General features: G+C 42.4%; 8 protein-coding genes across 12 annotated transcripts in view; 5 read left to right on the top strand and 3 right to left on the bottom strand.

The window, feature by feature from the left end:
* Positions 1–1,015, top strand: part of tenm2a (teneurin transmembrane protein 2a) — a 217,581-nt gene extending 216,566 nt beyond the window's left edge. For all 4 annotated transcript variants that reach the window (XM_056292265.1, XM_056292257.1, XM_056292250.1 and 1 more), the window contains one exon: positions 250–1,015. In XM_056292265.1, the coding sequence (XP_056148240.1) occupies positions 250–987 (738 nt within the window). In that variant the 3' untranslated portion in view covers positions 988–1,015. The remainder of the gene's footprint in view (positions 1–249) is intronic.
* An 11,173-nt stretch (positions 1,016–12,188) lies between these two features.
* On the bottom strand, positions 12,189–24,714 carry zgc:165573 (cysteine-rich and transmembrane domain-containing protein 1). Its single transcript, XM_056286439.1, has 3 exons — positions 24,533–24,714; positions 20,201–20,505; positions 12,189–12,715 (listed from the first exon to the last, which is right to left on the bottom strand). Exons 2-3 carry the CDS (start codon positions 20,484–20,486, stop codon positions 12,612–12,614), a joined length of 390 nt encoding a protein of 129 aa, XP_056142414.1. The 5' UTR covers positions 20,487–20,505; positions 24,533–24,714; the 3' UTR covers positions 12,189–12,611.
* Positions 24,715–72,305: 47,591 nt separating this feature from the next.
* On the bottom strand, positions 72,306–77,504 carry eif4ebp3l (eukaryotic translation initiation factor 4E binding protein 3, like). The gene is made up of 3 exons (XM_056281400.1): positions 77,118–77,504; positions 74,739–74,915; positions 72,306–73,320 (listed from the first exon to the last, which is right to left on the bottom strand). Exons 1-3 carry the CDS (start codon positions 77,248–77,250, stop codon positions 73,292–73,294), a joined length of 339 nt encoding a protein of 112 aa, XP_056137375.1. The 5' UTR covers positions 77,251–77,504; the 3' UTR covers positions 72,306–73,291.
* A 3,236-nt stretch (positions 77,505–80,740) lies between these two features.
* acsl4a (acyl-CoA synthetase long chain family member 4a) lies at positions 80,741–94,378 on the top strand. Its single transcript, XM_056284432.1, has 15 exons — positions 80,741–80,810; positions 83,381–83,985; positions 84,081–84,258; positions 84,347–84,456; positions 85,341–85,479; positions 85,721–85,871; positions 88,665–88,788; positions 88,949–89,020; positions 89,148–89,287; positions 89,817–89,989; positions 90,103–90,177; positions 90,269–90,457; positions 90,618–90,732; positions 91,114–91,271; positions 91,622–94,378. Exons 2-15 carry the CDS (start codon positions 83,629–83,631, stop codon positions 91,777–91,779), a joined length of 2,139 nt encoding a protein of 712 aa, XP_056140407.1. The 5' UTR covers positions 80,741–80,810; positions 83,381–83,628; the 3' UTR covers positions 91,780–94,378.
* Positions 94,379–94,414: 36 nt separating this feature from the next.
* Positions 94,415–116,965, bottom strand: nxt2 (nuclear transport factor 2-like export factor 2). The gene is made up of 4 exons (XM_056284445.1): positions 116,811–116,965; positions 103,939–104,025; positions 95,404–95,548; positions 94,415–94,715 (listed from the first exon to the last, which is right to left on the bottom strand). Exons 1-4 carry the CDS (start codon positions 116,823–116,825, stop codon positions 94,531–94,533), a joined length of 432 nt encoding a protein of 143 aa, XP_056140420.1. The 5' UTR covers positions 116,826–116,965; the 3' UTR covers positions 94,415–94,530.
* A 155-nt stretch (positions 116,966–117,120) lies between these two features.
* Positions 117,121–123,452, top strand: psmd10 (proteasome 26S subunit, non-ATPase 10). Its single transcript, XM_056290624.1, has 5 exons — positions 117,121–117,325; positions 117,446–117,544; positions 118,309–118,455; positions 122,493–122,659; positions 122,979–123,452. Exons 1-5 carry the CDS (start codon positions 117,209–117,211, stop codon positions 123,130–123,132), a joined length of 684 nt encoding a protein of 227 aa, XP_056146599.1. The 5' UTR covers positions 117,121–117,208; the 3' UTR covers positions 123,133–123,452.
* Positions 123,453–127,437: 3,985 nt separating this feature from the next.
* Positions 127,438–134,669, top strand: xiap (X-linked inhibitor of apoptosis). 2 transcript variants are annotated; one of them, XM_056287583.1, is made up of 9 exons: positions 127,438–127,453; positions 129,228–129,401; positions 131,425–131,707; positions 131,800–132,373; positions 132,789–132,888; positions 133,016–133,094; positions 133,675–133,711; positions 133,878–134,060; positions 134,306–134,669. In XM_056287583.1, exons 3-9 carry the CDS (start codon positions 131,468–131,470, stop codon positions 134,497–134,499), a joined length of 1,407 nt encoding a protein of 468 aa, XP_056143558.1. In that variant the 5' UTR covers positions 127,438–127,453; positions 129,228–129,401; positions 131,425–131,467; the 3' UTR covers positions 134,500–134,669. The 2 variants fall into 2 exon arrangements, with proteins under 2 accessions (XP_056143558.1, XP_056143565.1); XM_056287590.1 differs by lacking the exon at positions 127,438–127,453 and adding an exon at positions 129,790–129,904 and having other exon boundaries at positions 129,052–129,401.
* Positions 134,670–137,326: 2,657 nt separating this feature from the next.
* The window catches only part of stag2b (STAG2 cohesin complex component b), a 34,670-nt gene continuing 27,817 nt past the window's right edge, over positions 137,327–144,179 (top strand). Inside the window, exons 1-8 of the mRNA XM_056295004.1 lie at positions 137,327–137,570; positions 139,550–139,650; positions 139,739–139,864; positions 139,946–140,027; positions 141,202–141,345; positions 141,526–141,622; positions 141,937–142,013; positions 142,271–142,475. Of these exons, the coding sequence (XP_056150979.1) occupies positions 139,821–139,864; positions 139,946–140,027; positions 141,202–141,345; positions 141,526–141,622; positions 141,937–142,013; positions 142,271–142,475 (649 nt within the window). The 5' untranslated portion in view covers positions 137,327–137,570; positions 139,550–139,650; positions 139,739–139,820. The remainder of the gene's footprint in view (positions 137,571–139,549; positions 139,651–139,738; positions 139,865–139,945; positions 140,028–141,201; positions 141,346–141,525; positions 141,623–141,936; positions 142,014–142,270; positions 142,476–144,179) is intronic.

Here is a 144,179-nt window from a genome sequence, read left to right as displayed (position 1 = left end):
CTCAACACTCAAGACACTGAAGTACTAATGTAAAAATTAACTTGAAGTTCAGCACCCCACGAGTCCCCCTCAGGTAGTTCACTCCATTTTGCTTCCTAACACAAACCCAAATTCACCAAGTCCTTACTTACATGGACTCATTAGCAGTGGTGATTTGCATTTATGACACTGTGTATCCTTGTTTTACCAAGTGACACCTCAGTTTTCTTACAAAGTGGTTTCTAACTCCTCTCCTACTTTCTTGTGCAGCTTATCACTGGTGTGCAGCAGGCAGCAGAGCGCCACAACCAGGCCTTCATGGCCCTGGAGGGACGTCTACTCAACAAGGAACGCCGTGGCCGCAAGGACAAGCCCGGCCACTGGTTTGGCACAAGTATCCCTATCATAGGCCGTGGCGTGATGCTGGCGCTAAAGGAGGATCGTGTGGTGGCCGGAGTGTCAGCCATGGCTAGTGATGACAGCCGCAAAGTGGCTTTGGTGCTCAATGGCGCCCTCTATTTGGATGGCACTCATTACACCCAGGATGGGAGGGACTGTCATTTTTTTGTGAAAGTGGGCTCTGCAGACAGTGACCTTTTGGCACTGGGGCTCACTAACGGACGAAAGACACTGGAGAGTGGCATCAATGTGACAGTGAGTAGCCGGTCAAGGAGAGGGGCAACTGTGGAGTTTGCAGTTCCTTCGTTAGTGCTTAGCGTTCGCTATGGGCTAGCATTGGATGTGGTGGATGAGGAGAAGGTAAGACTGTTGGAACTGGCTAGGCAGAGGGCCCTGGCCGGGGCCTGGGCCAGAGAGCAGCAGAGAGCCAGGGACGGGAAGGAGGGCAGTCGTCTGTGGACGGAGGGAGAGAGACAGCAGCTCCTAACAACAGGTAGGGTGCAGGGCTACGATGGCTACTATGTATTGCCAGTGGAGCAGTACCCAGAACTGGCTGACAGCAGCAACAACATCCAGTTCCTCAGACAGAATGAGATGGGCAGGAGGTAACAGCCCATCTTGACTTGTCTGAAGGGCAGACTCTCTCTTCCACTTTGAAGTTACCTTGATCCTGGTCCTCTTTCCCACCCAGCCTTCTCACCCCTACTCCTCTCAAATCCCGCAGAGAATCAACAAACAAACGGGGTTACTCACAGAAAGCTGCAGGGACTTTTAAAAAGAAGAAAAAAATGTTATTAATTTTACTGCCACAGGCAAAAAAATAAATAAAAAATGGAAGTTTAGTCGAACGTTTCTTTTTTGAGAATAAACTTTGAACAATTGAAAAAGCACTGATGAACTTTGAAAACAAACCTGTTGCTTAACGAATGAGAAAATTCCCCTTTTTAGAAAAGATATTGATATTTTCGCCCATATTTTTTGGGTCACACTGAGAGCGGCCATGACAGCTACTGTACACATGGTGGAGGTGTGCTGCACTGGGTTCTGTGGCGAAGGCTTGTCACTCAAAGAAACTGCAGGCAAAGGGACCAAAATGGGGACAAGGCCACTCCAGAGTCCAACCAGACACAACTATGGATCAACGAGGACATCATAAACATCAAACAATACAACACAATGTAAAAGGCCATCCAACACTATGAGTCATCTCCCCGTCTCAGGCCTCCCATTTTCCCACTGATGACTTATCCTTGGCTGCTGTGGCGGCATATATTCCAACCAAGCAACACCCAAACTACCGGTATCCTTGAACAAATTCAAAAATTAAGGGACTAAGAAATAAACTTTTTAAAAAAAAACAACTGCAGTAAATTAAAAAAAAAACTATGGCTATATTTGTGGACAGTGGTATCACACAACATTGTTTTATTTCGAAATGGGGACAAGAATCATACTACTACATATGTGTCAGACTACACTGAATTTCAGGATGTTGCATATACTGTAGATGCCGTAGTTTTGTATGTTTCAGTCGCGGTAGAATTGTGAGACTTTCACCAAGGCACTTCTGTACAGAACGATCAAAAAAACACCCCTCACAAAGTCCAGAAGACATACTAAGGTAGTATCAAGAGCTATTTATTTTCCTTTTATTCTTTTTTTAATTTATTTATTATTCTTAGTACTATATGACAATCATGAAGGAGTCACCAGTTGTATTTAAAATGAACATTAGCTGATGAGTTTATTTTCATTTGTAAAATATGTAAGAAATTTTGTTTTTGTATTAATTTCGGTTTGCCACCAGAGCAAATAATAGTCACTCTAAAAAGAAATAATTTATGTAATAAAAGTGTTTTAAAAACGGTTTATACTTTAAATAAAGTCTTTAAAACTGTGAAATCTGTTTTTTTTAAATATATCTCAATGTACAGTGTATAGACCTACCTTTATGCAGCACAGTAGAATATTGTTCAGAATATCGAGTTTTATATTTCTAAGAGGAAGTGGCTTGTAACGTGCGAAATCTTTAGCTGGTCTTACTACTCTAGAGTTTTGTGACACTCTAATATTCCATATCTACAATATCGATCCCCAGTTTGTTGTTTTTGACTGTTTGTTTTTGTTTCGAAGCAGAGATATTACTGTCCTAGATCCCAACAGCAGTAGCAGTAATGGATCCCTCTCACTGTGAAGAGACTCGTGCTGGATGTCATATTGTACCAAATCAGTATTATCGAAGGTTGATTCTTATACACTGATGCGAGACTCTTCTGAGAACCTTATCAATAAAAAGTACTTGTTTACTTCAACCATTGCACGTTTGGTTCCCCTCTACTTACATCTCTCTTTTTTATTTAAATGTCATCTTTTGATTGTTTTCCTCTTTTGCATGAGTGAATTTTGTGTATTTTGGGTGGAGTATGGGTAAGCTCTCCCTAATGACTTGGAAGAATACAATCATGCTGATCACATTTTACAGTAGCCAAGCCATTGTGTATTGCCATAGCAGAAATGGTCGTGGCTGTACCGGAAAGCCCCCCATTTTATGCAGCTGTGTCACTTTTATTCTGAAAGTAGGCAAGTTCACTTTCCTTGGTAATTACTGATGATGAACTTCACAGGGGAAGAGTATCTTTATGATCTCAGTTGCTGGCAATAATGGTGTGCCAGTAACCACAGACAAGTCACAAATGGGACAGTGTGCCATCCTTAACAACCAAACCATTTTTCTTCATTACAATCCAGTATTTGGTTGTCTCGCTCAGTGACAACGTGGGTGATTGGTACCCATATAGTTTATGTTTCTTTCCATACTTGTCAAATCATTTGTTTAGCCAGTATATGTAGCATTGCTTTCACGTATTATCCCAGGTTTTGTTTGTGTTTAGCATTGTGTTACAATTACACCTGCATTTATAGTTTAGTTAAGAAAGACAAGTATTTAAGTTCACTTATTGTTTATTGGTTTAAGTCCAGAATTTCTTGAATTATAGATTAGCTTGTATTTCCCACCATACTAACCATGCTCTCCGGTAATCACCTCATCGGCTATGATACTGCCACTGCGCAAATCACCCAATGACTTCCTGTTTTTAAACTCCCATCACCAGTGATGTCATGGGTTGAACCATGTATGGGGGGGGGGTAAATGTTTGGTTTAGTATCTATATGATTTGTACTTATTTTGGTTTGTAATGAGGATTATGTTGTGGATGATGTGATTTGTTGTAAACAATGTTGACTGATACAAGTAGCATTGGTATATGCCAGTTGATATAAGGGAAAGGACACTCCTGCAAGAAATGTGGCCCTGACTAGCAGATTGGAGGACCTATTTCAGGGGAGAGATGTGGGTTCAGGCGAGGGCAGAAATGAGAATGACCAGTGACGGCTGGTGGTGATATTGGGTGGATGGGCTAACAAATATAGTATACCCGTCTATAGCTCACACTGCAGCAACAGCAACATAACATCTGAGATATATATATATATACCTTGTTATAGCAAGTGCTCGACAAGAACACTATAGAGAAGCATAAGACTGGCCTGATGCCAAAAAAACTCTCTCACACACACACCATTTGACTATTTTTCTCACATGCCATTTTTAACAGATCAGGACCAACATATGTTGGTCAACCATTTATGATGAAAAGGAATCAGATGGAGCACTAGAAGTCTTTCTTAAAAAGTTTCACCCAGTCATGGACAAGCATGCACCTGTTAGAAATTGACGGTGAGAACTCAGAGCACCATGGGTTGATAAGGAGTTAAAGGACCACATGTCTCTGAGGGATAAGGCAAAGGAAATGGAACAAAAAAGTGGTAGTATAATTGACAGACAGAAATACTGTAAACTAAGGAATTATGTTACAAAGCTCAACCGAAAGAAAAAGAAACAATATTATGCTCTACAGTTAAGCAGAACAAGGAATGATGGGAAAAAGCTTTGGAGTACACTGAACATTATAATGGGACGAAACTCATCCTTACAACCCACCTGTATTGATTGCGGCGGTACCTTTGTTGCTAAACCCAAAGAAATTGCAAATTATTTGAATGACTATTTTAGAAGCAAGGTATATGAATTTAGGAAAGAATTATCACATGGGACAGATAATAGTTTATCCATTTTTAACATAAAACGTTATATGAGATAAACCATTTCATTTTGAGTTCAATAAACTAAAAACAGAAACAGTTGAAAAATGAATTAAGTTAACATGTAATGACAAACAACCAGGAATTGATAATATAGACGATAAACATTCGAATAGTTGTTAATTACATTGCACACCCTATCTGTCACATAATGAATACCAGCCTGAAAAAATCGATCTTTCCACAAGCTTGGAAGGAAGCAAAAGTCATACCATTGCCTAAAGATAAGAAAACATCATTTAGTGGCCATAACAGCTTCCCCGTAAGCTTGCTATCAGCTATAAGTAAGATCTCTGAGAAGGCAATTTTTTATCAAATAGAAGAATACTTCTCAGCAAATAATCTGATAACAGATCTTCAGCATGCTTATAGAAAGGGATATTCTACATGCTCAGCTCTAGCTCAAATGACAGATGACTGGTACAAAGATTTGGACTGCAAAATGATCTGCGGTGCAATCCTATTAGATTTTACAGCGGCTTTGATTTAATTGACCGCAAGCTCCTTCTTGAAAAGCTGGAGTCTTATGGTTTTAGATCATCTGCAATGGCTTGGATGGAAAGTTATTTGATGCATAGATCACAGAGAGTCTTCTTTAATGGAGATTACTCAGACAGTGTATCTATAGAGTGTGGAATTCCTCAAGGAAGCTGCCTAGGTCCACTTATGTACTCCATTTTTACAAATGATTTACCTCTTGTACTAAAAGATGCTAAATTAACGATGTATATGCAGATGACACTACAGTGTATGCATCAGCAACAACACCTGCTGAGTTAAATGTAATCTTGAATAGGGAGCTAGATATAATTGGGAAATGGGTCTTCGAAAACAAACTGATACTTAACACAACCAAAATGAAAAGCATTATATTTGGTTCAAATCATTCTCTTAGGAAAGAGCCAGAGATAAAACTCTTTATAAATAAAACACCAATCCAACAACTAAAGGAAACTAAGCTCCTGGACATCAATAAGCTGTCCTGGTCAAAACACATTGACACTGTTGTAAACAGAATGATTAAGGCAGTGGTAAGACAATGCAGAAAATACTTTACACCAGAATTGACTAAAATTGTGATAAACACTATTGTTCTCTCACAGCTTGACTATTGCCAAATAATATGGGTGAATGCCGTGAAAAAAGATTTAAGCAAACTCCAGTTGGTATAGAACAAGGCGGCACGCCTTGCTCTCCAATGTCCATACAATAGGAACATCAGCAGCATGCACTTCTGTCTACAATGGGTTAAAAGTTGAGGACAGAATTAATGCTGCACTTCTATCTTCAATATGGAAGGTTTTACAATACAAAACTCCACGATATCAGTACAATCAGTTAAAACACAATTTAGAATCATATACATATGCCACTAGACAGGCAACAGAAGGCCCGTTTTCACTTCCTAAGCCAAACACTAATTTTCTGAAGCGTACAGTAGAATATAGATTAATGAAAGCATGGAATTCATTACCACTGCCAATGACTAAATTGAGAAAGAAATCAATATTTAAAAAGCAAATAAAGAAACACCTTGGAATATTATATTTGTAGGATGCAAAATACATGGCCATACGTACACATATTACACACACACACACACGCACACATAATTTATGGGGGGGGTCCGGGGGACACGTCCCCCTCAATATTTAGAAGAGGCGAATTTGTCCCCCCCAAAAAGTATATCATGAATAATAATGTTAACTCCCTCGCCAAAAAAGGTAAAATTACAACACAGACAGTCGAACTACTTAAAATGTCATTCATACTTGTTTACCAACAATTTCATACACCCCTATGCTTGGCCTTTGACCATACCATTTTAACATTGCCACTGGGATTGCCGACCTCGTTACTGTCTTGCAGTTGCTCCTGACGACCGGAGCATGAATGATCGTGTAAGCAAGTGTAAGTAACGCAGCTAGCCAGCTTGCTTGTCTAGCCCAGTACACCACCCTTTCTTACCTTTGGGGTTTCTGAGTTAGATTTTCTTACGTATTTCCGGATGAATTATAGCCTTATCTAGTTTATAACTTGTGTTTGGGGTTATCAGTTCAGACCCCCTCCCGAACTAGCTACTAGCGCTTGCTAACAGTAGCCTCTACGTTTATGTTAGCTTAAACGAACCTGAACTGATCATTTCGGGCTCATGAGATAACATAATAGGTACATCTACAAACCAATTTGTGCCAAGGGTATTGTATTAGTTCAGATGCATCTACTACTTTCATTCACAGAGTAAACATGAGCAAGAGGAAAGTAACAGAAGATATCCGGTGCTTTTTTTTGGTGCAAAAAAAAGAGAGTAAGATGAGAGAATTACCAAGAAAGTCGTTTTTCTTTTACATAAATAAGACATTTCCACTATAAATTGATGTAGAAAAAGAGCAAATTGGTGCATACAAATTCACCAGAATGCAAGAAATTAAATGTGTGATGCTCAAAATTTCCAGGGGGAGGACCCCCTGACACCCCCCCCCCGCTAAACGTGTCCCCCCCCAATGTTCAAGTGAATTGAACTGAATTCTATAGCCTGGATGTCTCAACAGTTTGTACATTGGAATTATTTATGTATGTCTCTTTGCTGTTGGATGATGACTTATGTGTACTGTAAAGTTTAATGTAGGTTTTTGCTATTTTTTGTTTCTTTTTGTTTTGTTTTTGTTTTTCTCTGTCTTGTTGTTGAATGTATCTTTTCAATGTATTGTTTTTATGTGGACCCCAGTAAGACTAGCCGTGCTTTAGGGCACAGCTAATGGGGATCCTGATAAATAAACAAATGTAGCCTACAATGTCAGAAAAGGGCCCGCCAAAGGATGCACAACAAAACGTGTCCCAACTGAAACGACTGTCAATAAATAATGCAAATGTTTTTATCACAACTGTTTTGCAACACATTGTGTTGCAAAACATTAATAAGGGTCATTATAGAAGAGAGACAAGCAATGTGTAGACAGGAAAACTACACGTGTCTGGTGGTCTTTTAAGAGGTCTATTGGCTTGGGCCTACCTTATTTGAAGAGAAGCTCACAACGACGACCTTTCTGGGATGCAAACAGGTTAATTACCATGTCATTGAAGTCCAGTGATTTTTTTTTTTTGATGAAGTCCCGCTCAATAGACAGCATAGCCAGGGCGTTCAGCCTATCCTGTCCCATAGCACTTCGGAGGGATGATTCGATCCTCTTAAGTGTACTGAAACTCCTCCCTGACTCTACAGATGTCATGGGGGTTGTGATGGCTATTTGTGTTAATTTCAGTGTTTCAGAACAAGTGCTCTGAAGATTGTTCTCAGATTGTTCCCTGAGCACAATCACGAACTGGCTTGTATGCCACATCGGTTGTCTCATCAGCTTGCACAGCCACAAATGGTGCCTGCGATATTTCATCAGCCAATGTTTGTCCATAGACAGCTAACATGCAATCAAGCAACTCATTTTGGCTTGTCTTACACGTGTACTTGGCAACCTGTGTGTTTGACAGGTGATCGGCTGTCCAAAAGAGAGAACTGGCCAACGAGGTCCAGAAACACGCCCCGCTGGAGTGAAGTCGGAGATTCGTCGGACCCCCGCAGAGCTAGCTCACGTGCCCCACAAAATGTAATACAGTCCACAATCCGCGATAATGAATGCCTGTTTTTCTTCACCAGCTCGTTTTGTCTTTGTATAGAAATGCGGTGGCCCTTACCAAGTTGACAGGCGATGTTAACTTTACCCAGCATTGATAGCGTCACGCTATTTCCAGTGTGACTTGTGCTGCATTCATGTTTCCCAATTTTGTCGGATAAATGTTTCAAATCCACAATTCCTTGTTGGGTCCAAGCCGTGTCTCTCCCAAAATGCAAGCTTGGAAAACAGAAAAGTGAATTCTTAGTAGCTACTTGCCGTTAGCCAGTCCTTTCGTTGAAACCAAGTAACACAAAACTTACGATTTTGTCGTTCGTCCTTCTGTGTTATTTGAACATCGTTCGGATGATGTACCCCCAGTCTCTTCACTTCCAGTTTTTCCTCCAAAGACATTGAAGAAAATGGATGAGAAAGTAAATAATCCACCTCGTCCATGGTGACGCTGGCCGCCGGCGCCCCTGTCGCTCACTTTTCTCCCTTCCCACTCTCACACAAGTAGCACGTCACTGTATGTACTGTCTGTGCTGTCATTGGTCAAAAGTCAGTAGCCTGTGGGCTGATTGAGTTTAGCCCAAATGATCAGCAAATCAAGACACCTGTCACTCACGTAACACGAAGCTGAATGGAAGCTGATGCAACGTTTGCATATGACGTCACGAACTACAGATGGAGGGCAGGAAGTGATTTTCTACATAGGAAGCACTATCACATACTTGCGAAATGCCTATGTTTGGCGTCACTAACTGAGAAACCGCAAGGAGTTTTTATTGAGTACCAAAAGTTGTTGTTCATGGGGGGGGGACCCGAAATTGCCCGAAAACGCCGGAAAAAATGGCTTGCGAACCGTCGTCGGGAGGAGCGGAGTCGGATAACGCGCGTGTGCGCAGTGACCACTTCGTTAAAATAAAAATCACTCTTCATAACATAAGGATCATGTCCAACACATCTTACTTTCTGTTAATACCTTTCTCTCATAATATCGTCTAAACTAGCACAGTTCGGGCTAAACTAGCTCCATCTCGGCCATTCTGCTTTTCACTTCCGCCCTCCGCCTGAATCTCGCGCGTCATCAGAACCACCTGACTGCAAACAAGCTATTGCTGGGGTTGTAAAAAAGTTACCCATTTAGATGTACTTTGTGTTTTTCTTGTGACTTTTTAGTGCTGTTGCTGCTCGTAGGTTCCACCAAAATTTAAAATAATCTGTTCTACGGTTTTTCAACAATAAATTTCTCATCTTTATTGTAAAAGATAGGGAGGGCTTAGCCCTGTTAGCCAATTTAAACCATCGTCCCTGGATGACAATGTAGTTGTGTTCACATGATCATCCCTTAGTTTGAGTTTTCCGAGTTAACCCTGTTAAATTTGATTTGCTTGTTTTTTTTTTCTTTTTTTAGCCACTTGTTTTGTTACACTGGACAGAATAAATCTTTTTTATTTTGTTTTTTACTCGTTCAACAAGTCTGAGTCTTGCACCTACCACTTTCAAAGCCACTCTGGTCAGGCTTCTTCACATTTGGTGGAAGCGGTGGGATCCAGGCCAGTAGGAGGCAGTGAAAGAAATGCCAACCCGAGAAAATAAACTTCAAGCAACTGATGTGCCTGAAGTTCATTATGTCCTTGACCAGCATGGGGCAACAGTCAACTGCCAGATCAACTAGGTTGTGCTGAACTGTCCAGTCTTTGGCGACATCTGGTGCGGAAGCAGTCTGACAGTGGTGCCAAAATGGAGCAGGACGGCAAGCAACAGGAGCAGAGGTGGAATCGAGTCCAGCAGCAGTGTGCCCAGCTTCAGCAGGGGGTGCAGCAGGACCATCAGGAGTGTCCGCAGCTGTTGGAAGGTGCAGCAATCGTCTGTAACCCCTCCGCCAAGCTCAAGGCAGAGTAGTCTGACAACCAAGCTACTTGGGAGAGGCCTGGTGGTGCCCAGCCATTGGGGGCACCCAGCGGAGAACATTTCAGTCAAGTGAGGTTCCCTGACTGGCGGGGTCTCAGAATTCATGAAGAATGGAAGAGCCAGATGCTGTTGCAGTACATAAGCCACAGACTCTTTCCAAGGGAAGTGAGATACGTCATTGTTGAAAAGGGAGCTCTAATGGTTAAATCGGCTTTAGACACTTTGAAGTATGACCTCACTGATAAAGACTTTGTGCTTGAGGCTGATCACGTTTGCAGTGGAGCTACAGAATGAAGCACTAACGCAAGGATGACCAATTGGTATCTTCAGCCATGTTGTTTTCAGGTCCATTACAGACCAGGACTCATGAATGTCATCACTGACTTGGTGTCTCGTTCCTCTGGGGAGTAACGGTCTTACGGGGGAGGGGTGTGACAAAGTGGGTGAGACCACACCGTTTGTCCCCATTACAGTTTGTGTTTCTTTCCATACGTATCAATTGTTTGTTTAGCCAGTAGCCTATATGGAGCATTGCTTTGTTTGTGTTTAGCATTGTGTTACATCTGCACCTGCATTTATTGTTTAATTAAGACAGACAAGTATTTAAGTTTACTTATTAATAAATAAGTGCTGAGATTTTTTTAGTTATAGATTAGCTTGTGTTTCTCAACACACTCACCATGCAGGAGTCCAAGGGGGAGTCACCAAATGACTTCCTGTGTTAAACTCATGGGTTAGACCAAGTACAGGGGGATTTATTTTGCTTCATTAAATGTTTGGTTTAGTATCTGATTTGTATTTATTTTGGTTTAAAAGGATTATGTTAACGTGATTTGTTTTAATGCAATGTTAGCTGATACAAGTAGCATTGTTATATGCCAGTTGATATAAGAGAAAGTACACCCCTGCAAGAAATGTGGTTCTGCCTAGATGGGAGGACCTAAGGGAAGAGATGAGAATGAAAATGTAGTTGTATGCACATGATCATGCCTTAGTTTGAGTTTCCCCACAGTTAAGCCAGTTAAATTCGGATTTGCTTGTTTGTTTTTTTTTTTGAGTCAATTTTGTTACACTGGACAGAATTTTTTTTTAACTCATTCAACAAGTCTGAGCCCGCTTCCTACCACCTTCCAAGCCACTCTAGTCAGGCTTCGTCACACACTCTCAAGCTAAAATTCGCACGCAAACACGAACATAGTCTGGAGTGTCCATTTAGATTTATTATGTACTGCACATACAACTGATAAATCACATGGCTGGTGTTAAGGGGTATACACACATGCAATTTAACCTTCAGTAACTCATCTCATCCATACCAACAGTGTATCTGGCAGGCAGCGATGCTGTAAACACCAGACTCCTCTGGCAGGGTCAGCCCCCAAAGGTTATAAATAGATACATAGATCTGTCCAGGCCTGAACAGCTATGGTGTACTGATCTATACCCCGTGCTCTCCATCTCTTCTTCTCTCTCATGTTAAGACACTCGGGACAAGGGACTGAAACATTATGACAACACAAAACCACAATTTGCTGACTCTTTCAAGGATCAATTATTTTTAATGCAAGATTCTCATCTCAAGCAAAAGGCATCTAAATAGTCCTTTGGTGCGATCTGTTTTGCCATCACATTTACTTCATTGTTTTTCGTTTCACTTTCAAGGAATGTGTATTAAAAATGTATTCAAATCATTCTTCATCTCAGGATCAGCATGAAAAAAAAACATTGCAGGCATTGAATTTTACAGAAATTGAACATAAATCATTGTCACCTTTATAAACGCATTCAATTTATTGTCATACGTTTCACCTGAAGACATACATCAGCAATAATAGCTTCTGTGCAAATAATAAGGATACATTGTAAGCGTCAGCTTCTTAAGAAGACCCTGGGATCCAGCGATCTTGGTGGCTATTGTGCGTGGAGGTCCCAATTAAGGGTCAGGCTTGGAGTAGGGATGGGAGGAAGCACTATTTATGGCTGGGGCTTGGTAGATGGTGGGAGGGGGAGGCAGGAGTGGTATCTTACAGAGGTAATTAGACCATAAAGTGCCAAGAAGAGCTCAACATTCAATGAGCCTAAGATCCAAGACAGTGTGTGTGTGTGTGTGTGTGTGTGTGTGTGTGTGTGTGTGTGCACATGTGAATGCATGTCTGCCTTTTAAAGCAAAAGTAGATGAGTGTGAGTATGCATGTACAATATGTATAGCAGTGGGTATGTAGTATGTCTGTTGTGTATTGGTGTAAGATTACAGTAGAGCCTGAGATTTAGGGTATGATTAAAAGCTTGGTTACAAGCTGCTACGGAGAACCCCCTAAAACAGGGTCAGTGCTGAGGCCATTCTTCAAGGTAGAATAAGCGCTCAAGTGAGAGAATCACAGACTCAGAGGGGATGGCGGACTGCCTTTTTATTTATAGACGAGTGAAAGACTATTAATGAAGCCAGGGGTTGGGGAGTGTGAGGTTTAAGGCAGAGGGGGATGGTAGGCTTCCAGGCACAGAGATGGGTAGGGGGTAATGGGGATAGCAGTTGGGGGAAGAGTGTTATGTCAGCATGTCCCAAAGGCAGCAGCAACACAGAGCTGTCCAGCAGGCCGTGAGACATGTGTCTCCTGTGTCATCCCTTCTCCTCTCTTCAACCACATACACTAGAGAGAGAAACAGGGAGAAAAAGAGGTGTTACATATGGGAGAGATTTGAGAACACAATTAGCGATTCTTTTTTTAAATTACTTCAAAGTCAGTGGAAACACTCTAAATTAATTAGGACATCATCTTCACCGAATTATCCAGGAGGATCAAGTGTAACCAATGCTTTTTTTGTTTTAATCCTACAGTGCATCCGGAAAGTTTTCACACCCCTTCACTTTCCCCACATTTTGTTATGTTAGAGCCTTATTCCAAAATGGATTAAATCCCTTTTGTTTCTCATCAATCTACACACAATATCCCATAATGACAAAGCGAAAAAGGTTTTGTAGAATTTTTTTGCAAATTTATTAAAAATAAAAAACTGAAATATTGCATGTACATAAGTATTCACACCCTTTACTCAGTACTTGGTTGAGGCACCCTTGGCAGCGATTACAGCCTCAAGTCTTCTTGGGTATGAAGCTACAAGCTTGGCACACCTATATTTGGGGTATTTCTCCCATTCTTCTCTGCAGATCCTCTCGAGCTCTGTAAGGTTAGATGGGGAGCGTCGCTGCACAGCTATTTTCAGGTCTTTCCAGAGATGTTCAATGGGGTTCAAGTCTGGGCTCTGGCTGGGCCACTAAAGGACATTCACAGACTTGTCCCGAAGCCACTCCTTCGTTGTTTTGGCTGTGTGCTTAGGGTTGTTGTCATGTTGAAAGGTAAACCTTCACCCCAGGCTGAGGTCCTGAGTGCTCTGGAGCAGGTTTTCATCAAGGATCTCTCTGTACTTTGCTCCATTCATCTTTCCCTCGATCCTGACTAGTCTCCCAGTTCCTGCCGCTGAAAAACATCCCCACAGCATGATGCTGCCACCACCATGCTTCACCGTAGGGATGGTATTAGCAAGGTAATGAGAGGTGTCTGGTTTCCGCCAGACGTGACATTTGGCATTCAGGCCAAAGAGTTCAATCTTGGTTTCATCAGACCAGAGAATCTTGTTTCTCATGGTCTGAGAGTCCTTTAGGTGCTTTCTGGCAAACTCCAAGCGGGTTGTCATGTGCCTTTTACTGAGCAGAGGCTTCCGTCTGGCCACTCTACCTTAAAGGCCTGATTGGTGGAGTGCTGCAGAGATGGTTCTCCTTCTGGAAGGTTCTCCCATCTCCACAGAGGAACGCTGGAGCTCTGTCAGAGTGACCATCGGGTTCTTAGTCACCTCCCTGACCAAGGCTCTTCTCCCCCGATTGCTCAGTTTGGCTGGGCGGCCAGCTCTAGGAAGAGTCCGGGTGGATCCAAACTACTTCCATTTACGAATGATGGAGACCACTGTGCTCTTCGGGACCTTCAAAGCTGTAGACATTTTTTGTACCCTTCCCCAGATCTGTGCCTCGATACAATCCTGTCTCGGAGGTCCACAGACAATTCCTTTGACTTCATGGCTTGGTTTCTGCTCTGACATGCACTGTCAACAGTGGGACCTTATATCGACAGGTGCGTGCCTTTCCAAATCATGTCCACTCAATTGAATGTACTACAGGTGGACTCCAATCCAGATTTAGAAACATCTCAAGGATGATCGGTGGAAACAGGATGAACCTGAGCTCAATTTTGAGTGTCATAGCAAAGGGTGTGAATACTTATGTACATGCAATATTTCAGTTTTTTATTTTTAATAAATTTCTACAAAACCTTTTTCACTTTGTCATTATGGGGTATTGTGTATAGATTGATGAGGAAAAAAAAGGAATTTAATCCATTTTGGGATAAGGCTGTAACATAACAAAATGTGGGGAAAGTGAAGGGGTGTGAATACTTTCCGGATGTATTGTATCTCCTTATGCACATCATTGTGAATGATGTTAGTGCAACAGGGTTATCAAATCAGTCTCAAAAAAAGTCTCTTTCTTGGGCTTTTACTTTAGCACTGGTTTTGCTCTTAGATGCTTGTTTAGATGTACTTATGACCTCTGATGACTAGTAGTTCTCCTGATTTCCTATGTTAAATGCACTTATTGTAAGTCGCTTTGGATAAAAGCGTCGTCTAAATGACTGTAATGTAATGTAATTTATTAACCATTAATTTTGGTGTTTAATATTTTATAACTACTAAAATCATCATACACTGCCTTGCGTGAGTTCATAGGTCGTCGGGGAGGGAGGGTCAAGAAATTGTCAATCATGGCTACAGAAGCGCAATATACACTATATGTACAAAAGTATTGGGACACCTGGCCATTACACCTACAGGAGCTTTTATGACATCCCATTCTAAATCCATAGGCATTAATATGGAGTTGGTCCCCCCTTTGCAGTTATAACAGCTTCCACTCTTCTGGGAAGGCTTTCCACAAGCTTATGAGTGTGTCTGTGGGAATTTTTGCCCATTCATCCAGAAGAGCATTTGTGAGGTCAGGCACCGAGGTTGGACGAGAAGACCTGACTCACAATCTCCGTTCTAGTTCATGCCAAAGGTGTTCAATGGGGTTCAGGTCAGGGCTCTGTGTGAGCCAGTGAAGTCCTTCCACACCAAACTCACCCAACCATGTCTTAACGGACCTTGCTTTGTAGACTGGGGCACAGTCATGCTGGGACAGAAACGGGCCCTCCCCAAACTGTTCCCACAAAGTTGGAAGCATAGAATTGTCCAAAATGTCTTGGTATGCTGACGCATTAAGATTTCCCTTCACTGGAATTAAGGGGCCTAGCCCAACCCCTGAAAAACAACCCCATACCATTATCCCTGCTCCACCAAACTTTACAGCTGGCACAATGTAGTCAGGCAGGTTATGTTCTCCTGGCATCCGCCAAACCTAGACACGTCCATCAGACTGTCAGACAGAGAAGCGTGATTCGTCAGTCCACAGAACATGTTCCCACTGTTCCGGAGTCTAGTGGCAGCATGCTTTACACCACTCCATCCAACGCCTTGCATTGTGCTTAGTGATGTAAGGCTTACATGCAGCTGCTCGGTTATGGAAACCCATTCATGATGCTCCCGGCACAGTTTTTGTGCTGATGTTAATGCCAGAGGAAGTTTGGAACTCTGCAGTTATTGAGTCAACAGAGCGTTGGAGACTTTTACGCACTATGCACCTCAGCACTCGTTGACCCCGCTGTGTGACTTTACGTGGTCTGCCACTTCGTTGCTGAGTTGCCGTTGTTCCTAAATGTTTCCACTTTTCAATAATACCACTTACAGTTGACCGTGGAATATCTAGCAGGGAAGAAATTTTATGAACTGACTTATTGCAAAGGTGGCATCCTATGACAGTACCACGCTTGAATTCAGAGCTCTTCAGAACGACCCATTCTTTCACAAATGTTTGTAAATGCAGACTGCATGGTTAGCTGCTTGATTTTATACACCAGTGGCAATGAGTCTGAATGATCGCGCGCTGTCAGTCATTCAATGGCACCACGACGAATATTGTCTCGTTTCAATCAATTGATTCAAATCTGTGTTCATTTATCACAAATGCAAAGCTTCGCAGAGTTAATCTGGCCTAATCGACAATAAAGAGTATTAAATATCACGCATTATTAGTGGCGAAATAGGCACCGTTTGTACCGAAACATCAGAACAGAAGCGATCTCAACGAGTTCTTACCATTTCTTCTTAGCCCCTTTGTTTACAAATATTATGGGCAAACTGCAGAAATATCACTCAAACCGAGAGAATATTTTGTAACATGATGCAATAAAAAGACGCAAAATTCCCCGTCTGAACGCCATCAGACCTCACTCAGAGTGAGACTTGAACTGAACTGTTGACATTGAACTAAACTGAAAAGAAAGGGATACCCTGTTAAGTGTAACATTGCATTTATTAAGGTTAAATTGCTAATGTTACCGACTGTATAGTGATGTTTTGAGTTGAATGGTGAATTTGAATGGTTTTTCCTGCAAGGTTTAATCTCAAAGGTCAACTTACCTGAAAAAGGGATTTTAGAGTGTAGATTTACCTGAAACTAAAAAGACTTAACTCAAAGGATAAAATAACTGAAACAAAATAGGTCTAGCTTGATAAAGTAGACTGTTATCCTAGGAAAAATATAGACTGGTTTCATCTTAATTGGAAAATATAAAATAGTTAATTGACTAAACTAATTCGAAACCTGAACCTAAACAACCTAATTGGAAACTGCATGGCTTGCAAGACAGGCTAACCGGTAATCACAGCCAATTAGCGGATGAACAAGACTAGGTTATCTTCCAATAAAACCGGGGCCAGCAGTAATGTGAAGATACGTGGTCCTTTGTTCTCGTTGTTCTGCAAGACAGGGTATCTCTAAATGTGTAGTGTACACAGTCCTGCATGAGAGCCAATTTCAATTCTGCTGCTGTTTTAAAGACAAAATTGCATCATCGCATACAGTACAACTGTAACCAATATTATTACAGTGTAAGGCGATACGGTGGGTGGAGATCATCTGTGAGGTTGAGCTGGGTATTGTAGTCCATGGGCAGCGCCAGTCCTTACACTATGGTAACACTATAGCAGTCCACAGCCGAGATCAAATATCACTACTTGAGGTGTTCCAGGGATAATGAGACCAGACCTTATGGGAACATGCGCACACTTTCATGCCTAGATAAAACTTTACCTTTTCACATAAATTCTAGTCAATGACTTCTAAGTTATTTCATCACAAGTCAGGATGTCGAAATAAGTAATGTGAAAGGATAATATAGCCTATACAGGTCAGGAATTTACCATCTTTTTTTACCATTTACCATTAGCTCAGGACCAGTGGGAGCTAGCTAAACTTCAGCTGCCTCATCAATAAAGCACAGTAGGGGATGTACTTCCTGTGGCAGCTGAAGAAATGTAGCCTGCCACAGACAATAATGGTGAATTTCTACACCTTTATCATTGAATCCATCCTAAACTCCTCCATCACTGTCTGCTACGCTGCTGTCACTGTCAGGAACCAGGGCAGACTTCAGCACGTCCTTCACTCGGTGGAGTAGGTGATCAGCTGCTGCCTCCCATCCCTCCAGGACCTGTACATCTCCAGGACCTTGAGGCTGGCAGGGAAGATTGTTGCCAACTCCTCTTACCCTGGACACCAACTTTTGAGACTGCCCTCTGGCAAGAGGCCAAGGTCCAGCAGGACCACACACCACAAGAAAAGTTTCTTCTCTGTGGCAGTTGGACTTACCAACAGGCCCCTTGCCCCCCTGTCTCCCAGTGACAGTCACTCTCTCACACACACATATATACCAAACAATACCAAATAAACCATGTATACACTAAACAAAACAAAAAAAACACACCAAAACATCATCCAAAATATGTGTGCATTGTTTATCTGGGCAAGAGATGGCACTAGGATGCACTATGGGAAGAAGGCAAGCCAGCTAAGGCAGTGTGATGATCTGGGCAATGTTTTACTGGGAAATCTTGCATTCCTGGCATTCATACGGATGTTATTTTGACACATAGCATCTACCTAAACCATTTACCTAAACATTGTTGCAGACCAAGTATACCCCTTCATAGTAACTGTATTCCCTGATGGCAGCAGCCTCTTTCAGCAGGATAATGCACCCTACCACACTGCAAACATTGTTCAGGCATGGTTTGAGGAACATGGTAAAGAGTTCAAGGTGTTGCCTTGGCCTCAAAATTCCCCAGAACCTAATCCAATTGAGCATCTGTGGGATGTGCTGAAAAAAACAAGTCTGATCCATGGAGGCCCCACCTCGCAACTACAGGACTTAAAGGATCTGCTGCTAACAACTTGGTGCAAGATACCACAGGACACCTTCAGAGGTCTTGTAGAGTCCATGCCTCGATGGGTCAGTGCTGTTTTGGTGGCATGAGTGGGACCTACACAATATTAGGCTGGTGGTTTTAATGTTTTGGCTGATCGTTGTATATTGCGATTTGTATATAAAATTATACTTTTAACCATTTATATGTTTAGTTCTGTTTTATGGGTGTGTATATATATATATACATATATATACATATATATATACACACACACACACACACACACACACACACACACACACACATCTCACACTTTATAGTTTAATTTAAGACTGTACTTTTCTTGTATTCTTAAATCGTACCAACAACGCCATGTAAGTGCCTAGTGCATGTATGGCACATGGCATTAAAAGTCTTCCTGATCCTGATCTGTTTTTTCCACTCTCCAACTAGTCAAACTAAACCCATTACCAGCACATCACCCACTCCTGGTTTGCGATTAATCATTCATACAGGGGAAACACTCAGCCGACTTTTAACAACCAGGTGGAGTGATCAGGTTGTAAGCGAGGGTGTTACCTAAGCGACGACCTCCCGGCCAAAAGGACAGGAGAGGCTGGCTTGTCACTTATCACCACAGGTCTCAAATAATGATATGAAAATGACTTCAGCTGGTTACTCATTAGCTCATTTTAAATAATGAGCTGTTGTATCAAAATGACTCATGGCCAAATTCTCAGTGGTAGAAAATTTTCCTTTGATCAGCGTAAAGAGCCTTATCTCAAGGCAATTGTGAGCGCCCACCCGTCAACGGTTGAGTTCATGCGTAGATGTGCTAACTACACTCTCATGAAGCAGGTTTGCTCTTCTTTGCATATTCGCTTTGAATATTTTCCCAACTAATATTTGCTTGTCCTCTCACAGCTTTGGCAGCTGTTAAGCTTCGAGTCACTCAGTCAAGAGTTGCTACTTGTTCAAGCAAAACGTTAAAAAACAAAAAGCCTCTGGCCTCCAACCCTCTCTGTAACTCCTTAGTCGTCAAGTATATTCAATAGTGGTTGAACTTTACGTTCCTAGCCAACTCTCCTCATTCTTTAAAGCGCTTTTCACATCATCAGCAGTCTCTCTGCATGTCCACGTTCTCTATCAAGATTAAATGAAACGCTGCCGATTCCCATAGGGAGATTGAATCAAGATTGAAAACGAGCAAAAACAGAGGCTCACACAAACAGAAATAACAATATAGAAATACTGTAAATATATGAGATAATATATAAGACAGTACCGCAACATATTTATTGGACCCAAATTAACTCTAATTAAATCCCAAATTCATCATTCAGCAATGAGTTATAACAAATCATAGCCACCAAAATAAGTCAGTTCAAGCAAAAATGACGCTGCTAGCCAGCATGTTTTCTAACACCTGCCATTTCTAATGTCCTCTGTAGATATTGTTTGCTGGGATTAGTGTAAATGTGCCAAGGCATTTGGAAGATATGATATCAAACAAGAAAAAACCCCAGCGTCCCCTGGCTTCTGTGTTTTTGAAAGAAAAGGGGGGGGGTCACTTTTTTTCAGTCACCACTATTTGGCAACCCCTCCTGGTATTTAATTTTCATATTATGCTTTAGGAAAGCCGGAATAGTATGCATAGTACTTTTAAAATAATTACCATGATATTTTCTGACATACTAAATATACGAATGACATTTAAAACTGTAGTCATGCCAATTATATTACAGTTATGACAATCAAGTCATGAGTATAGCAGCATTAACCTGTGTTTTTGGGAGCCTCTCCATACATCGGTCCAGGAGGAGGACCCCCTTGCCAGCCAAACTGAGGTTGTCCAGCGTATCCTTGGTAGGGAGGCTGTCCAGGGCCAGGGTACGGGCCTCCGGGGCCCATGGGTCCAGCAGGGTAGTTAGGGTACGCTGCATTAGGCTGCTCCATGTTGACAGGATATCCTTGAGGAGGGTAGCCCTGAGGAGGATGGCCCTGAACAGGGTAGCCCGGAGCACTTGGGCCAGGGCCTGGGTACGGAGGAGGCTGCTCAAAATTCATCTCTGGACTGAAAAATCACCTGGACAACAGATAACAGACAAAGCAAGAAAAAGAGGAGAGAAATAAATAAATGTCAGGGTGTAATTACAAAACACAGACATATTCAGATTGCAGATGCACTTGTTAAGGATGTAACATCACTGATGCTGTTGTCAGAAACTGAGCCAAAACTTGGCAAATGTGTGGTTATGAGCATTTCCTCAATACTAAAACGTAATACAAAGAAAAGAGACGCCTAAAGGCATGCGATTTCTAATAAATAAAACATGTATTTTATTCCTTTTATCAGGTCATTATCTTTTTTTCCTCAGGAAAAGTGAACAGACCAAAGCAGATTGGCGATCAATATTGGTATAGCCCATTAAAGTTGTGTGTGTGTGTAGGAGTGGTGCACACATGGATTTATCATTGTTTTAAATCTCTGAGGTCACATTAGGCAGCAAAGTCCTCTGGGCGTTTAGGCTCACAACATTTTCAGAAAGGCACCAATATGATGCAACTATTGCCCAAGACAGCAAAAGATATGCTGCACAGTTAAGGTCTCTAAGCACTACCGTGCCATCCAATCACATCTCTGGCCAACCCCTGCATGTAAATGTCTTATCTGGCAAAACAGCCATGCTTTTCTACAGTCACTCATACAAGAAAGAAACAGAGAATACAATACATAGATGAAAACTATTTCCATTTTTGTGGACAGACACTCCGGGGTTTTCGGTGGGTCTTACAACACAATGGTTTTACCTCAACAATGGGCCTTTCTAATTCCAAATTAAACATCATTATCTTGATAAGCGTTAACCACACCGAAACTTCAGAGTGATAGGAGACGGCGTGTGATCGTGCTGTAGCATTACAAGATAAGTTGGCCATACTGAACAACAGAACAAGGAAGTAGTGAACATAGACACCAACTGCCACCACTTTACAATGAGTAGTGTAGTCTACTTATCCAGAAAGCAGTCTCACGCTATCAAGACTCGGCTTTCACGTTGTTATCCCTGTGGTAAATGACAGGTGTCTGTAATCTAGACTTATAGTCATCATCCATTATGATGATATAAATGTCCCTTCACATAAACGATCATTTCAGGTTATTGCTAGACTTCTACTTTTCCCCATTCACACGTAACAAGCTTCATTCAGAACAAAACGAGGAAAACATTGTTGAGAGTTTAAATGTCAGATGATTAAAATGAAACCATGAATTGTCTTCACGGTTTCATTTTAGTCATCTGATGTTTTTTTTCCCAAACCCATTAAACATAAATACACAATAACAAAGTCACAATAACGTGAAAGACCTATTTCCATTTGCAACATCTGCAAAAACAGAGTAATTCGAAATCATAACCACACAATCGTGATTAAAATGAATCGGTGGAATTCTACATTTACGAGGCCGGACGAGTGAAGAGCCGACACCATGACCACATTTTAACTCTTAGGCTATTGCAGTAGTAACCTTGGTTATGTCGTGTGTCTTAAGGCAATTTGTTCTGGTGTAAAGCTCAAACAAGCACTAATGGCCTCTAATGTTCTTTCCCGTACATCATCATAACCTACATATTTCCTGCCTTTGTGAAGCTGTATTAATGCCTTGACAAGGGAAAGTGAGCCGGTAAGATGAGAGGCAGGAGGCAACTTTGCTAACCTTCCCATAATTCCTTGACGCTCTGTTTATGTACACCATAAACATCTAAATAGTAGACCAACTCCTTTCTGCTAAGCCTCTATTGTGTAGCAAGGCTACACAATGAGGTCTCTGTCCACAGCAGCTAAATAACATACTTACATGTTAAATTGTGGTCTGACGACACTTGCACTGTACTTTTGTAATAGTTGCAGCACATATTAAATGGTATTATCCTTATCTATGCAAGAACCTAACATGTCGGTATGTCTCTGATCACCTTGATAGCCCTTGTTTGGTCATAATTAATAAATGGCTTTTGTGCTACAAGTACATTGTACCAAATGATAATGTGCTGATTAGAATCAAGACCAAGTTGTGAAATAATCTGAAAGCGTACAATATCAAATAAATCAAAGAGGAAATGGGGGAAAAAAATTTGAGCTATCGTTCCCTTATTTCTGCACCGACACGTGAATTTCTTTAGCCTAGCCATAAACCGAGAGCTACTTAAAAGACAGGTAACTATTTTGCCACTGGAAAATTATCTTCAACCTACTGACAAATGGTAGACATGACGAAACTATGGTTACCCTGCTCTGTAAGAACGACAGGAGTCTCTTGTCAGTATTTAGACAAATGCAGCCACATAATGTCCAATGACTAGACATAAAACACACACACACACACACACACACACACATCTGTAGGAGTTAATATAAAAAAAATATGATGCTTCTTCAGCAGAAAGGAGCAGTAAAATTACATAACCCATTTCTCCCAAAGCTTAGCTGGCTGCGTAACCTTAGTCCCAGCTAAAGGGTGACGAGGGTAGCATTATTTGAGAAGAAAATGGTATAAACAAAGTAGTTGTCTACTACCAACTAGGATGATTTGGACAATTTTACCCCTATCAAAGGACACCTTACTGTATCAAAATAAACCTCCGTCCATCTGAGGTTTTTACCCTGACTTGTGTGTGTGTGTGTGTGTGTGTGTGTGTGTGTGTGTGTGTGTGTGTGTGTGTGTGTGTGTGTGTGTGTGTGTGTGTGTGTGTGTGTGTGTGATGTTTACGTTCGTTATGCATGGTTGCATGTGTATGTCATATGTTTGAGTCTGCTGGTCTACAACCAGCCAGGTAATTTTGTTTCTAGGAAGTCATTCACTCACTCACACACAGACACACACACACAAACTTTATGGTATTTTTTTTTTAACTTGATGGAAGAAAATCGACCTGAAAAGAAATGGGAAATACACTTACCACATTTACAGTTTACAATAGGGGAAGGCCATTTCCAAAGTTTACAGTAAACAAAACATAAACCAAAACGAAGGCATTTCCTGAATAGTTCAATGAAAAACACTACCTGGACAACGGATTATGAGACAAATTTCACACACAAAGAAAAAACAACATGTGACTTAAAATGTCCTTCCATCTCTCAGTACAGCAGATAAGAACTCCAAATCTGAAATACTTTAGATAAAGAACAGTACTTATAGTCAAGTTCCACTTTTTAATAAGGAAAGAGACTCATTCAGTATTACTATATTGGCGAGTATATACAAAGGAGAAATCAACAAAAGAATGGCTTTTTGATTTTAATTTTAAATCATTTTGATACAAAAGAACACCTGGATGGGCCTGGCTTTCTTTTAAACTAGCACCAAAAAAAAGCATTTTTCTTATTTAAAAGGTGCTAATTTCGCTGTGGAATAAACTTGGGTAATCTCAAAACACGCGTTCCAGCGTCCAAGTATGTATCCTTTGTTTCCATGTTTGAACACATGACAAAGACAATGGCTGCGTATGACAGCACCCCACTGGACACAATTAGCTTGAGTTCCAAGAATTCCAACCAGCCCCTTCCCCCACTAATTTTATTTTTTTAATTATATATATATATTTACATGTGTGTGTACATTTTTTTAAAGTTATAGCCCTAGTATACAAGCGCGGGCGCACGCACGCAGGCACGCACACACACAAAATGAAGCCAGATATTTACGACAGAACTGACCCAATACACATATTTGAGCCTTTTCAGTCATCTGTTTGGCACATTAATCGTCTAATGTAATTTCTCACCGTATTTTCTTCTTGGCGTCTACCACTACAGTTGTTCAGCTGACAAGATTAGCTTGTTTGTTTCCCTGCTTGTATCACCATTATCATTATAACTTCTAATTGAATAAAGGCTAAATAAACGTGCCAACTATTATTCTCTATTGAGCTGTGTGGATGATCTGTCCCGTCTTAAAAATTCCGTTAGAATTAGCCGAGTAGAAGTCGCACCTGCAGGCCACAGCCCACTAGCATAGCCCACTATCCAAAAACCCCCTCAGGTTCATAACGCCCGTTTTCATATCCACTTTAAATATTAGTTACGTACAGCGGTATACCACCCACCTTGGCAGAAAAAAAATACATATATCGTTATCCGTTGAGGACAGCAGAGGTTCTCTCTTCGCCGACAAAAAAAAAACCCCTTCTTAGATGTTCTGATTGTTTTTCTATTTTTACCGCATTGAACGACCCTCCGGCGTCTCAAATAATTCAGTGCGTATCTGCTGTGTGGAGCCGTGACGTCATCCGAAAGGCAAAGCACGGGGTTTGCTAAAAGGGGGGGTGGGGAGGTGGGAGGGGGCCCATTATAAAAAAAAACGTTGTTAGGGAGCCATCGCTTCACTCCTGATTGGCTGTTGGTTGTCGTTGCTTTTGAGAGTGTCCAATCACAAGAGAGTTCGAGGAAGGTTAAACGACAAAATTCAAGAAAGGTGGCAACTTCCACGTCATCTGACCTGGGGGGAAATGTATACGTTACCGAGAAACCCATGACGACAAGTTGAAGTGTGGAATAGCTCATCGTTAACTAACACACGAATCGCCGTTGTTAATCATTAATTAGTGCCGATGGCTAATTTCCCCCTTTGTGTCCCCGACCCTTTTTGATCAAATTGTTTGAATGGCATGCGAATTTTTATGACGACACAATTTAGGCTAGTATGTTATTTTCTTTTTTTTTGTTGTCTTAGATTATAGGTAATTCAATCAATGTTCACTGCCGTTGTGAGCAGTTTTTTTCTGTTTTAGCACATTGACTAGTCATTATCAATACGGGTAAACGTCAACTGACGTCTACCCAGTAAAGACGCAATTTTGTTTTAGGCCAGCAGATGTCAGACAATCCCTAGTTTATGTTTACCCGCGTTGTTTTTTTGTTGTTTTTTTTGTTGTTTTTTTTGCTCGTCACAATTCATTGTCTAAATTACACAGGCCTACTTTATGTGGCCTTTTAATGGCGGACGGTTTAAAGTAGCCGTGCCCGCGTATGTCAGCAGCATAAATAAAATCCAGTGAGTCAAGTAAATTCTTTATGAGACAGTACAAGCCTGATTCATGCCATAAGCAGTCATCAGCTGACCGCTGATGATAACGCAACCTTACGGACCCATTTTTATCCGGTCGCCAGTTGGCGGTGTAAAATCCATAACATAAACTGCAGGGTTCAGTCTTCATTATTCAAAAAAGAGCCATAAAGGTAGTAAACAAAGCCAGTGACAGAGAACCAACAAACCAACTCGTTATCAAACTCAAAACACTAAAATTCAAAGATCTGGTGGACTCTAAAACTGCTCAAATAATGCACAAAGTATTAACTCATAAAGTACCCAACAGTATCCAGGGGTTGTTCCAGTTGAGGGGAAGCAATTATGACCTGAGAGGAATATATACGTTTAAACAAAACCAAGTAAGGACAATGCACAATATCATTGTGTCACAACCAATGGAGTCAAGGTATGAAACAATTGCAGAGATGAAATGAAAACACGCGAATCAATAATCACATTTCAAAGACCCTTTAAAAATAATATTTTGAACAGATATGGGATGGAGCGGTGACATCTTGTTTGAGTTGTTCTTGAGTTGTTTCAATGTTTGCTCTGCACTGGCTTTGTTCTTGTTCTGCTGAATGAATGATCTTTGTTTGATTTACTAGGCGTCATGGTGGTGGCAGATGATTGAGATTTCATTTGAATCGCACAGTTCACTGTTGAAATATTAGAATAGGAAAAAAAAGGAGGAAGGACTAGAAGCTTTTTAACTTCTGCTTACTCCTTTTCGAACTGCCGAGATTTGAAACAAATGTTTGATGATGATGATGATGATGTAACCGGTTATTTTCTTGCCCGGTGCGAAATTCGATACGGGGTGTAGTGCACCACAAGGGGACATCACTAACCGCTCGGCTAAAGGGTCAGGCCCGTTAGCTAGGGGCTAATGTGTCTTATTAGTAGTTTACAGTCGTCACCCTCCCCGGAAGCGCGCCCTCGCGCTTTGTTATTCCCGCGCTCCGAAGAGACTTCTGAGGATCTGCCCACTTCCGGATCCCACCGCTGCCACCAATGTAACCGGTTATTTACTTGCCCGGTGCGGGATTCGATATGGGGTGTACTGCACCACAAGGCGACGTCACTAACCGCTCGGCTAAAGGGTGAGACCCGTTAGCTAGGGACTAATGTGTCTTATTAGTAGTTTACAATGATATCGTTTGCTTGTTTTGATTTGTTTTTCTCTTTTGTTTTCTTCTATTATACATTTTCATTTTATTTTTTAACGTTTTAATAAACGGAATAAAACTATAAAAAACAACTAAAATAATGTTGTCACATGTGAATTAATTTTCCGAATTAAAATATAATCGGGTTTTTTTGTTTTGTTTTTTTTTGCTAGCTAGTCTGTTCAGCTCAGATGCAGTGCAGTGCTTAGTGTGACACCCCTCTGAGAACATGGTCGCAGTCTGGCTGAGGCACCGTCGAGTGTGACCTCTGCTATTCGATTCCCTCTTAACATTCATTTCGCGCGTTGACGTCGAAACGAAAATACGAGGAAGGGGAAACAGAACTTGGCATTATCACGCCTGACGACCGGTGGGCTGAAAGAAATAAAATCTTGTTCATCTTGTGCAAATTTTCAACTCATACAATTCAAAATAGTTCATAGCAAATCTAAACTTGTCAGGATATCCCCGAATATGGCTGACACCTGTGACAGATGTTCTCAGGCTGCTCGTAATCTCACTCATATATTCTGGTCATGTCCGAGACTGGGGGGGGGGGTGTACTGGAAATCTTACTTTCAAGTCATTTCAGTAATATAAGAACAAGCAGTTGAACCATCCCCACTGACTGCTATATTTGCTATACCTGAAGGTGGCAAACACATGTCAGTAAAGCAAGCCAATATAATCTCATTCACCTCTGTAATAGCCCGTCGGAGAATACTTTAACTGTGGAAGAAACCGTTACCCCCATCTCCTACTTCCTGGCTGCGTGATACCATGTCTGTTTTGGAGTTGGAAGAGATCAAATTCTCCATACGAGGTTTGACAGACAGATTTTACAGTCATTGGCAGCCTCTGATGTCTTATGTTAAGAGTCTGACCTCCCTTTCCCCAGAATGACTACCAAGATGAGATGATTAATACAACGTAACAGCTAAATCCTACAGTTCAGTGAAAATCTTCAAATCTCCTAACAACATATTATGCACTGTAATGGCCCATACATATACGCAGTACACTTTGCTCTCGTTTATGCTTGTGTGTGTGTGTGTGTGTGTGTTTCTTGATCTCTTTGTTTTACACTAATATTCATTCATTCATTCATTCATTCATTCATCAGCCGCTTCTCCGGAGTCCGGTCGCGGTGGCAGCAAGCTAAGTAGGGCACTCCAGACGTCCCTCTCCCCAGCAACTAATGTACCTCATTTATTATTGTTGTTACTATTATTCTTAACAGTAATGTATTTTTGTTATTATTGTCGTATTTCCTTGACCTAAGATAAGGAGCTCAAAAGACTAAGTGATGGTGGTGGGGGTAGCGGAAAGGGGGGTTGGACGGGTTCAATAAAGGAACAATTCATGTTAATGCGTTTTTTATGTTTTCCTAAAATGTTCCTAAAATGTTTGTTTTCCTAAAATGTTTGTTTTCCTAAAATGCCAACAAAATATGTTCACTAAAAAAGAAAATACAAGGAAGAGATTATAAAACATTTGCTTCACCAAAACAATTTGAAATGCAAATGAGAGGCCTCAATGTGTTTTACCTGCATTTATTTGTATGAAGTACATCAAACTATTCCATTTATATTCACAAGGGAATGATGTTTAATGTCCATCCATCCATCCATTATCTGAACCGCTTATCCTGCTCTCAGGCCAGGGTCGCAGGGATGCTGGAGCCTATTCCAGCAGTCATTGAGCAGCAGGTGGGGAGACACCCTGCAGGCCATCACAGGCCCGAGACACACACACACACACACACACACACACACACACACACACACACACACACACACACACTTTACATGTCTTTGGACTGTGGGAGGAAACCGGAGCCACCAGAGGAAACACATGCAGACACGGGGAGAACATGCAAACTCCACACAGAGGACGACCCGGGATGACCCACCAAGGTTGGACTACCCCGGGGCTTGAACCCAGGACATTCTTGCTGTGAGGCGACCACGCTAACCACTGTGCCACCCAATTTCTTATTTCTTTGTGTAGCCTGGAGAGGTGGAGGTATGCACTGGAGAGAAGAGGAATGAAAGTCAACAGGAGCACGGTGGAATACCTATGCGTGAACGAGAGGGAGGACAGCAGAATGGTGAGGTCACAAGGAGTAGAGGTGATGAAGGCATATGAGTTTAAATACTTGGGGTCAACTGTCCAAAGTAACGGGGATACATGAACAAGGTAAAATCTAATTGGCTGAGCATTCCTCGATCTTGCTCCTCAACTGTGGGCTTACAGCTTGTGCCGCTTGATGTTTGCGACAGCTAGCAAAAATGTCGAAACAAAAGTTAAGTGGTGCGCACACATATAAAACCAAATTCAAAAGTGAATGGATAAAGTCATCTACTGACTATGGATGCATTCATCAAGACAAACTGGACGTCTACAAATTTTTCGGTGACATTTGCAAAAGATCTCTAAGCTGTGCTCACCAAGGACGAACAGATGTTGAACGTCACATCAATGGCAAGGAGCACAGAGAGAAGAAACAAGCCATGGTGGGTATGGCTTCGTTGCAGACCTTCTTTTTACCAAACGCTTCACCACTGCAAGACAAGATTACCAAGGCCGAGGTTTTATTTTCTAATTTTCTCGTGGAACACAATTTTCCAATCGCCACAGCAAACCACATCGGGCCTTTAGTCAGCTGCCTTTCCAGACAGTGAAATTGCTAACGGTTATGCCTCCGCTGCAACAAAGACATCCTGTATAAATAATGATGCACTAGCACCACATTTCCTTGCACCTACTATTGCATCAATGAAAGAAGGTCCATATTCAATGGGCATGGATAGGAACAACGACTCTGGTCTCAAAAAAAATAAACCCAGGGACTGTACGGCTCTTGGACATAAAGCATCACACTCAAGTCTCGCATAGGTTTTTGAACATGTGCTCTACAAATAATGGAGATGCTGAGACACTTTACCCCAAAGTCAACAATGTAATGACAGAACATGGCATCCCCTGGAGTAATTGCATTTCCTTTGTAATGGACAATGCATCAGTCAACATGGGATGCCATAATTCAGTGAAAACCAGGCTTCTGTGGGAAAATCCAACATCTATGTAACAGGATGCCTTTGTCATATCATTCATAATGCAGCCAAGGCTTCTTGTCTCTTTTGTTCAACAGCTGTTCTCGATTGCCTTACTGTGGAGTGCCATCTCTGTCTGTCCAGGGCCACTGTCTCCCAGCTGAAGTCATCTATGCTGCAGATCTTCATGTGCCACTTGAGCACATCTGGCCTCCCTGCTTCCTTTTCCCCCTGGCACCCCATAGAAAACCTCTTTTGGTAGGCGGTTGTCTGGCATTCTTCTCACGTGGCCGGCCCATCTGAGCTGGGAGGCTGTTATTAGGGCTTCAACATTGACAGTACCAGTACATCTCAATACTTCCATGTCAGGCACCTTGTCTTCCCATCTGATTCGCAGCAGCTTTCAAGCTTTCACAGATGTTGGAGCTGTATGCTGGTGGGCTTCTTGATGTGCTTGCGATACAGGGTCATACATTCAGTGGAGTATAGTAGAGATGGGAGAACAGCTGTGTTGTAGACCTTGATCTTTGTTGTCAGCCTGATTTCATGGTGGGGCCAAAGTCGTTTGTGGAGAGCACCAAAGGCTTTTGTGGTCACTTGGATTCTTCTGTCCACTTCTAAGTCAGAGGAGTTTGTATCTGTCAAAGCACTGCCCAGATAGGTAAAGCACTCAGAGGTGTTCAGAGTTGCTCCATTAAACAAAATACTGGGATGACCTTCTTTGAGGCTATTCTGAGAGGGAGGCTGGTACAGAAGCTCTCTTTTGGAGATGGTGATCTTCAGTCCAAAGAGGGTAGCTGCTGAAGAGAAGTGGTCTATTATTTCTTGCATTTCTCCAGGATCATTGGCAACCAGAGCCGAGTCATCTGCATAGAGAACTCTCGAACACAGAGTTCACTTTTTTTGGTAGACGCCTTGAGTCTCGCAAGATTGTAGAAGTTTCCATCTCTTCGGGCCCTCATGTACAAGCCATCTCTCAAGTTGGCTGACATTGTTTCTAGGACTGCAGCGAGATATAATGTGAATAGGGTCGGTGCAAGCACACATCCCTGCTTCACTCCATACTTAATGTTGAAATCATCACTGATGTCTCCTCCAATTGATACTTTCCCTGTCATATCATCGTGGAAAAGTCTGATGATGCTGATAAGTTTCTGGGGGCAGCCATAAGTCTCTAACACTTTCTACAGTGTCTATCAACAGTGTCAAACACTTTAAGGCCCACCATGCAAGACATAACAGAGCAACTCAAACAACATTTGTCTGTAACAAATGTGGATGTTATTGTCACTCTAATGCGGGCCTGATGGCCCACAGGCGTGCTTGCTGAGCTTAAACTGCATCACAGTCATCATCATTTCGATGGACTGCCGAAGAATGCAGCCAAGAAACGGGGTAGTGGGTTTACTAACTGCATAGTGTTTGATGTTGAAGATTTAGCTATTGATCTGTTCTATTACTTTGACAAGTCAAGCAAGAGGAAGAACAAGTTAGCTAGCTACTGCAAATTTTGTGATGTTGAATACAGAGCCATTCTAAAACACATCTCAACTCGCTGGCTGAGTTTGCAAACTGCGATTGAAAGGGTCTTGAAACCGTTTCCTGCCCTGAAAAGTTACTTTGCCTCTACGAATGGCCCAGTGCAAATCCCATGATTCAAGAGACTATGTAATAATTTCCAAAATCATATGTCTGAAGTGTATCTACTCTTTTACCAGGCTGTATTGCCGTCATTCACTGAAGTGAACTTATTTTCTCAATGTGAGGACACCTGCATTCATGTCATGCATAGTCAGGTGGAAAATATGCTCAAAAAATTGATATAGAAATGTATTGGCTCATGTAGAATTACAGAAACATAGCAATGTAATGCACATCGACTGCAGTAAGGTCAAGCCAAACAAGAAGATATTCATTGGCTTTACAACTCAGTGCAAGCTGCGAAATCTGATTGAAAATGGTGACGTCAGTAACACAGATATTAGTAAGTTCTACAGTGCCGGGATCTCTTTCTACGTTGCAACTGTGGAATATCTCAAGACAGACTTTCCACTAGGCGATGAGCTGTTGTCACACGCTCAATTCATTGACTTTGATCACTGTGCTTTACATGGTTTTGAGAGTGTGCAGTTCATCGCACACAAATTCAATATGCATCTACAGTGGGATGACAGCGCCACTGACAAGCTCTGGGAGGAATTTATGGACTATCAAAGTTTGCAAAAAGAAGAAATTCCACAGCATGTGTGGAACAAAGCAGAGATCAAGCTGGAGACTTAAGATGGTAGCACCACCGCAGTGTACCATCGGATGGATGTGGTATGGCTGTTCTATTGAATACAAAGGTGCAAGGATCCGCTATTAATCAATTTGGTCGCCTATCGCAACTAGCATGTTTGTTGCTTGTGATTCCTCACAGCAATACGGACGAAAAGAGACATTTCAGTCTTGTCCGTAAAAACAAAACTGACTTCAGAGCCAGCCTTGACGTGGACAGAACACTCAGCTCAGTGATTATGGTCAAGGACCCCTCATTTAGATTCGCACTCAATTGAGAACTTCTAAAAAAAAGCTTAAGAAGGTGAATATAATAACGAGAAAAGCTCGACCACAGCGACAGCATCCACAGCCCTCCTTATTATAGATCATATAAGTAACTCAGCTTTATTACTCTGCTGCTATAGCTTATTTACTTGGCCGTTGTATGTTGTGCAACGCGAAGGACGCCTTGCGGTCCTATGCCGGTACTGCGCGTTGTGGTTGTACTGTGTACGTGCTGTCTATGATGCAGTTTTCTCTGAATGTACGGACTGTTTTTGTTGTCTAAATGTTTGTGTAGAATATGTTATTAAAAAAACAAATAAATGCATAATAATAATTGTATTCTTCGTTTTTTGTTAATCAAACAACCAAACAAATAGATAAATAACTGTATTCTTCGTTTTTGACCGCCCTGTCTGTCCGTCCATCCGTCCGCCAACAAATCTCATGCATTGGAATTCTGCTAACTTGAGAGCTATGTGTGATATGATATGTCATAATCTGCTTACAAGTTGTATCTAACTGTAAAGTGCCTTATGAACGTACGTAGATCACACTGCATGGAGTTCAGACAGTGTGAATGTTTATTCTGCTCATTTTTATCGACTATATTGACGCTAGTTGAACACTTTCTGAAATGTTGAGGTGCGAATGGCTGTCGCGAACATTCTAAACAAACTTCTGACTGTATTTTATTTTCACGTACAGGAGCTGAAGTACTATGCATATTGTAGCTCTAACTTAACCGACTGTTATTTTGATTCACTGCCAGGTATGTTTATTGCGTATCTTCTTCTGTGTAATACATTTTGTGTTTTGTTCTTTGCATGCTAACATGTTAGCTAGTAGACTGTCGTACTTTAGAAAACGGGTTCACGGGGTGTGGGTTCGTTAGGTAGTATGTACATCTGTATCATTCAAAATACACGATCACATTGTTTAACTAGACTAGTCGCCCTTCCCGAGACGATTGTGGCGAAGACGGAACTGGAGTACTATGCATAGTGTAACGTGCATGGATAAGAAGACACGCTGGCCGCTAGCTCGTAGGTCTGACCCTTTAGTCTAGCGGTTAGCGATGTCTCCTGCAGTGCGGGCGACACGGGTTCGCTTCCCGGCCGCGGCAGTTCCTGTGATTGTGTTGTCCCCCGAATTCGCTACAATATTGTACCTCGAACTTGACCACCTTATTTTGACTCATTGCCAGACATGAATAAACGGGACATTTGTCGCCTGAACCCGACGTATCTGTGTGGGTGGGGTTTCTGCTTTGAAGTCGTAACCAGAATATAAAGGTTACACTTAGGGTTGCCAACCGTTCCTTAAAATACGGAATTGTGGTGGACACGTATTGGGGACAGAATTCAACCCAGGAACTAAGGGTTAAGTCATGGTTGCCCTGGCAGGTTAACGCAGGGTTAAGTTATGGTTGTCCAGCCAGTTTTCTGGTTATTCTTGCCACCTCCGCTCAGTCGAGCTGTGGGTTTTGTTTGTCTCGCTGATTTACCGTGGATTAAAGAAAGTTGCCTACACGGCTAAAGTGTGAACCTACGGTCTTCTCCGTTCCTTCGGCTCTACACTGGTTTCACGTGGGAGTTCGTCATGGCCAATGTAACGCTTCCCCTCCTCGGAGCTGATTTTTTGTGCGCTTACGGTTTGCTAGTGGACATTCAGAACAGCCGTCTGGTCGATGCCTTAACCTTCTCCTCCTTCGCATGTACGCGGAGGGAAGCGGCCTATGCAGGTCTAGCCAACTCTCTCTCAGAGGCAGACAAGTTCACCCGCCTCCTCGCTGAGTTCCCTGACCTCACCCAGCCTACCTTCTCTGCACCCACCGCTAAGCATGGGGTGGAGCATCACATTACTACGAAGGGGCCCCCGGTCTACGCCAGAGCCAGGCGTCTCGACCCCGCCAAACTCGCCATTGCCAAGTCTGAGTTCGAGCACCTGGAACGCATGGGGATCATCCGCCGCTCTGACAGCCCGTGGGCGTCCCCACTCCACATCGTCGCTAAGCCTGATGGAGGTTGGCGCCCATGCGGGGACTACCGCCGACTAAATGACGCCACCACGCCTGACCGCTATCCTGTCCCATCTTCATGCCCTCTTCACACGCCTCAGCCAGCATGGGCTGATCGTCAACCCGGCGAAGTGCCGGTTCGGGCTGACAGCCATTGATTTCCTCGGGCACCGCATCACCGGGGACGGGGCAGTCCCCCTGCCCTCAAAGGTGGAAGCGGTGGCGGCCTTTCCGCGCCCCCAAACAGCTCGTGCGCTCAGGGAGTTCATCGGGATGGTGACATTCTACCACCGCTTCATTCCTCGAGCCGCCTTTATCATCCGGCCACTGTACGAGGCGCTGAAAGGCATGTCCCCCAACCAGGCGGTCGACTGGACAGCAGAGCGGGACCGTGCGTTCACCGAGACTAAAGCTGCGCTCTCCCAGGCTACCCTGCTAGCGCATCCTTCACCTACAGCGCCTATTTCCATAACCACGGATGCATCGGACTATGCTGTTGGTGCGGTTCACGAACAGTGGGTGGGGGGGGCTTGGCAGCCTTTGGCCTTTTTCAGTCGCCAGCTTACACCCCGAGAGCGCAAGTATAGTACTTTTGACAGGGAACTCCTCGGTCTCTGGCTCGCCGTCCGGCATTTCCGTTTCCTGCTAGAGGGCCGCGAGTTTACTGCGTACGTGGACCACAAGCCCCTCACGTTTGCCATGTCCAAGACGGCCGAGCCATGGTCCGCTCGCCAGCAGCGACAACTCTCCTACATTTCGGAATTCACTACCGACATCCAGCACGTCGCTGGTAAGTCTAACCAGGTAGCTGACTGCCTGTCTAGGGCAGTGATTGGAGCGGTCCACCTAGGCCTTGACTATGCACAGATGGCTGCTGACCAGGCCACGGACCCGAGCATCCTCCGTCTCCGGGCCTCCGACACGGGGCTCCGCCTGCAGGACGTTCCTTTCAGCGACACAGGTGTCACCCTCCTGTGTGACGTCTCCACAGGACAGCCCAGGCCCATCGTCCCGCACAGCTGGAGACGCCCCGTATTTGAAGCTGTGCACGGCCTCTCTCATCCAGGCGGTAAGCCATCCGTGCGCCTGACCTCTGCTAAGTTTGTGTGGGAGGGACTTAAGAGAGACGTGAAAGCGTGGGCCGACTCGTGTGTTGCCTGTCAGCGGGCTAAGATACACCGCCACATTAAGGCGCCCCTGGAACGCTTCGCAGTGCCGGAGAGACGATTTGACCATGTCCACGTCGACCTGGTTGGTCCCCTACCCCCCTCCCATGGGTTCACCTACCTCTTCACTGTGGTGGACAGGACTACGCGCTGGCCTGAAGCTGTTCCCCTGGCATCCACGACGTCTGCTGATGTGGCCCGGGCTTTTATTGGGTCGTGGGTCTCACGTTTCGGTACGCCTTCCGACCTTTCATCTGACCGTGGGCCACAGTTTACCTCAGAGCTATGGAATGCTGTGGGTGAGGCTCTGGGCGTCAAGCTTCATCGCACTACCGCCTACCACCCTCAGGCGAACGGCCTATGTGAGCGCTTCCACCGGTCCATGAAGGCTGCGCTTCGGGCTACTCTCAAGGACTGCAACTGGGTTGACAAGCTCCCATGGGTCATGCTGGGCCTGCGGACCGCCCCGAAGGAAGACCTACAAGCCTCCTCTGCGGAGCTGGTGTACGGCACGCCGCTGCGAGTCCCAGGCGATTTCATGCCCAATGCAACGCGTCCCTGGTCAGCTGTGGACCAACGAGCCTCCTTGCTGGACGGGGTCAGAGCTTTCACACCCGTCCCTACCGCCCAACACGGCGCTCCGGTGTCCCAGGTGCCCCCAGGTCTGCAGTCAGCGGACTACGTGTTCATCCGTCACGACGCACACCGCCCCCCTCTGCAACCCCCTTATGACGGCCCCTTCCGCGTCCTGGAACGGGGAACTAAGCACCTGGTGGTGGATTTTGGGGGCACGGCCGAGCATGTTTCAGTGGACCGAGTTAAACCCGCACACCTGGACTTGACGCAGCCGTTGGAGTTAGCCCAACCTCCTCGTCGCGGTCGTCCCCCGGCTCCGCCTCCTCCCCCCGTGGAGGCCCGAGCTGCCTCTTCTGCTCCTCAGGCCGACCTCCACAGGCCCGCGTCAATGCCTCCCACAGACACTCCGGCCCCTGTTATCCGGAGCCGCCGCGGACGGCCTGTCGTCCACCCGCGCCTGCCTGACTTCGATTACTAGGGCGAATTCTGGGGGGGCTCATGTGGTGGACACGTATTGGGGACAGAATTCAACCCAGGAACTAAGGGTTAAGTCATGGTTGCCCTGGCAGGTTAACGCAGGGTTAAGTTATGGTTGTCCAGCCAGTTTTCTGGTTATTCTTGCCACCTCCGCTCAGTCGAGCTGTGGGTTTTGTTTGTCTCGCTGATTTACCGTGGATTAAAGAAAGTTGCCTACACGGCTAAAGTGTGAACCTACGGTCTTCTCCGTTCCTTCGGCTCTACAGAATCATATATATATGTAAGGTAGTAATGTAAATTCGCCACAGGGTGGCACTGTTACGCTGTATTTTCCCCTGGGAATGCCGCAAATGGCGATGTTTGTCCCTTTTGCAACACCGTACCCCTAAGTCTTGTCCCGGGCAAAAGGCTACGTTGATCAAATGTTTTTTTGTTTCTTCTGCCGGAAGCTTTGAGTATGAGGAGGCCAGCGGCCAGCTGATTGATGAGAGGTGCAGTGTAAGCGAGTGCCAATAAAGTGTCCAGGTCTCAGCCACGATCACAAGCCTCCGCCTCCTTCCTTTTCCACGCAAACATCATACTACAACAAACACAACGCAGAGTCCCAGGGCGTGTAGGGAGACGACGGCCGAACGCAAAGTGCGGGTTACATCATGGTGCCGTGACCCGGATCGTGGTGCTTCGAGATCCAAGGAGATACAGAGACTCGCGTCCTCGCCTTTGCTGCTGCATTGAACTGCGTTACCTTCAGTGACTGGACAGTGTGGTGGACTGAATTACTGTCATCGGCGCTGCAGCATTGGCAAGATACTCACCTCTTCAAATATCCTTTAAAGACTGTTGAAAGCTTGCTATATCCATTTGAAGACTTTTTATGATATTTCGATAAACTTAACTGTTATTTGAGTTGTGTAAAAGTGTGCTATGTGAGATCCTGCTATAGGAACACTGTGTTTAACATTATGCTGATATATATCATTCATAATTTTTTGGTTTTGGTTAAGGGTTGTGTATTGACCATCTGATTTTGACTCAAGTTTAATGTGAGTTTTGAGTTGATAGTGATTATTGTTTTTTGATATATTTACTGGAAAAAAGGGGAGATTTTGCATACACAGCTAAACTTATTCTGTGAACACAGTGAATCATTAATAGTCATCTTTTTGACACCAACAGTTACACCAGTCATAGTGATTTAGAAAAAAATATATCAAAATGTTCAGTGACTATGCAGTTTATCAGTCAAAGCAAGAAGGTGCCCCTGCTGCCACACTGGGTTCCCAACTGCCCCCGATGCCCACAGCCAGCCACAACTGTGACACTCCAGCCCAGACACAACCCCACCTTTCAAGCAAGGGCGTAACAACCACCAGTGCTGCAAATCAACAGCAATCAGTGAGGCCAAAGCTTAACAACTACTTCACTAGCCCCACCACCACCCAACAGCTGATCCTCCCTCAAGACCACCACAGCAGTCAGCAGCCCCCATACCCAGGACTAAGTGCACCACTCACTCCACCACCCCCAATACTGTCACCTTACCCTATTCACTACTCCACTCCAGCTCATGCACCCACCTTGCCAGCCTCTAGAGCTCCAATGCAAGCACCCTCACTATGTTTTGACAGCAGCCCAGCTGCCAAACCAATCCACCGAAACAGCAGGCCAGACTACAGCCTGCCCAGTGCATCCCTTCCAGCTGTACAGATATTAGTGGAACCTAATCCCTTGGCCCAAGCCAGTGTGAACCAGCACAGACACCCTTTGCCCATTCACAGCCTCTCGTGCCCCACCTCCACGGAAATGCAAACTGTACAGCGGCCGACCATGACTCACCCAGACACCCCTCCTTACCAAAGCCCTGCTGCCGAGCCTAAACCCCAGGTCTACACTGGTCCTGCATATAATCCCCCTGTGCCCCAGGCCCTCATGCCAAGCTTTCAAATGCCACCAATGATGAACATTATGAGCTACCCCTCTTCTACTGGCCAGACCCTTCAAAGTTTGCAGCATGGATCAATCCCCCAGCTGTATATGTCACAGCCTGCTGCCCTCTACCCCCAAGAGGTGACCACCCCACTAGCAGTGCAACATGTAGCCCCTAACCACACAGCCCCTGCCTCAGACCCTCGAGCTGTCATGTACCACAACACACTCCCACAACACCCTCCACCACACCCATCCACCACCCCGCACATGCACCCACGTCCGTATGAGCCCCCAATGAATGCTGCCGTCAGAGCCGCAGCCAACACAACCCTTCCACCAGCTGCATATGGTGGGTTCATGCAAACTCATCAGGTAAAAGATGTCCAAATCTTCACTGGCAATCCAGACAGCAAACTACTTGTAGAAGACTGGGTTCGTGATATGCAGTACCTTCTGGAGGCAATCGAGCTCCCCACGCACCTCCGCTTTTCGACTGTTGTGCGACACCTGAGCGGTGAGGCCAGGAAGCTAGTCCTGAACCTACCCCCCCACGACCAGACTCCAGAGAAGGCGTATGAGGAGCTCAGGGCTGAATACAGCGACACACAAGGCTCACTTGATCCACTAGCCGACTTCTATGAGCGCAGCCAGAGGTCCGGAGAGTCTGCCTGCTCTTATGCTATTGCTCTGGAGGCAACACTGAGAGCGGTAGAGGAAAGTCAGAGAGGGGGCAGGCAATTTCCTGATCGTGATAGTAAACTCACTCGACAGTTTCTAAGAGGGCTTATGGATGAGATGGTGTATGCAAGAATCGCACCAATGAAGCCCAGGCTTTTGAGTTTCCGGGAGCTGCAAGCAGAGCTTAGAAACCTTGTAAAAGAGACTCAGAAGTTCCAGTCACAACACAAGACAAAGAAAGCGCTCACCCAGGTGCAGGTCACATCAGAATGTGATACCAATATGAGGTCAGAGAGGTCAAAACACACTTCAGAGTGGACAGAGCTTAAAGATATGGTCAAGAAATTAGCTCTTAGCCAAGAAGAACAGATGACCAAGTTGGCTCACCTTGAGTTGAGAATTGCTGCACCTACCCCTGCACCAGCCCCTGCACCCCCACTAAGGCCCCAACCATCTCCCAGAACAGTTACTCAGGGCTCCAGTGTTGTTTGCTACCGGTGTGGGAAGCAAGGGCATATAGCCCGAGTATGTCGAGCGGTGCTCCCATATCCCAGTCCGCCCTGGACTCACCGACCCCAGCCTGCGACCTCCGCGGAGAGCACCACGCCCCACTCAACGCAGCATTTAAACGCCTAGAGCCTGTGGTAACTGGGGCAACCATGGGCAAGCAGCAAGACCCCCCACTGCAGGTGAGCGATACTGATGATGGAGTAGAGGACATTCCTCTTGTGGGTCCCAGGAATGAGGGTGGGGTGGAAGTCAATGGATTAAAGTGCAGGGCTCTTATCGATTCCGGCTCTCAGGTAACCAGTATTACTCACGGATACTGGTGCAACCACCCTGACCTCCATGGACAGAAACTACAGCCCTCTAAAATACCCATAGCAGGTGCAGCAGGTCAGGATGTGCCTTACTCTGGTGTCCTGTGCATTAAGTTGAAAGTGCTGGGGAAAGAGTTCCAGAGTGTGCCGGCTTTTGTTGTCCCTGACTCCGAGTATCGCTCCTCCGTCCCACTGCTTGTGGGAACTAATGTCGTCCGTGCCGCCAGGAGGCACCTCCAAGCAACCTATGGGGAGCAATATCTTCAGTGGGTGAAGGAAAGCCATCCAGAGTGGTACACAGCTTTACTGGAAACTGGCGACACTGAATATACAGGAACAGACGACATGGTGGGCCCTGCTGTGTACACTGGCCGTAAAATACGCATCCCGAGAGGGAAAGAGATGGACTTAATGTGCAAAATCAAAGCTGGCCCACAAAGAAAGACATACACAGCGCTAATTGAAGGCCACGCCTCCATTCGGCTTCCCCAGGACCTTATGGTCGCCAAAGTTCTTGCAGATGTGAAGAAAGGCTGTGCTCCTGTCAGAGTGATGAACCTGCCCCAACAAACTGTCACAATCAAACCACACACACAGCTGGCCAGCGCCTTCCTGGTGGACAGTGTTGTGGATTTTTCAGCCATGGAACAGGGTTGTCATCAAAATGAGGAGAACAAAGAGACATACCTGTGTCTGAACCAAATTGTGAGCAGTGGTGGGGTGGACATAAGTGAAGCAGCAGTGGAGAATGAGCACCAGCGCGCCCTCCTAAAAGAGCTTGTAGAGAGGAATATGGGGGTGTTCTCACAGCACTCAATGGACTACGGCCACACAAAAACAGTGCAGCACGAAATCCCCCTGGTCGACTCAAAGCCCTTTCGACTCCCGTACCGCAAGATTCCCCCTTCACAGTGGCAGGATGTGAGGAAGTTGCTGACAGAAATGGAAACAGCAGGGGTTATCAGGCCTAGTAAGAGTCCATATGCTTCGCCAGTAGTGATTGTTACCAAGAAAGACGGATCACTAAGATTATGCATCGATTACCGAAGGCTTAACACCTGCAGCACAAGAGATGCATTTCCACTGCCCAGAATAGAGGAGGCCCTGGAGGCTCTGGGTCAAGGAAAGTATTTCTCAACACTTGATCTCACATCTGGATACTGGCAGGTAGAGGTGGCGGAGCAGGACAAACACAAAACAGCATTCAGTACTCCCATGGGGCTGTTTGAAGCCAACAGAATGCCTTTCGGCCTTCAAAACGCTCCGTCCACCTTCCAGAGACTCATGACCTGCTGCTTTGGCGATCTGAACTTCACCCATCTCCTGATCTACCTTGATGATCTGATCATATTCTCTAAAACCTTTGATGAGCATCTGGAGAGGCTGCAGCTGGTGTTCGATCGACTGAAGGAGCATGGCTTGAAGTTGAAGCCTTCCAAATGTCAGCTTGTGAGAAAGGAGGTGCACTACTTGGGTCACCTGGTGTCTGCGGAGGGCATCAGGACAGACCCAGAGAAGATCAGCAGAGTCAAGGACTGGGCGAGGCCCACGAATCGTAAAGAGGTGCTTCAGTTCCTGGGATTCACCGGATATTACAGGCGGTTTGTGTGCAGTTACTCCACCTTAGCCGCGCCCCTGTACCGCCTTACCGCTGGTGACCCTAGAAAGAAATGGAGAGGGGGGAAGAAGAGGTTAGTGTCTGACCCGCCCTTTGTCTGGACTGATGAGTGTGAGGAGGCTTTTCAGTCACTGAGAGAAAGATTGACAACTGCTCCTGTGTTAAGTTATCCAGACTACAGACTACCCTTTCTGCTCCAGACTGACACCTCGGGGGAGGGGCTTGGTGCTGTATTAGCCCAAGTTCAGGACGGAGTCGAGAGAGTCATAGCTTATGGCAGCAGAGGCTTGAGCCCAGCAGAGACGAGGTATCCTGCACACAAACTAGAGTTCCTCGCTCTGAAATGGGCAGTGACCGACAAGTTCTATAACCATCTATATGGGCGCAAGTTCTCAGTCCAGACAGACAATAACCCCCTCAAGTATGTCATGTCGTCTGCAAAATTGGATGCTACAGGTCAGCGGTGGGTGTCTCGGCTGTCAGCATTTGATTTTGATGTGCAGTATCGAAGGGGACAGAATAATGCGAACGCTGATGCCCTCTCCCGGCTGTCTAACCAGGAGGTCACCCAAGTCCTGCAAACCTGCCCTCAGCTTGTAGCAGCCAAAGTACAAAGGTGTGTAGAGGAACAATCTCCCCAACAACTGGAAAGCTCCACTTCAGAGGGACCTGAGCATCAAGAACCTCTGTCACACACGCTCGGTGAATCCTATCAAGATGTGGGGATGGACTCTCTACCTGCATTGACAAAACAGGAGATTCGTGCAGGGCAAAAAGAGGATGCTGTAATCGGCCCTGTTTTGCACTTTAAAAGTGTGAACCAAAAACCGAGCCGCAGCGAGAGGATTGGTGGTGGCAGGCAGGTTTTCCTTCTCTTAAAAGAGTGGCGGAGGTTATTAGTAAGGGATGGAATAATGTATCGTCAGGTCCAAGACTGACAAAGGGGAGTAGTAGAGCAGCTGGTACTACCAGAGAGATTTCACAGATCCGTCAAGACTGCACTTCATGATGACTCAGGGCATTTAGGGTTTGAGAGAATGCTGCAGATGATAAGGGAGAGATTTTACTGGCCTAAGATGTTCCAGGAAATCAAGGCTTGGTGTGAGCAGTGTGAAAGGTGCTGCCTCAGAAAGACTCCAACTGCAGGCCTCAGGGCTCCCCTGGTCAGTATTCACAGCAGCGCTCCTATGGAACTTGTGTGTGTAGACTTTCTGACTCTGGAGAAATCAAAGGGAGGCATAGAAAATGTGCTTATTGTCACTGACCACTTCTCCCGGTATGCCCAGGCCTATCCCACTAAAGACCAAAAAGCCTGTACAGTGGCGAAGGTACTGTGGAAGAACTTTTTCTGTCGGTTTGGATTCCCAGCAAAACTACATGCAGACCAGGGCGTAATTTTGAAAGTGCTGTGGTGAAAGAGCTGTGTAAGTGTACTGGTGTCACTAAGACACACACAACCCCCTATCACCCCCAGGGTAACGGCACCACCGAAAGGTTCAACCGGACTCTCATGGACATGCTGGGGACACTAGAGCCTCACCTGAAACCCCGCTGGCATGAGTATGTGGATGCAATGACACATGCGTATAACTGCACAAAACATGACTCTACTGGGTACACACCGTATTACCTAATGTTTGGTAGACATCCACGAATCCCAGTCGACCTGATTTTTGGGCTTTCTACCACCAAAGAGCCATGTGAGTATAGTGAATATGTCCAGACCCTGCATGACTGTCTGTCGGAAGCTTATACTCAGGCTAACCAGGCCTCGCGACATGCAAAAGAGCAGCAGAAAAGGTACTATGATCAAAAAGCAAAGAGTCAAGGTTTCAGCCCAGGGGACAGAGTCTTGGTCAAAATATGTCATGTGGAGGGACGGCAGAAACTGGGAGACAGATGGGAGTCACGCCCATACATTGTGGTGAAGAAACAACCCAGTATACCTGTGTATGTGGTCCGAACAGAGGATGGTGAAAAAGAGAGCGTGGTTCACCGCAACCTTCTTACACAGTGTATGTTTCTTCTGGTGGAGCGGGCTGGTGCAGCAACAAGTGCAGGAGTTGAGTCTGACATGGGGGACTGGGAGGTGGATGGCATGGAGGTAATGGGGGAGGAAGCCGAAAAAGTGAGTCAAGGGGGGGAAGAGGACATAAATGTCAGTGACACCAACGCACTTGATGGCCCCAGCTTGAGGAGGAACCCACAGAGAACTCGACGTCCCCCAAAGAAACTGCCTTACGAGTCACAGGTGGTGAGATCAAAAGAGGAACAGCAGAAGATAGAGAGGGGCTGGACATTGTGGCAGAGGGCCATAGCAGAGAGAGTAGCAAGGCACGTATAATCCACGAAAAAAAAAAAAAACAAGTTTTATTAATGGTTTATTTACTTTGATTGCATTTACACATCTACATTTCATATGCAACTCAGGGTATTAATACGTCACTTTCAGTGTGATCTGTTTTAATGTTTATGCTCACAAGTTTTATTTGTTTTTTTTTTGTTTGGTCTGATGGCTGGGACGCCATCAATTAAAGAAGGGGTAGATGTAAGGTAGTAATGTGAATTCGCCACAGGGTGGCACTGTTACGCTGTATGTTCCCCTGGGAATGCCGCAAATGGCGATGTTTGTCCCTTTTGCAACACCGTACCCCTAAGTCTTGTCCCGGGCAAAAGGCTACGTTGATCAAATGTTTTTTTGTTTCTTCTGCCGGAAGCTGTGAGCATGATGAGGCCAGCGGCCAGCTGATTGATGAGAGGTGAAGTGTAAGCGAGTGCCAATAAAGTGTCCAGGTCTCAGCCACGATCCCAAGCCTCCGCCTCCTTCCTTTTCCACGCAAACATAATACTACAACAAACACAACGCAGAGTCCCAGGGCGTGTAGGGAGACGACGGCCGAACGCAAAGTGCGGGTTACATATATATATATATATATATATATATATATATATATATATATATATATATATATATATATATATATATGTATATATATATATATATATATATATATATATATATATATATACACTACCGTTCAAAAGTTTGGGATCACCCAAACAATTTTGTGTTTTCCATGAAAAGTCACACTTATTCACCACCATATGTTGTGAAATGAATAGAAAATAGAGTCAAGACATTGACAAGGTTAGAAATAATGATTTGTATTTGAAATAAGATTTTTTTTACATCAAACTTTGCTTTCGTCAAAGAATCCTCCATTTGCAGCAATTACAGCATTGCAGACCTTTGGCATTCTAGCTGTTAATTTGTTGAGGTAATCTGGAGAAATTGCACCCCACGCTTCCAGAAGCAGCTCCCACAAGTTGGATTGGTTGGATGGGCACTTCTTTGAGCAGATTGAGTTTCTGGAGCATCACATTTGTGGGGTCAATTAAACGCTCAAAATGGCCAGAAAAAGAGAACTTTCATCTGAAACTCGACAGTCTATTCTTGTTCTTAGAAATGAAGGCTATTCCATGCGAGAAATTGCTAAGAAATTGAAGATTTCCTACACCGGTGTGTACTACTCCCTTCAGAGGACAGCACAAACAGGCTCTAACCAGAGTAGAAAAAGAAGTGGGAGGCCGCGTTGCACAACTGAGCAAGAAGATAAGTACATTAGAGTCTCTAGTTTGAGAAACAGACGCCTCACAGGTCCCCAACTGGCATCTTCATTAAATAGTACCTGTTAGAGCCTGTTTGTGCTGTCCTCTGAAGGGAGTAGTACACACCGGTGTAGGAAATCTTCAATTTCTTAGCAATTTCTCGCATGGAATAGCCTTCATTTCTAAGAACAAGAATAGACTGTCGAGTTTCAGATGAAAGTTCTCTTTTTCTGGCCATTTTGAGCGTTTAATTGACCCCACAAATGTGATGCTCCAGAAACTCAATCTGCTCAAAGAAGTGCCCATCCAACCAATCCAACTTGTGGGAGCTGCTTCTGGAAGCGTGGGGTGCAATTTCTCCAGATTACCTCAACAAATTAACAGCTAGAATGCCAAAGGTCTGCAATGCTGTAATTGCTGCAAATGGAGGATTCTTTGACGAAAGCAAAGTTTGATGTAAAAAAAATCTTATTTCAAATACAAATCATTATTTCTAACCTTGTCAATGTCTTGACTCTATTTTCTATTCATTTCACAACATATGGTGGTGAATAAGTGTGACTTTTCATGGAAAACACAAAATTGTTTGGGTGATCCCAAACTTTTGAACGGTAGTGTATGTATATATATATATATATATATATATATATTGTGGAGTTAGAAAACAACGAGACAGGAGACGTGAGAGTAGACGTAGTCGAGGTAGTTTACTAGCTCCAACTTTGCATGTCATACGTTCGACAACGACACTGAACTGTGTACCGGAAGCGGAAGTGCATTATCTGACCCCTCACCTCTTCCCTTAAAGGTACACTGTCCTCTTAGGTGAATGTCTCTAGTTATATAGATGTGTGTGTGTGTGTGTGTGTGTGTGTGTGTGTGTGTGTGTGTGTGTGTGTGTGTGTGTGTGTGTGTGTGTGTGTGTGTGTGTGTGGTAACGATCACGGATGAATAGGCTCGGTAGCCCTTGGCTAACGGGTCGGACCCTTTAGTCGACTGGTTAACGTAGTCGCTCGCGGTGTAATAGCGACGGGTTCGCGTCCCGGATGCGGCGTCCCGAGCTGCCCCCTGAATTCAATACATTGGTGTCAGAAGTGGGATTAGGGTCCGAGCCGTTAGCCAAGGGCTACCGAGCCTATTCATCCGTGATCGTTATAATATATATATATATGCGTGTGTGTGTGTATAGTGTAAGGCACCTTATATTTGTTATGCCGCCCCGTCCATCCAACCCCCGTCCCTGTCCCCTCTTCCTTATTTCCATTTCAAGGAGTTGGCAACCCTAGTTACACTTAGTAATGGACGTTTAAAAGGAACAATTTAGACAGACATCTCTAAACGATCGGGGCAAGTCAAAAGACATTTTCCTGTGTAAGGAGACTTTCAAGACACCGTTTTGTCAGCGGAAAAGTGAATCAGTGTTTGAGCACCTCAAGCTTTAACTCCAGCTCTAACTGTAACGCCGCCCACTACCGCCACCCTTTCATCAGCCCCGCCCGCCTCAACCTCAGCGGGAGGAGACTCCAGCTCCTCCCTAGAGGCAGAGCACCCCATGTCCCACGCTGTGTCCCCTACCTACTTCCTCACGAGCCTGCCCCTTCAACAGTTCTGTGTTTGGCAGCCAGTTTTCCCCGGACACATCGCCCCTCCAAAGCCAAAATGGTTTGAGTTCCTTACAGATGAAGAGAAGCGTAATTTAGGGGAGGAAAGGCAACTCCATTGAGTCCTCAGCGTGCATGGTCAACACTACCACAAACGGACCAGAGAGCACCCCTCCGTCAAAGGGTTTCTTGAGGCAGCTTATCTGCCCCGGTTTATTGTTTGTAAGCCTGAGTGTAAACCTGTTAGTCTCTACGTAAACCACAACTGGAGATGAAGCCTCCACAGTCGTCGCCTACCCGACCACCACAGAATCAGTCAGCCTCAGGGCCGATCATGACACAGGGGCCCTCCCACAGTAACCGAAAATTTATTTTTGTTTCATTCCAGTTTTTTTCTTTATTCCTCCCTGCCTCTCTGTCAGTAACTGCTACGTTTTGCTCAACCAAAACCAAAACACTAATACTGGCTGGCAGATTTTTGACAGTTCATCTTTCTTTTGATCACAGTTCTTCAAAAAAAAAAAAAGAAAAGAAAAAAGCAAACACAGAAAAATCTAAGGTTACACTGGCAACTTTGTGATTGTCTGTGGCTTTGGTCTCTTTTCCCTGTAATGTGTAATGTGCTCCCTGTAAAAAAGCTTGTTTTTGATGGTTTGCTTGGGTTTCTCAGTGCAAACCCAAACATTTTTTTTGCATCTGAATTGAACACAGATGCATGAGTGAATATTTAAAAAAGAAAAAAAAACGTGTCTCGTTGGCACTGGTGTCTGGTTTAGCCCATGCTGTGAAATGTGCAATAAATATGTATCATGCTGCTTTCACTGTCAGGTTCATGTCTAAATCTGGCTCTGTGGATCTGAGCGTGTGTGGCACCTCCACCAAATGAGTCACATTCCTAATTTATATACACTAGCTAAAACTGATAAAATAAGCAGCATACTCATTTTGTCTGTTACGCATGATTGATAGTTGTGTGTGTTTGAAAATTGTGTATGTTAATTAAGCTTTGGACTTTGAATTCAGTGTCCATTTTGTGCAGCGCTTCTACGAACCATTCTTTGTACACATCTTTTCGCATGGTAGAGAATATAATTTCAACTTCTTGTTAGTTGAATCTTGGTCTACTCATTAGTAAAAGTAACTAAACCATGTCTTAAGGCCTCCTACTGGTAAACGTGACCTACATGTGATCTGACATGTGGCACTTTTCTGAAGAAACTTAGAATTCATTTGGGACTGCATGATACCCTAACCTCTCCTACCTCCAGCACTTCAACCCCTATGGGACACTTAGGTGGATTAAAAAAATAACAAGTGATCCATTTACATGCAGTTTTGATGCACTGTATGTATGTTTTATCAGTCAACACTACTTGGAAAATTTCCAAGTCATTTTCCATGAAAGTTGTTTGTCAATGAGCAAAGCAGCATTACATTGTTAAATGCTATTCTGATGTTTGACTTGACATTCTCTCCTATATAAAGAATAGGGAGATTTGGGGTTCAGGTCAACCCTTTTCCATAGCCACTTAACAAAAATTCATGTATTTCTTCCATCTCTAACTTATTTATACATTTGTTTTTCAACTTGTAACAATAACATTGTGGGTTGCTTCTTATCAGGCAACCACAGCATTGGTTGTCTGTCACTCTGCCTTTCCCAGTTTCAGTTAAAGCTATTGTTATGGATGAAAGGTCAACACTCCTAACAAAAAGGTCAAGGTGCAGTATCTATTGTTAGGCCCCTTTTCTGATGGGGGGAAATAATGTAAATTATGGGAACATGTCGCTGTCCTCGTGATGCTCTTATGCATGTTTGCATAAGGATAAGCATGTGTTGTGGGAGTGCAGGAATGAGGAGACGGAGAGATCGAGTCGAGTCAATTCCGTTTACTCACCACACAAAACGACACCGATACAGCTCAATCTCTCGTGGCAACCAGCTAACCGCTAGGCTGCTGCAAACATGTCTCCCCCCGGAAACTCTAAGCAGTGCCTACGTCAGCACTCTGAATGTCTGCCTTAAAGGAGCAGCAGCCCCTGGTGAATCTACCCCCTTTTGTGTATCACCACAGTATATTCACTCCTAACTTCTGTTTTTTCTCCCTTTTACTCCTTGTTAAAGGGTTTTTATAGGGAGTTGTTCCTTATCCGATGCGAGGGTCTAAGGACAGGATGTTGTGTTGCGGTAAAGTCCGTTGAGGCAAATTAGTCATTTGTGATATTGAGCTATACAAATAAATTGACTTGACTTCTACCCTAGATCTGTCTTCACTGGTCACTGAGCTGCATCACTAATTCTGTGCTTCCAAGGTTGTTTTTTTTTTTTTTTTAAGAAAAGCCGCCCAATGACTGCTGGGATAGGCTCCAGCATCCCTGCAACCCTGAGAGCAGGATAAGCGGTTTGGATAATGGATGGAAAGAAAATATTTTTGATCAATTGAGTGGTTTGCAGCAGTTTTTTTTTCCTTTTTTTTTTGTTTTTTTTCTAAGGATTTTACCTCATTTAAATTTCTTTTTGGTCAAAGGTAAATTATTGGAATTTGAATTTTCCAAGTTTAAATATTGTGTATGAAAAGCATACATTTTAAGATAAACGTTTGAGTCATGTTTATCATTTACCTGGTTTGAGTCATTTCGATTTTTGCTATGATTGAGCAATTGAGTGTGCGGCGATGTTCAAATAATGTTATGCATGACATTGAAAGCAATGTCCATTTGTAAGTCATGTGTCAGTGTACCTCAAGGTTATTAATGTATACCAAAGTGAAAGAAATCAAAATACGTGCCCAGTTTGTGATACTGAAAACTGCTACTCAGACTTAATGGAGGAAAAACCACAAATGTGTAAATTACTCTTGGTTTTGGGTTTCAATCGGAGTGGAGAAAGTCTCCACTCCTTTAGAAAATAAATGAGCTTGACCATTTGGGTATACCTTCTTACCATTTGAGAAGACTACACATCATGGTTGAACATGTGTACTTTTGTATGTTATGATGTATAATGTTAGCCATCTGATTTAAGAAATTATTTATTGAATGGCAATGCAGGAATTGAAATGCAAATGTTTTTCCTTTAACAAGGCTAAAATGTTTTTGAATTATTACATTTAGTTTCTCAAATCAAATTCTGACCGAGTATTGTATTATTCTTCTATATGCGTGTGTGGTAAATGCTTTGCTTCTGGCATTGATGTGCAAGTCATGTTAAAATTGTACCAGTTTCAAATTCTGGTATCAACAAGATGCTTCTGTATATATACACACTATTTCTTATTAATGATGTGAGGAATTGATTTAATTCTGCTTATTTTTTTCTGTACTCTAATAGTTTTGGATCCATTTTCTCAGAGTTTGGAACATGTTTGACTTGCTTTTGCAGAATATGTTTCTCTTTAATAAAATATTTCTAATGAAGAAAAAAAAAAGCATCCCGTATTGAATCAATAAGGGCTGAGATTTGTCGCGTATTTCCGTCATAGCCCAGATCAGCAGCTGGTCTCCTCACCTCTGCGTCAGACTGGGAGCTGCGAGTCGACTTGGGGGGGGCAGCTCAGGTTCCCAGACGACACTGTGACAATTTCGTTGAGGGCAGACATGATGTTATCATCAGCCTCTTCAAAACAGGTGCTCCTTGTGGAGCTGACGGTTACCTGGGAGGACCAGATGGAGGAGGCAAATGAGCAGAAATGGTCCAAGTACCAGGAGCTGGTGGATCAGTGCCGGAGGAGAGGCTGGAAGGCATGTTGTGAGCCCATTGAAGTGGGGTGTAGAGGCATTGCTGGCCGCTCACTGTGCAAACTCTACACTCTGCTTGGCATCACTGGGGCTGCTACAAGGAAAGCCATCAAGTCTTCCATGGAGGCTGCAGAGAGGGCCTCCAGAGGGTTTTGGATCAGAAGGAGTGATCTGTGGGCCAATGCTGCTGGGACACAACCCAGGGCCTGATCAACCTTGGCTGGGTCGCCTGAGAGAAGGTGTATGATGTTGAAAGACCCAAAACACCCAAGGACCTCAGAAAACATCACTGATGATGTTTCCCAGTGCATCCTAGGATGTATCCCCAAGTCGTACATGTTGTTTCATATATATATACACTACCGTTCAAAAGTTTGGGATCACCCAAACAATTTTGTGTTTTCCATGAAAAGTCACACTTATTCACCACCATATGTTGTGAAATGAATAGAAAATAGAGTCAAGACATTGACAAGGTTAGAAATAATGATTTGTATTTGAAATAAGATTTTTTTTTACATCAAACTTTGCTTTCGTCAAAGAATCCTCCATTTGCAGCAATTACAGCATTGCAGACCTTTGGCATTCTAGCTGTTAATTTGTTGAGGTAATCTGGAGAAATTGCACCCCACGCTTCCAGAAGCAGCTCCCACAAGTTGGATTGGTTGGATGGGCACTTCTTGCGTACCATACGGTCAAGCTGCTCCCACAACAGCTCAATGGGGTTCAGATCTGGTGACTGCGCTGGCCACTCCATTACCGATAGAATACCAGCTGCCTGCTTCTGCTCTAAATAGTTCTTGCACAATTTGGAGGTGTGTTTAGGATCATTGTCCTGTTGTAGGATGAAATTGGCTCCAATCAAGTGCTGTCCACTGGGTATGGCATGGCGTTGCAAAATGGAGTGATAGCCTTCCTTATTCACAATCCCTTTTACCCTGTACAAATCTCCCACCTTACCAGCACCAAAGCAACCCCAGACCATCACATTACCTCCACCATGCTTAACAGATGGCGTCAGGCATTCTTCCAGCATCTTTTCATTTGTTCTGCGTCTCACAAACATTCTTCTTTGTGATCCAAACACCTCAAACTTGGATTCATCCGTCCACAACACTTTTTTCCAGTCTTCCTCTGTCCAATGTCTCTGTTCTTTTGCCCATCTTAATCTTTTTCTTTTATTGGTCAGTCTCAGATATGGCTTTTTCTTTGCCACTCTGCCCTGAAGCCCAGAATCCCGCAGCCGCCTCTTCACTGTAGATGTTGACACTGGTGTTTTGCGGGTACTATTTAATGAAGATGCCAGTTGGGGACCTGTGAGGCGTCTGTTTCTCAAACTAGAGACTCTAATGTACTTATCTTCTTGCTCAGTTGTGCAACGCGGCCTCCCACTTCTTTTTCTACTCTGGTTAGAGCCTGTTTGTGCTGTCCTCTGAAGGGAGTAGTACACACCGGTGTAGGAAATCTTCAATTTCTTAGCAATTTCTCGCATGGAATAGCCTTCATTTCTAAGAACAAGAATAGACTGTCGAGTTTCAGATGAAAGTTCTCTTTTTCTGGCCATTTTGAGCGTTTAATTGACCCCACAAATGTGATGCTCCAGAAACTCAATCTGCTCAAAGGAAGGTCAGTTTTGTAGCTTCTGTAACGAGCTAAACTGTTTTCAGATGTGTGAACATGATTGCACAAGGGTTTTCTAATCATCAATTAGCCTTCTGAGCCAATGAGCAAACACATTGTACCATTAGAACACTGGAGTGATAGTTGCTTGAAATGGGCCTCTATACACCTATGTAGATATTGCACCAAAAACCAGACATTTGCAGCTAGAATAGTCATTTACCACATTAGCAATGTATAGAGTGTATTTCTTTAAAGTTAAGACTAGTTTAAAGTTATCTTCATTGAAAAGTACAGTGCTTTTCCTTCAAAAATATGGACATTTCAATGTGATCCCAAACTTTTGAACGGTAGTGTATATATATATATATATATATATATATATATATATATATATACACACACACACACACAACAGCTATACAAGCGGAGTGGAGAAGTTAATTTCAGTGGTGACTGACATGCTCTGCATGTTGTGTGAGATTGCACGTCAGCGTTGCCATTGAGCCTAACTCAGCGGTTGCCTTGAACAATGGCAAAAAAAAAGCCACCCGGGGCATCTGGGTAAGCTCCCGATGAAAATCCCAGCTCAAGGATGGACACAGGATGAGATGACAGGAAATCCAGCTACATTCCTCCGGACCATAACCCTCCCAAATGAAAAGGTACTGGTACCCACGGTCCCGACGATGCACATCTAGCAGCCGCTGGACAGTGTAAGCAAGATGGCCATCAATGATGAGGTGTGTGTGTGGGGGGGGGGGGCTGACTAGTGGCCAAAGGCTTTAACTGAGACATGAAAAGTGGGATGAATCCTCATCTGAGCAAGCAGCTCGAGTCTGATGACCAAGGTGTTAATGATATGGTCCGTCTCAAACGGACCAATATACTGGGGCGCTGAGTTTCCTAAAGTCAGATTGTAATGGAATATCTTTAGAAGAGAGCCAAATTTTCTGACCTGGTTGATAGTTGGGTGCTGGGGTCCTGTGGCGGTCGGTAAAGCGGCGATTGTGGTCAGCAGAGCAGCCTGATCTTCCTTCCAGATCTTACAGCAACGATGAAGGTGGGCTTGGACCAAAGGGATGGCGATCTCTACTTCCTGGGCTGGGAACAAAGGGGGCTGATAACCCAACGAGAATTCAAAGGGAGACAGACCTATGGCAGAACTGGAGAAGAGTTATGAGCATATTCTATCCAAGGAAGCTGGTCACCCCAACCAGAGGGATTACAGGTGGTAACAACACAGTGCAGCTCCCAGATCCTGGTTGGCCCGCTCCATTTGTCCATTAGTCTGTGGACAGTAACCAGAGGAGAGGCTTACTGATGTTCCAAGGGTGTGACAGAGCGCCTTCCAAACTTGGGAGATAAACTAGGGACATCGGTCAGAAATGATATCCATAGGAATTCCATGGAGACAGAAAACATGACGAACAAGTAGGTCAGCTGTTTCAGAGGCAGAGGGGTGCTTAGGGAGAGAAATGAAATGCACAGTGTAATGGAACGGTTTCATTTATTTTAGAGCCTCCCTGCCACTAGGGGCATAGTTCCATTATCTTGAGTCTTTTGCCTTCTAGTGGCATAGATAAGTACCGCAGTTTCAGCTACTTCCTTTTCCTGTGACAACAAGAAAATGGTGTGACAACACAGCAATATTCATGCTCCATTATTAGCCATCACCTAGTTTCTACCCCTTTGAGTGGCAATATCTGTAAGTAAAGCTATTATCCATCGTTGCTAGAATCTTTATTTTTAAGTATTTTTTACATAGTTGCTACAGTTTGTTTAATTTTGGTAACATGTATGACAGCACATTTTAATGATGGCATTCAGGCTATACTTTTGATGCTAGCGTAAATACAGTGTTCAATGCTATACCTGATTAGTTACAACTTACATTTTATTTCTGCAAAGAAAATGATAGTTTTATACTTACCTTTGTTTCCTGAAAAATAGAGGATTAGTTATCCTAACTGTAACTCTATATTGAGTAAGCTATTTTGTATTGTATACTGATGTATGCTTTTCTGTGTATTTATTTTCAGTTTCACACTTCCTTGTTATTAAATCCCGTCCATATACAACACTGGTCTGTTCCTTGGAGGATATGATGCAAGGGAGAGTTTAGCTGGCTGTAAAACCTGATAAGGACAAGAGTCACATTGGGTGTAGCAGTACACACAGCCTTGGAGAATCTGTCTTGACTGGTTTAGATCATATCTCTCTGGCTGCACTCAGTTTGTCCAATTTAAAAATTTGAGATTACAATCCTTCCCTGTTACTACCGGTGTTCCCCAGGGCTCTGTATTGGGACACACCCCCCTATTTATTATTTACCTACTTCCTCTTGGACACATTTTCAGGAAATTTGGCATTCAATTTCACTGCTACATGGATGACACCCAGTTTATCTATCCACGAAGCCTACCTCCACTCTTCTGCCCACTTCCCTTTCTGACTGCTTACTAGAAATTAAATCCTGGTTTTCATACCACTTCCTCAGACTTTATAGTGATAAAACAGAGGTCCTCCTAGTAGGCACTAAATCTACTTTGGCCAAACCTGATGGTTTTTCCTCTGTCTATTGACAATTCTATAGTTCCTCCATCACCTCAGGTTAGGATTCTGGGTGTCATCCTGTACAGCACATTATCTTTTGAAGTTCACATCAACAATGTTACTCGGTCTGCATACTTCCACCTATGCAATATTGATCATCTTCAGCCGTTACTTACCCCTAACAGCACCGCCATACTCATTCACACTCTGGTTACATCCCGTATTGACTACTGTAATTCTATCCTCTCTGGTCTTCCCCTCAAGCGTCTTCGTAAACTTCAGTTGGTCCAGAATTCAGCTGCCCGTATCATTACCAGAACTCCTTCCATAGAGCATATCACTCATGTTCTTCAGCAACTCCACTGGCTCCCTGTTAAATATCGTATTGACTTTAAGATCCTGCTCCTCACATTTAAGGCCCTTAATAACCTAGCTCCTTCATATCTTTCCGAACTCCTTCATATCCACATGCCCTACTGCACTCTCAGATCCTCTTCTGCTCTCCAACTCACTACCATTGGCCTGCTCGACTACCATGGGGACTAGAACCTTCAGCCATTCTGCTCCCCGCCTATGGAACTCTTTCCTACAAGAAATTCACAGCATTGACCCTCTTTCAACCTACAAATCCCATCTCAAAACGTACCTTTTCAAACTGGCATATTCAGTCTAATCCACACTTCATTGAGTTTTGTGCAGATGATGATTTTATACTTATCTGTTGTATTAACTTTTTATTGTCTACCCTACTTTGTTTTGATTTTATGCTGTCTGATACAGTGCAGCTTGTTTTTTTTACTGTGTTCTGTAAGGTGTCCTTGAGTGCTCTGAAAGGCGGCGACAAATAAAATGTATTATTATTATCATGGTAAGTATGACAGTTTTAGCGTAAGAAGGGAGGAAGTCCAGTGATGAAATCCAGAGCTACATGGGACCAAGGCCAGCCAGGGACAGGTAAGGGACAAAGCAAACCAGCAGCTGGTTGGTGGGAGGATTTCCCTTGAGCACATACAGTACAGGCGAGAACAAAGGCACGAGTATCCACTTCCATGGAAGGCCACCAAAAGTACCGCTTTAAGAGGACAAAGTGTGGCTGATTCCCGGGTGACAGGCAAACCGGGAGGTGTGGACCCACTGGAGAACCTAAGAGCGGACGGAATTGGGTACAAACAGCCGGTTACGGGGTCCATTACCTGGTTCTGGCTGAGTTAGCTGGGCCTCCCCAACAACAGACTCAATCTCCCAAGTGACTGCAGCCACCACACAGAAGGGAGGGTGGTGTTTGGGTGAGTAGGTGCCACTTCAGGAACATACTGACAAACACATTATGAGGTGTGATCCTGAACACAAGATAAGTCTGTTAGTCACAGGTAACAAGAGCAAACACAAGAAGCCAAAATACCACGATCCAAAAAAATTACTAGCAGCAATAACTACTCGAGAGCTAGGATCACTGCAAGCTGAACCGCTAACTAGGACAGTCTAAATACATCACTACCATGAGAGCTGAAACGACACTCCCACGAAGAATGAATGAAAAGCCAGGCTTGAAGTACAGGATGGGTGATAAGCTGATGGAAAGCAGGTGTGCTGAATCCAGGTGAGGGCGTGACAGACAAACACGCACACACACAAACAAAGACCAACAGAGGGCACCAGATGAGAGGGAGACAAACAAACACTAGGGTAGGATACTGAGACACGACACACTCTGGATCATTGCTATACAACAGGGCTACTCAACTACTTTCTTATGAGGGCCAACGTATTCAAATGTAAATGGTAAGGGGCCAAACTTTTTTTCAGAGTAATTATCAGATCTTAGCACTTACATGTGAACATGAAAAACAACACTAGATACCCTTAATACTGTGTATCAAAAGTGTTTATTAACAATGTGTTTATGTAACATACAAAATAGGGCAGTCATTTCATACATTTATCCATTTATATAGGCTACGTTTATTTTATCTTATGAATCACTTCTCACCATCACCAATGTTGATGATCAAAAGGCCCCAATTAAAGATACATTCAAAACAAATTACATTACATTGGCAGATGCAAAAAAAACAGCATTGAATTACTTGTTAAAATATTATGATCATCATTCACCTTCTCACTAATGTGCTACTACTCAACACTTATCACTCAAATTTCATAACAAGTCATTTCAATTCAAAAGAAATGGCCTCAGCCATAAACATCTACAAGTGCTGTTTGTCTTCTATCAGTGAGTCATGCCATCTCACCTCTGCTACCTCACCTCTAATCACTCATAGGTAATTACATAACAAGTCATTTTTTAGTTTTATCAAATGAATCAATTTTCAAAAATGCTTATGATCAAAGCCCCCAAACAAAGATGCATTCAAAACAGATTGAGGCAGATGGACATCTACAAGTGCTCTGTTTGTCTTCTAATCAGTGTCATTTCACGTCTGCTACAACAGAACACCTCTCTTTCAATTCAAAAGAAATGGCCTCAGACATAGGTACATTTAGAAACCAGTGCTCCGACTATTTGTTATCTAATCAGTGACTAAAATTGCACTTATTTGACTTTGCAAGAGCTGTAAGGTTAGGCTCATATGAAGTGAGAGCAGTCTGCAGACACTGGTGGAGGTGGGCACTTGTAAGGGAGGCACGTGTGTTTGTTTTTATTGCATTCATATGTGAGAGGCTTGACTTGCATGTATACATTGTACCAAACATAGTCCGTAGAAAAGTGCCACCCTTCTGGTGTTTGGGAACTGGACCTGGTTAAGTTGCACCCAAAACTGCTCACATCCCACGGATTTAAGTTTTTGCTTTAAATCAGATGATGCTTGGATGTCTATCAGTTCTAACTGCAGGGAGCTTTCATCCAGTGACGTGAGCACCTGTTTGGCTTTGGCAGCAAACTTTCCCCCAGCATCAATAGCAAAGACGTCCTTGGTAAATAGCGTCACCTCTGCGGGTATATTGAAATGATCAAACCTAGCAGCAAAATTCGCAATCAGTTTGTCAATGAATGCTGTCATTGCTGGGGTAAACCTGTGCTGATGACGAGTTGTCAATCAAATCATACAGTGTTGGAAAGTGCAGCATTTTCGTGGAGGTCAGGTCGGTAGAAAATAACTCCAGTTTCCTTTTCAATCCATTCAGATTGTCCACTATGTCGCGAACAGTTTTGCCCTTACCTTGCAATTGCAGATTAAGTTCGTTCAAGTGGTGGAAAATGACACTTAAAAAACACACATCTGCCATGTACTCCTCGTCTAGCATTTGGGCTAGAAATGTGACGGCTTTCTTGTGATGGCAGCTGCAGAGAAAGACAACGATCTCGTGCCTGAGTTCACAAACCCTTTTCAGTGAGTTACCCTTACTTAGCCATGCACTGTCAATGTTTGCATCCTACCTGACGGGTCGCTCCTACCAGGTGACATGGAGGGGATCTGTGTCGGAGCCTCGCAGACTGACTACAGGCATTCCACATGGTTCAGTTCTGGGTCCTCTCCTTTTCTCCCTGTACACAACATCCCTGGGTTCTGTTATTCGCTTGCATGACTTCTATCTGGACAAGACAGAGCTGATGTTCCTCCCAGGGAAAGGTTGCCCGCACCGAGGCCTGGCCATCACCATTGACAACACCGTGGTGATGCCAATTCGGACTGCAAGGAATCTGGGTGTGATCCTGGACGACCAATTGTCGTTTGCTGCAAACGTTGCATCGGTTGCTCGCTCCTGCAGATTTCTCCTCTATAACATCAGGAGGATTCACCCATTCCTCACCGACGAGATGGCACAGGTGCTCATCCAGGCTCTGGTCATCTCCCGGCTGGACTACGGCAACTTCCTCCTTGCTGGCGCCCCAGCATCGGCCATCAGGCCTCTGGAGCTTGTTCAGAAAGCTGCAGCTCGTCTGGTGTTCAACCGCCCTAAGTTCTCCCACACAACTCCCCTTCTCATGTCCCTACATTGGCTCCCAGTAGCTGCTCGCATCCAGTTTAAGACTCTGGTGCTAGCCTACTGGGCAGTGAAAGGAACAGCTCCTTCCTATCTCCAGGCCATGGTCAAGCCCTACACCACTGCCCGACCACATCACTCTGCTGCCTCGAGATGCCTGGATGCCCCGTCGCTCAGAGGCCCCTGCTGTCGATCATCCCGGTCACGGCTCTTTTCTGTCCTGGCCCCACAGTGGTGGAATGAACTCCCCACTGATGTCAGGACAGCAGAGTCGCTGCCCATCTTTCGGCGCAGGTTGAAAACTCACCTCTTCAAGAACTACTACCCTGTTACTTGCTCTTAGCACTTATTGTATTCGCTCATTTAAAAAACAAATCTTTCTTGCGCTTTTACTTTAGCACTGGTTTTGCTCTTAGATGCTTGTTTAGAGAGAAGATGACTAGTAGTTCTCCTGATTTCCTACGTTAAATGCACGTATTGTAAGTCGCTTTGGATAAAAGCGTCGGCTAAATGACTGTAATGTAATGTAATGTAATCTAACGTCATTGTGTAAAAGTAAGTCACTGTGCCCGGCTGACATATCTGATAAAAGTTTATGAACCTAGTGGTGCTGTAGGCTCGATGTGGCTCTGATGAAACTTATCATCGACATATTTTCCATGGTGCTTTTCAACTCACCGCTAAGTTTTGCGCAGAGAACGCTCTGATGTATCAGACAGTGCAATGGTTTCATCTGTGGCACTAGGGCAGCAAGGCGAGTGGAGAGTCCCTGCACTCTCCCCGACATGGAAGGGGCTCCATCTGTGACTAGCATATTGACTCGTTGCAAATCTACTCCATTCTCATTGAAAAATGAAACAAGATTCTAAAAAATTATTTGACCGGTTGTTTGTCCCTCCAGAGGAATCAAACCCAGCACATCCTCATGAAAGCACTCGCCATCAAAGAATCTCACATGAAGACATAGCTTTGCTATATCGCTGCCATCGGTGGACTCATCGACAGCGAGTGACATTACATCCGCCTTTTTTTAACTTGTCCAAAAGCGTTTCGAAAACATCCATTGCCAGTGCTTCGACTCTTCTAATTGTAGTTGTGTCGGACATTGGTATTTTCCGAATAGATGAAATGATACTCTTCTTTACCTTTACATCCATCACCACATCCTCTAGAACGGCTAGTATGCACTCTTTCATAATATCTGAGTCGGTGAACGGTTTTTTTCTTTTTCGCGAGAATCCATGCTACGCGGAGTGAGGCTATTTTAGTCCTCTCTTGCTCGGAACACGACCGGGCCATGACAGCTCGTCTCTGCTCATAGTGTAACAATAGGAACTATTGTTAGGAACCATTGTTTAGTTACTTGTTTACACAGGGGTCGTTTAGGTTGTTGCACCTGGAATAACGGACCGAGCATGATGCATAACCTTACGTGCCGAAGTTATTATTAAAGTTTATAGCCCCGTGGGGTTGAAACGAGTTGTAACGTCTCATTAGTAGAAGGTAACAACACACTTTAACATGGTGGCAGCGGCGGACGACTCGGTTTGAAGTTTGGTGCGGAAAAGTTTCTAGGAGCGGGAGAGCGGTTAGTGTTCCTAAGCAACGTTCAGTATATGTTAGCATTAGCTGCTAGCGTGAGACTGCCGTGTGACATGGATGGGCTTAAACCACCGCAAACGTTATGTCTGGACTCAAGCAACCTTTCGAGGACATGGAAGACCTGGAGGGACGAGTTTGCTCTGTATGTGGATTTAGCCATGGCTGACGCCGATGACAAACAGAAGGTGAAACTGTTCAGCTATCTTGTCGGGGAGAGCGGCAGGGAACTTATGGACACGTTACTGGGCGACACACCGAAGGATGCATGTACGTTAGATGACGTTATCAAGAAGTTTGATGATCACTGCGACCCCAGCGTTAACGAGACTGTGGAACGTTATCGTTTTTTTACAAAAAACCAGGGCACCAGTGAAAATATAGACCATTATGTCATGGAACTGAGAGTGTTGGCAAGAACATGCAACTTTGGGACAGTGAGAGACTCGCTCATTCGGGATCGGATTGTGTGTGGAGGTAACAACACAATCGTAAGAGAAAGACTGCTCCGAGAGAAAAACTTGACACTGGACACATGTTTGCAGCTGTGCAGAGCCGCTGAGCTCTCAAAGGACAATGTGAAAACCATCTCGGGATCGATGGTGGAAGAGGTACATGCAGTGCAAGGAGCACAGTATCGGAAACAGACGAGCAACACTGTGGAGTGCAGATATTGTGGAAAAACGCATGAGAAAAGTAAACAAAAGTGCCCAGCGTTTGGGAAGAAGTGCACAAAGTGTGGAAGAGAGAACCACTTTGCAGCAAAATGCAGAGTAAAACCGGAACTAAGGAAAAAGAAATATGTGAGTAAAATAACAACTGAATCTGAGAGTGATGAATATGAAGATATTATCACCTGTGTAAAAGAAACTGAGAAAATGAAGAAAACTCAGCTTCTCTATGCTGGCATACTTCTAGGCAAGGACATGATCAAATTCCAAACAGACTGTGGTGCCAGTTGCAATATCATCCCAATTAACCTGCTGAATCCAGATGCCAAATTAGAACACACGAAGAGTGTACTAGTAATGTACAATAAAACCAAATTAAAACCACTGGGAAAATGTAAAGTGAAAATAAGAAACCCAAGAAACAACAAGCTATATCGCTTAGAGTTCCAGGTGGTGAATGCAGCTGGTACAGTGCCTCTGCTGGGTAGGAGAGCCAGTGAGGCCATGAAATTGATAAAAGTGCAATATGAAAACATCATGACAATAGACAGTATTGTCACAACATAAACAACAACAGGACAGTGGATAATGGGACAAATTAAAGATGAGTATGCTGATGTGTTCATTGGCGATGGCTGCCTCGAGGGAAAATACAAAATAGAGGTGGACAGCACAGTGAAACCAGTACAGCTGCCAAAGAGGCGGGTCCCAGTCACCATGATGAAACCACTGAAGGACGAGCTACAGGACCTACAGCAAAGAGGGATCATAACACCTGTGGAATGCAGTACAGATTGGATCAGTGCAATGGTGGTGGTACAGAAACCAAGTGGGAAACCAAGAGTGTGTATCGATCCCAAGCCTTTGAACAAAGCTCTAAAGCGCAGTCACTTCCCACTGCCAACCATTGAGGACATTTTACCGGACGTGTCAAAAGCAAAAGTGTTCACAGTGTGTGATGTCAAGAGTGGATTCTGGCATGTGCAGCTGGAGGAGGAGTCCAGCTATTTAACAACATTTGCCACTCCATTCGGACATTACAGGTGGGTGAGGATGCCAATGGGGATAAGTCCGGCCCCAGAAATCTTTCAGAGAAAGCTCACACAAGCGCTGGACAGTGTACCGGGCTTGTACATTATAGCTGACGATGTACTGATCACAGGCCAAGGGGAAACACAGGAGGAAGCTGAGCGTGACCATGATGGAAAACTGAGACTGTTTCTTGAAAGATGCAGACAAAAGAACATCAAGCTCAACAAAGACAAATTCAAGCTGAGACAAAAGGAGACCACATACATTGGACACTGCCTGACGGCTGATGGACTCAGGGCGGATCCAGAGAAAGTGCTTGCCGTTGAGAAGATGCCGGCACCGACTGATGTGAAAGGAGTGCAAAGGCTGCTAGGTATGGTAAATTATCTAGCCAAGTTTTGTCCCCACCTCTCAGACCAGTGCATAGTGTTGAGAGATTTGACACACAAAAACAGGGAGTGGAACTGGACAGCACAGCATGAGGAGGCTTTCCTCAAATTGAAAGAGACTATAGCAAAGGTCCCAGTACTGAAATATTACAACCCAGATGAGGAACTCACAGTGCAGTGTGACGCTTCAGACACAGGTTTAGGCGCAGCGCTCATGCAGATGGGTAAGCCAATAGCATTTGCAAGCAGAGCACTCACTCAAACAGAGCGTGGGTATGCACAAATAGAAAAGGAGTTCTTAGCAATGGTTTTTAGCATGGAAAGATTTCACCAGTACACATACGGCCGAAAAGTGACGGTGCAAAGTGATCACAAGCCGTTGGAAACAATAGTGAGAAAACCTCTACTAAGTGCACCCAAAAGGCTGCAGGGAATGATGCTGCGCATACAAAAGTATGATCTAGATGTAGTATATGTGCCAGGTAGAGACATGCTGCTAGCAGACACTCTGAGCAGAGCTTATCTTCCTGAGAGTGCACCGGATGCAGAACTAGAGACTGTCAACATGGCACAACACTTACCTATCGCAGCAGACAGGCTACATGATATACGATCTGCCACAAAAGAGGATGAAACACTGCAGCTTCTCATCAAAATGATGCAGCAAGAATGGCCTGATGATAAGTCAAAAACACCAAGGGAAATCAAGCCCTACTTCTCATTCCAAGAGGAGTTAAGCCACCAAGATGGAATAGTGTTCAGGAGTGAGCGCGCTGTCATCCCTGATGCATTGAGGAAAGACATCACTTGCCGCCTACACGCATCACATCTGAGTGTGGAAGGATGCCTACGGAGGGCTAGGGAGTGTGTCTATTGGCAGGGCATGACCGACCAAATAAAATCATATATAGCAAAGTGTGACATCTGCAGATCAATGGACATTAAACAACAAAAAGAAACACTAATGTCACATGATGTGCCAAGCAGGCCGTGGGCAAAGGTGGGCACGGATCTGTTCATGTTTGAAAACAAAGACTACCTCATAATTGTTGATTTTTTCTCAAATTTTTGGGAAATAGATTACCTGGCAGATACCAAGTCAACCACAGTGATACGGAAGCTGAAAGCTCATTTTGCCCGCCAAGGTATCCCAGATATTGTAATCTCGGACAATGGCCCACAGTATTCGTCACAAGAATTCCAGAAGTTCAGTCGACTGTGGGGATTTCAACATAAAACCTCATCACCAGGTTACCCGCAAAGCAACGGCAAAGCTGAGTCAGCTGTTAAGACAGCAAAAAGACTCTTGCTCAAAGCCAAGGCTGCTGGACGGGATCCTTATCTCGCCCTTCTGGACCACCGCAACACACCATCACAGGGTACTGATACCACACCAGCACAGCGGCTGCTCAGTCGCCGTACCAAAACACTACTGCCAACCAAGGCAAGCCTGTTACAGCCGAAAGTTGTGCAGGTGAAACAGGATTTACAAAATAACCAACAACGGCAGAGGGCATACTACGACAGGTCGCCTAAAGACTTGGACACGCTTGCCCCAGGTGAATGTGTGAGAGTTCAGCCTCTCGCACCCCACACTGGCTGGAGAGTGGGCAAGGTGCTGAGGCCGGTCGATAAGAGATCCTATGAGGTCTAGCTGCACACGGGTGGTGTCATCAGGAGAAATCGCAGACACCTCAGGCATGCACCAGGGGCAATCTTCACTGACACTATGGACATGGAGATCAGCAGCCCCAGTCAGCCAGAGAGTGTTGAACCCGGACATTCAGAGAGTGTTCCTTCTCGCAGTGTCTTAGCAGGAAACAAAACCAAGGACACTGGTGACAGGGCCAACCCTGTTACCACCAGATCAGGCTGCTCTGTTGTGCAGCCGCAGCGATACAAAGACTTTGTGACCTCACATAGATGAATGGATCTGTAGCACTAATGGAGTTTGGGGGGGGGGGGCATGAATGAAAAAGAAAAAAAAGTGAATCACAAATGTTGTGCAAATGTATTAAAGGTTCTAAAAAAAAGAAGAAACTGAAAAGAGAAAGGATGTAACAATAGGAACTATTGTTAGGAACCATTGTTTAGTTCCTTGTTTACACAGGGGTCGTTTAGGTTGTTGCACCTGGAATAACGGACCGAGCATGATGCATAACCTTAGGTGCCGAAGTTATTATTAAAGTTTATAGCCCCGTGGGGTTGAAACGAGTTGTAACGTCTTATTAGTAGAAGGTAACAACACACTTTAACACATAGTTCACGGTTAGGCTCTGCACCTTCTGTCTGCGTGCATCCGACCCTTCTGGAAAATTTGTGTTGAAGCTCGAGCGTTGAAGTGTCTTCTCAAATTATATTCCTTTGAGACAGCGATAGATTCGTTACACAGCAAACATACCGGCTTCATTCCGATATTAGTAAACATATATTTCTCAGTCCATTCGTTATTAAATTGGCGATTTTCATCGTCAACTTTCCTCTTTTTTCAATGTGGACAGCGAAATTTTGAGGTTATTTTGTTTGCTAGTTAGCAGCAGCAAGCAGGTTAGCGGCGGCACACTCACTAGGTTGGCAGCTGGTGGCGCGCACGTAGGGAGTGTCGGGAGCAGTCAGGGGCGGGACAAAACAATCTCCCATTGGAGGAGATTGAAAGGGAGCGCATTCTTGCCCAACAACAGAATTTACTTCGTGGGAAAATGCATTATAATTGTTAATGTTCTAATAAAAATTGGTCAAAGGGCCGGGAAAAAATAATCCTCGTGCCGGATTTGGCCCGCGGGCCGCCAGTTGACTAGGCCTACTATACGATATTAAAGGATGCCTATCGTTCTGTCCCCCGTGTATATAGTCAATTTCTTGTGTATATATCTGAAAATTGTTTTGTAGTGTTGTTATTCTATGTTAAGTACACACTTTGTCCTGGGTAAGACACTAAATTGCAAATGGATTTGAAAATGGTGAACTTCCTTTTGGGGCAATAAGGAGGTTACACCAAATACCCTTGTTTCCTATGTTACTGGGACAGTAGGGCTAAGGAGGAGCACTGGGTGAGAAAGGAATGGCCATCAAGGAATGGTTTGATACCTGGTGACAAGAACGTCATTAATGAACCACTGGTTGATCGGAAAAATATCATCCTTCCACCATTGCACATCAAATTCGGTCTGATGAAGCAGTTTGTTAAAGCTCTTGATCACACTGGAGACTGCTTTGGCTACATATGTTCAACCTTTCCGAGTCTTAGCGACGAGAAGAAAAAAGCAGGGATATTCGACGGACCTCAGATCAGAACATTACTCAAGGACCCACACTTCGTTATGACGATGACCGCTGTTGAAGCTCGAGCATGGAATGCATTCAGTAATGTGGTGCAGAATTTTCTTGGGAACAAGAAAGATGACAACTACCGAGAGATTGTGGAGGAGTTGCTCCTTATGCTACGTTCAGACCAAAGAGAGAGTTGGCGCCGCTTTGTTCCCCCGTGTTTGGCCGCCAGCTCCGCCAGGTGTGTTCGAACAGAACGCGAATTCGCTGTGTTGACGTCACAACAAGCAGTCTAGCTACACCGACGCTGCTAGCAAGTTTGCTAGACCGCACACAACAAATACCACACACGAGCAGTTTGTGTTTACTTGTGATCATCATGGATGAGCGACAGAGATCAGTTGCGGTGGCTCTGCTTTATATCAACCTGCGCCGCCGAAACCGGCGTCAGCGTTCTGTTTGGGTTCATAGCATAAACCGGAGACGTGCCCAGCTTGGCGAATTTCACCGGCTCGTTCAGGAGTTGCGTTTAGACGGCGTCCGAAAAGCATTCTGGGTAGGGGGCGTGTATTCTTTCCCAACATGAAGGCGGGTTCTAACCGTACTTGAAGGTGATTGGCTATCGCCTGGCGAAATATTCGCCCGAGTTGGACATTTTTGAACTCCCGCGAAGGCGCGTTCGTCGCTCGATTCGCCCAATTCGCGCCGCCCGTAATTTCGCCGCGAATTATTCCGCCCATTCGCCTCCTCCCATTGACTTTGCATGCATTCGCGCCGCCCAAAAAATTCGCGCCGCCTTTGGTCTGAACGAAGCATTAGTCTGCGAGCGTTGGGGTGCAGAATGAGCATCAACGTGAGCAAGTTTCCAGATAACCTTGGAGATGTAAGCGAGCAACAGGGTGAACGTTTCCATCAAGACATTAAAGTGGTGGAAGAACGTTATCAAGGTCGTTGGGACTCAAATATGATGGTAGATTACTGCTGGAGTTTGATGAGGGATGTCCCAGATGCTGTATATAAGAGATTGTCCACAAAGAGGAAGTTTACCATGTTGTAATATGATTACACCTGTGCCTTTGGATACTTACGCTTTCAAGTACCGGTACTTATTTTCTTATATTCGCAAATTTTTGCATTTATTGCTGCATTTTGAATGTCGTGAAAAGTCACAAAACTGCTTTGAGCTTGAGTGATGCCTTGTATTTAAGTGACGTACACCATGTTAAGGGGAACTTTTTCCGTCTATATATTAGTTTAGTGAAATTTGTAAACTTTTCATACATTAAAAATATTGAGAAAATTTGTAAAAATGTGTGCAAGCCAGCATGGATTAAATGTTAATGTATGATTTAATATTGTAATTGAAGTAGGTACCTTTCATTGTAATCATTTTTGCATCTATCGATCTTCTAATGCAACAGTGTTTTTTTAACTTCCGAGTGTAAAATTGCTGTTTTCTCAAAAATAATGATTTTTCATAGTTCAAAACCCTGATGTGATAGGCAAAAACTAATGCCAGATTTCGATTCAGCACCCAAAAGTTAGCTAGAATCCGTTGAAAAACCCCATTCAAGAAAAATTGTGTTGACCAGTTCAAACCGCTTATCCTGCTCTCAGGGTCGCGGGGATGCTTGAGCCTATCCCAGCAGCCATTGGGCGGCAAGCGAGGAGACGCCTTGTTCTCCTCAAATCTTCGCGTGTGATATTTACTCTTCTGACCACGTCTTCCAGTCCTCCCGACGGATCGCATGAATCCACGCCTGTGGTCTTCGTTTTTCGACTGGAGTTTTCTCTTTCAGCCTGCGATAAAAATGCAGATGCTTGTTTTTACCATCTTTACGATTTGTACAGCCGACAGCGCAACAACTGTGAGGCGTTTCGTTTCGTTTTAAATCAAATTCTCCGTAATCAACTCTTCAAAATGAACGTCGTAACGTTTACAAAACATAAGACTTGTGACCCCTTTTTGCCTCACAATCTGCGCACGCACATTTGGCGAATGTAAACAAGGGCACGCGTCTATAACTCCTCAATGCTTTGACGTTTGTAGATTTGAGATTTGACTTGTTTACAGAAGAGTAACCAGTTTTTGAGTGTATGCTAATTATTAACTATTAGGGCATAAAAGGGAAATGGCTCAAAGAAGTCTTTGCAGAAACCTATCTTGGACTTGAGACTGTCTTTACTCTGTCTATGCACTTTCATGAGTTGACAGACGTATAAGCCATACACATACTTAAATATATACACACACAACACAAAACAAAGCAAACTCTAACTGAGCTCCGGCTGGCAAAGACTTGGCACTGTAGCTACTCGCCATCTCTAATGGCCAGACAGCACATAGGGTGAAACACAAACACAAATACTTACAACCAGACACACACAAATGCAGACACATGAATGTAGAAATACACCCATGCACATGAGCCTACATGCACACACATGAACACACATGCACACATGCAGAGATACTGGAACAGGAAGTAGGAGTTAGAGACCAGATTGAGAAACACCATATCAGTTCTTAAATTCTTCCATGAGAATGTGGTATTGCATAAATAGAAGCTATGAATAGCTATGAATATGGTAATACCACTACTAGCAATAACCGCCGCAAGCTGATAGCGGATAATCAATTATAAATTCAGTCATAACTTCAATAGACAAAATATTGCCCACCACTAAAAATGACAGAGTAAACCAACCAGTTTCAATGTAAATGTTTGGAGCACTATTCCCATGTGTTCAGCATTATGTTGAAGACTGGTGTGATTACTTTGAGCTTATTTAGCCCTAGCTGGATAGGAGCAGTTCAGAAGACAGTCTGAGATTATACTGTAAGGAGCAGTAGTGCAGTAGTGCAGTGTCCTTTCAGATATATGGTATCTCATTGTCTTGCATTTTCCTTATTCTTATGTCTTTTGGAAAACATTAGGGTACTAAACTGACTTTCATTTGCTGTTCATTGTGTTTCCCTATATGGCAAATGGCAAAGGCCAATAAATATGAACACTGAGACCACCCATAATTTGTATTGTCAATAGTATTTGAATTTGGTCTGGTAACAGCTTGTTTCAAAATCTAATGTGAAAGTGTTGTCATTTACACACACACACACACACACACACACACACACACACACACACACACACACACACACACACACACACACACACACACAAATGTTACTTTTGTATATTCAAAGATATACAATTTTGTCTCTCTCTCAACCGACAATTGAAAGACAGACATGGAAATGAACTCTTCATTCAAGAGGCCGCTACATGTTTACCATAGCTTCAGTTTGGCATTTGACATTTGTATGTTTGTGTATATGTGCATGACTACGTGCATATAAAATCTTCTATGAACCCTCTCAGTTCTTGTTTTTGAATGATTTTCCCAATGCATTCCTCTTACATGATAATTTTGCAGACACAGCAAGAGTCTCTGGGCTGTTTTCACGGGCTCTAGCTCTCACACTATTAACTATTGTTTGCTTGAAGTGGTGATTTAGGAACTGAATCTTATGCTACTTCCTCACTCATTGGCATGGCTCTATATATTAGTGTTGGCTCAATACCTAAAATATAAAGGACAGCAAGCATGTGTGTACTCATGAGCACATGTCAGACAAGTATACATACCTTCCTAATCCCACCCAGCCACCCACCCTTCCCACACCATGATAGCCGCAACCAAACATGTTGCATGTTTGAGTGTCTGTTTACTCCGTCACCACGGCACCTCAGCCCCAGCCAAGCACTGCCACCCTCACGAGGAGGGGTGGACACAAATAGAATTTTATCCCCCCCACCCACACACCCACCCACCCACCCACCTCTCTAGGGGGAAAAGGGGGAAGGGGGTTATAAGGGGAGGAATAGGGTGCATATTTTGTCTAAGGGAAAGGGCAACGGGGAAGGTTCACCACAGTTCAGTAAATCATGAGCGAGGGGAGGAGGGCAGCGGTGCTCATTCAGAGAAATGTTTACAGCGGTCAGAGACACATGATTTCCTAAACTGCATTTCATGTCTGAAATATATAAGACTAAAATAAATGTGGGGTTTCCAGGAGCCGAGCCAAAGCTCTTCCTGTCAGGTGTTATCCATTGCTGGCAAAGATTTTAATGAACATTCATATGCGTGGTATCCGCTATGCTGTACTTCCTGGGGTTCATGTGATGTGTATATATGTATAAATAGATGTGTGAGACACAGCGACTATAGGTGCAGCTTTTCAGTTTAAGTGTGTATTTGGGAAGTGAATAGACTGATGGATGGGTGTGTGTGCACGTACAGTAGGAGTAATTTTCTCGTCCATATTGAACAGTCAATGCCAATGATTACAACAGCATACTCACAGTCACATCACTTTGTATTCAACCCGAGACTGAGTTAGAGTCAGGACTCAAGAGAGTGTATGTGTTGTGTAGTTTTGATTCGTGTTGAGAGCAGAACTGGTGTGCAGACTATTCATCAACAAAGGCTTTTTAAATGTCTAATCTTAGCGTGATTGTTCGTTTCTGTTCATGCATTGTTTGTTTGTTTTTAGCTCCTTTCTTGCTCAAATCTTGCTTTTATTGCCACTTTCCCACTTTGTTTTATTTTATCTTTTATGAACATGTGTTTTCCCCCCCTCTTATTTGTGTTAACACGTCCTCTCATTTTCTTCATTTGATTGTAGGGCACTTTTTAAACTCCTTAAGAGGGGTGCAATATAGATAAAGTTTATTTATCACTGTTATGAATGACAGAATGCGTTGTTGAACCTCTTGTGCAGCCAAATGTTTATCAGAGGTAGTCACTCAAAAACACCAGTGGCATACTTTGCCAAGTCTGAGATTGCACAACAAGATGTTATTTTAATGAGTTTTTTTCTCCTTTTGTTTGGCAAACTATCCATGAAGTTGTAATCACGTTGTACCTGACCTTTTCCTTACTTCACTGCAATCCCATTGGGAGTGAGAGCATGGTTGTGTGAATGCACAGTGGAAGTGACTGAGTATCGTTCTTCATATGAGGCAGATGAACCTCACAGATACTCTGGTTACTCCACCGTCACAGAAGGGATCTTCTGCAATCACAAAGAGGCAGCATGATGTGTTCTACAGTCACCTGGCACCTGGAATTGGGCTCACATGCACACTGCACGAGGACAGAAACCCACGTGTTCAAACAAAGACAGATAAAGGTACATACATACACATATCCTAGTGCATGCATATTCACGTGCACATGCATAGCTCTCCTTTATTGTCTTTTTTCCTACTATGGAGGAGGTGTGTTAGTTTGTGGATGATTGATAATAATGTAATGCAGCCAGCTTTTGCTCCCTAATTAATGAAGTGCATTCAATTTATTTATTATTATTATTAATTATTATTTCATTTGCAACAGTGCATGTAACACAGTGGTGCGTCGTGTCTTAATCTGCTGCAGGGCCTCAAATTCTGGATGCACAGCCACGAAAACGCTGCAAATTATTCTCATCAAACGGTGGCGTGTGTAAGCCAAACATGCCGGTGTTCTGAAAGTCTGCGTCTCCTGCAATGCATCGGTTTCTGTTCACGTCAACAAGTTCAAAGAACAGCTGAGCATACTGACCCACATCTCACATGTGACCCACAGGGACCAGCTTATCGCTTCTCATGGCTTCAGACCATCGTAGAACAGGGTTTAAAACCATCACTTAAAATCCGCACTGGGATCATCAGCCCCAAATAAAATGCTTCTTTAACTCTCTCTTTTTTTTAATAAAGTCTGTCTTAAACTTGTTTTATGAACTCAATAATTCATGATTAAAATCAATGTGCCCATTACAATAACATACTGAGATGAGGGTTGACTGCTCAGATGATCCAAGAGCCAAAATAGCAGTCAAAGTTCGCCAGCAGGTGTAAGGCCCCACCTAATTTGCAACCCCCACTCCCCCGAACATGGCTTGAATAAATCTAGCCTTGGGGCTGCAGCTGGCCTTGTTCCTCAAGCTCTCTGCAAGCTTTGCCCTTGCAGCTTCTACTTCACCTAGCAGGTCTGTTGATCACATCCTCAGCTCTGACCCAATTCTAGTGTGTGCATTCTCTCTCCTGAAAACAAAAATGCTTAAATCAATCTGGGGGGAAAACAGCCCCAAAATATTACAGTGACATCTGCCAATACTGCTCTTTTCTTGATTGATACTAAATGGCTGACATTGTGTCTCATTGTAAAGGCCCTTGACTGGATCGGGTTTCCACATCATTGAATCTAACGTCTTTTAAGACAGTACTAAGGTTAACTTTGACTGCTATTATGAGAATATCTCACATTCAGAAACAAACTGACCTTGAAGTCTAAAGCACCTGCTTAATTGTATCGCCTATTAAACAACAATCAGTCAAGACTGTTTCACAATGTAAGGGGGCACTAACTCCTCTCATATGAACTATGTTAAGTCTCTAAATATGACCCAAGTAGCACAATGCACCATGTAGAAGTCATGTAACCCTTCTCAAAACTCTGCGGTCACATGCTTTATCCTTCCATAAGGTTTTGACTGTTCAACTGGTATGTTTATCACATTTTAAACTGTTAAAAATCAAGATTTATGCAGCCCTGTTGTTACTACATAGTTGCTTTATGTGGCTAACAATGCCATGAAGCACATTTTGGACTCATTCATCTGCAAGCAAAAAGTAGAAATTTCCATTACTCGTAGATGCATGTTTAATGATACATTTGGAGTTCGAACAGATTACAAAGCCTGAAAAGTGTGCAAACAAATGACTGTGCAAAACTTTCGAAATTGACAGAGAAAAAGAAATAGATTTAAGCTACTGTTAATGTTTTCGGTCGCTACTTAAGTTGCACACATCAGTTTTGCGTCAGAGACGCGGCTGCAGCTTGGATGCTTCAGTGCTGTCAGGTTGAGAGTTCCATGTTATCATTAAGCAGTGTGATAAGATAAAGGCAATATAGGATAAGAAGTGTACAACAGGGGAGAGGAACATATGCACATACGACATCAGAAGCAACACTGCCTAGTGACCTACCAAAAAATAATAAATCAAGTATAATTACCATAAAAGGAAAAATAAAGACAAAATGACAGTTTTTTTATGATATTTATTGATTTTTTATATTTATTGATTTTTTTTTCACATTTAATTTCTCCTTAATTACAAAAAAACAGAGGGGCTGGTTTTCAGGAGGGCCCAGACCCCTTGAGGCATAAAGCCCAAGTTGGCAGACCCTTCTACACCCATGAGAAGGTGGTCTGCAAGGGGGAGGGGAAGACCTCCTCACTGTAAAAAGCCTGACTTTACATGTCTCAATGTAATGTTCTTACATTTCCCATCTAAAAAAAAAAGCCAACATAGCACCATACACTTATTTACAAGATATTTTCAAAAAGTATTGTGAAATCAAAACTGATCACGTATTCCTGGCTGCAGCCAAGTATTCAGCCTGCAAGCAATCCTATCATATATGGGCATTCTTTGCTCAATACTTTGAATACTTTGGTACCTTTTTTTTTTTTAAAGTTGAAAACACCCATAAGTTCTTTTTTTTTCTTTTTTTGGTTCCTCAAAAAAGGGTTTTTTTTCCTTAACAAAAAAGAAAAAAAGCTCGACGTGTTGCACGACAGCCATTAGAGACTGCATCGGCACTGGAACAAAAACAACTCTCCACAGGAGGTAAAGCTGGAGCTCAGATGTCCATCTCAAACTGGTTATCGTCTGTTACAGAGACAGTGAGAGAAGAGAAAGACACGGAGATAGATAGTTAACAGTTGGTACGTCGAGCTCAACCACACCCTGATAACAGATGGCGGGGATGTCTGATATTCAAGCCACAGCCCTTATCAATACAACGTTTTCCAACTCCAAACAGCACTGGCTTAAAAGACAAACAAATACGTGAGCACAGTTCTTTAATCCATAGCCAATGGCGTATGCATGTTTACCCAACCAGACAAGGGGGACTGAGGAAAAATAGGTCACCGCTAATCCACCTGATCGTTAGCTTGACAGGAGCGAGGGAACCAGGTAGATGATGGATGGCTAGTCATTTTACTCCAAAACACACAGCCATCCCAGCTTGCCTGTGATGGCTGCATGCAGAAGCCAACAATCTGGTTACATTATCACACCACATTCCCTCTGCATGGTTGTTGCCAAAACAACAAGGTCCTTTTATCCCCTATATCCATCTCATCCTGTCCTCCCCATGCAGATAGCTTTTAAACATGCAGAATAGTCCATGTGACATAGGCAGCTGAGAAACAAAGTATCCTAAACAACCTGGGTTACCTTTACTTTCTCCTCAGCAAAAACAAACAGTACCTACTACTATCTAATACCAAGGAAAAAAATTATAGTGTTACACATGGATATGTTATGCGCACATTTATTACACTGTGTGCCAAGGTTGTTCGTTAAGTAATCAGCATTCAATAGGTGGATAGAAGGTCTTGAGGTGTGAGACTACGATGGCCTAGTTTTCCCCAAGAGGGCAACAGCTACTGGATACAGACTAGAACAGGGGTGTCAAACTCCAGGCCTCGAGGGCCGCAGTGGGTATCTGTTGCAACCGTACACTACACCACCTGATTTAATTAATTAGCTCACCTCCTGGATCAAGGAGGGAAAGGAACTAGTTTAATCAGGTGGTGTAGTGCATGGTTGCAACAAATACCTGCAGACACTGCAGCCCTCGGGGCCTGGAGTTTGACACCCCTGGACTAGAATAACATGTGGCGATGATGACTGAACTCATCTGGCTTCAAACCCCTGCCCGTTCCTCAACAGAGCATGTGCTTTGGAGTCAAAATGTAGGCATGGCAATGCCTGGACCTGTAGAAACACATTGCTGAATGTATGTGCTGTCATCAGAAGCCAAATGAGAGTCAAAACCCAAAAATGTGGTGTCATATTATGAGCCTTCAGTGTGTGTGTGTGTGTGGGGGGGGGGGGTCATAAAACATGGATCATACTTCATCCCCTCTGTCCCTGGAGAGTTGTCCTCCATGTTTGCACATACCAACTCATGATGGTATGTTTACTTGCTGGGTCAAATCGCTCCTCTTAATACATGCAAAAGCATGTATTAACCTATAGCTCTTGTGAGCCGAGTATGAGAAAGAAAGCATGTTTACCTGCTAGGTCCTTCTCCTCTTCCTCTATCTCCTCTTTGAGGTCCTGCAGTTTCCCTATGGGGTGTGTAGAAGGTACCGTTACCCCTGGGATCTGGGGAAGACAGCATGGGGGAGTCCGAGCGATGGGCGAGTTTCGACACTCCAACAGGAACTTCCTGTCATAGATGATTCTGGTACCTGAGGTGAGAGGGACATATTTGGATGTATCATAATGAATTGGGAAGAACCAAACTTTGACTTGCTGTTTGCAAAGATAATCAAATATAAAAGGTCCTGAATTTCTTAATAAATTGTTGGGGAACAAGTCAAACAGTGGGTCCTGTGGTGAGATTTAATATGATCCAAGAGACAACTCAGTATATCATACCGAGTATCTCAACAAATTGTATTTAAGGGTGTCATGTTTACTCCTCCACTACTGCAGAGGTATGGGAGGGGTGTGTGGGTGAGTGTGTGTGTGTGTGTATACGTGTTTGGTATGTGTCCAGCAGTTCTGTCGACCATGAGGCTGAACACACACACACACACACACACACACACACACACACACACACACACACACACACACACACACACACACACACACACACACACATCTCAATGCAGGGAATAGAGGGGAGAGGAGGGGGAGGAGGAGTAGGACAGAGGGGAGGGATAAAGGCTGCTGCTCCAGTCAGTTCTTGGAAATCAGAGCACAAGAAAACATTCCATCTTTGGCCCACGAGGCCATAAGATTTAAGCCATATGAGGCCTCCTTTGAGTTGGTTAAGGCTTTAGTGATGCCAATAGTGTGACCAGGTATTTAGATGTCAACAGCTTTCCTCATCAGCCCAAACAAGGAGCAACTCTTTACTTAAAAAAAAAAAAAGGAATAACATGCTCTATGCAGGGATATATCTACCCCCATGGCCAACTGCATATAGTTCCACTGTCCAGATGACTTTCCCAGTCCAATTATACTTGGTATCAATGTGTCAATTTAAGAACCCTACTGTTCTAATTAAATGGTCTGATGGCATGTATAAAAAAAAGAAAACTGTGATGGGTTGTTGTGATAAGGGTAACTTAGCCCAGCGCTTGACTGAGTCAGGGAGCGGCCTGCTATTGCGATCGTTCCAAAATGGAGTTGAACCACTATATACAATAACATGTCACCCTTTTTACACAAGGAAAACATGTTATGCAATGAGTACCTGGTAAACTGCCTGCCCCGGACAAAGGGGGAGGGGGGTAAAGCAGATGGAATGCAAACTAGCACCAGCAAGCAGTTCAGGGCAGCATAACTATGCAGGGCAGTTATGCAAAAGGGGACCTGTATTCAACCCCTTTGTTTAATGGGCACATGGCAGGGATCACCGTTAACACTTCAGCTTTATTTTACATCATTTACAAGATATGGCCATCTGAAATGTAAATGTATAGCTTAAGAAAACATCTTTTTTTTGTTTTAGGAGAGAAAAGAGCAGACATGCACCTTTCCACTGCCCCTCTGCAATGCATTATTGCATTCCCCTGCCCTTCATGGACATAATGTTCTCTACTGTGGATGAAATAGAAGGTGGAGGGGTTGACGGGGGTAGGACGGCCTGCCTCCAACTCCTCCACCACAACCAAGGCCAATCGCTTGGCAGTTCTACAACTGGAACCTCATACCCGCCCCCCGCCCCCCCAATCAGAGATCACGGGTTAGTTGGCTCCTATATAGTCGCCTGACGGCAACAGTGTTTTTCCTGCACTAGCTGCTGTGCCCAGAGTCAATATTATCATAGTATGAGCGACTTCATGACTTCCAAACATTTGATACGCCCATCAAAAACACTGGCGTTAAACTTTACCAAGCCAACAGCATGAAACAGGCCCGGGACAAGCAGAAAACACACCCGTGTGCAACATGAAACCAGCATGATACCGAGCAGGGTTCCCCGACAGCAGCCACACAGTAGATTCGTCTTCATTTTGGGAATCTTATTCATGCCAACGCAAGTTTTGACATTTCATTGCAAGGGACGTGTCGGGAGCAATCCTTATGCGCGGATGACATAGGCAAGAGTCGGAGCAGAAGCGAAAACGGAATAGAATAAGTACCGTTGAAGTCAATTATGTTTCTCTTTTCAAAACAAAGTCATTTGTTGACCGTCTCACACGTGCTGCGTCTATTTCGGTGGGCGAGTTGCTCTGCAGCGTCGCGCAGGAGTTGGCGGAGAGTTAGTGCTTGCATGCGCAAGCCTGCACAGACACACACACACACACACACATATATATATATATATATATATATATATATGGTCAAACTGCCTTCTCGGAAGTTGGCCGAAGAAAAGAGACAGTGACTTTATCGAGTCTGGCGGGTGGGGGTCCCGGACGTTGGTGCACTCTTACCTCCGGGCGTTGTGGAGAAAAGGGTGCCCCCGGGGGTCTGGCTGTAGCAGTCGGGGAGCTGAGACCAATCCTTCAGGGTCAGCACCCGAGTGGGAATGGGGCAGCTTTTCGCCTGATTCGTGTTGGTCGACATGGCTTCTGGGGGGGTCCGCGGTCGAAGCGAGATCGCTGCAAACACTTCGTCTTGGGCACAGCAGCCTTAATCTTGAATACGCTGGCAAATGACGCAACTGTGACTTCCGAAGTTATCCACCTTTAACTTGGTCGATAAAAAAAATCGCCTAAATTAAACCCCCGGCGGCTGGCGACGCGCTGTGTTAATTAACGCAGCGTTGACTGGCGATGTTTTTGAGTAGCAGCTAAAAGAGGCACGTGGGGGAAGAGGATTGGGGGCGAATGTTTTAAATCTGTAGTGACCGTGAGGGTGGAGTTAGATGGGGGGGGGGCGACATGACGAAAACGTGCATAAAAATCGAGTTTGCAAACACATCGCAAAAGCAATTTGATCATAATCAGTTACGTATAAGGTTGAACATGGAGTTGGCCAATATAGCCTAGTCTTCTCCTTTATTTATTTACCCCCCCCCCCATAATCACGGAACCTGAAGCGTTCCGGTCGTTCCTTTGCGCTTCATGGCCTTGCCAAACGCGCTTCAAATTCTGTTGCGCTGCTATTACCGCAAATACGGTACGCGCTTTGCTTTAGCGTTGCAGTGTTTGGTGGACCGGGCTTCGTAGCCTATAAACAATATTTTGGGGCGTCAACGACACGGAAAATGTGTTCTTCTACGTCACACCATGAAAGTTGATTCTTTAGCATAGTTTGTATCGTTAGAAAGCAGTATTAAAAACTGCATCGTGAAATCCTGTTTGATGAACGACCAATCTCACAAAAATGAAGTTTCTATTGAGACGTTTGGAATTTTGTTCAAAAATCCATCAGAATTCTATTCTTTATTTCCCTTTCTGTAGCATTGTCAGATATGAAGACATTTTACTGTGTTTTCCCCCACGTTATAAAATCCTATCGCCTCCAAAATCGGTATACAACTCCCGTCTGCTGTAAAAGGGAACCCTTGTAACAGACACCACGTGTTTACGACACGTCTTCTTCAGATTGAATGAATATGCATGTGGATCTTGGAGGGGATTTGATGATATTATAACTTAAAAATGACACAGTAAAATGACATGATATTTGGCCTGGCCACAGGAACCAATGTAAAGAACTGAAATCCATTGGAATTCTTAACTAGTAGTTTCGGAAAAGCTTTTAAGAAAAGGTTACATTTGGGAAATCCTTCAAGGTTATAGGGAGTCATGCAGGGTACTCTTAAGCACAAATCTTCGGAATGCTGTTGTGAAATTATTTGCTGCTGAGACGTGTTGAAGGACACTGTTGGATTTCTGGACTACCTATGTGTATCTGATGGCAGAGTTCTTTTTACGATATTATAACTTAAAAATGGCACTGTAAAATGTCTTCATATCTGACAATGTTGCAGAAAGGGATATAAAGGCGGGGGGGGGTCGGATTGATTTTTGACCTAACTATTCAAAATTGTTTTAATGAAAACTTCAATTCACAAAATTTTACCTAATTGTCATCGACCAAATAGGAAAGAATCAATTATCCTGATGTGAAGACGAAAAAACTTTTCGTGTTGCATGAGATCCAATAAAGTACCTCATGTGTAGAAAGTCTGAGCAGCTCCGCGCACAAAACGCCGCAACCATATATCGTATTTATCCTAATAGTAGCGCAACAGAAGCTGCCGAGCGACTGGCAAGACCACAGTTCTCCAATCGGTGGCTCGTTTGACCGCAAGTGTATGTTGGTCTGTTCTATTTTAAAACATCCTATACACGCATGGCAGCCATTTTCACGTGACAATTTTTCCTTAAACTTGGGTGATACTAGCCCATTGTGTGTTATATTTTCCCCATAAAGGTTGCAAATGAACTGTCAATTTGATAAATTTAACAATAATATTTTAAATGTCCCGTTTCTTCTTTTACATTTGAAGGCTAATACGTCATGATATTGTTTTTGTATTTTAGCGCACAGACCCAGAATTCAAGACTATCAACCTTCTGAAAATACAAAGTGAGCTCTGATGTCCTTAGTCCTCACCATTAATTAATACAATGGTTTGGCCATTCTAGCCCAGAAATCTCATTTTGAATTCTGGAAATACTTCACTGATTTTCATATGCTGGGGGAAATGTTGAATGCAGATTGTGCATGTTGTGTACCTACGCTCAAATGAGAAAAAAGTTCTACAAGTGAAAACAACACTTAGTGAAATCAAATGCCTGTTACATGCTTCCTACTTGTAACTTCTTCTTTTTTTAATGTTCACACAGGGATTAATAAACTTGGAACTTTTTTTTATCTTTCTCCTAGGCTTCCACGGTTTACAAAACATGCAAGCCCAATATTAATCTTACACCATATATGACAATACTGCCCCCTAACGTCTCTGTTAGTTATGACCCTGAGAGCAGGATAAGCGGTTCGGATGGATGGATAGACAACGCGGTTTGCGTTCGAGCTCACTCGTCAAGTCATAAATTTACCTCACTTTTGAAAGCTTTTGTGATCCAAACATTGTCGTGACGCCGACCGAGAAAATAGATATTTCTAGTCATTTGTAACTAAGGCAAGTGTTGTTGTACCTACACGATCAGTTTACAGCTGTCCTAGCACGCAGACAAGGACGTGGCAATTTTACAGGCCTTATGGTTTGTCTTCTATACTTCCACGTAAGCTGGTAAAGTCGACTGTCATTGATGTCGCTCGACTTTAGACTTGTAAATACGACGACCTATCATGATGCACATGCGCACTAACCAAAACACATGCAGAGCAGTTAACACGTCAAATAAAACCTACGGTGGTCTACAGATGCAAACTACCGCACTGTATAAACATAGACTACCACGTGTCGGTAGTATCTAAAATAAGAGTTCAACATTTCGTAATGAACATGGCACACTATTTCCAACTGAGTTCTTTGCAATTTGTTCGCGCATTGATAGATATTTGCAGATGTTTGCGCACTTTATTTTTTTATGAATCAAATTGGGTTGTAGTTCGTGTGTATGCGCTTGTGTAGTGACATTAAGTTGAATTGAATTTCCCTCTCTTTTTAAAAATCACCCCGGGGTATCAGTTCTATCAATAGAACTGTTTTGACTCAGCCCATAACAAGTGAGTGAATACCAAGGTTGTAAAAGGAAAGAGGCTGTCGGAAAGAATGATTACCCGCCATCACAGGTGTTTGAATCCCCTTATTGATTTTACCCCCACAGTTGCTTACGGCAGCGATCATATTCATAACCTTTATCTACGCCTACACGCTTGACTTTCACATCATCCAAAACTGTGCCTCCGGCATACGCTAAAAATGCCCCCATTTAATCATCCATTTCTCCACAGTTTCAGGGATTGAAACGACGTGATATTAATTTCAGTGAGGGTGCGTCATTTCCTGTAAACGTCCGAAATCACGAGGAAAAAAAACAACAGTTGAGCGTAACCTGCTACGATGCTCATTGGTCCAGAAATATGGAATCAGATGACGTATAGTTCCGGGTTTCTTGCGCTTGACAAAAGGTAACTTTCGGTCATTTTCCCTTGGCGAGTGAGTCAACTCGCTAACGGGGTTTGTCGGCGGGCGGCTGTAGAAGGTAAGAATGCGAGAAGCCTGCCAGCAAAAGCAGGGTATCGCTCATTAGTTGGTCGCCGTAATCCTGTTATAACTTATTACTGCGGCGATCCGGTGTTTAGCTGATGTGCGTGAAGGGTTCAGTTTCTTTGGGCAAATTCTGAAGTGGTTGTGGTACAATTGTTTTAGCATTGCTACGTGGATAGCGGCAGCAACGTGTGGCCGCCTCATCCATCCTTTCACAATCTTGTCATCCCCTCATCCCGGTGTGCGTTGTGGCCAGTGTTCATCTTTTTTTGTACAGCAAAGATGGTAACTAGTAGCGTCTCTTCCACCTCTCGGTGAAACGAAATCCGTACATGTTTTTCCTTTTTTACCCCCCCCCCCCGGTATTAATTTGTCATCATCTTGTCAGAGCATCGGTCCAGATTTGCGGACATAGGAGAAGAGAGACGAGAGCGTACACGGATTGCGGTGGAAATCAAGGAACCTCCTAGTTGTGTACCACACTATCCTCCGTTGGTACATCCATCCAAAATGGCTACCTAATGTAGTCATGGTAAAGGCAGTTTATTGTGGCAAGCGTACGCAGAAATTAAAATATTTGACTGAACTTCAGCACTGATGGCAAGGATGCCCCCCCCCATGGATCTTCCAACGGAGGATCATTTTCATATCAACGTTTTCAAACCTGCTCTACTAGACAATTTTCTCTGCACCAGGGAAATTGACTGTTTTGTTTTTTGGGGTTTTTTTGCAAATGAGTCCATTGCAATGCGTTCAAACCATTCAAGTTGCGTGGCATCCTTGTCTCGCTAGTTTCTTCAGTCGTCCCCAGCCATGCATTCACCAAGCAGAGCTTTACGCTGCAGTTTCATAGAGATGAGTATGTTTTCTGTTTACAGCTCTCAAGTGCTACATTGAAATAGACATCACATTAAGCCCAAAAGCTCGAACAAAACTTCCCTTGGGCCACAAAATCGACCTCCCCATTCATTCTTCATTTGCTTTCTTCATTTTTATAGTATTTTAAAAACCTATAGTATAGCATTTAAATCTCAATAAAAGGACTTCTGGCGACTCTCAGATATAGCTGACAGATGACCTGATAAAGCTGAGATACATATTCCTTTTGGTCTTCCCGAAATGCCATAAAGATTGTGCATCTTTCCAATCTGAAGCACATTACTGCTTTTGTATGTAGTCTTTTTACAACATTCATGCTCATTTTGTATCCTAGATGTACTGAATATGAATGCTAGATCAGTTTCGTTTGCTGTTGGTCCCTCAAGGACAGCTCTTAAGTTTTAGTTATTTTTCAATCTGTTGTGTGATTTTTCCAGTTTTCTGCCTGTTCTGTGACTTCTGGGGTTTAATTTTGCTCTGATGTTTTGAACCAGTTAAAATACAATAAGGGGACCCATGTAATTTCAGTGACATTGTCACCATGCACTATTAGGTTAAGAGCAGTTTGCCCTCGAGTTGCCTCTCCCAGACCACTGAGTGGGGTGAGTCTGATGAGTGATGTCATTGGTTTTCTGTGTCTTGATCCTCTCCAGTTTAACTAACAGGGTTGTGGCCAGTGGCTGTTTTAGTCAGTGTATCTGATATTGCTGTGTTGGTTCTACAACATCTTAATTAATGTTACTTGAGGACCGTCATTTGACTAATCACGTTGTTGTGCTGTCGTGCCTTTGCAACTCCGAGGAAAAAGACAGTTGTGGGACTAGGTTCTGGGTTAGTGTGGGTTAGCTATCAGTTACTGTTAGGTTAAGGTAAGTGTTAGATTTAGGTTAGGTTGAGGTTATGTTGAGTTAGCTTTGGTATTTTTCTGGTCTTTTTCCCCAATCGCAAAGGCACAACATCACAACAACGTGATTGGTCCGTTGCAGTTATGGTCCTGGAGTAACATTAATTATGGTGTTTTGGGAACAACGCCAACATGTGATCATGCTGTTTGATCACCGTTGTTGTATCTCAAAACACTACCCATATCACCCTGACCCTTTCAGCCTAATCTCATACCGTCCTCTAGTGCTGAAATGAGAATAGGCATTTTCATTTTTTGATTTAGCCTTTGCATATAAGGGATTACTTAAGGACGCAAGCAAGGTCATTTGCATTCTTGAGATACACCCCATTTAGCTGAGGATATAATACTGTATCGAAGACTTGCAAACATAGAGTATGTGGTATACTGATAGACTGGTGAATCCTTCAAGCTATGGGGAAATACTGAATAAAGATCTTTGCTGGCATTGTCAGTGCAGTCCTGAGTAAGTGAACATCTTGAGATTGGTTTGAATTACTTTCTAAAACAGATTTAAACCCAAGGTGAGAGAGATATTGCCCTTTAACTTTTTTGGGTCGTGCATTTTTCAGTTCACAATTGTGTTTTGTTTGGGTGCTGCTTTTGAGGAAAATGAGGAGCTAGACATACCACTTCCTCTTAAATGTTGTTGGCATGTGACTGATTCTGCATTGAGACAAATGTAATAAAAAGTTATCTAACGAAAAGCAATCCCTCCTCTCCTTGTTTATTTTTCTGATGTTAAGAGTCCTCTTATGATTTTCTCCTCTTTCCAACTTTAGGTCTGACTTTTGGGGAACTAGTGAACAAGATATCTTCGTCCCAGCTTTAAAGCTGGCTTATTACGGGTTTTTGAACTCTTGCAGTCCTGTTGGCTGAAGACTTTGCTCTGCATCAGTTTTACCCTTTGACAAACCTCCTCTCACAGTCCGCAACTTCCTACCAAAACTCAACTCTCATCCAAAACTAAACTGATCCCTTATTGCACACTTTCCACTTTCCCTCCACACAAAGCCGTCCAGTGACCATTATGGGTCTTCAATCAGACTCTGCCCTCCAATGCATCCTCCTTTTCCCACTGCACCTTTTGATATGGGTATATTCCGTCCTCTCGTTCCTTCCCTGGTACTACATCACCAATGCTGGGCAAAAGAAGACCCTGTCTCAGCGGCTCAAGGCCCGCTCCACCTCCGGCAGTACAGAGGGGTCCTACCGCTCTGTTGACCACTTTGACTATCTGGCCAAGGAAGACTTCCCAGGCAAGGACACTCTGGATAAGCTATTTGATCACGCTGTGCAACGCTTTGGGCAGTCACCATGTCTTGGCACAAGAGATATACTGAGTGAAGAGAATGAGACCCAACCCAGTGGTAAAGTATTCAAAAAGGTATACATTTTTATGTTTCATGATATTGATCAAGGATTTATCATTGAATGTCAGGCAAAAGTCTAATTTTAGCAACTGACTCTTCTTCCTGCTAGTTGATCCTGGGGGAGTATCATTGGCTGTCCTACCGGGAGGTGGACGCTATTGTCAGTGAGTTTGGTAATGGTCTGGCAGCTCTTGGTCAACAGCCTAAAAGTACTTTGGCCATCTTCTGTGAGACGAGAGCAGAGTGGATGATTACAGCCCAGACCTGCTTCAGACACAACTTCCCATGTAAGGATGTTCTGCTGTATTGTTCAGGTGACAATTATGCCACTACCTACTGTTTTAACTCACTCATTTTCATTATTTTATTCTGCAGTGGTGACATTCTATGCCACACTGGGAGAGGAGGCAGTGGCATTTGGGCTGAACGAGGCAGGAGTCACACATCTCATCACCAGCAAAGAACTGCTCGAGACTAAACTTAAGGTCAGCTAATGCCTTTGCAGCTTAAAATGGTTGTCCTGCTAAATCACCTAATTAGTGCAGCACATTGGAAACTGAATTTTTAATTTTTTTAAATTAAAAATAAATGAAAAACGGAAAACTCATTAAGGTTCAGAGTAACTTGCTAACTGCAAGCATTTGAGCACTGTGCATATTGCTTCAAATTCCTGCAAAGCTCATTGGGTAAGCAAGTGAATGCAAATTTCCTGGAACTGGCAGTGTAGCATCCACTAAGATTTATCTGAATAGGAAAAGATAGTTTCTTTGTTGTTCAAGCATCTGTGTTGCAGATTAATTTCCAAGACAGTGCTGTTTTGGTGGGGAGTAAAAGAGGCTACTCTTTGTTGTTGTTTTTTTTTTCTTTTTATAAAGGAAAGTCTTGACATGCCCAAAGGCTAATGTGTATAATCTATATTTCAAAAAACCCTAGATATAAGATAATGTCGGACGTCATCCATTATGCTTTTTGCCTTGTCTAACTAATTGCACTCCCCATGGCTAGAGAAGACTGAAACTGAAGAAAAATATAATTTTAACGTGATACTTAGTTGATATCCGTTCAGAAGTTCTCTTTGCTTCCCCCCAGGGTCATCTACAGAACAGTGAACTTATTTGGACCCTATATATTGTTTTGCTCTAGAGCTCTTTAACAGGGCATATCTGTGCCATTATTTTGGGCTAGATCAAGTCTGCCAAATAGAGGATGTAATCTCCAACTTCTAGGCCTTACTGATACAGATTTTAAAAAAATATACTGTGTTATATCTGTGTGCTGACTTGCGAAACCTTCCGGTGTCTTTTAACAGTTGATCATTTGATGTATGTCTTGCTGTGACATCAGTTCCACTTTCTTTGTCTTTGTCCAGAGTGTGCTTCAGCAGATCCCAAAATTGAAGCACGTGATTTTTGTGGACCAGAAAAAAGGGAGCATAGAAGGCTACCCAGCAGGACTCTCCATTCACAGCATGCAGGCTGTCCGAGAACTTGGGGCACTGCCTGAAAACTGTAAGTATTGCTTTGTATGGTGAGCTTGGTTGTTTTTCTGTGATACGGAAGCATTTCATTTGATTTATGCCAGACTTGTTTATGATTTTGTTTTTTCTATGCATATTTTCTTTTGCTCACATTTCCATATACCTCACTGTGTGGCTTAATACAGAAGCTTGTTAACTGAAACAAAATTAGAGTACACTTGCAAAAGAATAACGTGTCAGGACTGCTTAAACAATTACCGTCTGTCTTCCAGCGAACAGGCCAGTGGTGAGGCCTCAACCTTCAGACTTGGCCGTGGTTATGTACACCAGTGGTTCCACAGGCAGACCCAAAGGAGTCATGATCGTTCACAGTAATCTAATTGCTGGTATGACCGGCCAGTGTGAACGCATCCCTGGACTAGGGTGAGACTCAGCAGTGATAACAATGCCTTTAATTTTGCATGTACAGGGCTAACTTGTATTACAACACACTATTTGCTTCCTTCTCTCGACTTCTGTGTAGGGTAGGGTGATAACGACCGAATCAGATATCACTGTGTGACTGAATACATAATGTGACAATGTTTTGGGGATGACAATTGGCGCTTTCATAAGATAATTAAAACTGGGTTGATTCCTGGGAATTGTGATCCCAGTAAAACCCGGGATTTTTTGCCAGAATGCATGCATTCCCTTTTCCAGGAATTTTTTTTTGTGGGAACTGGGGAAATTTTACCCCCTCATGCTGCCCTCCCCTCTATGAACAGGTTTGTGTGAAACTGAGTTGTGAAATGAGTGAACTGTAGGTCCAAATCTGCCCCCTTTAGTCTGCGTGTGTGAGTGTGTGTTGTATGCAAATGCTGAAAAGTAATTTGTTTATTGAAACAAAGCCCCCACATTTCTTTAAACCGCAACTTTTGTAAATAGTGACCCTAAAGGAACCGGCTAACTGCAGAGAATCAGTTAGCTATGAAAGTGCACTTTAATAGAAAAAAATAACAGGCCTATTTGGACAACAGGTAGCATTAGGCCCACCACTGCCCATGTGAAGCAGAGTGCCACTTTGTTTTCAGTAGCCTGTCATTTTGTAGTTGAAACAAGTGCCATGTTGAGGTGTCTAAGTGGCGTGGCAGCCTATTCCATTGCCTACCAACACAGGGATCGCCAGTTCAAATCCCCGTGTTACCTCTGGCTTGGTCGGGCATCCCTACAGACACAATTGGCCGTGTCTGTGGGTGGGAAACCGGATGTGTGTGTCTCCTGGTCGGTCGGGGCGTCTGCTCAGGGGGGAGGGGAAACTGTGGGGAATAGCGTTATCCTCCCATAGGCTACATCCCCCTGGTGATACTCTCCACTGTCAGGGGAAAAGAAGTGGCTGGCAACTCCACATGTATTGGAGGAGGCATGTGGTAGTCTGCAGCCCTCCCCGGATCAGCAGAGGGGGTGGAGCAGCGACTGGGATGGCTCAGAAGAGTGGGGTAGTTGGCCAAGTATAATTGGGGAGGAAATACAAAAAAAAAAAAAAAGTGCTGTGTTGGTTTGCGTTGATGGGTGAGCCATTCGGTTTGGTAATTCATTCTTATCAAAGTTGTAGCCTAAATGTTTCTTTCATTTGTAGGCTATATTTTGTGTACAATTTGTGACTGCCTATGCTATGCTCAAACAAAATGAACAATTTTGGAATATAAACAGTGATATCTATTTATTTCTTAACACTAGAACGAACGGGATTTCACTCCTACCTAAAATGATCATGGGCTGTCAAAATGATGACCGGTTTTTAAACTCCATATTCTGTCAAGATAAATACCCAATTGAGATATTAATGCATTGCATATGTTAGTATGTCTGTGGGGAAATTCAAATGACTTAACACCAAAATTAAAATTTTAACAACTATAATTCTATTTTTCAAACAATTGAAACTTCAGAGAGACATGGTCCAACTTGAATAGCAAAATTGAAAAAGTGGAAAATATTACCTGAAAAACCAAATGGAAAACGCGTATTGCTAATCTAATAAGGCATATAAAACATGAAATGTAAAAAACGAACTGAAAATAAATATTGAAACAGTCCCAAACAACGACCAGAACTTAAAAACTACTAGAACCACGGTTTGTCAAGATCACGGTTGTCAAGATAAATATTCAGTTGAGATATTAATGCATTGCATATGTTAATATGTTTGTTAAGAAATGTTTGACACCAAAATTCACATTTTAACAAATTTAATACTATTTTTCAAACAATTTAAAATGGCCGCTGTCCAACGCCTGTAAATACAGCAACACCGCGGTGGTAGTCATGGTGCGTCTGTAACCAGACATATTGGCAATAATCAAAAACCACGTTTAGACTATTTCTGTGCACTGGAGAACGCTAGTGTGTTTCTAGGACAGATCAATGAACTTCACGAAGGAAATGATGCGACCAACACACGTCGTAAATAGTGACATGGCGCGCATGATCACGCACAAATTACGAGCGGCCTTTTTGACAGCTTGTGGTCATTTTAGGTAGATCTTATCATAATTTTTTTTGCGGTTGATCTAAAACTAATTTTAATGCAAATATATGCAATTTTAGGAGCATTCACAGAGCGGCAGGTCTATCTTCTTTTTCTTTTTTTTTTTTGCAGTTATTAAACTTTGAAAATCCAAAACCATCAAAATGACGACCTTGGTCTGAATACTATTATTACTATTTAACCTAATGGATATTAAAGAATGGCAACAGAAAAAAAATTTTGTGATTATATTTTTGCTACTGGCGGCCTGTCCAGCATGTCTTCCCACCTGCCGCCCAATGACTGCTGGGATAGGCTCCAGCATCCCCGCAACCCTGAGAGCAGGATAAGTGGTTTGGATAGTGGATGGATGGATGTTTAAAAGTTTATCATCTCTTTAGTTGGATGTTGAAATCTGAAACACAATGGGCTTGAAGAGGAAAGGGCTGGACCGAATCTGGTTGGAAAAGGTCCAGCTAGATTTGGTTGGCACCGATCAGAACACTGTAGGAGTGTCTCACATTGGTTAGTCCAGACCAAATTAAAGGTACCTCTTTCGCATTGTGCTGACCTCCAGTTTGGGTCTTCTTGGTGCCCCAGCTGGGAAAAAAAAGACTAGGTTAAACCCTGGTGCACACACAGTATGACAGAAGATGAGATTTCTGCACCTTAACTTCATTTTCTTACCTGCTCTTGTGTTCCACCAGGCAAAAGGACACTTACATAGCTTACCTGCCCCTGGCTCATGTTCTGGAAATGACAGCGGAGATCTCCTGTGTGACATATGGCTGTCGGATCGGTTACTCCTCACCTCAGACACTATCAGACCAGGTATCCCCAACCACTAGATTGGTGTACCAGAGGGGCATAATACTGTTTGTTATTAATTGCACTGAGTGCTACTTGCACATAGCACCATCAGCTTAATCTGTATTGCAGTTTAGGGGTTATGATTGTCTGCAACTCTTTTCCCCCCCATCTTTTACTCTAGTCCACCAAGATAAAAAAAGGAAGTAAAGGGGACTGCTCTGTACTTAAACCTACCCTGATGGCAGCTGTACCAGTAAGTAACCTTCTTTTGCTTGTCATTCACTCCTTCATTAAATCAGTCTTTCACTCTTACCTTCCCTGCTTTTGTGGTTTGACCATTTGGCTCTGTACATGTGACATACCACCGTTTTTTTTGCCAGGAAATCATGGACCGTATCAACAAGAATGTGATGAGCAAAGTGCAGGAGATGAATTACATTCAGAGAACGCTGTTTACACTCGGCTACAACTATAAACTGGAGCAGATTAAGAGGGGCTATGACGCACCACTCTGCAATAGGTAAGAGCCTGCTCAGTCTACCTATATAGTGCCATGGAGTATAGAACAATTATGTTGTTTCCCATAAAATCAAGCACACGTCAGGAAAACATATAACCTTATAAAACTAAACGGGATCCAAGTCTTCAGTGTTCTAATTCTTCAGTCAGTCACATCCCGTTTAAACCTGGCATGAGAATGTACCATGAATGATTAGATGGTTATCAGATTTCACTTAGTCACAGATAAATCCTGCTGAAAACGCACTTACAGTAAATTGGGAACAGGTTGTAATCTGATTGCTTAAGCTACCTAAGGAGGTATAAATGGTTTACAAATTAGTCATTTCTGCTGTTTCCAGGTAATGCTCCTGCTGCATAGGAAAACGCTCAAGTGCAATCGGATTTGCTCTTTTCTTGGTTACCAGAGACACATTTTTGATAACAAGTGTAAATGCAACATGGATATATCCTCCATGATATGTTCTACACACAAGTCGCATAAAAAGCCAACTGCTTTGTAGGCCTCTGATACCCGTTTGTCTCTACAGGCTGCTATTCCAGAAGGTGCGAGGTCTGCTGGGAGGGCGGGTGAGAATGATGTTGTCAGGAGGGGCTCCTCTGTCCTCAGCCACTCAGAGATTCATGAATATATGTTTCTGTTGTCCTGTTGGCCAAGGCTATGGCCTAACTGAGACCTGTGGAGCAGGCACCATTACAGAGGGTAAGAGGAAGTTCAAACCAAGAAGGAGGAGTGGAGAGGGGGAACAAAAAGTGGTTAGTAAGGACATGGTCCTTAGTTACATTTCAGTTAAGTTCATGTGTCTTGATTTACAGTTGCGGACATCAGCACTGGTCGTGTTGGAGCTCCTCTAATTTGTTGTGAGATCAGACTCAGGGACTGGGTTGAAGGTATGGAAGGGAAACTTATGTTTAACACAAACTTCCAGTATTTTGCATTACTGGACAGATCATTTGATGATACAGGTCTGCATCTTTTTAGGTGGCTACACAAACGAGGATAAGCCTCACCCAAGAGGGGAGATCTTGATTGGTGGTCCCAACGTAACCATGGGTTACTACAGGAGTGAGAGCAATGATCAGGACTTCTTTGTTGATGACAAAGGTCAGCGGTGGTTTTGCACTGGGGATGTGGGAGAGATCCATCCTGATGGCTGTCTACAAATAGTAGGTATGTGTGACTTGGGTCATCTGATGCTGATTATGAAGGGCCCTTCATTCATTCTTTATCTCATAGCATTTTTTGAGTGCTTTCGTACTTGAGTCAATTTGCTCATTTGCACTTAATTTCATACCGCCAACATGACTTTGTATTTGGGTTTCTCATTTAGACCGTAAGAAAGACTTGGTCAAACTGCAGGCAGGGGAGTATGTGTCCCTAGGGAAAGTGGAATCTGCACTGAAGAACTGCTCCCTTATAGATAACATCTGCGCTTATGCAAACAGGTAAGTCAGCTTTGTTTATTTGTTTATTTAGAGAAAGTGGTTTATTTAGAGGAAGTGGACCTAGCTGTGTGTTTTCTTCAAAAGCTGTGTATTCTTACACTGCTATACACAATTATCACCTGAGTTTTGCCCTTGGAGCAGCTGTGCTGCTGCAGTAGAGGAATAAAGTACCTTGCTCAACTGCAACATGTGATATGCTTTTTACTACCTACATTATTCCAAACAGTCTGCTGATTTGAACGAGTGACCATCATAAAATATCATAAGCCTGCTTCCTTCAACTCCAGGATCAAGGCTACACTCCCTCATGGACTGTAGATTGTGCATCTGACTTTTAACTGTGAACTCTAGTTAAAGTCAACACTCTGTCTGTCCTTGCAGCGAGCAGAACTACATTATCAGCTTTGTGGTGCCCAATCAAAAGAAGCTAACAGAACTGGCCAAACAGAGAGGCATAGAAGGAACATGGGAGGAGATCTGTACCCACCCTGATATGGAAAGAGAGGTTTTAAGGGCGATCAAGCAAGTTGCGGCTACCAGTAAGGGACTTATGTCATGATACTGTAATATGGCTATGTTAATAATCACATCTATTCAGAGGTCTCTGTTTTTCACATCCCAGTAACTGCTAATTGTTGTAATTTTAGTTATAATTTAATAATAGTAACAGCAGCAGTGTTAATGATTCCTATTGTAGTAAAAATAAAAAAATGCTTTAAATGATTCTGCTAGCCTAAGCTCCAAAGGCAGGTTGTTCCAGGGCACAGGGGTCCTGATGGCAGAAGGCTGTTGACTTTTGGTCTTGGAGAGGCAGAATCATGAATTGTGTTTGGGTTGATGTGGGTGATCATCACTGATCTCTCTTCATTTCCCCCCTTTTTATCTGTAGTTAAACTCCAACGTTTTGAGATCCCCATGAAGGTGCATCTGAGCTCAGAGCCGTGGACCCCTGAAACAGGTCTGGTCACCGATGCTTTCAAGCTGAAGAGGAAAGAGCTTAAGAATCACTATCTCCACCACATTGAGAGAATGTATGGGGGTAAATAAACTCGAAAACCTCCCCCACAGAGTTCCCTTTTTGCTAGAATTCATCTGTGTTTGTGTAAATAATGTTTCAGGTTTCCATATGAGTTTTTGAGCTTTGTGTCCCCCAAGCATACAAATGAAAACCATTTGAACACAAGCTGAAGCTGTAAAGTTGTAGTTGTTGGCTAAACTGTTCTTTTCATTCTTGTGCTTAAAAAAACAGTATTGATTGTCAGAGTTGCACCCGGAGGGCATCTCTTATTTATTAAAAAATGATCAGACCATAACAGCGCTTAACTGCCATCCACATAAATCTTTGTACCCGTTTTGTAACTGATATTCCAAGTATCGGTTTCGTCTGTGTGATATTAATGCATTGTTGTTACTGGTTCCGTTAAAACTTTAACAGTTATATAATGTTTAAATAAGAGGCCTACATAATGTGTTTAAATAAGAGGCCTATGTTGCTTTTTATTGAGGTTTAGGAGTAGTGATGTTACTGTGCCTTCAGTCTGCACAGCAGTCAAGCAGAAGTGGGAGGCACCTAGATCAAAAGGCAAATGTTGCAGTGATTTATTACATGGATGGCTAAACTGCCAGTAATGTTTACCAGGTGTTCTAGAGAAACGTTGACCATGACACCGGTTCCTAACTGGACGCGATGCGAAAAAGCAAACATCAGATTGTTTTCCCCAGTGAAGTTGTCCTAACCTGTTCCGTGCACCAGCAAATTTGAAAAATCACTCGCCCTGGAAGGGATGGGCAACATGACCCAGAAAGGGCCGGTGTGGGTGCAGGTCTTTGTTCTAACCCAGCAGTTACACACCTGAGTCTACAAATCAAGGTCCTTGGCAAAGACTTTTGGTTGACTAATAGAATCGGGTTTGTAACGGCTTGGTTGGAACAAAGACCTGCACCCACATCGGCCCTTTCTGGATCATGTTGCCCATCCCAGTGTGAAGTTTCACGCACTTGTTCCACCTCCAGCCTATTGTCATTGGTCAAAATTGACGCCGACTTCTTTGATGTTTCCATTTCCTCTCCAGTCAGCCGTAACACCAGCCAATAATGAAAGTGTAACTTCTCCCCCGGTCTGAGCCCAACTCCTCCAACTGCATAATTTTGACAAAATGCTAAAAAGTGGGCAAGGGGCTGAGAGCGGGGGCGGGGTGGGGTGCGTGGATGTGTGAGGCAGGAATAGCTGCAGAGATCCATGAGACGGACCCAGCGCTTTGCCAGCTCGCCTTCACACATCGCTGTACCGAGTCCCCTCCACCAGTCCACCGTCCGCTATGCCCCGACCACCGTGACGTGGATGCGATGCAGACAGAAGGAGTCCCCTCTGGACGGGCCATGGCTTTCCGGCGGTGGAGAGGCGGGCATAGGGGCAACTGCTTCCCCAGCCCGACCAACCCAGTTGTCCAGTGGTGCCTCTACAGCCGTCAAAAGCACAAGTCCCCGAACCATTGCACCAAAATTGAGAATGATGAAATAATATAACTGTAAATTGAGAGAAGTTCAAAAGGTTGGTAGAAAATGTAATAAAGCCGCAAGGTTAGCAAGTAAACCCCTCTAAACAATGATTATACTTGAAAATGAGCGCGGTTTCACAGACTCACACTCAAGCCCCCAGCCCAACCTGTGCATAAGGGGCACTAACTTTTTTTTTTCTTCCCATGATGTAGTAAGTCCCAACCGGTCGACTGTACGTCAGCATTGGCCTTGTAAGGTTCAGGGCTGAGATTTAAAACAGTAGATGGCGTGTTGAGCCATTTCCAACCCATGAAACCCGATTTTTATAAAATTGGGGAGAAATGTCAAGAATTGATCTGCTACGTCACCGTAGTTATATTCAGCTTACAGCTCAATTAACACGTTTAAATGTCATTTAATTACAGAAATTAAATGACTGAGGAAATAATTAAAACTTAAAATCACGTTAGTTATGAATAAACTTTACAAGCGGTGCCAAAAAAAAAATCACCCCCTCCTCGCCTGTGACATCACTCCTATATATCTGGACAATTTTTCGCACTCCAACCGCTAAGAGTTCGCTCACTCGCTGTATGTTAGGAAGGTGTGAGATGGTGATGGGCCACTAATTAGGACTATTTGTCTCGCCATACTGTTACTATGCTATCCTGGTCTACCGTGATTATTTTATATGCTTTATTTTTTGTCAAAATGCATTGGGACTGTCTGACCAAATGTGTAGACACATACATGACTCAGGAAGATTAAAATAGCAAATGTTTTAGTATATGAAACGGTCGAGTGGTATATTTATATAGAAAGCACATTGCCAAACTCCTGTCCTCCTGTGTGCACCTTAATATTTATTTGGGCAAGCATGCTGAACTCTTAAGATGCTTTTAACCAAAACCTATAGTGATAACTGGCATACTGTAACACAGTGCATATTTTACCTCAACAATTTTGTTTGAAATGTTCCGTCAAAATGTTTTCACTATAATATGGGAATGTTTTTGTTATTTTCTTTGGCAGTTATTTTATCAAAACTTTGAGAACATGGACTTTGGCAGTCATTTTACAACGTTCTTCTGCGATACTGAAAATATTTATTCCATCATTAAGACCACTTGCTTTGTTTGTTTGTTGCGTTTGTGGTGAATAAATGTCATTTTGTATTCAGTGGTTAACTTTTTAATTATTTTATTAAAAACCCCGTAGAAACATGATTTTATTTACACAATGGTTAGAATAAACTGAGCAGTATAACTGGAAAAAAAAGAAAAGCAAGCCAATAGCTCCTCAGCTGTTCCAGTCTTGGAAACGGAAACAGTCACTGGCAATCTTCCAAACAGGTTGGTCGCTATTTGGTGAAGCCTGGGCTGTTAAGAGAAAGTTCTGATTGAAGAAACGCTGTTTGTTGCCCTCAAACTTCACTGTTCCGCAAGTCACTACCAGCAACGTAGTCTGGCCTTGTGTTGCTTGTTCTGTGAATAAAACAAAAAAAATTAAATAAAATTAAAAGTTTAATGATCAAACCCTTTTTGATCATTGATCAAGGGTTAATCAAGGGTTTTAAAATCAGGGATTTATTTTCTCCCCTTGTTTCACTTACATTATGGGCCATTTCTCTAATGCTCGTATCCAGTCTGATTCACAGTGATTTCAACTGTAATACTAGGAACCTTCAGATCAACACCATTACAAACACCCAACTGTAAGTAGTACAAGGAAAAGGCTGTAGATGCAGACAGCAAGCAGGGATCCCACTCTTTTTTGGAAATCACTTTCTGTGACTTTTGCTTGTATGACATGGCAGCTTTGCAGTCTCTAAATGGACTGTAACTTTAAACTGATGACAGAACATACCGCCCAAGCTTCAAACACCAATGTGACATCTCTGTGTCTGAAAAAAATATGCAATCTCAGCTGATAACAGCATAATGTAATAACCTAATTTCCATGACCTCAATGACATTTCAAGGATATTTAATCAATGTTATTATTTTCCAGGTGTTTTTCGTGACTTGAAAACTACTCTATAAATGTAGTCAAGTACCAGGGAAATGTTAACAAAGACTTCTCTCATTCAGAGATTAAGCCTCTTGGATAGAAAAATGTGTAGATGGATCCTGGACTCGATGCACTATGATTTTAGATCTGTGAGTCTCTCACCATGAACTGGCTGACAGTCGACTGTATGAATCTGGAACTCGCTCGATGGAAGAGTCTCAAAAAACTCGCCCAGAGCATCCTGGCCTGACACTGCATTTCCATTCCATACCAAGGTAGCCTTGTCCAGGTAGAGTCGGGTTAGGTTCTGGGTCAAAATAAAACGGATCAAATTTCTTGCATACATGTTTCATTCAAAATAAGAAATCCAAAATAACCATATGACATCTGTGACCACCCCCTCCAATCTTTTCGTAACTTGTTATTCTGGGATGGGGTCACATAAAAGGTACCATGGAAGGCCATGAAGAGTGAATCAAAAGGTCCCTTTCTTTACCTGTTTTCAATCAGGTATTGCATATTCCAATTGTAAATTCATGTTCTGAAATGTTCTCTGCAGTCCTACCTGTGGGTTAAAATATTTAGCTGGGGCAAAACAAATGTTTATATCATATTTTGACAGCCATCCTTTGCTGGTTTAGAACAATGTACCTCTTTGCAAACTGATGGCCAAAGCATTTTTAACATTGTTCATTTAGTTGTTTTAAAAAAAACTCTTTAATGTGCAATATGATTTAATTCTGAATTGCAAAGTCAAGTGAATTGCCAGTGGTTAATTTTTTTTCTCCTAATGACATTGACGGCAACACTTTGTTGAATCCCCTGAATTCGAAAAGCCAATGCCTTTGATTCTCAACTTCTAAAGAAATGTAATGGTGTGCCTGGAAGTAATTTCCCATTACAAAGTAATAAACAATCCGCTGCTTATGCATAAAATGTGTGAACCAATGTATGACCTAGTGGAGATGTATCCCATGATGCTATTCCATCATGTGACACACATTCTAGGCTATTATGTACATGGGACTAATTTGGAACAAGAGGAGCACTGTTGGGAGGGTTTTTGTCATACAGTAGATAGTTTGCATTCAGAGCCTTATACATATCACGCAATTCCATTGTTTGGAAAACATACCACAGAAAGATGAATCAGTTCATCTGGACACATTTATTGAGAGAAATATTTCATCACTCATCTAAGTGACCTCTTCAGTCTCAACTGACTGCAGGTATCCCCACATTTTATAAACGGCACAGTTACATAAAGACCGAAACCAACAATCAGTTTCATATTAAAATTACCGTGACCATTAACTAGAGTTACAATGGTCATGTGTACTATTCAGAGAATTGATACAAAAGAGCTGCCTCATCAGGCCTGGACTCCGCAGTGGCCACTCTTTCAAGGATGAGGATGTGCACATACTTGATAGGGAGGAACGCTGGTTTGAGCGGGGCGTCAAAGAGGCCATCTATGTGAGGAGGGAATGACCAGCCCTGAACTGGGGGGGCTAAGAGTACATCTGTCGCCATTTTACAATGCTGTGATTGCAGCTACTCCCCAATCCTTTGTGAACAGAACACATGGCCATTGTAACTTGTTAATGGTCACAGTAATCAGCATATAATAAAATAAATAATAACAACAACAACTCGTAACTCGAATAAAATCCATCAAGGGGTTGTTAAGTTGTTGGTTATCGAAGTTAAAAGAAAGTTAAAGATTAAAAAGTTAAAACTAAGCAGAGCAACAAAAAAAAACCACAGGCTGGGAACTGATGGGGGGGGGGTAACCAATCATTGGTTTCGGTTGATATGCAGTTGTGCCGTTTATAAGGGTGGGGATACCTGCAGTCAGTTGAGACTGAAGAAGTCACTTAGATGAGTGATGAAACATTTCTCTCAATAAACATTGTGTCCAGATGAACTGATTCAACTTTCTGTGATTTTCTTACCTGGATTATTGAGCATGCATAGTGCATTTTACTCAAACTTTTTCTGTTATAAAATGGGTTTTTGCCAAGTAAAATGAGCCTGGCCTCATGGCATTTTGTCTTCGAATTCAAAATCAACAGTACAGGCCATCAAAATGTGTGACTTACATGAAAATTTCACCCCACTGGTAGGATTGAAGAGACCTTTGGAAACCTTAGTATACCCTCAAAGATGCAATACCCAATTGAAATTGGGTAAAAAAATAAAAGTGACTTTTTGATTTGATTTTATTCCTGATGTATGGGTATGGTAAGCTTATGTGACCCCCAAAACAAAACGTTGTAGAGATGGGGTCATATATGGGGCTACAGTGGTGCTTGAAAGTTTGTGAACCCTTTAGAATTTTTATATTTCTGCATAAATATGACCTAAAACATCATCAGATTTTCATACAAGTCCTAAAAGTAGATACAGAGAACCCAGTTAAACAAATGAGACAAACATATTATACTTGGTCATTTATTTATTGAGGAAAATGATCCAATATTACATATCTGTGAGTGGCAAAAGTATGTGAACCTTTGCTTTCAGTATCTGGTGTGACCCCCCCCCCCCCCCCCTTGTGCAGCAATAACTGCAACTAAACGTTTCTGGTAACTGTTGATCAGTCCTGTGCACCGGCTTGGAGGAATTTTAGCCCATTCCTCTGTACAGAACAGCTTCAACTCTGGGATGTTGGTGGGTTTCCTCACATGAACTGCTCGATTAGATTAAGGTCAGGACTTTGACTTCGCCATTCCAAAACATTAACTTTATTCTTCTTTAACCATTCTTTGGTAAAACGACCTGTGTGCTTAGGGTCGTTGTCTTGCTGCATGACCCACGTTCTCTTGAGATTCAATTCATGGACAGATGTCCTGACATTTTCCTTAAGAATTTGCTGGTATAATTCAGAATTCATTGTTCCATCAATGATGGCAAGCTGTCCTGGCCCAGACGCAGCAAAGCAGGCCCAAACCATGATACTACCACCACCATGTTTCACAGATGGGATAAGGTTCTTATGCTGGAATGCAGTGTTTTCCTTTCTCCAAACATAACGCTTCTCATTTAAACCAAAAAGTTCTATTTTGGTCTCATCCGTCCACAGAACATTTTTCCAATACCTTCTGGCTTGTCCACATGATCTTTAGCAAACTGCAGACAGGCAGCAATGTTCTTTGTGGAGAGCCGTGGCTTTCTCCTTGTAACCCTTCCATGCACACCATTGTTGTTCAGTGTTCTCCTGATGGTGGACTCATGAACATTAGCCAATGTGAGAGAGGCCTTTAGTTGCTTAGAAGTTACCTTAGGTTCCTTTGTGACCTGGCCAACTATTACACGCCTCGCTTTTGGAGTGATCTTTGATGGTCGACTACTTCTGGGGAGGGTAACAATGGTCTTGAATTTCCTCCATTTGTACACAATCTGTCTGACTGTGGATTGGTGGAGTCCAAACTCTTTAGAGATGGTTTTGTAACCTTTTCCAGCCTGATGAGCATCAACGCTTTTTCTGAGGTCCTCGGAAATTTCCTTTGTTCTTGCCAAGATACACTTCCACAAACATGTGTTGTGAAGATCAGACTTTGATAGATCCCTGTTCTTTAAATAAAACAGGGCGCCAACTCATACCTGATTGTCATCCCATTGATTGAAAACACCTGACTCTAATTTCACCTTCAAATTAACTGCTAATCCTAGAGGTTCACATACTTTTGCCACTCATAGATATGTAATATTGGATCATTTTCCTCAATAAATGAATTACCAAGTATATTTTTGTCTCACTTGTTTAATTGGGTTCTCTTTATCTACTTTTAGGACTTGTGTGAAAATCTGATGATGTTTTAGGTTTTAGGCAGATATATAGAAAATTCTTAAGGGTTCACAACCTTTCAAGCACCACTGTAGCTATACTAGCTAGCTATATCTACTGGCTAAAACAAGAATTCTAAAATCTATAATTGTCCAACATCACAATCTCGGTAGTCTTTGTCAAAGAATTATATCTATTTTCATCAAACAGAAACTCAATTTTACAATATTTCTCCAAAGATGAAGCTGAAAAGTGCACTTTAAAATTCTCAATGGAATATATTCTTCTGGATAATTTTTAAGACATTGATTTGGTTTAGACTGTAACAACTGCTCATTTTGCAATGAGCACATTGAAACAACAAAACATGTGTTTTATTAATGTCAGTTTGCTGGTGCCTTTTGGGAAGATCTGCATTATTGGTTGTTTCCTAAATTTGACAATTTCTCTGAACTAAAACAAGAGGATGTGATTTCTGGTATGCATGTGAAAGATGGGACACTTGATTTGGCAATTAACACAATTATTATTCTTGGAAAGTTCTTTTTACATAAGAACAGATTCCTGAAAACACAGCCAAATGTCTGCATATATCATTGGGAACTGTGTCATTATTTCTCATCACTGAGGTTAATGGAGAGGAATGCTATGGAACTCTCTGACTTGATAGAAGAACTTGAACTTGCAGATAACTCCTAGGACTCCCCTCCCTTTCAGTTATGTATTTAATTTTATGTATTTAATTTTCTTTACTTTTCAATTCAAGAGATATATTTTACTTGAGCAGTCAGTTCGTGCATATACATATGATACCCACTGCTTATTTTTCAAGTACACAACATAAGACAAACAAAAAGAAAAGCAACAGAGTACTAAACAGCAACAGATGCTTAATGCAAAACAGGTATTAGATGAATATAACATATTGCATATAAATGGTACAAAACAGCTCAATTGGCGATTAATAGTGAAATATATTAATTGTGACGGACTGTCCAGGGTGTCTCCCTGCCTGCCGCCCAATGACTGCTGGGATAGGCTGAAGCGACCCTGAGGAGGATAAGTGGTTTGGATAATGGATGGATGGATATATTAATTGTAGGATTAGCTAGTCACACTAGCAAGGTAATGAATAAGGGGTAACCAGGTTTTTCAGTTTATCTTTTAAAAAAAATCTTATTCTCTCCAGATGTAAGTTATGTGACAGGTCGTTGAGCCACATCTTAGTAGTAGGGACCCCTTTTTCTTTCCAAAACAAAAGAAGCAACGTCTTTGCTGCAATAAGAGAGAAAGGGTTGTTGAGAGAAAGTCAGATTGGTCTACATACCAAGACCTTCTCTGAGAATGAATAAAAAAGGGTCCGGTTCTAACTGGGTGTTGATCATTTTAGACAGTACCTCAAATATTTCTGTCCAGTAGGTCTGTATCTCTGGGCAAAGAGCAAAGCTATGTAGCAGAGTATCTTCGGCTGACTGACATTTTTCACACAATGGTGACACTTCGGGATAAATCTGGTGTAGCCTAACTGGAATAATCAGGTACACTTTGTCATTTCACTTCATGCACTTGCGTACATGAAATGAAACGAGATGCCATTTCCCCCAGCCCACAGCAGTATTACACAAAAGACAAAAACACATAAAAAAAACTACAAGAACACACATATCCAAACTAACACATATATCCAAACTAAACAAAAAAAAAAATCACTGTCCAAGGGACAGTGTTTTATAGTTCCACAGGAAGGGAACTATGATGGAGTCTATACGTTTGAAAAAGGATTTAGGGAGAACAATTGGGATGTTTTGGAATTAGTATAACAATTGGGATACACAGACCATTTTAAGGCATTCACACTACCTATCAAAGATAGAGGGAGAGTTTTCCAAAATTGTATGTTTTCTTCAAGCCTTGTCATCGAGGGAGGGGGGGTTAGCCTCAATAAGGAGGAATAGTACTTTGTAACCACAACACCCAAATATGTAAATTTGTCAATGGATAACTTAAATGGAAGAGTGTACAGCCAGGATGTATCACTCGACCAGGGGTGGGCAATCTCATCCAGATAGATTGCCCAGCTGGACGACAGAGTGGTGGTGGGTAAGATCTCTGATGATGATGAGAAAGCCTACCGGGAGGAAGTTGCTGCTCTATCACTCTGGTGCCAGGACAACAGCCTCCTCTTGAATGTCTCCAAAACTAAGGAGATGATTGTGGACTTTAGGAGGGCACAACAACAACAGAGGATGTACTCACCACTGAGGATTAATGGGACTACTGTGGAGAGGGCGAGCAGGTATAAATACCTGGGAGTCCACATTACAGAGGATCTCACATGGCACTCACACCCAGACACTCCGGTGAGCAAGGCAAGGCAGCGCCTCCATCACCTCAGACAGCTGAGGAAATTCAAAGTCTCCTGGAAGATCCTCCAGTCCTTCTACTCTGGGGCAGTGGAGAGCATCCTGACAGGATGCATCTCTGCCTGCTTTGGCAACAGCTCCGCCTAGGATAGGAAGGCTCTGCATAGAGTAGTGCATTCGGCTGAGCGCACTATTGGTAACTCACTCCCCACCCTGCAGGACTTATACACCAAGAGGCGCCGAACCAGAGCCTACAGGATTATGAAGGACTCTTACCACCCCAACAACGGACTGTTCCAGCTGCTGTGGTCAGGCAAGTGCCTCCGCAGTCATGCTGCAAATACAGAGAGACTGAGATGGAGTTTCTTTCCTCAGGCCATCAGGACTGTGAACTCTGACCTTAGCGGGGCCCCCTCGCTGACCCATACTGCCCCCCCCTGCTCAAGCACGCACGCACGCACGCACGCACGCACGCACACACACACACACACACAGTAAGGTAACTGACTACACATAACTCGTATTATGTACATACATACCACATATTTCAGTACATATACCTCAGATTTCTATTTTTAAGTGCTTTTACTATATATATTGTGCTGTCTGTTTTCTTTTTACAGAGAGTTCTTAACTGTTGATTGTAAATTGTATATTGCAAATTGGAATGCATGTGTACCTGTTGTACTTTGTTGTTTGCACATCTTGGAGCTCGTACCTTTTTAATTTCACTGCACTCGGGACTTGTACTTGTGTGTACATGACAAATAAAACTCTTGAATCTTGAGATAGGGCTGGTGTGGGTGCAGGTTTTTAATAATAATAAATAATAATAAATCAAACTTACATAGTACTTTTCTAACACTCAACGTCGCTTTACAATAAACGATGGTGAAACAACACAACAGATAAACATAACACAGGCATACAGGGGTGGATGGGAAGGGGGAGGGGGGCTACAAGAGGGAGAAGCGGTAGCCACACACGACACCAGCAGTACTCTCCGACTTAAAACAGATACAAAAGGGCAACAAAAAAAAACCAGCACTGTAGGCGTAGATTTTCTGTAGGGGTTTTCTCCCGTAGCCTATTCCTCTTCCGAGGTATTCACTAGGCAGTGGCACTAGTTAACCCATAGCTGGGGTTGTTTTTGTTTATGTTAGGTTTTTGTTCCAACCAAGCAGTTACACACCTGATCTCACTAATCAACCGGTAGAGTCACTGCTGAGGAACTTAATTAGGAGACACAGGTGTGTAATTGCTTGGTTGGAACAAAAACCTTCACCCACACTGGCCCTGTCTGGATAAGATTGCCCACCTCTCACTCAGGTGAATGGGGATCAGTTCACTCTTACTCCAGTTGACTATAACCTGAGAAGCTGCCAAATAGGTTGATCTTCTCTAAAATTAGTCGAATGGTAGTCAGGAGTCCGGTTATGTATAGGAGAACTTCATCTGCATATAATGACATTTTATTTGTTGTCCTCCCTGTGTTATTTCCGTGTAATATGGAGTCTGCCCCGATACTCTCAGCAAGAGGCTCCATAGTGGGCACAAAGACTAGTGGGGAAAAGGGGCACCCTTGTCTTGTTCCCCTGAATTGCTTGAAGAGAGGAGACATTGTTGATCAGTAAGAATTTTTGCAGAGGGGTTTTTATAGAGAAGTTTGAGCCATGATATAAAATCTTCACCAAAGTTAAATCTTTTGAGAACTTCAAATAAGTATGGTCATTCAACCTGGTCAAACGCTTTTTCCGCGTCTAATGAAAGCACTACAAGATCCTCTTTTGTCACACTAGTGGAATACAAAATACTGAATAGGCGCCTAAGGTTAAAAAATAATTTCTGTTGGGAATAAATCCAGTCTTGTCTGAATGCACCAGTTGGCCCAGTAGAGGGTTAAGTTTGTTAGCTAGGACCTTAGCAAATATTTTACCATCTAAGTTAAGTAGGGATATAGGACAGTATGAACCCACTCCCTTTGGATCCTTGAACTTGCAGAGAACCCCTAGGACTCCCCTCCCTTTCATTTATGTCCATCCACCCATCCATTATCCAACTGCTTTATCTGCTCTCAGGGTCACGGTGATGCTGGAGCCTAACCCAGCAGTCATTGGGCGGCAGGCGGGGAGACACCCTGGGCAGGCCGCCAGGCCATCACAGGGCCCTTACACACACAAACACACACACACACACACACACACACCTAGGGACAATTTTAGTACGATTGATTCACCTAACCTACATGTCTTTGGATTGTGGGAGGAAACTAGAGTACCCAGAGGAAACCCATGCAGACACGGACAGAGCATGCAAAATCTACACAAAGGATGATCTCCCAAGGTTGGACTACCCTGGGGCTCGAACCCAGGACCTTCCTGCAACTGCGCTACCCACTGTGCCACCATGCCACCCTTTCATTTATGTATTCAATTTTATTTCTTTACTTTTATTTCCCTTCTCTTTCTTTTGCTTTATGCATTTTTGTGTTTGTAGAATTTAAGTGTGTCAATCAAAAAAAAAAAAACCAAGACCATCACTTACCCTTCTTTTCTTATCCATGCAATCGTAATAAATGTTGACGAATTCTTCTGCATACCTACAGGACTGGTCGGCATGGGTCCGGAAATCCTGGCAGACAATGAAAAAAGCAATGAAGACGAAAACAGTCGAGATGACCGTAGTGATAACTAATGCAAAGATTTGATGTTAACAATTGGAATGACAGCGAGATCGAAAAGTGGCTTTTGGCATGGCACTATTGTTTAGTAGTGGTATGTCACTCTGTTTTGGCATTCCACTACCGTTTGGTAGTGGTATGTCACTCTCTCCGGCACTTCATTGTCCATCTTCGGAGAGAGATCCCTCCTCTGTTGCTCTTCCTGAGGTTTCTTCCTATTTTTTCTCCCTGTCAGAGGTTTTTTTTTTTTTTTACGGAGCTGTTCCTTATCCGATGCGAGGGTCTAAGGACAGGATGTTGAGTTGCTGTAAAGCCACTTGAGGGGAAATTTGTAATTTGTGATATTGGGCTATACCAGTGGTTTTCAGACTTTTCTGCCCAAGGCACACCCAAGGGCAAGTAAGCCACAATCTCAAGGCACACCTGTATTCATATCTGTGCAAAATAGCCTCTATAACCCATTATCACACTTTTCACTCTGTAAACATTATTCTTATTTACTAACGCCAAATAAAATTTGACAAACAACTACATTACTCGTGAAATATTAAGTAACAAAATAATTCAATAATTCATTTTAAACTTTGTAAAATGTCATCAAAAAGAGTAGCAACAGAACCATTTAAACCAGACAGGTCACAAAATTAAAACTAAAAAGAGGGAGGGGCAGAAAAGTGTGAGTGTGTGTGTGTGAGAGAGAGAGAGAGAGAGAGAGAGAGAGAGAGAGAGAGAGAGAGAGAGAGAGAGAGAGAGAGAGAGAGAGAGAGAGAGAGAGAGAGAGAGAGAGAGAGAGAGAGAGAGAGAGAGAGAGAGAGAGAGAGAGAGAGAGAGAGAGAGAGAGAGAGAGAGAGAGAGAGAGAGAGAGAGAGAGAGAGAGAGAGAGAGAGCTGGCCTAAGACAGCAGGATCCCTGGTCGAGCAAGATGCAATCACTCTACAGACCAAGCTAAGCGAGATGCACTGAGAACGAAAACTAATTCGCATATAAACAGTCAATTCATATCAACAGTGTATGCATTGATTTGAAAACAGAACTTTAGTCTAAAATTGTAAAGAAAAAAGAAATGAATTGAGAACAAAAACTAATCCGCATATAAACAGTGCACTCAGTGTATGCATTGAGTTGAAAACAAAAAAAGTCTAAAATTGTAAAAGAAAAAAAGAGACACACTGAGAATGAAAACTAATTGGCATGCAAAACGTGAACGCAACCATAGTGTCAATGCACTTGACATCGAGTTGAAAAGAAAACGTTTAGTCGGAAATTGTAAATGTAACTTAAATTTGCAGCATTAAAATATTTGCTATCGTAAATATTTTTTGGCCTGATTCCAAACTAGTGAGACACACGTGCCTGTCGGTCCTCACAGATCTTTTTAATCCTTGGTGGTACTGAAGAGAGGGCCACTCGCAAGTCCTGTTCAACAGAGAGCCGTGACCTCCTGTTGTTCTTCATGTAAACCAGAGTAGAGAATGCCAACTCACACAGGTAGGTAGTGGGGCAAAGAAGAAGTTGCTCAATAGCGTGGCTGGAGATGGTTGGGTACTCTGATGCAAAAGCCAACCAAAACTGATCCACTTGGAGCTCACTAAATTTGAGCTTCAATGTACGGTCCATACAGAGCTCTGCACATTCCTCTCTTTCTCAAAATGAGCTTTTCTGTTGAGGATTCATGATTGAATGGGTCTCGAATCCAGTCATAGTCCTCGACGTCAGCCACACATGGAAAACAGCGCTCAAGCCTTACGTCTGAAGGTGTTCAGCAAATACAGCGCACTCCCTGGCTGCCTGTGGAGTGGCTGATGCCAGTAGGAACATGTCCATGCAGCCCTGCTCCAAAGCCTCATGCCACAGGGTAAGCTTGCCCATAAACCTCCGAAGCTTGTCTGTGGATGACAGAATGTTTTCATTCCTGCCCCGAAGCTTGGTGTTTAACTCGTTAAGATGCCCAAATATGTCTGCCAGATAAGCCAGCTTGGCGCACCACCTCTCATCTGCAAGCTTGTCCTTATGTGAGACAGTGCGTTCACTTGAAAATCCAAAAGCTCTTCTCAAAGTTCATAAAGACGGGATAGGACTTTCCCCCGTGTAAGCCAATGCACCTCTGTGTGGAGGATAAGGTATTGATAACCAGCTCCCATCTCAGCGCACAGTTTGGAGAAGAGGCAAGATTTAGGAGCCTTGATTTGATGTAATTCACCAGCTGTACAGCCTGATCCAGCACCTCATTCAGCTCCGGGAGCATGGTTTTGGCAACTAATGCCTCTCGATGTAAAATACAGTGGTTTGTCACAACATTTGGGTTTTGTGCTTTCACCTTGGCAATAAATCCTCTCACTCTCCCAGTCATGCATGCCGCACCATCTGTGCAAAGACTGACGCACATATCTCAGGTCAGACTTTTCTCTTTTAAATACTTATCAATTACCTTGAATATTTCTCCTCCATTTCTCTTTAATAGAGTCACCATCAACATACCTGACATTTGCCAGAAGTTGGGCAGCCCCACTTATGTCAGTGGATTCATCTATTTGTAGAGAACATTTGCCACTCATCTGCAGTTTCTCTGTCAACTGTTGCTCAATGTCATCTGATGTCATCGATTGGTCTTTTGACTGTATTGTCAGATGAAGGCACTTTTGATACTGCATTTGTGGCATCTAGACCTAGCATGACACCTGCATTTTTTTTTTTTTGCAAGCGGGGAGAATGAGTGTCTCCGCTATTGTGTGAGGTTTCTTTTGCTTTGCAATAAGCTCCGCTAGCATACAACTTGCCTCCATCGCCTTATCAGACACTTTCACACAATCCTTCAAATGGTCTTGTTGCTTCTGGTTCAAATCCTGCACTCTTTTGAAGTATGCCAAATCTCTCTCAATGTGGAGGGGATGTTTGGTTTCCAAGTGCCTCTTCAGCTTGCTTGACACCATGTTAGCATTAGCCAACTTCTCCCGACAGATGATGCACTCGGACTGAGGCATGTTGACATCCCCAGTCCAACTGAAGCCATAACACAAGTAGCTTTCGTGATACGGACTGTGTTTACATGAACAGTTAAGTCAGGCTATATAATTGGACTACTGTCGTTGTCCCAGTATACAAGAACCGGGGGAGAATCGATTTATTGACAGAAGTGTGTCTGACCCCGGTACAGTAGTTGGCGATATACCCCCATTCAGGTGGTTGCTACTGGACCTTCTTCCGGTTGACCTATTGCATCACATACCAAACAAGCGACAAACAAGTTAGCAAGCAACAGGGGGGAGCCAAGATGGCGGCGTAGTGTTTGGTCTACTGCAGAACCCGCTCTGTCATGAAAACTTTTTAAAAGCAACAAAACGAACTCTCAGGATAAAAAATTGAAGCCACGTGTGATGGCAAAAAATCTGGGCTCAGATAAGAGAAAAATTACGACTCCCAGTTCTTCTCCATCCAAACGTTTTGGCAAGAGACAAAACATGGAAACCGACGCCGCAGAAAACATCATTGCTACGCTCAAGATGGCTATCAAAGAGCAAGGAGCTAGTAGCATTGGGAAAAGTATCAGTGACCTGCAGGTTACTGTTAACTTTATTTCTGAAGATCTCAAGGAGCTGAAAGGAAAGTTGACGCACACCGAAGCGAGAGTGAGTAAAGCAGAGGAAAAAATTCAAAATTTGGAAAGCAAGGTGCTGGAGCTGTCACGATACAAACGAAGATGGAATCTGCGACTTCACGGGCTAACTGAGGAAGACGGAGAAGACGTTCGCAGAAAGGTCATTGAAATCTGCCAAAACATGGCTCTGACCACCGAGAGACCTTCCCGGAGGTACTCGACTCAGTGCACAGGCTTGGGCAAAGACGTGAGTCTTCAGCGGCACCACTGCCCCGTGTAGTAATCATTCAATTCACTATGAGGCATTTTCGAGACATTATCTGGAAGACGACGAAACGATCCGACTATTTGACGACCAGGAAGCTGCGCTTTAAGGAAGACCTTTCTCCCGAGGACCGAGAGAGGCGCAACCTATTGTGGCCGCAGGTTGAGAAAGCACGAAAGGAGGGGAAGATTGCATACTTCGTGGGAGCCCGTGCGTTTGTGAACAGAAAGGAGATTCACTGAAGTGCCTTTCATCATGTAAGCTAATATGACTCAGGAGTTATTTTTCCTTATTCGTTTTCTAAATATACAATATGCTGTTGTTGCTAAAAACACTTATTATGTAATGACAGAGTAGTTCTGTTCTCTCTGTAATTTACACACTTTTTCTCAGGGTGAAAAGTTAGTTACACTCAAAATTTCATCTTTATCTTTTGTTTCTTTTAATGCTCGAGGATTAAGGGACAATACCAAAAGGAAAGCACTGCTATTATATGCTAAAAGCCTGAATACTGATTTTTGTTTGATACAAGAACCTCATTCTGAACCTAATGACATTAGATTCTGGAAATCCCAATGGGGAGAGGACCTGTGGATGTCTCATGGCACAAACCACTCAGCAGGAACTCTGACTTTGAAACACAAGTTTAAAGGGAAAGTTCTCTCTTCACAGACAGATCCAAACGGTCACTTTATTTTGTTGGTTATTTCATTTAATGACCAGGTATTTTTATTGGGAAACGTTTATGGTTATAACAACAAACAGGAGAATATTACCTTAATGCATTCAGTAAATGCAAAAATTGATTCTATAATAAGTACATTTGCAGATCTAAAGATCATATTCGGAGGAGACTGGAATCATCCAATTAATGATATGTTAGATAGATGGCCAAATAAAAGTAATACAAATAATAGTTATTTGTTAGATTTTGTAAATGAAAGAGATCTGATTGATATTTGGAGGTATAAGAATCCTACAGTTAAAGAATTTACGTGGAAGAACAGGTCAGGGTCATTACAGTCTCGTATTGACTATTGGTTGATTTCTGATCCATTATCTGAACATGTCTCTTCAGTTAAAATGTTACCAACACCCTTGACGGATCATAAAACCATCTTTTTGGAGCTGTATATGTCTACTAGTCATCAAACTAAAAGAGTCAACTCATATTGGAAATTAAATAATTCTCTTTCATTGAATGAATCTTTGGTAAAGGAGATTAAAATAAAAATAGATGAATGCTGGGATAGGGCATGTGCTGAAAATATGTATGGCAAAAATTGGGAGTTCATGAAATTTGAATTAAGGTCCCTTATAATGAAAAGAGGAGCTGAAATAGTTAAAAACAGAAAAAAAAGAAGAATCAGAAATGATCTCTGAAATTATTGCTTTATCATCACAGCCACTTGAAAATTTATCAGAGGATAACAAGAACAGACTTCAAATTCTACAATTAAAATTAGATAATCTATATATTCACAAGGCAAAAGGAGCCTTTGTGCGCTCTAGGAGAAGATGGCTTGAGGAGGGAGAGCAAAACTCCAGCTATTTCTTCAAATTAGAGAAACAACATAATACACTTTGCAGCATGACCAAACTCTGTTCAGATGGTGTCATCACACAAGACCCTAAAAAGATTTCTGAGACATGTGAACAATTTTATAAAGACTTATATAAGTCTAAACTGTCAACAAATGACATGGAAAGTTTCTTCAACTCTTTAGGTAATATTGAGAGCATCAGCAATGCTAATAAAGATTTGTGTGATGCCCCCATCACAACATTGGATGTTGAGGATGCTATTAAAAAAATGAAACTCAATAAGAGTCCTGGGAATGACGGATTAACCTCTGAGTTATATAAATGTTTCTCCAAGGACTTATCACGCTTTTTACATAAAGTATATATAGAAAGCATTGCTAATGAAAAGCTCCCTCCTTCATTGTCTCAGGGGTTGATCACTTTGATTCCCAAACCGCAAAAAGACTATTTGTTGTTAGATAATTGGAGACCTATTTCACTCTTGAACAATGACTACAAGATAATTGCTATGTGTTTGGCTAAAAAATTGAAAAGTACACTTAATGACATTATTGATGAAACACAGTCTGGTTTCATGACTGGTAGACATATAACAAACAACATAAGACTGGTGATTGATATCTTGGATCATTCAGAATTAACAGCTTCATTCTTTTTTTAGATTTTTATAAAGCTTTTGATTCCATTGAACACAAATTCATATTTAAAGCACTTGACATTTTTGGTTTTGGGAATATGTTTAAAAAAATCTGTCAAAACGTTGTATGCAGGTGCAAATAGTTCAATCAAACTCCCATATGGCACTACTAAAAGATTTAACTTAAATCGTGGAATCCGTCAAGGTTGTCCGATCTCGGCATATCTCTTCCTTCTTCCTATGCAATTACTCTCCATTCATTTCAAAAGCAGTGATGTATTGGGTCTCTCTATTGTTGGCAGAACACTGTCTATCACTCAACTTGCAGATGATACAACACTTTTTTTAAAGGATAAATTTCAAGTTAATAAAGCAATCAAAGTCATTAACTCTTTCTCAATGGCCTCCGGCCTTAAACTGAACATTTCAAAATGTGAGCTTCTTCCTGTTAATAGTTGCACAGATACTATTATTTCTGGGATCCCTGTGAAGTATAAGGTTAAATATCTTGGTATTATAATTGAAAAAGACCAAAGCTCTAGACTATCTGAAAATTTTAATCCACTTATAGCTTCAGTCCAACAGAGGTTTAACCTTTGGCTTCAAAGAGATTTGTCTATTACTGGAAGATCCTTGGTAGCTAAAGTTGAAGGCCTCTCCAGACTTATATATGCAGCTATGGCACTTGATGTCTCAAAAGACATATGCACTAAAATTGACAGAATATTATTTGAATTTATCTGGAAAAAAGAATACACTATATTAAGAAGAATGTCATGATAAATAAATTATGTTCTGGTGGGATTAATTCTTTAGACTTCACCTCCTTAAACTCTTCTTTTAAAGTCAAATGGATCAAACTTTTCTTAAAAAATCCCAACTCAATCTGGAATTTTATTACTGCCCATATATTTAATCCACTTGGAGGAATGCATTTTCTCTTAAGGTGCAATTACAATATTTATAAATTACCGATAAAACTGTCCAACTTTCATAGTCAACTTTTGTTATCCTGGTCAATGATGTACTCACACAATTTTTCTCCCCATAAATATTTCATTTGGAACAATCAAGATATTAGGTTTAAGAACAAATCTTTATATATTAAGAGATGGGTTGATAATAACATTTTACTTGTTAGTCAATTACTGAATGACAATGGTCAGCTTTTCACTTATGAAGAATTTCTTTCTGTATATGGTTTCCCTGTTACACCAAGAGAATATTCTATTGTATTTGATGCAATACCAGATGGAGTTAGAAGGTTATTTTTGTCTGCTCCTAAAGGTAAAAGTTGTACTATTCCAGGTTTAACTCCTGATGACATATATATTGGTAACTTGTGTCCTTTATTAAGTGATAAAGCCACTAATTAATGCGTTAGAAATATTATTCAGAGAGACATTGTTTCTAAACCTGCAGCCATTTTCTACTGGAATAATATTTATAATGACATAGATTGGAGGAACACTTGGATTTTATCACGAAAATATTGTATTACAAATAAGGTACGAGAAGTTACATTTAAACTGCTTCACAAATGTTATCCAGTCAAGTCCCTTCTTGTAAAATACAAGATTAATATTGACACACTCTGTTCCTTTTGTGGCAATGTGGATGAAACCATATATCATTTATTTTGGGATTGTACCTACTCTCATGTTTTTTGGATTGATCTAAATAATCTCATAAATAACAAAATTGACTCTTCTTGTAAACTGGACATCCAACATGTTTTATTTGGTCTGTCACAAAATGAGGAAATAAGTTCAGAAAAAATGTATATTATCAACCTTCTATTAATATTTGCTAAATTTCATATTCATTGTACCAAATTTGCACACCAGCGTCCAAACATTAGTGTATTCAAAGCACTTCTTTCATCCTATTTAGAATCTTTAAAAGAATGTATGAATCCTAAAGCCAGCAAAACCAGAAGACTATGTAAAGAATATAATTTAACTTAAATCCTGTATCTCGAGCTTTTTTATTTTGTCTTTTCTTTTCTTTTTTTTATGGATACGTAAATTTTAATTTTGAAATAATTTACATTTTTGTAACTACTTTTTGTCCTATTGTGATGTAATATTTTCTTGTTTATATGTTTTGTTCAATAAAAAAAAAGAGTGCCATATTAAAAAAAAAAAGTTAGCAAGCAACAGGAGAACGCCAAGATGGCTGCCGAGTAAGTCGTGGTTGCTGAGCTCCCACACAATAAACGATTTATCTGGTGAAAAACGAAGAAGTCGTCGTTTAAACAACTTTAACAACAACCGGAAGAACTTCTTCAACGACTGAAAGCAGCTTAATGTCGAGTCGAAACAGGAAAAGATCGCAAAAAAGCAAAGTCCCCACGCCTGCGGTCCACTCGGGTAACATGCTGATATCCTCATGCCATGATTACGCCCGCTCCGTAGAAGCAGTAACGGTCACTATGGCAGAAGAAGAATCTCCTCCGCTACCTGTGACTCCACGCAAGTCCCCTGCTGCAAAAAAAGCTCTTTATGAGACTAAAGAGTCCACATCCCAAGATAATGCCGTCATCTCCATACTCTCCAAACTCATAAATGAGCGAGCCGACTCTATTGAAAGGCTGGTGAGTGAAAACTCTTAAGAAAATCGACGAAAATACTCTGAAGATAGAAGGGATGAAAAAAACAAGACTTTGCATGCAGTGAAGTAAAAGACACACAGAAGAAAGTGTCAAATGTTGAAGCTCGTCTTGAAGAGGAAGAGCGCAAAGCTGCCAGTCTTCAAACACGTGTGTGCGAGCTGGAGTCCGACTCAAGACGGTGGAGCCTGAAGCTTTATGGCGTTGCTGAAAACTCAACTGAAAATGTGAAAGAAAAAGCTTCAGAGGTTTGCCAGAATATCCTTCCAGAGGAAAAGAACAAGCTCTCGGATGTTATCGATGTTGCCCATCGTCTTGGAAAACCATCACAAAGCCGCTCCACTCCAAGAGCCATCATCATCCGATTCTCCCTGAGGTCCTACAGAGATGCTGTGTGGAAGTCAGCAAAAAATCATTCTTTCCTGCGTGACAACAGGCTTCGTTTTGCTGAAGATCTCTCTCAACTCGTCAGGGAGGCCAGGCTGAAGATGTGGCCCATGGTGCAGAAGGCACGAAGTGAGGGGAAACCTGCCTATTATGTAGGCGCACGAGCCTTCATCAATGGACAGGAAATTACCTGAGGTAAACATGACTGATTTCAACTGAGTCTTTTTCATGGCTTGCAGGTCCAACAATGCTCAGTCTCCTGACTCTCTAAACTGGTGTGCTGTTAGACTTTTCATCACAGGAGAACTGAGCCTACTTGAACTCTCATTTATTTTGCATTCTTTTCTTACAATATTTCTTACAATGTTTTATCCTGATTTTTTTTTATAGACAACAGCTTGAAAAACTAGTGGTTTAAAATATGTAGGACACCCTTATTTTGCTCAATTTATATCATATTGTCACCTACTATGTTGACTGTTCCAAGTGCAACTAATGTTCAGCGTACGAGGTCATAACTACTTGTTCAGTATTATTTCGTAAGTTTTCTTATCTTAAGAATTTCTTTGTCTATAGTTTCCCTAAACGCCAGGGGGTTAAGGAATGTTACAAAACGTAAAGCATTATTTTTATTTTCGAAACAGTTTGATACAGATTTTTGTTTCTGTCAAGAATCTCACTCAATCGCAAGTGATGTGAATTTTTGGAGAGCCCAATGGGGTAACGATTTATGGTTTTCTCACAGCTCAGAAAGATCAGCGGGTGTCTTAACCATGAAAAATAGATATAACGGTGACATCCTACACACAGACACAGATCCTAAAGGACATTTTATCTGTCAAATTGTCAGTTATGATAAAATTATTTTGATTATTGTTAATGTGTATGGACACAACTCTAATTTAGAAAATTCTCAATTATTTACTGTCATAGAGAATAGACTTAAACATTGGCTCACTAAATTTCCAAATAATAATTGGAGGAGACTAATGTAACTTTGAATCCACTTATAGATGGCCACCTACACAAGATAATAACAGAAACTATTTTATTAAATCTTTTATAGAAAGATATGATTTAGTAGACATTAGGTATAGATAGTCATATATGCAAAACAATAGATAAAATATTATTTGATTTTGTATGGAAAAACCGCACCCATTATCTTAGGAAATCTGTTCTGATGAGCGAATACAATAATGGTGGCCTTAATTTTTTAGACTTTTCCACACTAAATTACACCTTTAAAATAAATTGGATCAGACGTTACCTTAAGTGTCCATCTTCACTTTGGAATTTCATTCCCCATTTTGTCTTTTCTTCAATTGGTGGTCTTAAATTTTTGCTTCTATGTAACTATAACATTGACAGAATTCCCCTCAAACTTTCTTCGTTCCACAAACAAATGTTACTGGCACGGTGTCTAATTTACAAACACAACTTTTCTCCTCACAGGTTTTTTATTTGGAATAATAGATATTTGCTGTATAAAAACAAATCTATTTTTTTCAAACAGTGGTTTGACAACAATATTCTTTTGATTAGTCAGTTGTTTAACCAACATGGGCAACTTTAAAATTATGTTGAATTCATTCAACAATTATAGATTCCCTGTTACACCTAAAGAATTTTCTATTGTTTTTGATGCTGTTCCCTCTGGTATTGTTTCAATTTTCAAAGGTATTAATGTGAATGTTAATCTCCCTATATCAGCAGATGTAACTGAAACAACTGTTGGGAAAGCATGCTTTTCATGGAACACCAAGAACAAAAACAAGATTATTCGTCAAATGTTTCAACAAGATATTATTAGCTCACCCCCTGCCTTATCTTATTGGTCTGCCTTTGTTGGTGAAAAAATCGTTTGGGAAAAAATTTGGCTTTTACCTCCTCTTGACTAATAAAGTAAAAGAAATATCTTTCAAAATTATTCATAGATTCTATCCAACTAATCAATATTTGCAGAGACTTAAGAAGGACATTGATGTGAGTTGTTCTCTCTGTGGTTTGTTTAATGAAACATTGGTTCATTTATTTTGGTCTTGCCCACACACTAAACAACTGTGGAGTAGGTTGTCTTGTTTGATTATTGATCATATTTACCCTCATTTCACCCTGAGTTGGAAAAATGTATTGTTTGGATATACTGAATTTGATAGGAACCTCGATTCTCAGTTTTATTTAATCAATTTGCTAATTATCTTAACAAATTTTATATTCACAGATCTAAATTCTCTAGCAAGAAACCTAATTTTCCTGAGCTGTCTGCGTATATCAAAACAATATATTTCACCAATATCTGATAGTGAAAACAAAAAAGCTGTAAAAACTTATAAGCACTTTATGATTTACAAAATATTTAGTTAAGTATGTAATTTATTTGTTTTACTTTATACAATCCCCCTGGCGTATTTATGTTGTTTATGATAATATATGTGTTAATGTTGTATACATTTGATAATGTGACTTGTTGATTGACATTGTTGTATACTATTTTTGTACACTTTTGTTAATAAAGTTCTTTAAAAAAAAGTTAGCAAGCAACAAGCGGGTTCCATGTCGAGCGGTGAAAACATGGACAACTTTACAAGGCCGTAGGGCATCCGGGTTGCGTAGCGGTCTATTCCGTTGCATACCAACACAGGGATCTTCGGTTCGAATCCCTGTGTTATCTCCGGCTTGGTCGGGCATCTCTACAAACAATTCGCCGGGTCTGCTGTAGGTAGGTTCCTCTTTTCTGTAGGTGGTGCGCCGTCTGTATTGGTGGTTAGCTCCGCACGGATTTCTCTTGTTATCCTCCTTCACACTGGCTGTCAATCAGGGCCTTTGATGTGTCGCGCTCTAATAATTCCCACGTCTACTGCGCGAACGGCAAAAACTGTGGTTCTCTTTGACGGAAGGTTTTTAAAGAAATTGTTTTTTAGGCGGATAATTTTTCTCTGTATTGGGAAGTGAGTGTGTACAAAATGCTAACAAAAAATTCAATAATAACTTTTTAGTTTTATGTTGCAATAATAATGTATGGTTTCACAAAATTCCACGGCACACCTGGACTTGCGTGCGCACCATTTGGGAACGACTTGACTTGACTTCCACTGGCAGGTACCACTACTCACCGACAGGTGTCGGTAAAAACGTATGGCAATCTGGTGTGTCACGCTGGATACTTATTAGTGGCAGTTCCCACGAACACGATCGGCGTCTGTCGACAATTAAGCGGTAAACAATAGTTGTCTGTGAATGTTCTCATTCATCCAGGTCATGGTTATCCAAAGGAGTTGAATCAAGTGCAACTGGACTTGGTATATATCCGTGAAGACTTGGAGTAAACAATAGTTCCATTCCATTCCATTATCCAAACTGTTTATGCTGCGCTCAGGTTAGCGGGGATGCTGGAGCCCATCCCAGCAGTCGTTGGGTAAACAATAGTGCCATGCTAAAAGCCACTTTTCGAGCTCGGCCATTAACAATTAAGTGATGGAAAATATTCGGCGATAACGCTGATCCCCGACACACCGTCCCCTACTGCTGCTTGATTTCTCTGCGCTAACTTAACATTTTGGTGCTGGTTTGATGTTTACAATGAGCTTATTCTGCACTTCTGCAATGTGGTTTTACGTAATGCGCAGCGCACACTAGAAAACTAGCTAGCTAGTTGATTAGCGCAAACATGTCGACACGACTGAACGAACTTACCAACGTCGACGACATGTGTGGAGGTTTGAGGACGATCTGTTTATAAAATAACGCTATCGGGAGTAGTTTATGTGAAACTTTGTTGCTTGGTTAACTCGTCCACCTTGCGTCTAAAATTGTGGCGAGCGTCTTAAAGGTAGATCACTTCCTCGGGTCGTCACTAGTGTCACCATCTTCCAAAATAAAACAACTTCTTTCTTACTGTCTAGAGGACCCAACGGCTCGTCGAGCCTTTTACTCTGAAGGACACATGCACTCGACCGCAATACAACTCGGAAGTAGAACTCGGTTTCCTGAGTCATCGCTCGAGTTCAAAAAAAAATGTGTGCGTCGCATTGAATAACAGGGACCACTAAATCCATCTGTTCATTTGAGGCTGATATTAACGCAAATACTTAATGATGGAAAGTTCCGTGTCTAATGTTGAGATTTGTAATCTCGCCTACACGGGACAGTTTGAAAAATTAAAACAGTGTATTTTTACAGATAAAACGCTCGCCTGCAAAACTGACCAGGTATCACCGAAACGGATCTCGACGATTGCTCTAGCTAAACGCGAAGTTGCCCGGCTGAAAAATAAATACATTGCTGTACATTAACAGAAATGTCTGACGGTCGCTTTTCCGCACTTTCAGGACCACAGAACCGCCCTCCACTGGGCATGTTCGGCTGGCCATACCGATATTGTGCAGTTTCTTCTCGACCTGGGAGTTGAAGTGAATCTACAGGATGATGCAAGTATTAAACTATACGGTTTCCCAGTAGCTTAACAATGGTGCAGTTGCTGTTTGACTCCGAATGCTACCTTGTCCCAGATCATAACAATCCGCTGCTGGTGTGAACTATTCGTTCATCATTTATTCATATTGATTTCTTTCGCTTTTGATCGCTGAGGATGCACTGACACCGACACTAATTCACGACGGTTGTTCTTTCTGTTTTCCATGCATATTTTATTCACAAGAGTCGTGACATTAAAATATAATGAATAACTTTTGATGAAATACGTAGGGACTTCCGTTGGTTGTCTGGCGGTTGAGATCCTTATTTTGTAAATTAATTGATTTTTTTAGCGGTTTATTTGGTGCAAGGGATTTATGTCCAGGTTTATGAAGAAGCTAAATGGAAGTAAAACAGCCTTATAAATAGGGATGCGCAGCTGTATAATGCAGAATAACAAATAATCCAAAACATATGCATCATTATCTAGGAGTTACACCAAGTGCTGTATGATATTATGAGAGAACTCAACCTGAATATTGAAAACAATTTGGACACATTTTAAAAATTGTCACACAAAATAAATCGATGCAAGGCTTGTATACCTTTACATTCAGATTTGATTTTGTCATTTTCCATAAACTAATCAATTACCTCGATTCTTTCATGTAATTTTGTTGATTACAATATGACTGGACTTATCCTGCTAAGAATGAGCCGTTGGACAGTTGCAACTGCGTTGAAGTGGAATGGTTACTGCTGATGCATTATTTCCCAGGCTTCTTGGACTCCTCTTCACATTGCAGCATCTGCAGGCAGAGAGGACATAGTGAGAGCTTTGATATCCAAAGGAGCTCAACTCAATTCTGTAAATCAGAATGGCTGCACCCCGCTGCATTATGCAGCCTCTAAAGACAGATATGAGGTCAGTTTCTCAAACATTTTACTAACATTGACTAAAACTGTTTTATATATGGTGCCATTTGCTTGTGAACTTGGAAGTATTGTAGGATATAGGGGCAGCATGGTGGCCCAGTGGTTAGCACTGTTGCCTCACAGCAAGAAGGTCCTGGGTTCAAACCCCAGGCCATCCCAGGAGTTTGCATGTTCTCCCTGTGTCTGCGTGGGTTTCCTCCCACCATCAAAAGACATGCATGTTAGGGTTAATACTCCTGCCTGTACCCCAGACCAAGGCAATGATTAAGATTAAGGTTACGTTTCCTTTATTAATCCCCTTGGGGAAATTCAGTTAATTCAACAACTGGGCAACCCCAGGGTTCGAACCCAGGACCTTCTTGCTGTGAGGCGACAGTGCTAACCACTGGGCCAGCATGCCCCCAGTGAAAAGAAGAACTGGAGTTGGTCCCTGGGCACTGCAGCTGCCCAGTGCTCCTATACAATTGAATGGGTTAAATATAGAGAACAAATTCATCGTAAGAATACAATTCATTGTAAGGTACAATGACAAAATAAAGTGGCTTTCTTTCTTTCAGAAATAATAGTTGTTGCAAGTAATTTAACCTTTTGTCTTACTTTTAATGATATGCCAAATTCATGGACACATGTATTGACTATGGTCATTTCCATGGTCATGTGGGACACTAAGTTTAAAAGTTTACATTTATGTTGCATTGGTTCTGCCTTTTCAGTCAAAGTGTCCAGTGAGTAATCAGATTTTACTTTAGCTGTTAGATTAATTTGAGAATATTCTATGAAATTATATTTCTTACTGAAATAATATCGCTCAGTGTCGTACAAAAAGTTCTAGGGAGATTTTCGATTGATCCATATTTTTTTACATTTCTTAAAGATGGAGCCTACTGTCCTGGTGGGAAAAAAATACCAACGCTAGAAATAGTTGTATACCATTATCCACAATTATGCCTCTTACTAATAGTTCATAGGGCTTCAGGGTTGAGTCTCTTTACTGTCGTCTGAGGGATATCATGCAGACATTTGTTTTCTGCATACTGCTGTCATTTTCACAATTTCATGTTAATATTCAAATTTATGAATGTCCTTTAGGTCATTCTCAATTGATTTGTTGACTCAATGAAATATGCTACACACAGTTCCTGAATATTAGGCTACTCATAATTTCTCTGTACTAATCAGTGTTGATTACTGTTATGATACTGCAAATAAGGCCCACATTTTGGAGTAGGTGATTTAAAATGAGTTACTGTGCCATGGATTATACACTCACTGGCCACTTTATTAGGTACACCTTGCTAGTACCAGGTTGGACCCCCTTTTGCCTTCAGAACTGCCTTAATCCTTCGTGGCATAGATTCAACAAGGTACTGGAAACATTCCTCAGAGAGTTTGGTCCATATTGACATGATAGCATCATGCAGTTGCTGCAGATTTGTCGGCTGCACATCCATGATGCGAATCTCCCAGTCCACCACATTCCAAAGGTGCTCTATTGGATTGAGATCTGGTGACTGGAGGCCATTTGAGTACAGTGAACTCATTGTCATGTTCAAGAAACCAGTCTGAGATGATTTGAGCTTTATGACATGGCGCGTTATCCTGCTGGAAGTAGCCATCAGAAGATGGGAACACTGTGGTCATAAAGGGATGGACATGGTCAGCAACAATACTCAGGTAGGCTGTGGTGTTGACACGATGCTCAATTGGTACTAAGGGGCCCAAAGTGTGCCAAGAAAATATCCCCCACACCATTACACCACCACCAGCCTGAACCGTTGATACAAGGCAGGATGGATCCATGCTTTCATGTTGTTGACGCCAAATTCTGACCCTACCATCCGAATACTCAGACCAGCCCGTCTGGCACCAACAACCATGCCACGTTCAAAGTCACTTAAATTACCTTTCTTCCCCATTCTGATGCTCGGTTTGAACTGCAGCAGATCGTCTTGACCATGTCTACATGCCTAAATGCATTGAGTTGCTGCCATGTGATTGGCTGATTAGAAATTTGCGTTAACGAGCAGTTGGATGGGTGTGCCTAATAAAGTGGCCGGTGAGTGTATATTATAATAAGTAATTATAATAATAAACTTTATTTATATAGCACTTTTCTTAACGATGTTAAAAAGTGCTTTACAAAATAAATAAAACTAGACAAAGCAAAAATGAAAATAATACCAAAGGACATGAGCACAGAGGAGGTAAAGACAATAAATGAATAAGACCAAGTAAATTGAAGAGAAATAAAAACAGTATAAATAGATAAAGACAAATATCAAACATTTGTAAAAGCTTTCATGAAAAGAAAAGTTTTAAGACAAGATTTAAAAGAAGCTTGAGACTTGGTTTGTCTTAGTTAAACAGGAAGAGAGGTCCATAGTGTGGAGCCTCTAACAGCAAAAACCCTTTGTGACAAACTGAGACCTGGTAATAACCAGCAGGGCTCCATCTGCAGATCTTAACAGTCGAGAGGGCACATACCAGGTCAATAATTCAGAGATGTATTTAGGAGCAAGACCGTTTAAGGTCTTACAAGTAGGCAGTGAAATTTCAACATCAATTCAAAATCTAACAGGGAGCCAGTGTAAGGAGGCAAGCACAGGGGCGATGTGATCATGCCTCTTGTCCCTGTAATGAGCCGAGCAGCGGCATTTTATATCAACTGCAGACGATGGAGGGAGCCCTGGCTGATACCCGAGTAAAGTCAGCTACAGCTGGAGGCTTCTCAGTAAAGTGGGTTGCAGTAATCAAGCTGAGAATAGATAAAAGCATGTACAACTTTTTGTAGATCAGCAGTTGATATAAATGACCTAATTTTAGAGATGATCTTGAGCTGGAAGAAACATGACTAAACAACATTTTTGACTTGATTATCAAAACAAGAGGTTATCATCAAATATTATCCTTAGATTCCTACCAGCCTGCTTAATACTATTTGACAGACCACCATGATTAGTACCAAAAGGCCTGATGGCGTTTGAGGGACTGAACAGAATGACCTTAGACTTATCAACATTAAATATAAGAACATTTTGGAACAGCCAGGATTTAATATCAGAGGCAAGTTGCGAGATTTGCTAAGTTGCTAGGGTCTTTAATATATATAATCCAGTGAGTCAAGTAAATTCTTTATGAGACAGTACAAGCCTGTTTCATGCCATAAGCAATCATCAGCTGTCAATAATATATATATATATATACCTTTGTTAAAAGAAACACTCAATGGTAGGGAAAGTGCTCAACAAATAAGGAGCAAAATAATCCAGTGAGTCAAGTGAATTCTTTATATATATATATATATAATTTGAAAAAAAAATTTTTTTTTGAGCATTGCTGTTTATTGTGCGCAAACAAAGTATTTATTTGTCTTGGTGCTCACTTTTTCCACAGCTCCTTCATATTGTAGGAGTTTACACTTACTATCCACTGGACGGGGCTAAAGACCATGCTTTTTTCCCCCATGATGAGCGCAATCTGAATGTGTTGCGGTGTACATTGTTCGAAACCGTTGCGACGCTGTTTTGATGAATAACTGTTTATAGTTGACAGGAATAGAAGAATGCCTCCTCCCTGGGATGTCCACACCCTTGAATCAGTTTTTACTGAAAAAAGCAAAAAAAAATTGAAAGACAATTACGTTGTGGTGGGACTATCCCTGTTATGGAAACTCTTTGAAAAAAAATATGAAAAGAAAAATAAAGTGTCCTTACTTTGATCATAATAGCAGACAGCTGAGAACATAATCTTCCTTTGCCCAACTGGATTCCCATTTTTGCTTATAAAATCCTTCTACAGCACTCTGGTGTTAGATTGTGATTTCACTTCCTGTGCAGTGACAGGAATTAATGAGACAAGGGTATCACACATGGAACATGTGTAATTCACAATGCCAAGTAATACAGCTTCAATTTCAAAGGGGGTATGTAGAATGTTGAAATTGGTATCCAAAAAACTAAAGGATTCCAAACTAAACCACTCAACTTAGGCTTGTGAGTGACAGATATGGTCCCCCCCTTTTAATAGATAGCTCTGCTGTTGTTGGAAAACGGAGCAGACCCCAATGCCACAGACAAGCTGGAGTCAACTCCCCTACACAGAGCCTCTGCCAAGGGCAACTACCGCCTGATTCAGCTGCTTCTCAAACAGAGCGCCTCCACCAACATCCAAGATTCACAAGGCAACACACCACTGTAAGTGTGTGTGCATGTGTGCGTTCATGCATGTGTGCATGCATGTGTGTGTGTGTGTGTGTTTCAGAGAATGAGTGAGTGTGAGCATGCATATGCTGCATAATTTGTGTTAAGTATGACGTGGCTGGAAACTTTTTGCACCCACTCACTCTTACATGTACAAGCACAATAGATTGAAGTGAGAAAATGCAAAACCTAATTCATATCAGAAGAAAAGTGTGTTTGTCACATGTGACTCTTGAGTGGAATACAAAATTACAATTACAAAAGAAAATAATTTTTGTATTTATAGTTGCATGTTTTTACTTTTACTGATCAGCCACCTGGCATGTGATGAGGAGCGTGTAGAGGCAGCCAAGTTGCTGGTGGAACATGGAGCAAGCATCTACATTGAGAACAAGGAGGAGAAGACCCCCCTTCAGATAGCCAAGGGTGGTCTGGCCACCATACTCCGTAGGATTGTAGAAGGGTGAACCATATACTGCGTTACGGGTCAGGCTCCAGCCAGGATCCACCATATACATCTTCTGATCATATAATGAGAACTGCCATTGGCCCTTCTTCATTAAACTGATTTGAAACCTCCAAACAAGTGCAGGTGAAAGAGGGATAAGAGTGCCCAGAGAAAATTTTGACTGAGATACAACCTCTTCAGATTCTCAAATGAGGTACTTAAAACTGCTAAGACCATAGATATACGAGGGCCATTAGTCAAAGCTGTGTTGATAGGAATCTGTCAGAATGCAGTGCAGACTGCTACGAATGAAGTGTTAGTTGTGAAATAAAATTAAAAAAATCATTGAGTGTTGTTGAACCTGTTTTTTAATAGACACAACCACAAAATACATATACAATATTTACACAAAACAAATAGCAAATATAATTTGCATCGCATATACAAAACATACATACATACATACACACATTTCTGCTTCCGGTGTGGGGAGATGGCAGCGCAAATTCACGTTTGCAGCAACCTCACCCAGTACCGGTGTAGGAAGATGGCGACAGTAATTCACGTTTGCGGCGGCCTCACCCAGTACCGTTCATGCAGTATCTTTGACCACGTCTGCATCTAAGTTTGTCTTCGTTCGATTGGCTGGGAGAGCTGGCACTGGATCAGCTGGGAGAGCTTGGTCTGCTGCATCCTGTGGGCCCTGCCATGAGCTGTGCCCGAATATGTAACACTGAGGGCGGTCTGACAGGATGCGGAAGCGGGACAGGCTAAGCTAACTGCTAACCCATGCAGACCGGCAGTTCTGATAACACTGAGGGCAGTCTGGTGGTGGCCTCGCCCAACCTTGACTGTGTTTTTAGTGTGGTCGTGTGGAGTACGGGGAGGTGTGTCGAAGGTGTCTGGCTGGGAGAGCTAGCGTTGGATCGGCTGAAGGAGCTTGGTCTGCTGCATCCTGTGGGCCCAAGGACCACGGCCCTGCCCGGAGCTGCACCCAAAGAGGAAACTCGGAGGGCGGTCTGACAGGATGCAGAAGCGGGGCAGGCTAAGCTAACTGCTAGCCCATGCAGACCGGCAGTTCCGACAGTCATCCCAGCTGGCTTTCGTTCTCCTGGACAGTTGATTTTTTATTTTTTATTTTTTTAGTTTAGATATGTGTTAGTTTGGATATACTATGTGTTCTTGTAGTTTTTGGATTTGTTTTTTTCATTGTGTTGCACTGCTGTGGGCTGGGGGAAATGATGTTTCATTTCATTTCATGTGCGCAAGTGCATGAAATGAAATGACAAAAGTGTTTCTGATTCTGTTACATACATACATGCATACAAAAAAACCTGTTCAAATTAAATACTTCAATAAAAGAAAAAGCCAAATAATAAGTTGTGATATAGAATAATCATATCTCGGTATCTACCTTTCATAGTTATCTTTTCCTGCAAATAATGTTTTGGAAATAATATTTTTTTGAGTATGGAATATATAAACTTTGCCAGGCAACACAACAGTATTCAATAAGGTATTTTGATCACCTTTAAAATCTAAAAATAATATGAAGAGATGATAAAGGTAAAAGGAGTGCTTGTTCAGATAACCAGTCAACACCCTGCTGCCAAACGGATGCAACAACTGGATGGTACCAAGATAAATTCATAGTGTCCTCCTTGTCATCGGAACAACATATACAGATATTATCTTCAGCTATTCTCCATAATTTCAGCATTTTTCTTCTCGGTAATATCTTATAGAATTTTCTAACTGGAAAGCCCATAAATAAGTAGAACAAGATTTTTTTGATATAAAATTTTATCGAAACACATTTTTCCATATCTTTGAAAATGATATGGATGAGGTTATATTTTCAAATGACATAAAGAAATAATATATATCAGAATTGATTTCACAATTTGTCAACGATTTATAATTTCAATGCAAGGGTGACAAACACCTAAATTATCTTTTCAAAATATGTACAAGGCATTACTTAGGGTTTCACTGTCCAAAGTAAGGGGGAGTGCAGAAGAGAGGTAAAGAAGAGAGTGCAGGCAGGGTGGAGAAGAGTGTCAAGAGTGATTTGTGACAGAAGGGTACCAGCAAGAGTTAAAGGGAAGGTTTATAAGATGGTTGTGAGACCAGCTATATTATATGGTTTGGAGACAGTGGCACTGACGAAAAGACAGGCGGAGCTGGAGCTGGTAGAGTTGAAGATGCCAAGATTTTCATCGGAAGAGATGAAGGACAGGATTAGGAATGATTATATTAGAGGGACAGCTCAGGTTGGACGGTTTGGACACAAAGCAAGAGAGGCAAGATTGAGATGGTTTGGACATGTGTGGAGGAGAGATGCTGGGTATATTGGGAGAAGGATGCTGAATATGGAGCTGCCAGGGAAGAGGAAAAGAGGAAGGCCAAAGAGGAGGTTTATGGATGTGGTGAGGGAGGACATGCAGGTGGCTGGTGTGACAGAGGAAGATGCAGAGGACAGGAAGAAATGGAAACGGATGATCCGCTGTGGCGACCCCTAAAGGGAGCAGCTGAAAGTAATAGTAGTAGTAGTAGTAGTAGTAGTAGTGGATGTACACGGCATTGCTATGTGCAGCTATTGTTTGCATTCCCTTTATCATGGAGAACTATGACCAAAAAAATCTCGATATTGTTGAACCTGCTTATAAGGTATGCAAACTGTTCTAAAGTTTGAGTACCTGAATAAATGCCAAACTAGAGCTAATATTACATTTAAAATTGTTTCATTTTTCTTAAATGTTTTGACTAGTCGAAGTTCAACCAGTACTATTTAGTTGAGCTAATTGTTTGTGTTTTTTTTTTATTCTTAGACCTAACCTAACTTAATTCATATTAAATCAGTGTGTCCAAAAATGGATTTGTTCAGAAATAAGCCTTTGTTCCTCACTTGACCATGCTTACTCGCACTTCATTTCCACCATCGCAATCTTGGATGTGTACACCAGGGGCAGTGTTGGTGTTTTTATTGTTATTTGATCAATATCAAATTGATCAAATATGAATGCAAACTGAATTACTCACTTATTTGACTAACTGACTGAAAGTTTGACCTGATCCCAGCAGCAGCTTCTCCTGAATGACAAGCCCTCTGTTGACTAAACAACACATCCAATTTGGGAAGCTTTGGTCTCTTTCTGTTTCTGTTTCTCTCTCTCTCTCTCTCTCTCTCTCTCTCTCTCTCTCTCTCTCTCTCTCTCTCTCTCTCTCTCTCTCTCTCTCTCTAGTTTAGTTTAGTTTATTGTTTATTTGACGGACAACGCACAATTTTACAATTGCACCAGAGTTAGCCGGCAGCTAATTTGCATCTGCAGTCCCTGGGCAAACAAACAAACAACAATTAATACAGAAGTAAAAACATGACAATACATCAGAAAAACTATCTCAAAATGTGTAAGTACAATCTCATCTATTTAAAACAGTGGATATAAATAGCAATCTGGCCTATATGACAACAACATAATGAATATGGATTTCTCTCTCTCTTCTCTTGCTCTCTCGCTCTCTCTCTCCATACTTCCCCCAAACGACCCAAAAACATTACTGGAAATTGTTTGTTGGTTGTTTGGGGAAGTCTTTTCCAAACCCATGTTCATTCTGAGCTACATGTACTCTCGGAAAAACAAGGCCAAATGCCACCTTCTTAGTTTCGTTCTAGGGAGTGCAAAGATGGCCGTATACCTGAGCAGACAAAACAGAATGGAGGAAGCTGGGGATGATGATGATGCTGTTTTTGTGTTTATAAAAATGTTAAGAGCTCATTTAATAGTAGATTTGTGCTACTTCAAAATGATGGATGATCTGGAAAGTTTTCGCAATGTGTGGTGTTGGAAAAATTATACTTTGCTGTATTGTGGATGATGAGCTGATCTTGGGGAGTGTCCTGAGATGGTTTAGATTTTGTGAATCTGATGTTACTGACCATGTTGGTCTTTGGGTTGTAATTGTTTGTTGTAATTTTTATTAAAGTATTTGTTAAAAGTCTCTCTCTCTCTCTCTCTCTCTCTCTCTCTCTCTCTCTCTCTCTCTCTCTCTCTCTCTCTCTCTCTCTCTCTCTCTCTCTCTCTCCCCCCCCCCTCTCTCTCTCTCTCTCTCTCTCTCTCTCTCTCTCTCTCTCTCTCTCTCTCTCTCTCTCTCTCACATCCACAATGCTATTGTTGTCTTTTTGTGCACCACTCGTGTGCCTGTATCCAGAAGACACCCTGCTTCTCCTCACTTACAGAAGTTACAGTATTTTCCCCCACTCGCTAGCTGGCTAACTTTCTCAGCCAAGGTAGCGGGATAGACTGAACACCCGTGGACTCAGGAATCACGTGACAATGGTGAGCAATAAAATAGGTTTATGTGGTCGGGCAGTCTTTTGCATCATAATGAAATAACATTTCCCACAGAAATCTGAAAGTAATTTATTTGTTCTATTCTCAGTCGATGGGTTTTACGAAATGATTTATATAGGCTATGTGGTGACTGTTGAGAAGAAATGATCGTAGAAACCATGACGTATAGGTGCTGCCCGCAGTAAGTCCCAGTTTGCCCCCGCCACGAGTAATGAAAGGGACCACTAAATATTTCCCGGATCCTTTGCAAGCTGCCGATTCCCCGCAGAACTCCCCTTGCCGTGACTCGGTCACGGCTATACGGTTACAGTTAGTGTGTGTGTGTGTGTGTGTGTGTGTGGGAGGGGTTAGCCTAACCCAGTCATTCCTAGAGAGTGGGTCGCGACTCACTCGGAGATTTTATTTGGGTCGCCAAATAATTTGAAGAATTTCTTACATAGTCTCTTATTGAAGATTTAAATATCTGCAGTACCACTTTGAGCCACACGAGGGCGTTTGTGTTTCTACCGCGCTCACTGTTTCCGCCAGAAATAGACGACGCTGCACCTGACATGCGCGTTGCGCTCCCCTCCTGTACGTCGGACTGGAACGCAATACTAAAAAGCAAGCTGGTCCACCTATCACATTGGCAAGATATTTGGAGTAGGCCTAAAAAGATAACATTCGGGATAAGTAAACATAACATAATGGGCCACATGAGAGTTGACGTGGGACAGACCTGATGTGGTTAACGGATTGATTGCTGATTGATTGATTTTTTGATAACAGTTGCACTTTAACACAAACGTACTTGTTATGATAATAGGCATAAGTGTTTCAAAACACGTTCAACAAGAAGCATGTTTATGATTGTTCTGAATGTCCTTATTCTGGTAATTATCAGAAATAACAGAATTAAGTACAATTATAATTGTTCTTACAACATTGAATCTATAATGAAAGGCTAGCTTACATTATTTTTGTTTTACTGATGAGGGGAAAACAACGAGAGCCTGTTAACTCCGCCTACATGTACTTATGTTGTCTCATTTATAAAGTATTTAAAATGTGTATTTCTTTTTACTTATAAGGAAATAAAAACAACGAGATAGCCTGTTAACGCCGCCTAGCTGCATTTATTTTGCCTCATTTATAAAGTATTCAACATGTTTTCAATAACATATATAAAACGAAGTTGCGATGTATCAAACGTATATTTAAATGACTGGTTTACCTATTCAAGATAATAGGTGGTGATGCCAAAATGGCAGTAAAAATGGTCAGGGACGTTCATTTATGCACAAATTCACTCTTCTCACGATTAATAGATAAGGCCTGTTGTGAATTGGGTCGCGGTGGCTTTTTATTTTTAAAAAGTGGGTCTCCAGAAAAAGAAAAAGTTTGGGAAACACTGGACCTAACGTCACACCAAGGGGGTACAGATTTTGCGGGGGAGTCGGATAATTATGTAACACCGGTCAAGCGCCCCCCCCCCCTGGGAAATCCCCTCCTAATTCCGAGCAAACTCTCTTCATGTTTTAACTTTCAGTTCTCCTTTAGGGGAAAGTCTACCCTAGCCGCGGGTTTGTGTGGGTGTTCGCCAAGTTTCTTTAAAAATTTAGAATAGCGACTCAGTAAATTTGTATATCCGCTAAGCTTTTTTTTGTATTAAGTCAAAAAAAATAACTGATTTTTGATCGTGTTCATCAAGTCTATCCAAGCGCAAAACTGGTTCGCTTGTTTATTTATTTCGTGATTTCTTTTGTGTAACTTTTTGCAGTCAGGTGAACGCGCAAAGAAGATGCGCATTTTTTCACCACCGCCGTGTCGACTTCCGGGTTTCGAGTTCGTGTCATGGACGTTGCCCTCTGAAGTCTCACATTTAAGAAGGAGTCGGCAATCGCTTGGTGGCCCTGTCGGAGTCGGCTGGTGTATTTGGGGTCGTTACTGAAAGGTACATTTTTGACTTCTCCGTTGATGTGTTCGAGAACTTGGCAACGTTGTGCAGCGAGCTAGCTAAGGCTAACGTTAGCGGCTTAGTTAGCCACTTTTAATGTTAGCGAACATTACTGGAAGACTCCAGGTTTGTGTAGCTTCAAAAGAGAAACCGATAATACCACGTGCCCCGGCGTCACCATATGGGTACTATACTAGCTACGATCGACATATTGGTTACTGTTAAACCCATACAGATACTGTTAAATCCCCTGTAATCGTACATTGTAAGAAACCAGCTGTCAGAGCCGTGAGCTGTTCCCATTGTCGGCTACCAGAATCGGGACTGTCATTATGGATATTTTGTTATTCGTTGTTGGACTTTAAAGATGTCTTGTCACTTGCAGAGTGGACATGGCCAGTCAACGCTGGTTGATTTATCGTCACGTGCATACAGATGTCTAATCTTTCGAAATGGCTTTTATATTTTGGGCCCAGTTAACACGATGCTAAGATCTTAAGGTAAGGCGCAAACTATTATCGGTAAACTATTAGCATTTCGTCCAACAAAGTCACGGTTGGCGACTCTGTTCCTAATGATTACCTTTTCCAGCAACCTCAACTGCCCCCAAGGTCAACCCGAATGCTAATTTAAAGGTAGTTTTGGTATCTTAAAGTTTGCAACATGTCCATGTTGGTCACAGCTTACGTTCCCTTAAAATTTACTCAGTCTAAGCCGAATTTAAATATTGCTGCATGCTTCCCAACTTGGCCGATCGCAGAACTGGTTGCATTGATTAAAATTGGTGAGGGGGGGCAGTTTGCTGTTTTTGTGGAGAAGTCCCTCTCTGTTGTGCAATGTATGGTTGGTGGGACACCTTGCTGTGCCCCATTCCGCGTTGCAGTGTACCGAAGATTGCTACCAGTGTGGAATGGCACGCCTTTTACGTAAGATATTGATTGAAGTATAACGCTGATAGTGTTAAACCTGTGTTAGCCTAATAGGCCAATGGGTTGCCACAATAACGCTGGATGCCCTGCTGGCTTTTAAAATACATTCAAGGAAGGAAGCCCCGCGGGTAACATAAATGACTCCCCTTGGCGTGAACGGGTATCCTGCGTTAATAGCGTGTTGTTATTTGGGGGTTTATGGGGCTCTAATGCATGAACATGGCAGTGCACTATGGGATTTTATGAAGAGCAAATCAGCCAATCCCGTTTCCCTACTTCCCATTCCTCACATGGAAAATCCAAACTCTCCATGTGACCAGAGTCTGGCGGTTGCTCTTAAAGGTACAGTGTGCGTGTAAGACGCTGTGATCTGCATCCTGTAGCAAGACAGGCGAGTCTATTGAACCAGGGGTTCCCATAGTTTTTCATTCAGTAACCAACCTAAATAACCTAAATACCAGCGGTGTTTTTTTGTGCATTAGAACAACCAGTATATTCTCAATACCTGTCAAAACGCGAAATGATCAACACTCCTCTCTGTACTGCTCATCAACGCAGTATTCCCTGTTTCAGTCTTCAGCCATTGCCTGCTAACAATCAAATGAAACAGACAAGGCAGGTCAACGTTGACTATTATTTTATTGATATTTTGGAATACGGTTAAATCTTTGTGTTGTTTGCATTGAGTCAACGTATGAAATTGAATATTTTCTCTCGTTGAAATGAAATTAGACACTTGTTTGCTGAAAATAAAATAAATGTGCCTTTTTTTTTAATCTGTCTCCAAACAAAATGTGTTCAGCTCGCTGTTGTGACCCACTCTTGGATCCTGACCTGTAGTTGAAAACCTACGCGTTAAACCACTGTATTGTCTGATTTCATATTCACAATTTTCTCCCTCAGAAATAATATTCTATAATTGATGTAATATTTCCTTTTCATATAGTTAGGTTTTTTGCTGTCTGTTTAGACAGGATATCTTTGTCTGTTGTTTCTCTCAAGCAATACATATTTTATTCCAAGATGCATTCACATAAGTCTGTTGCAGTACTAATCTCTTTGTCCCTTCTTTTTTCTTTTTTTTTGTTCAGGGGAATCATCAATCTTCTCAAAAGTGTGTGGCCAGGTGCTAGAATGGCTGATCTCAGACAAAACAGTGACTTGGAAACAGATTGTGCTGTTGACTGGTCCTTGCTGAACAGTCGCCTTGACTCGTTCCGTGGCTCTAGCTTGGCCCAGCAGTTGTCAGCAGAGAGATTGGCTCGAGCTGGCTTCTACTTCACAGGCCAGGCCGACCGTGTCCGCTGCTTCAGTTGCCGGAAGACTGTGGAAAACTGGTGCAGGGGTGACACACCTGTGGAGAGGCACAAAGAGGTGATAACAATAGTGATGACAAATAAATTGGATAGTTGGTTACCTTTTTCCTGTTGTATCAAAAGCAATATCCTATATTCATTACTCTATAGGTTTCCCCATCATGTAAGTTTCTCAGCTGCGCCCATCGTGGGAATTTCAATCCAGGTACTGTTGCCACTCTGACCAATGGTTCCTCCTACAATGAGGAAGCAGAAGAGATGGAGTTTCGTTTGAGAACAGGAGAAGTAGTGGATGAGTCCACCTACCCTATGGCCCATCACATGAGAAATGAGTACACCAGGCTGCAGACCTTTGCTTCATGGCCCTCCAATGCTCCAGTGAGGCCCCGAGATCTGGCCCAAGCTGGACTTTACTATCTGGGGGAGAATGACGGGGTGCAGTGTTTCTGCTGTGGAGGCATGCTGGGGGGCTGGGAAGAAGGGGACACAGCATGGGGGGAACATTCCAGGCACTACCCCCACTGCTTCTTCATCCTCGGGCATGATGTGGGCAACATCCCATCTGAGGGAAATACAGAAGAAGAGGGGGGAGGGACAGACAACAGACAGCATATAAGTACTCGTGTCTCCATGGAGTGCTTTGAGGAGAGGCTTAGCAGTTTTGATGGTGTCCAGCACCCCATTGACCATGACCGCCTTGCTAGAGCTGGCTTCTACAGCACAGGTATCCAAATCAAGTGGGCAGAGACCGTTTGATTATAACAATGAAACGTAACGTGTAACTTGAGTTGTTAGCAATATAACTATCTATACACTACTCATTCACAGTTATATAACTGAGGTTTTGGTAATTCATCTTGCAGTAACTTGTGAAAAATTTTGATAAACATTTGAGTGAGCTGTAGTTTCCACAGAGGGGGAACTCTGGCCACTTTATCTTTTACTTTTTTAAAGCTAAGAATGCCACCAATCTCAGTTTTGCTTTCAGTCTTATATTATCATGACCTCTTTTTTTCTGAATGCCTCACCTCTGCTAAACTGTTTCAAATCGAAAGGATTTTGATGTTGAGTTGTCTTTAGTCATTGTGTTCAGAATTATTTACATACAGACAAGGTATAAATTGTGTGTCTCCATACAGGAGCTCAAGACAAGGTGTTGTGTTTTCGCTGTGGGGGAGGACTAAAAGGCTGGCAGCCAGAAGAGGACCCCTGGGAAGAACACGCCAAACACTATCCAGGGTGAAAAAAAGAAAAAGAGGGGGGTCCAGAGTTACCACTTCTTTCATAGCCGTATGTGGAGATCAAGGCAGATTTAAAATGGCTCCTTACTTTGTATTTTTTGTTTTTTCCATTTTACTTAAACCAGATGCAGTTTTCTATTGGAAGAAATGGGACAGGAATTTGTCAACAGTGTTCAGCTAAAAGACCCTCGACGGAGCAGCGCTGTAAGTAAACTCATTCTTCTCTCTAATCTCTCCTAATCATGGTCATGCACACAACACATGCAAACTGTAATATTGACAGAGAGGATATTAATTTTGTGTAGCACATAAAAAAATGCACTGTTGCAAGTTTAAAATAACATCCTGCAATGGTATAAAATTTGTTGTTTTTGGCACACAGCATCTCCTGTTTATGTGTGGACAGAACCAAATACCCCAAAGCCTCTTGTGATTTCCCCTTCATTTTCATTGTTTCTGTTACTCTGAGATGAATGTATCTCAGAGTAATAGAAATCTCATAAACTAATTAAAATGGGCTAGCTTAGGTTGGATTTTTTTTCCCCATGTCCCTACGTTCCTAGTCATAATTTTTGCCATCTGTTTTGGAGAAGATGCATTTCTTTGAAAAAATAAAATGTTTGAAAATGTCATTATTTCTTCATTTGAAAAAAATAAACATTTGACAGTGATCGTGAATAAAATTCTGGATCAAAGAATATTGATGACTGTCGGTTTTTTCCTCTGGTACAAAATTTATATATATAAAAAGAAACAAACCATAATTTATCTTGTACTTTTCTAGGCTTCAAGTCATCAGAATGGATTTTCCAGTCATGCTGGTACACATATTTTTCTTTTTATTTATTTGAACTTTTATATAGTGGTGAAAGTCAATTAAAAACATCTTGCAATTGTTTAAAAAGCAGTACCTTCAAGCCATTTGATGTCTTTATATCTGTTGTATATTTTATGTTTTTTTTTATTTTTTTATATGATGCTATTCAGAAGTGCTGCAGTCAGCCATGGCTCAGAAAGCCATAGGGATGGGTCTGGATCCTGCTGTGGTGGAGACTACCATCTTGGATAAGATCAGTAGGACAGGGTCAGACTACTCCAGCATGGAGGCACTTATTCAGGACTGCCTCGGCAAAACCCCTGAAAGTCATGTTGCCAGGTCAGAGGAGCAAGGTATGTATCTTAAGGGTCCATACAAGGATTAAATATTGGTTCATAATATAAATAAACATTCAGGTATAGTTAAACCTTTAACATCAGTAAATGGGAGATTAACAAGATGAGGAAAACATCTATTGCTGACACTGGATATGCGGAGCCACTTTCCAGAATACTGTTTGTCCAGCGAACGCAAAGGGTTAATCAACCTTAAAGCCAGTTGTTAGCTGTGGATTAAGTATTGCGCTGTCCTCTTCCAGATGAGGACCCCCTGGAGAAACTCCGGAAACTGCAGAGGGAAAAGCAGTGCAAAGTATGTATGGACAGAGACATCTGCATTGTCTTCATCCCTTGTGGTCACCTGGTCACTTGCAAGGAATGCTCAGAGTCTCTCAGCAAGTGTCCAATCTGCTGTGGTGTCATTGCACAGAAGATCAAAACCTATATTGCCTAACTAGGCCCTGTAATCAGGACCCAAGCTAAGACCAATCAAAATGCTGCTGCTTTTTGACATTTAATTTTATAGCTGTTTTGAAAATAAACTAAATGTACATAAGGTTGTATTATATAAAGTATTTAAGGACTATGGCACGCATACACAGACACACACACACAGACGGACTATATATATATATATATATACACACACACACATATATATATATATATATATATATATATATATATACACACACACACACACATATATATATATATATATATATATACGGCGTGTATATATATATATATATATATATATATATACGGCGTGTATATATATATATACATATATATATATATACAGCGTGTGTATGCAAGAGAACAATCGCTGAAATGGAAAATCTTGTTTATATTATAGATTATTAGGTAATCAAACACTAATGGAAATGGTAATTCTGTACTTTCTTTTTTCTTGCCAAGAGTGCCTTTCTCCAAGATTATGTACTCATGGTTTGTAATTTTTCTATTTTATCTTGGACGTTTTAATCAAATTTGATCTGACAGGACATGTTGTGACATAGTTTACCTCACCTATTTATCTCAATCATCTTACCTTTTGTCTGATGCACTTTTAATTAAGGGTCATTTTATTTTTCTTCAGTGTTTGCTTTTTAATTTCATCCGTAGATTTAGTACACATTAAGGTTCCGGTGCATAACTGATTAATTGGCTGTTTTAGCCTCTGCGGTCAGTCACAAGAGTGATTTATTTTCTTTTGGCATTCCATCATGCATTTTGTTTCATTGAGAGTGAAATAAATTATTTACATTGAAATGTGTTTTATATGGGCTAATTTCACAGAAAAATCCCAGATCTAGACTTCACTTTTGAAAGAACTTGATTTATGGCAGCATTGTAACTGAACCATGCAACATGCCTGCTGCATGGTTCATTTTGGGTCCCTTGAAGAAGAAGAATCACGGGGTCCTGCATTGTCTGAAAACTGTTATGAGTGCAGGCACACACAAACACTCACACGCACAACAATTTAAAGAATGGTACAGCTGAGCTTTAGCTTGTTCAGGGTGACAAAGTAAAATATAAAAACCATATTGAACCAAATTAGCAATACAGTGGTGCAATTTGACAAACACATTTCTGATTCCTGTACTTATAGGCTATATGGCTATTAAATGGTTAAAGTACTCTGAGTGCAAAGGTTATTTTGTCTTAAATCTTCATCTTTGGAGCAGGCAACCATTTTATCCATACAACAATGTTGTGTTTCTGCACATAGTTAAAAATATTGTAACGCAAACAGGAGCCAAGACACTTATTGAACTAAAAGTAATCAGCCCAACTTTAAAGACTAGTACAAATTCAGTGGGAAGCCAGTGTAAACTCAAGTTAGTGTTGAATATCTCCTCTCAGCAAGACACTGAGGCTTGTTGGAGTGAGAAAGCTAAAAATACATTGGAAAATACAGATTTATGACAGTTAGTGAAGAAACGAAGGTGCAAAAAAAGTCATAGATGGAAAGAGATGAACAGAGACAAGTTTATTGAGCTACTTCTCAAATAGCATACGTTGATTGTGGTGCCATGCAGTGCAGTAACCACGTGGTCACACGTTGGAAATCCCTGCAGCATCACAGCTGCAAGGAGCCAGAGTCTCCATCTATGTGGTGCCTCTCAAAACCAATGTTACAAGGCGCTTCTCAAAGATCACAATAAAAAGGCAACGACAACACACAAAAAATGACTACATAAACGAACAACAGTTGGAGAAAACCTTCACATAGAGAAGATGCGAAAATAAAATACGGGACATAAAAACATTTTAATTTCAACTGAGATGGCAGCGTCGATGGTGGAGTGAGGACTACTCATTCTGTTCGGTTTTGGATCACTACAGCAAATGTACCATCTCCTCTGTAAGCCCCAAAGCCCTCCTTCAGAGGACCCGAGTGACCATGAAAATGTCCTCCCCACCAGGCGTGTGTCCTGTTGGCATGTCTGAGTACGTATGCAATCAATCTTTATCTATGCAGCACATCCCATGCAAGAAAATGCACTGCAATGCGTTACATTGAGTGAAGGAACGTAGGAAAAAAGAGAAAACAACAACATAAATAAACGGCTCGTGGTAAGATAGAGGCAAGAAGCTATGAAAGAATAATTCAACAAGACGGCATGGATGGAAATAAAAGCAGGCTAAGCGAGGACCGAGAGAGCCCCAAACCCCATGCAATCACTTCATAATGTTCGCACTTTGATTTCTCCCGAGTAGTTTTACAAATACTTTTATTTCCCACAGCAAAACGAGCATTTAGCGTTATTGTGGGACGAGTAAACTTGAAACATGAAACAAAGGAGAACCCCGAACAAAACTATGGGAAGTTGATTAATCCCGGTACTCGGCACTACAATTAGAAACCTCCACGGTTTGCTGGCAGTGTTGTTAGCAGGCAAAGTCCGTCGCTGAGTCCCGTATGGAAGCGTCTCGTTTGCCAAACAAGGGGGAGCTGGCTCAGACCCGACTCTAGACCCGGCGGCTCAGGACGTTTCTTACCCGTCTCTCGCTTGCGCCGTTTTAAAACTCGTCCTGTTGTAAAACGTCCGGAAGAGTTCACCCTAAACTATTGTGCGCGTCATTATACCCGTTCCTGCCTTGACGATATGCTGGAGGGAGGCGGAAAATACTGGGGGGAGGAGGGAGAAACGACGGAGGAGCTCGTTACATTTTTGCAGGGCAAATTAAATTCAACACGGTCCGTTTCCCCTCGGCTGACAGTTGTGTTGTACTCCTCGTTGGCCGCCACTAGATAGCAGGCCGTTCCCGGCGAAAGCTGACGGCGCCCATTTTGTCCGCTAGGTGGCAGCTCTGCACCAGAATTTCCTCCCCACCAGGTCGTCGAAACAACAAACCGAACTACGGAGCAAGCGGGGTGAGAGAGAGAACGTCCGAAACCGCCTCTGACCGCGACTTTCAAACTCTTTCTGCGAATCGAGTTGAATTTGCGAGAGGGCCCCTTTTAAGATTAGTAAAAGTTGATATCCCGCTGGAACTGAATTTTACAACCAGGTAAGTTAGCTGTAAAATGGCGGAGAGCAAATCTGGAAGTTAGTTGATTTGTATTTTGCTAGCTAGCTAGCCCGCTCGTTAGCCAGGCTAGCGCTGGTGGAGCGCAGAGCGCGGATGTCTGCCTGAGCCGAGTCGCCTGCTGCTAGCTCGCAGCTTGACGGCTACCCCGGTGGCTAGCTTGCTAACTGTGTTTTTCACCTCGTTTCGGGAAATGTCTAATCCGTAGCCGAGAAGCCGCGTTTCATCGCTTCTGACCAATGAGTTGTACTTTTACATATTTGTAAACAAAGTGTTTGTCGCTTATGCAATACATTGCTGGGACTCCCGAGGCAAGATGGAGGACGCAAGGACGTGATGTTTTTTTTAGGGAACGTTAACACTACTTCTTGTTAAAAGCTAGCTAGAGTGTTCGCGGTTTCCAACTTGGTGGCAGATATCTTTATTATTACTTGATGTTTCTCGTGGAAATTATGCCATGATCAAGGCAACGGAAGCCTTTTTTATGTTGTCGGCAGCAAAATGGACTATTCTACGTCTGGCTAACAGCTTGCGCTAGTACAGTAGCAGTAGCTCGCGTTGTTTTGTTATTATGGGCTAACTCACGTTTGTCGGTGTTAGCTTGCTACGAGTGATCCTTATTAAACGCCGTTGTGTTTGCTTTTCCGTCGCCGGTCAAGATTGGCACCGCACGACTTGCTAGTGTTGTCCAGTTGCATTGTTTTGTGAAACTGGATCTAACTGATGCTCGGAAACGGATCGTACTCGTAGTCCATGGAGGTTGCTCTGCTAGTTAGCGCTAGCCCCAACGACGCACCGGTGTCAATTTTGACAGGCGCCGTCGAGGAGCGTAGCCTCGTCGTCCGTGGTGGTGGTGGTAGTGGTGGTAGAAACAGGGCTGCAGATTGTGCCATCGTTGCTACGCAGTCTACTTTACGAGGATCTGATTTTGAAATAATTCTAAGTTGCCGAGTCTCTCAGGTCGACTTAACAAGTTTTACAGCACACACTGTCGGGTTTGGCGCCACTTTCCAGTCAACACCCCTAGAATCCAGTCTACTTGTCATGCAATGTTACAACACAATCGGGGAAGTTGGCACGTCAAGCCTTTTAAGGTCAAACTTTTCTGGAGTCGTTTAAATCTTAAGATGCTTAAAACGTGTCAGTCACTCTCGTGGGTCATAGGGTGAGATTTGGCTTTGGTTGATTTTGGTTTTATTTTTGTAAAGGCTTACCAAAACTCCCCATCTTGCCTGTGCTCACAAACGTTACAATGTTGTGCCAAGGACTGTCCTTTCATTGTCTTTAATGTACAACAGGCAGTTTTTGAGAATATCTGCCTGATGCTTGAAATTGAGCTATCATGTATGAATGACACACTTTTTGTGTCACGACTGTATGCACTACTACTGTAGAAAGACACACCCAGATAAGGGATAAAGCTAAAGTGGGAGGAGTGTCTGTTTACCTTTTGTAGTGATCATAGCTACCAATGAATTAATTTTTTTAGACTTATCCAACAGCAGTCTTTAAAATTGGGTGCTAAACACATTTGTTCATTAATTTTTCGCCAAAGAAAGGAAATGTCTTTGCAAAACTTTTTCTGTTGTGTTGTTTAATTCACACAACAGTGCAATCGTCCCTCTATAGCTTACAGATTCTTGTTGATGTTGGTACTTTGTCTTGATTGGTTGAGCTATACATGGGGCGGATAAGGTACTGCCATATATAGCCATGGAGGAAGACCCATCGCTCTGCCTTGTGTGATGCTGTCTGCGGGCTAGGGGATGAACAGAGCAAGGGAGCCAATAGGCATATAGCTGAGCGTGACAGGGGCATTTCTGTCCACCCCCTGTTACCATGTGAAACTTCCCCCCCCCCCCCTGTACACATCAAAGCTTTCCATAGAGTATGTGCTAAGTGAGAATGTGCACACCTATTTCACTTGCTGTCATTGCATTCATGTTTGTCTTTGTGAAAAGGTCGATCAAAGAAAGTTGAATCACTTCATCGGACACAACGTTTATTGAGAGAAACGTTTCATCAGTCATCTAAGTGACCTCTTCATCTAAACTGATTGCAGGTATCCCGACCCTTATAAATGTCGATGCAATGTTGATGAAATGACGATGCGAAACTATTTTTCTCATTCACTCTTTTCCCTATTCTAGGTCACATGCGACCTCTTATGTCCTTTGTTTTGAGGATCTCAAATCAGTTATAAATTGAGGTTATCCAGAAGATGTTACAGAAATGATAGCGGCACCAGAAATACCGTCAGAGTTCCCCTTCCCTCAGTAAGTTGCAGATTAATTTTATTGTTTCTCTTTAAGGTTAGTTGAACTGATGTGAATTTGAAGACTGTTTTTGTTCATCAGGGATACAGACACTCGTTTCTCCTCGGATACAGACTTCTCTGAGGATCCTGACGGAAGGAGTTCAAACTCAGCCAAAGGAAAGGTACAGAAAACTTGATACGCTCACTTTCTTAGGCCTCATTCATAGAGGATTGAGATCTCTGGGTCAAATGAGACAGTATTAGTTTTTTAATGCTGTTACATATGCAGTATTAGGACAAAATATGTAAGGATTACAAAAGGGTTGTTAATTTCAGCGATTGAAATAAATGTCCTTTTTCTTCTTCTTCACTGTGCTATTGTCACAGTGCTGGTCATCAGTGGGCAAATTCACATCAGTCTGTCAGGGGAGAGGTACTCCAGGTCTATATACCTGTTGTCAAACTTTCTTATGGTTTTCAGCACCTGAGGACATTATTTTCTGCAAATCATATCTGCTCTCGTGAACTAAATTTGAAAAAAGTAAGCATACATCTACCCACATTAGCTGTTAGTATTTAGAATGCTTCCACAATCCATGACTCGTTTTTGGAAGCAAAAACATGTCATCACGAGAAATGTCTTTATGCATGCTCAATGATCCAGGTAAGAAAATCAAAGAAAGTTGAATCAGTTCATCTGGATACAACGTTTATTGACAGATATGTTTCATCACTCATCTAAATTACCTCTTCAGTCTAAAATGACTGCAGGTATCTCCACCCTTATAAACAATACAGTTGTATAACAACCGAAACCAACGATCAGTTTCTTAGCAAATATGAGCGTGACCCATTAACTAGATTTTCAATGGCCATTTGTACTATTCACAGAGGATTTGGGGATGTTTGCAATCACAGCGATGTAAGATGGCGACAGATGTACTCTTAGGCCCCCCCTCGGTTCAGGGATGGTCATTCCGTTTTCACTTAAATGGCCTCTTTGACTCCCCGTTCAAACCAGTATTCCTCCCTGTCAAGGATGTGCACATCCTCATCCTTGAAAGAGTGGCGACTGGCCTGTAGGTGGGTGTAGACTGCGGAGTCCTGGCCTGACGCGTTAGCTCTCCTGTGTTGTGCCATTCTCTTGGCCAGCATCTGTTTAGTTACCCCAATGTACTTGCTGTGACTTGAATGGGGAGCTAAAGAGGCCATCTATGTGAAGAGGGAATGACAATCCCTGACATGGCAATAAATGCTTCTTCGGCCTGTGCAAGATATCTACTTGTTGGACTTGGACTCTCACATATCTTCTTTTTCTTTCTTTTTTCCCCCCCTCTATTTGCCATGTCATTCAAGGGAGGAAAGAAGGGAAAGAAGACAGCAGGGGAGAAGGGTAAAGGAGGGAAGGGAGCAGGCCGGATAAATGGCCACCACCAGGAGAATGGCATGGAAAACATGATGCTTTTTGAGGTGGTAAAGCTGGGCAGGAGTGCAATGCAGGTACAAGCAGCAATATCATTTTGCTTACATCAGCTTTTCCCTCATTAAAAGACCTTAACATTCTGAGTCACATTTGCTAGAGTTGTTAAATGTTTAGTTACCCTGCTAATGTTCCAAGGAATAGAAATCCAACCTACGTGGGATGTATTCTTGTTCATGTTAATTTTTTAATCCCCACAGTCTGTCGTGGATGACTGGATTGAGTCCTACAAGCATGACAGAGATGTTGCTCTCCTAGATCTCATCAATTTCTTCATCCAGTGTTCCGGATGTAAAGGTGTGTGTGTGTGTGTGTGTGTGTGTGTGTGTGTGTGTGTGTGTGTGTGTGTGTGTGTGTGTGTGTGTGTGTGTGTGTGTGTGTGTGTGTGTGTGTGTGTGTGTGTGTGTGTGTGTGTGTGTGAGTGTGTGAGTGCCATCCCATTGTATAAAGTTATTCTAAATGTTTTGAAAATAAGCGATATATCCCACACTACTCCTCAGAAATCTTTCTTCCCCATCCCTCCTCACTAGTCACTGATGTGGGTTAAGGAGATAGCCTGCTTCAATGGCTAGAAGATTTACCTTTTGTCTTTTTAATCTGTGTCTCCCCAGGTGTGGTCAGTGGAGAGATGTTCCGCAATATGCAGAATTCTGAGATCATCAGACGAATGACAGAAGAGTTTGATGAGGTTTGAACAGCTGTTTCAGTATCATCAAACCATACCAATTGTAAAACCACTCTCATGCCACATAAATTGGGCTCTACCCAAGGCAACACAACATAATCACTTAATTTACCTAATACAAGAGAGAGGAATTAGTAAAATTACACATGCACAACAGACTTAGTAGCAAATAATGAGTACAAGGTAAATCGCATACATATCACTACATGTACAAATTCAGCATTTACTAACAATCTCCGTTTTTTCCATGGTATATATAGGACAGTGGTGACTACCCTCTAACCATAGCAGGGCCTCAGTGGAAGAAGTTCAAATCTAGTTTCTGTGAGTTCATCGCAGTGCTTGTACGCCAGTGTCAGTACAGCATTATCTATGATGAATACATGATGGACACGGTCATCTCCCTCCTCACTGGACTGTCAGACTCCCAAGTCCGAGCCTTCAGACACACCTCAACACTGGCAGGTAAGCAGGAATGAGTGCATGTGTGGGGAATCTGTTTTTTTGTGTGTGTGTGTGTGTGTGTGTGTGTGTGTGTGTGTGTGTGTGTGTGTGTGTGTGTGTGTGTGTGTGTGTGTGTGTAACTTTGTTAAAAGAAACACACACACACACACATACTATATATATATATGTATATATATATATATAAAATCCAGTGAGTCAAGTAAATATATGTGTGTGTGTGTGTGTGTATGTATGTGTGTATATATATATATATATATATATATATATATATATATACAGTGGTGTGAAAAAGTGTTTGCCCCCTTCCTGATTTTTTTTTTTTTTTTTTGCATGTTTGTCACACTTAAATGTTTCAGATCATCAAACAAATTTTAATATTAGACAAAGATAACACAAGTAAACACAAAATGCAGTTTTTAAATGAAGGTCTTTATTATTAAGGGGGGAAAAAAATCCAAAGCTACACGGCCCTGTGTGAAAAAGTGATTGCCCCCTAAACCGAATAACTGGTTGGGCCACCCTTAGCAGCAACAACTGCAATCAAGCGTTTGCGATACCTGGCAATGAGTCTTTTACAGCGCTGTGGAGGAATTTTGGCCCACTCATCTTTGCAGAATTGTTGTAATTCAGCCACATTGGAGGGTTTTCGAGCATGAACCGCCTTTTTAAGGTCATGCCACAGCATCTCAATCAGATTCAGGTCAGGACTTTGACTAGGCCACTCCAAAGTCTTTGTTTTTGTTAAGCCATTCAGAGGTGGACTTGCTGGTGTGTTTCGGATCATTGTCCTGCTGCAGAACCCAAGTGCGCTTCAGCTTGAGGTCACGAACAGATGGCCGGACATTCTCCTTCAGGATTTTTTGGTAGACAGCAGAATTCATGGTTCCATTTACCACAGCAAGTCTTCCAGGTCCTGAAGCAGCAAAACAGCCCCAGACCATCACACTACCACCACTATATTTTACTGTTGGTATGATGTTCCTTTTCTGAAATGCTGTTATTTTTACGCCAGATGTAATGGGACACACACCTTCCAAAAAGTTCAACTTTTGTCCTGTCAGTCCACAGAGTATTTTCCCAAAAGTCTTGGGGATCATCAGGATGTTTTCTGGCAAAACTGAGACGAGCCTTTATGTTCTTTTTGCTCAGCAGTGGTTTTCGTCTTGGAACTCTGCCATGCGGGCCATTTTTGCCCAGTCTCTTTCTTATGGTGGAGTCATGAACACTGACCTTAACTAAGGCAAGTGAGGCCTGCAGTTCTTTGGATGTTGTTGTGAGGTCTTTTGTGACCTCTTGGATGAGTCGTCGCCGCGCTCTTGGGGTAAATTGGTCGGCCGGCCACTCCTGGGAAGGTTCACCACTGTTCTATGTTTTCGCCATTTGTGGATAATGGCTCTCACTGTGGTTCGCTGGAGTCCCAAAGCTTTAGAAATGGCTTTATAACCTTTTCCACACTGATAGATTTCAATTACTTTCTTTCTCATTTGTTCCTGAATTTCTTTGGATCGCAGCATGATGTCTAGCTTTTGAGGATCTTTTGGTCTACTTCACTTTGTCAGGCAGGTCCTATTTAAGTGGTTTCTTGATTGAGAAGAGATGTGGCAGTAATCAGGCCTGGGTATGGCTAGAGAAATTGAACTCAGCTTTCCAAAAATGTGATAAACCACACTTAATTTATGTTTTAACGGGGGGGGGGGGGGCAAT

This window comes from Lampris incognitus, chromosome 1, assembly GCF_029633865.1.
Source record: "Lampris incognitus isolate fLamInc1 chromosome 1, fLamInc1.hap2, whole genome shotgun sequence".
Taxonomy (NCBI): Eukaryota; Metazoa; Chordata; class Actinopteri; order Lampriformes; family Lampridae; genus Lampris; species Lampris incognitus.
This window is presented reverse-complemented; position numbering and strand designations above follow the sequence as displayed.

What these genes read in the sequence shown, in the direction of transcription:
- xiap (XM_056287583.1), top strand. Translation starts at nt 131,468, where the DNA reads ATGGCTGATCTCAGACAAAACAGTGACTTGGAAACAGATTGTGCTGTT. An exon ending in CTGTGGAGAGGCACAAAGAG is followed by an intron (nt 131,708 to 131,799) that starts GTGATAACAATA and finishes ATTACTCTATAG; the next exon opens with GTTTCCCCATCATGTAAGTT. An exon ending in ACCCTCGACGGAGCAGCGCT is followed by an intron (nt 133,095 to 133,674) that starts GTAAGTAAACTC and finishes GTACTTTTCTAG; the next exon opens with GCTTCAAGTCATCAGAATGG.
- psmd10 (XM_056290624.1), top strand. Translation starts at nt 117,209, where the DNA reads ATGATGGAAAGTTCCGTGTCTAATGTTGAGATTTGTAATCTCGCCTAC. An exon ending in AAGTGAATCTACAGGATGAT is followed by an intron (nt 117,545 to 118,308) that starts GCAAGTATTAAA and finishes ATTATTTCCCAG; the next exon opens with GCTTCTTGGACTCCTCTTCA. An exon ending in CCTCTAAAGACAGATATGAG is followed by an intron (nt 118,456 to 122,492) that starts GTCAGTTTCTCA and finishes CCCTTTTAATAG; the next exon opens with ATAGCTCTGCTGTTGTTGGA.
- acsl4a (XM_056284432.1), top strand. Translation starts at nt 83,629, where the DNA reads ATGGGTCTTCAATCAGACTCTGCCCTCCAATGCATCCTCCTTTTCCCA. An exon ending in CTTCAGACACAACTTCCCAT is followed by an intron (nt 84,259 to 84,346) that starts GTAAGGATGTTC and finishes TTTATTCTGCAG; the next exon opens with TGGTGACATTCTATGCCACA. An exon ending in TGGGGCACTGCCTGAAAACT is followed by an intron (nt 85,480 to 85,720) that starts GTAAGTATTGCT and finishes TCTGTCTTCCAG; the next exon opens with CGAACAGGCCAGTGGTGAGG.
- nxt2 (XM_056284445.1), bottom strand. An exon ending in GCATGGATAAGAAAAGAAGG is followed by an intron (nt 95,549 to 103,938) that starts GTAAGTGATGGT and finishes ATTTTGACCCAG; the next exon opens with AACCTAACCCGACTCTACCT. An exon ending in CGACTGTCAGCCAGTTCATG is followed by an intron (nt 94,716 to 95,403) that starts GTGAGAGACTCA and finishes TTTTATTCACAG; the next exon opens with AACAAGCAACACAAGGCCAG.
- zgc:165573 (XM_056286439.1), bottom strand. Translation starts at nt 20,486, where the DNA reads ATGAATTTTGAGCAGCCTCCTCCGTACCCAGGCCCTGGCCCAAGTGCT. An exon ending in AGAGGCTCCCAAAAACACAG is followed by an intron (nt 12,716 to 20,200) that starts GTTAATGCTGCT and finishes TTCTCTCTCTAG; the next exon opens with TGTATGTGGTTGAAGAGAGG.
- eif4ebp3l (XM_056281400.1), bottom strand. Translation starts at nt 77,250, where the DNA reads ATGTCGACCAACACGAATCAGGCGAAAAGCTGCCCCATTCCCACTCGG. An exon ending in TTTCTCCACAACGCCCGGAG is followed by an intron (nt 74,916 to 77,117) that starts GTAAGAGTGCAC and finishes CTCTCACCTCAG; the next exon opens with GTACCAGAATCATCTATGAC. An exon ending in AGAGGAGAAGGACCTAGCAG is followed by an intron (nt 73,321 to 74,738) that starts GTAAACATGCTT and finishes TCTCTGTAACAG; the next exon opens with ACGATAACCAGTTTGAGATG.